This window comes from Gossypium arboreum, chromosome 4 (genome assembly GCF_025698485.1).
Source record: "Gossypium arboreum isolate Shixiya-1 chromosome 4, ASM2569848v2, whole genome shotgun sequence".
Taxonomy (NCBI): Eukaryota; Viridiplantae; Streptophyta; class Magnoliopsida; order Malvales; family Malvaceae; genus Gossypium; species Gossypium arboreum.
In genome coordinates, this window is record NC_069073.1 from 16,815,009 (window position 1) to 16,959,187 (window position 144,179).

The 144,179-nt window shown below is 33.4% G+C and overlaps 2 protein-coding genes and 2 long non-coding RNA genes across 5 annotated transcripts; 1 reads left to right on the forward strand and 3 right to left on the reverse strand.

Moving 5' to 3' along the window:
* Positions 1–11,707: 11,707 nt before the first annotated feature.
* LOC128291761 (uncharacterized) lies at positions 11,708–71,137 on the reverse strand. Of its 2 annotated transcripts, none has more exons than XR_008281610.1 (3): positions 70,914–71,137; positions 13,005–13,046; positions 11,708–11,998 (listed from the first exon to the last, which is right to left on the reverse strand). It is a non-coding gene; the product is annotated as an uncharacterized LOC128291761 (long non-coding RNA). The 2 variants fall into 2 exon arrangements; XR_008281611.1 differs by lacking the exon at positions 70,914–71,137 and adding an exon at positions 13,965–14,112.
* LOC108460436 (glycosylinositol phosphorylceramide mannosyl transferase 1) lies at positions 57,354–60,492 on the forward strand. Its single transcript, XM_017759929.2, has 5 exons — positions 57,354–57,970; positions 58,583–58,979; positions 59,385–59,545; positions 59,650–59,720; positions 60,155–60,492. Exons 1-5 carry the CDS (start codon positions 57,771–57,773, stop codon positions 60,313–60,315), a joined length of 990 nt encoding a protein of 329 aa, XP_017615418.2. The 5' UTR covers positions 57,354–57,770; the 3' UTR covers positions 60,316–60,492.
* LOC108460435 (60S acidic ribosomal protein P0-like) lies at positions 60,619–63,175 on the reverse strand. The gene is made up of 5 exons (XM_017759928.2): positions 62,678–63,175; positions 62,499–62,567; positions 61,523–61,621; positions 61,042–61,434; positions 60,619–60,955 (listed from the first exon to the last, which is right to left on the reverse strand). The coding sequence occupies exons 1-5, from the start codon at positions 62,933–62,935 to the stop codon at positions 60,812–60,814; spliced, it is 963 nt and encodes a 320-aa protein (XP_017615417.1). The 5' UTR covers positions 62,936–63,175; the 3' UTR covers positions 60,619–60,811.
* A 3,525-nt stretch (positions 71,138–74,662) lies between the features above and the next one.
* Positions 74,663–76,937, reverse strand: LOC128291424 (uncharacterized). The gene is made up of 2 exons (XR_008281201.1): positions 76,828–76,937; positions 74,663–74,857 (listed from the first exon to the last, which is right to left on the reverse strand). It is a non-coding gene; the product is annotated as an uncharacterized LOC128291424 (long non-coding RNA).
* Between the last annotated feature and the right edge of the window lie 67,242 nt (positions 76,938–144,179).

The following is a 144,179-nucleotide window of genomic DNA, read 5'->3' on the forward strand; positions in this document are numbered from 1 at the left end:
TTGGTACCTAGTTGATTACTTGATGTCTTAGTGTCGAAAGTTGAAAACTCGAAAAGAATTTTAAAATTTGATCCCTCTTTATTAATGTTATTTTTACTAAAAAAAATTCTTGAATAAATCGAAATGATTATTAAAGACCCTTTCGTCTCGAGATAACAAAATGTCACATCCCGTGAGTTAGGACACGACATCTTGAATCTTTGAGAATAAGCTTGTCTTTTATTTTTTTGTATTTAAATCTCATGTATTTTAATTTTAAAAGGATATTCAATCACTTAGGTTCAACAATAAAATCGAACCCCGTAAGTTAGGGTACGACTTTCTCGAATCTCCAAATACGAAACATTGTCTATTTTAAATTTTCTTTTTGAAAAATAACAAGCGTTATATTTAAAACAATAGGTATTTATCTTATTTAAAACGATGATATGCAAATAAAATTGTCGAGCTAGTAAATAGCAATAATATGAATATACTAATAAAAAAATTCACGATAATCACATAATATATATTACTTTAATACTAATATGAACAATCAAAGAAAAAAATAACTAATAAAATGAATAATAACAATAATAATAAAATCTAAATTTTAAATATATTGAAAATATTAAATAAATAAATAAATAAAAGGCACAATAAAAGAATATATAAAAAAAGTCAATTGTAAAAATAAAATAAAGGAAATATCAAGTAAATAAATAAATAAGTGAATATCAATCAAACATTTGACTAAAATTGAAAATAAATAAATAAATTGAACAAAATATACATGAAACAGTTTAAAATAATAAAAATTTCAAGTTAAATAGACTAAGGATTGAATTGAAATTAAAAGGGAGTTTTGGGCTTAAATTATAATAAAATAAATGCAAAAAGGACTAAATTGAAGTTTAAACGGAATTTTAGGGACAAATCGAGATAAAACAAAAATAAAGGACTACATTGTAGTGCGCGAAAATGAGACAGGGACCGAATGGGAGAATATCTCAACTTCCCTTTGCACATTGTTCAGGAGGATCCAAAAAAAAAAAATTAAATTAAACGGGGTAAATTTTAAAAGAAAAAAAAGAAATAGGACCATATTGTAAATCGTCAGAAAAGCGGAAGGGTCACAAGCGCAAATAGACCATGTTTTAAAAAACATACGGGTCCTAGCTCTCGGGTTGGGTCGAACGTGGGTCAAAGGCCAAAACGACGCAGTTTTGACGTCTGAAAATGAAACCCAAAATGACGCCGTTTTGAAATGCTATAAAAGCAGAAATTTTAAGCAAAAAAAAAAAATCATTTGCTTCTCTTTTAGAAAAAAAATTTCTTTCTCTTCTTTTCTCTCTAGGCACTGCCCAAGATTCGGCCATCGACGCCTCTGTGGACCGCCATGGCCACCGACGACGACGACCGCCGTCTTCGGTGGCTAAAAATTTCCAGAAAAACCCTCATTTGATCCTTTCGACCCTCGGAATCCAAATCTAGGGTCGATTTTTTTAGAAAAGTGGCCAAAAAATTTCCAAAAGGGGATAGGACCCTTCAGCTCCCAACGACGAAGAACAAAACCAGGTAAATTTTTACTGTATTTTATATATATAATATATTCAAAAGAAAATTGAAGGAAAAGACCACCTTTGAAAATTTGACCACTTTTTATTTCGATTTTTTTGTGTATTTCTCCATGTAAGAAAATTACAACTTGAATTCGGCCTTTATAGCCAATTTACATATTTTCTTTTTATTATATCTATTGTTCATCTTCTTCTTCTCTTTTCATTCTTTCCGTTTTTGCGGGGGTGGTGGAGTCAACGATGATGAAAGAAGCAGGCCTTTGTCGTTTTAGTGCAAGGGCGACAGAAGAGGCGTTAGGCTTTAGGGCATGAGTCTTGAGTGACGTGATTGAGGAGAAACGGCAAAGGGGGCTAGGGTTTCTTTTGTTTTACTGAAAAATGTTTAGGTTATTAGGCCATTAGGGTTTTTTTATTTTGGGCTATTTTGGGCTTGCAATTTTGGACTGTTATTATTATTTTTTTTATTCTTGGTTTGTTTTTTTTGTTGGACCTGGCAAAAATGGCTTATTACAGCTGCCTCTCTTTGCTCGTTGACGTGTAATAGGAACGAAGCAAAGACCTTAAAAAGGGCCAGTTTTGCCTGGCCTTGCCTTATCTTGACTTCTTTGGTGTTTATCTTTTCCAAGTAACCTTGTTCTAACCCTACAACTTCAGGGGTATAAGAATTGTCACTTCGATATGCTCCACTACAACTTCAGGGAGATAAGATTAGTAGCTTCAATCTACTCTACTGTAACTTCAGGGAAGTAATATTCACATTTTCAATCTGCTTCACTGCAACTTCAAGGATATAAGATTTGTAACTTGTAGCTTTAATTTGTTCCACTGCAACTTCAGGGAAATAAGATTTATAACTTGTAGCTTTAATTCATTCCATTGCAACTTTAGGGAAATAATATTAACATCTTCAATCTACTCCACTGCAACTTTAGGGAGATAAGATTTATAGCTTGTAGCTTTAGTCATTCCACTGCAACTTTAAGGAGATTAGACTTGCTATGGTAGATTTAATCCGACCTAGTGCAACTTTAGAGGTATAGGACTTATTGTTTCAATCTACTCCATTGCAACTTCATGGAGATAAGATTAGTAGCTTCAATCTGTTCCACTGCAACTTCAAGGAGATAAGATTTGTAGCTTCAATCTGCTCAACTGTAGCTTTAGAGAGATAAGATTTGCTATATTCGATCTACTCCATTGCAACTTTAGGGAGATAAGATCTGTAACTTTAATTTACTCCACTGTAACTTCAGGGAGATAAGATTTGTAATTTGTAGCTTTAATATGTTCCACTGTAACTTCAGGGAAATAAGATTCTCTATCTTCAGTTTGCTCCACTGCTACTTCAGGGAGATAAGACTTGTAACTTCGACTTGCTCCACTGTAACTTCAGGGAGATAAGGTTTATAACTTTAATCTGCTCTACTACAATTTTAGAGAGATAAGATTTACTATCTTCAATCTACTCCACTGCAACTTTAGGGAGATAAGATTTGTGGCTTTAATCTGCTCCATTGCAACTTCAGGGAGATAAGATGACTTCAATCTGTCCCACTGTAACTTCAGGGGTATAGGATTTCTAATTTCACTGATCTGTTACACCATTCTCTAAGGAACATGACCTGTGTAGGAGATCTAAAGTACTCTGTTGATACCCCAAGATATAAAGTTTCTCCTCGTTGTAATTTCTGAGGGAACAAGACTACTACATGCCCCATTTTCAATCAAAATTTGAGTTGCCCCTTTTTGGGTTTTCGACTCAAAACCCTTTTGGTCTCAAAACTCCCTTTGCGAGTTTTCTCCTTGGCCTCTTCTCTTTTTTTTTAGGTGAAGTATTTCTTAACTGAATCCAAACTCATAGGATTAGGCAAGTTTTTGTTTTCCATCTCGGTCAAAATCAAAGCTCCTCTAAAAAAATCCTTCTTTACCATATAAGATCCTTTCCAGTTTGACATCCATTTTCCTCTAAAGTCTATTTCTATAGGAAAGATCTTTTTCAATACCAGGTCTCCCTCATGGAATTCTCTAGGGCGAACATTTTTTGTCATAAGCTCGCATCATTAGTTTTTATTACATTTGACCATGACGGATAGCTTTCAGCTTCTTCTTTTCAATCAAGTTCAGCTGATCATTTCGAGATTGGATCTATCTAATTTCAACTATGAAAAAACTCGAAAAGAAAGAATCTCGACTTCAATGGGCCTAAACCGCCTCTATTCCATAAACTAATGAGAAAGGCGTTGCCCTATTGGAGGTCTTGGCAGACGTTCGATAACATAGAGGGCAAATGGTAACTTCTCATACCAATCTTTATAAGTCTCAGTTATTTTTCTCATGATCTTCTTAATGTTCTTATTGGTTGCCTCCACTGCACCATTCATTTTTTGGGCGATATAGTGACGAGTTGTAGTACTTGATCTTGAACTGACTGCAGACTTCTAATATCATGCTGTTGTTCAAATTTAATACATTATCAGATATGATCTTTTCTGGCATTTCATACCGACATATGATCTCTTTCTTCAATAATTTGCTGACTGCTAACTTTGTGACATTAGCGTAAGAAGTGGCTTCTACCCACTTAGTGAAGTAGTCGATGACTACAAAGATGAATCGATGCCTATTGGAAGCTTTTGGTGAAATCGACCCAATGACAGTCATGCCCCACATAGAGAAAAGGCTATGAAAAAGTCACAACATGAAGTGAATAGGGCATATGAATTTTGTCACCATAAATTTGACACTTATGACATCTCTTGGCATAACTGATACAATCCCCTTCCATGGTGGACCAATAATACCTAAATTTCAATATTTGCATGGCCATTGTAAAACCATTAGCATGCGTTCCGCAAACACCCTCATGGACCTTTTTCAAGATTTTTTTAGCCTCAATAGCGTCCACACATCTTAGTAGCACCTGATCCTTTCTTCTTTTATACAGGATCTCCCCATCTAAGACATAGTCATTAGCTAGTCTCCCCAGTGTCCTTTTATCATTCTGGGTCACTTGATCAAGGTATATACGGTTCTTTACATATCTCAGTACATCGTGGTACCAAGGGTGATCCTCCTTTTCTTCTTTCTCGATGTTGTAACAATGGGGTAGAGCCTCATAAATACTTATCTAGATAGGTCTTACATCCTCTTATTTATTTATTTTGATCATGGAAGCTAAAGTAGCCAAGGCGTCAACCACCTGATTTTCATCTCGCGGGAGGCAGCAGAAGGTGATGTCATCAAACTCCTCAATTAACTCAAGAACCAACCTTATAATTGATTAATTTGGGGTTTCTCATCTTCCATTCACCTTTGATTTGATAGATCACTAGTGCAAAATCCCTATATACTTCTAGTACTTGATCTTGCGTTCTATGGCTGCACGGATACCCATAATGTGTGCTTTGTATTCTGCCATATTGTTTGTGCAATCAAAATCCAATTTACTAGTGAATGGATAATGATTTCCGTTTGGGGATACCAGGACTACCTCGATTTCATTACCTATAGCGTTTGAGGCTCTATTGAAGTTTAGCTTCCAAGGATGACCTTCTTGAGAGTCTTCTTTAGTGGTTGCAACATACATTAGATCTTTATTTAGGAAATCAAAATTTAAAGGCTCGTAATTTTTTGGAGCTCTACTGGCCAGAAAATATGCTATTGCACTTCCTTTTACTACTTTTTGGTTCACATTATATCAAATTCGGAAAGCAAAATTATCCACCGAACCATTCTTCTATTCTAGGAGGTCGACTCCATCATGTACTTAAGAGGGTCTATTTTTGAGATTAGTCAAGTTGTATGGTACAGCATATACTGTCTCAGTCTTCGGGTTGTCAAGATGAAAGCGCAACACAACTTCTCAATTAGTGAGTATCTCACCTTATATTCAGTGAACTTCTTACTGAGGTAGTATATCACCCTTTTTTCTTCCTGACTCATCATGTTGACCAAGCACGCATCCCATGAAATTCCCTAATACTGCCAAGTACAAAATCAGTGGCTTATCTAGGCTAAGAGGCATCTGCACTAGGCATTGGATAGGTAATGTTTAACCTTGTCCAAAGGTTTTTGGCACTCCTCGTCCCACACACTTGGATTGTATTTCTTAAAGAGACGGAATATGGGGTCGCATTTTTTCGTTAGTTGTGAAATGAAACAGACGATGTAATTTAATCTCCCTAAGAAACCTCAAACTTCTTTTTTAGTACACGGCAGATGCAGCTCCTGTATAGCCTTGACTTTATCTGGGTCGATCTTGATCCCCTTTTCGCTGATTATGAACCTTAGCAATTTTCCCGACCTAGTCCCGAAGGTACATTTTGTTGGATTGAGCTTTAGTTGGAATTTTCTCAACCTCAAGAACAATTTCCTCAAGACTTGTATATGCTCTTTTTCTATTCGGGACTTTGCAATCATATTGTCGACATAGGCCTCGATTTCTTTGTGCATCATATCATGAAACAAAGTTACTATGGCTCTTTGATACGTCGCTTCTATATTTTTCAATCCTAATGGCATCACTTTATAGAAAAATATTCCCTACATGGTTACGAATGTCGTCTTTTCCATATATTCAAGATGCATTTTAATCTAGTTGTATCCGGAGAAACTATCCACGAAGGAGAATAGTGAGTAACCTGACATATTATCCACTAAAGTGTCAATATGAGGCAATGAGAAATTTTCTTTTGGGTTGGCTTTGTTTAAATCCCTATAGTCTACACACATTCATACCTTCCTATCTTTTTTAGGAATGGGGACAATATTGGCTACCCATTCTGAATATTTAACCACTTGTAGAAAACTAGCGTCAAATTGCTTCTTGACATTTTCTTTTATTTTTAACATGGCGTCGGGCCTCATCCTTCTGAGTTTTTGTTGAACTGGCTTGCATTCTTCTTTTATGGGGAGCCAGTGTACCACGATATCAGTAAAAATAAAGGATAAAATGCAATGAAGGGATCGTAAATTTAAATCAAATCATCAATTTTTGACAAAAAGACAAAAAGTAATCAACTCACGGCTTGACTCTCTTATTTTGTTCCCAGTGGAGTCGCCAAAATTATTTTTTTTGAAATTGACTTTTATTTAAAAAAAACGAAAAAAAGGGAGTTGGCCACCAATCCTTTTTTTTTGTGAGGTGTGATCGGATCACCTCGTAATTTGATCGTTTTAATTAAAGGTTTGATTTACTAAAACAATAAATTTTGGTCTACAAAATTTAGAAAATGGGTTCAAGAGTCGGTTATGCAAGAGAAAGGATTAGTACCCTCGTGACACCCAAAATTGGTACCTAGTTGATTACTTGATGTCTTAGTGTCGAAAGTTGAAAACTCGAAAAGAATTTTAAAATATGATCCCTCTTTATTAATGTTATTTTTACTAAAAAAATTCTTGAATAAATCAAAATGAATATTAAAGACCCTCTTGTCTTGAGATAACAAAATGTCACATCCTGTAAGTTAGGACACGACATCTTGAATCTTTGAAAATAAGCTTGTCTTTTATTTTTTTTGTATTTAAATCTCATGTATTTTAATTTTAAAAAGGATATTCGGTCACTTAGGTTCAACGATAAAATCGAACCCTGTAAGTTAGGGTACGACTTTCTCAAATCTCCAAACACGAAACATTGCCTATTTTTGAATTTTCCTTTTTGAAAAATAACAAACGTTATATTTAAAACAATGGGTATTTATCTCATTTAAAACGATGATATGCGAATAAAATTGTCGCGCTAGTAAATAGCAATAATATGAATATACTAATAAAAACAATTCCGATAATCACATAATATTTTATACTACTTTAATACTAATATGAACAATCAAAGAAAAATAAAATAAAATAACTAATAAAATGAATAATAGCAATAATAATAATAATAAATTTAAAGTTGAAATATATTGAAAATAGTAAATAAATAAATAATGCACAAAAAGAAAATATAAAAAGCCAATTGTAAAAATAAAATAAAGGAAATATTAAGTAAATAAATAAATAAGTGAATATTAATAAAACATTTGATTAAAATTAAAATAAATAAATAAATCAAACAAAATATACATGAAATAGTTTAAAATAATAAAAATTTTGAAGTAAATAGACTAAGGATTGAATTGAAATTAAAAGGAGTTTGGGCTTAAATTATAATAAAATCAATGCAAAAAGGACTAAATTGAAGTTTAAACGAAATTTTAAGGACAAATAGAGATAAAACAAAAATAAAGGACTACATTGTAGTGCGCGAAAATGAGACAGGGACCGAATGGGAGAATATCCCAACTTCCCTATGCGCATCGTTCAGGAGGACTCAAATAAAAAATTAAATTAAACGGGGTAAATTTTAAAAGAAAAAAAAGAAATAGGACCATATTGTAAATCGTCAAAAAAGCAGAAGGGTCACAAGTGCAAATAGCCCATGTTTTAAAAAACACTTGGATCCTATCTCTCGGGTCGAGTTGGATGTGGGTCAAAGGCCAAAATGACCCCGTTTTGGCGTATGGAAAGGAAACCCAAAATGACGCCATTTTAGAATGCTATAAAAGTAGAAATTGTAAGGAAAAAATAATCATTTGCTTCTTTTGGAAAAAAAAATTTATTTCTCTTCTTTTCTCTCTGGGCACTGTCTAAGATCAAGCCATGGCTCCGCCCATCGATGCCATTGTGGACCATGGTATACCGGTACTGTCAAATGACCATAACCGTGCCTCTGTGGCAAAAATTTCCAGAAAAACCATCCTTTGATCCTCTCGACCCCCAGAATCCAAATCTGGGGTCGGTTTTTTAGAAAAATGGCCAAAAAATTGCCAAAAGGGAATAGGACCCTTCGGCTCTCGACGACGGAAAACAAAACCATGTAATTTTTTACTGTATTATATATATAATATATTCAAAAGAAAAATGAAGGAAAAGACCACATTTGAAAATTTGACTGCTTTTTATTTCAATTTTTTTTTGTGTATTTCTCCATGTAAGAAAATTACAACTTGAATTCGGCCTTTATAGCCGATTTACATATTATCTTTTTATTATATCTACTGTTCATCTGTTTCTTGTCTTTTCATTCTTTCTGTTTTTGCAGGGGCGGTGGAGTCAACGACAATGAGAGAAGCAGGCCTTTGCCGGTTTAGTGCAAGGGCGATGGAAGAGGCATTAGGCTTTGGGGCGCGAGTCTCAGGTGACATGATCGAGTAAAAGCAGCAAAGGAGGCTAGGGTTTCTTTTGTTTTATTGAAAAATGTTTAGGTTATTAGGTCATTGGGCCATTAGGGTTTTTTTTTATTTTGGACTATTTTGGGCTTGCAAATTTGGACTGTTATTATTATTATTATTATTTTTATTCTTGGTTTGTTTTTTTGTTGGGCCGGACAAAAATGGCGTATTACATCATCTCCAATGTTTAAATGTAAATCCTTCTTTTAAGGGTACAATATATCTTATCATTACATCTAATGTTAGTGAAATAATATATAACATATTCAACCATTGGTAACAACAATAACAATATAATATTGATTAAAAAACACTTACAAATTTACTTTTTTTAATTTACTAATATATAAAAGTTGATTTTTTATATTAAAGCAAGCAAAAACCTTACGGATTAAAATAATTGTGAGTTTTGATGAACAGTGTGTTTACCTTAACATAAGTAACTTTAAAAACAATAAATATTTTGAGAAATCTATTATTACTACTAGAGAAATAATTTTTAATTTTACAGTAATTGAATAATAAAAAAGGTCTCAGTTTGTGATGTGGTCAATTTCCCCTCCCCTTCAGCAAGTGAGGAGCACGACGATGTTTTGAAATAAGGATGGTGATGGCTCTGAAATAGGAATGGAGCAACAAGACACACACAAAGGACATTGTAGTTTGTTTATCTGTCACTACCTCTACTACAAGTTCAACATCATCTACCTTAACGGACATATCATCATAATTATATGGCTAGCTTCTATGCCCATTTTATGGGTCCATGGTGGGCCTACTCCATCCAATTAAAACAAACAGCTTCTGTTTGGCCCATATACGATTTGTGTAAAGTACAAGTTTAGAATTAATTTTAAATTAACGAAAATATTATTTATTTTCAATTATATTACTAAATTGATATTTAAAAATAATTATAATACTTAATTTAAAGTTATTAGTTAAAAAATTAACCTAAAATAAAAGTTAGGATAATTATAATTTAATAAAGTTGTGATAATTACATATTTAAAAATAATTATAATTTAATTTACAAATAATAACTAAAATTTTAATATAAAAATATATTTTTAAATTTTAAGATAGATTTATTACTTGAATAGAACTTTAAGCATAAAATACAAGTGAAAATTGTGATTTATATAATTTAATTTACAATTATTAGTTAAAATAGTTATAATTTAATTTTGACCGTATTATAAAAAAATTGATGTAAAAATTGATAGTAAAAAATTGAGCTAATTTAATTAATGTGAAATAGAGTTATTATATGTATAGAACTTTAAGCATCTTATTTATTTCTTAATTAATATTAGAGTTATATACTAATTAAAATTTATATTTAGTTTTACAAGTAACATTCATTTAGTTAGGTATATCCAAGTAAGTAGCATATAAGAAAAGTTACCAGTAAAAAAAAAAGAAGAAATTTGTTAGCATTAATAAGTTAAAATTATATAAAAGAAAATGAAACATCGAGTAATGGTTATTCGAAAATTCAATATCGAATCATATTTAAACAAGAATGACATCGAAAGAGATTGAAGATATTATATTAATTGATTGTGAGGTAATTTATTATTAAGATATTTTCTTTTAAAATTGTAAGATGTTTATAGTAAGCGAACCAAGCATTATTAAAAATGTTTTTATTTATTTATTTATGTATTATTTGTTTGATAGTGGTGGAAAAAGTTTTGCCAGTTTGCTTTGAAACAAAGTCAAATTTTAAAAATTATTTTTTAATCATTATTACTAAATATGTTTATTAATTTAGTAAAAATATCTTTCATATTTTTTTTGGTGGAAAATAAATACAACTCAAATAATCAACATTAACATGAAGTCATCTGGATAGGATCTTCCATTAAACATAAACCGGTTCTTCTATCTCATAACGCCTTAACGATCTTGTATGCTAGCTTATTATCTTCCTGGGAGATATGTTTTATAGTCCATTGTCTTAAGAGCTTCAATAATGCATGTATTCTTCTTATCAAAGCAGAATTGGAGACTTCGCTAATTCCTTCTTGAATGATGTTGATAGCTTCAATACTATCTATCTGAATTACGACTCTGTCAATTCTCCGGTCTGCACAAGTTTCAACCCATCAAAAATATCCCAAAGCTCAGAATCCAAAACTGTACAGTTGCCCAAGTATCTGTTGAAGCCAATAATCTACCCTCCATTTCGATCTTGAAGAAGCCCTCCAGCTACAGTGAACGTGTCTTCTGATCTGACCGAGCCATCTTTATTCAGACAAACCCAACTATTTGGAACAGTAGAGTCGATATTTGGACCTGAAGATTTGTGAAAGCAAGAATTTAAAACCGAAGCATATTGCTTTGCCCAACTTAAAAAAGTTTTTATAATTGCATCATAACTCGAAGACAATCCTTGAAAGATGAAAATGTTGCGATTCTTCCAAATACGCTAGATTAGAATTTTGAACAGCCCGTGCCAATTGATCCCTCCTCCTAGAATAGCCGATTGTTGGTTGCGGAGATTAAACTACATCCATAAATAGAAAGATGTTTACCTGTTGGGATTAACTGATTCCAAATACCTCTAGTTGCAGTACAATCTCGAAGAACATGTAGCACATGTAGCACCCCAAACCCGACCCAGAAGTTATGGCCGGATCCGGCATGCCACATCAAAAACGTTAAAAAAAATTTCCATTCTAAGTCCAGAAAATCGTACTTGATGTTCAAAAGATTAATTCATTAAGGGTTAAAGTGAATGGAAGTCGTGCACCGGTAGGAAACCGGAAAAGAGGTGGTGAGTCCATCGGATCGCTAAGTACCAAGCTCCTTCGGATCTAATCCTAGACATGCATACCGCCATTGCCACACCTTAACGTCATGGATATTTCTAGAAATCGATTTGATTAAGTCATTTTAGGAAAAGTGATTAATTTTGGAAAATACTTTCATTGCGGAAGCTTTGCTTATTGTCGTGTTATTTTGAAATCAACTGTTGTTTTTGAAAACGCGCCCTAAAGCTATCCAATTTCAACAGTTAAAATAAGTATTACCTATCTTAGTAATACATATTAAAAACCATCAAAAATAAATAAGCGGACTTATTACATTTAAAAACCCAAAACTTCAAACGTAAATAAAAGGATGTCTAGTTCACCAGAAGAAAATCAAACTTTCAGAACGGGTGGCCACTCCGAATTCCCTCACAGCTCCAAGCCCACTATGGTTGGAGATTTCCTGCGTGGATGAAAATAAAAGGGGTGAGTTTGGGGAAACTCAGTGTGTAAGGAAAACCCATTCAAAGTCCAAGTCAGCTCAAGCCTATTGGGCCTAAACCCATTCAGGTAACAGTGGTACTAGGCCAGAGCCCTTTTCAGATTACAATAAACTGGGCCTTAGCCCCTTATTCAGATAACAGTATGGCCCATAGGCCCATTTCAAAATACATGTAACATCAAGAAACATATGCAAGCCCATTTGGGTAATAGTGGTCTTGGGCGAGCCCTTTCAGATTACAATAAACGGGCCTTAGCCCTTATTCAGATAATGAGTATGGCCCATAGGCCCATTTCAAAATACATGCAACATCAAGAAACATATGCAAGCCCATTTGGGAGACTACTCAACCCACCAACCACTACACTCCACCGTACCAGCCATACACTCCATGTGGGAATAGCTCAACCCACCCACCCAACACTCCACAGATTGCTGACCTTGTTGCTCGATTAACGAGAAGTTGAGGCAAAGCCTCCAAGACGTGGACAAGCCACTTTCAGTACTTCCTCCGTTAATATCCCAATCCCATGCATCGATAATAACAACATGGCATGCGATAAATAACAACGATCAAACATGCATTTAGGTCAATTTAACCCTAAAGGTATTTGGTAATTTATCTACTAGGGGTAAAGCGTAAATTTTCCACTTTTAAAGGTATTTCAGTAATTTATCTATTTTAGGGTTTTCATGCATATTCCTACTTTTCACGTACTAACAGAATCACGCATCGAGGGTTCTTACGAATTGGGCCGTTGGCCCATCATTCCAATTTTGGCCCATTAAGCCCAAAAATATCGAGGCACGAAATCATGCGCTTTGCGGTCCAAACATTGCAGCTTACCAAAAACATTAATCGATTTACCTCACGAGCATTTGCACACTCGCAAATCTATAAAATACCAGTTTTCGGCATTTCGGCTTTTGCCGATCTAGACTAAGAAAGAGGGTGTTAGTTACACACCTGTTTGTGACGATATGCTGACGAGATCCACACATGAACCGCCTACAATTGGATTACTAACACGTTAATCTAACTATTCAAATACAAACTACGTATTAACCCCTTACAATATTCGGCCAACCACACCTACAGATCATAGTAAGCTTATAAGAAAACAATAAGCAACTCATTAACAAATTTTTGTCAATGTTTACCACATAATCATAATTTCACTGCAAGCTGTCTTCCTGAGCAACAGTCACTAAATCATTTATAACTGGAGCTACAAAACTCCAAATCAAGTTCTGTTAATTTTCCCTGAAAATAGACTCATATATCTTCTATCCATAAAATTTTCAGAAGTTTTGGTTTAGCCAATTAATACCAGATTTTTCTCAAAGTTTCCCATGTTTCACTGTTTGACTAATCTGACCACTCTTCATTATGAATCAAATTTCTCATTGTACAGAATTCAAAATATGTTCTTGTTTATTTCATTAGAAGCTAGACTCAATAAGCTTTAATACATAATTTATTCAGCTTCTAATTCATCTCCCACAATTTATGGTGATTTTCCAAAGTCACATTACTGCTGCTGTCCCAAGCAGATTTATTACCAAATCACTCTTTCATACACCTATCTTGCATGCATGTTATTTAAACATGTATATCACCAATCAATCATCACATATCTATGATTTTTACTTAAGCATAATCTCCATTTCATCATTTTAAAGCACAACATGTTAGCCGATTTTTCCCTTTAGCATCTAAGGCACATGCATGCTCATTTGTTTGGCTCAACTTCACATATCTTCCATTTTTCATCAAAAGAACATGAAACAACAACCATTTCCTTCATTTTAATTCATGACCAAATGCTCACAACACAACTAAAAATCAAAATATATTTCAAGAGTTAAGGTAGAATCAAGAAGAACTCATGAACCTCAAAATAGAAGCAAGGTACCAAGAACTTACCTTCAATTTTCCTCCTCCTAATGACCGAATACTCAAGAGCTTTCTCCTCTCCTTTCTCTTCTCTAACTTTCAGCTATGATGAACAAAGATGGACAAACTTTGTTCTTTTCACCCCTTTTTCTTTTAATAAAACTTCATATTTTATCCATTTAATTCTTTAATACAAAAGACATGAAATTCTTATCATGAAACATTTACCTAACCCATTATCATGAAACATTTACCTAACCAATTATCATGGAACATTTACCTAACCTATTATCATGGAATATTTACCTAACCTATTATCAATTTGTATCAATTTGTACCATAAATTATGGATATCAAGTGCACATTTTGTCTACAACAACATGATGGCTGACCACTTCATGTAAAATGGGAGGTTTGTCATGCAAATCCTCCTATTTTGCACTCCTATTTATTTGGCCACTTCAATTTAGCTTATAGCATTTTCAAACATTTTCACATAGGTCCTATTTCATAATTTCACCCCCTTTTTCTTATGGAACAAAAATTAACTAAAATTGTCGGGTTCTACCTTAAGTTTGGGCTTTCTAGAGGCCCACTAACATAATTAAACCTATGCCAACATTCACAGGGTTTCCGAAAATTGGGGCGTTACAGCACATCTTCATAAACATGACCACAAATTCCACAAGTAGTACCCAAACCTATTCCTCTACTTGTTCTCTCCACATTAGTAAGTAACTTCTCTTTCAAAGCAAGCCATATAAAAAATCTCCACCCTTTGAGGTCTTTGGAATTTCCACGGAATCTGTCAAACTACTTCATTTGAATTCCAATCCCCTTCTTGAAGCTGCTTATAAGCACTTTTAATGGAGAACGAATCAGACATTTATTTTAATAGTTTATGTATTAAGTCAATAATTGATCTTTGTTTAGTTAAATAATGATTTTACATATGATTTAAATTATTTCAGAAACTAAAACTCAAGCGGTGATATTTAATTATATATGATAAAATTCAAAAATAATTTTGCAAAAAATTATACCATTACAAATAGTGTAATATAAAATCCCTACGATAAATTTATTAAATTCATAATAAATGTAATAAGCAACTTCTTTAATGATATGATAAACATTTATAATTTTATTTTTAACTACAATATATTATTATTTTTCACTAAGTATTAATTATTTTTACTTGGCATAATTTAAAGTTGTCGAACAAAACACATATTAGCAAACATATAACTAATTATAAATAAACACATATGAAATAAAATATAAATATAATTATTTATAATTAATTTATCAAATACTAAAATCAAATAAATCATAATAAAAAGTTGAAATAAAGAAGAATCGAGATTTTACGAAACATAGAGGCCTGTGAAACACAATTTCCTTAAGACAGATTCGGTTGCTCATACGGTACTTGGAGAAACGTAGGTCAAATGTCTTCCAGGATACAACAACAACAGTGATCAAGGTAGTAGCACCTCTACAATGATCAACGAACGAACTCTGTTGAGGAAAAATAAATTTGTGTTGCGTTTAAAATATCTATAGGCCCATTTGGGCTCGACCAGTTTAGACGTTTCGCATCACCCACGTCGTGTAAGTGTGCCCCAACCCTGTTGGGTTTAAACCTGCACCCCTTGCGCACAATGCAAAGTTACAAGCTTAGTCATTCAATTACCTTTCAAGAGGGTTCACATATGTAAACACATCTCACACTTTGGTATTTAACCAATGTGGGATCTAAGCCTTTACTTTTCCTTGACAATATTCCAAGTAGCTTACTTTGAGCATCAATTTCTCATTCATCACTCAACCATTTTGAGCATATGATATACCGTTGTAAAGGTCTCATGGAGTAGAATATGAAACCATAATTTTGTGATTCAACTCTCCACCTTTACCTATTGAGAATATGCCTCAAAGTTCCTATAAAAATGCAATTTTTCCAATAATCTCCAACATGAATGAAAATTGATAGTTTTATCGAAAAAACATTGACTTAATGTAGTGATAGAATCTACGATCGATAGTTACATAAGATAGGTAGGTATCCAACCTTGAACCTTCCTTTGCAAAAGTATATCTACTTTACTAGCTGACCAGTAGACGTAATGTCCTCGAACTGTTCTACCTTTTATGTAAATGATGATATACCTCACACAACTACCTCCTTGGAAAAGTTTTAGTTCCCATGGGTATATTAATATAGACGTGAACATCTCCTAGTTTTGTAAGAGTTTGAGAGAACTATGCCCCAACAGTCTCCTTGAAGCGGCTCTACTTCACTCTCACATAGGTGACTTATGCTGTTCAGCTTCCTGAAACATATAATGGTCATTAAAAGCATTGTTTAACCTCTCCCATTTTTAGTCACTATTTACATCATAGGAACGGACTTAAGATAAGTACCCTTATAGTAACCTTACGAGGTCTATGCAATTAGGTTGTCCCTTTGATTTTCTACAGTGTTATTTTTTGATTTTCCAAAATCAATAGAGATAACTCCGTCTGAGATCAGTTATAAATGGTATTGTGTCGACGACATATATGTCTCGACTTACCATTATACGTTACGCTAACAAGACACCCCCACACTTTCAAGTGGTTGTAGGATGGTTTTCTACTTTTCTGTAACTCATATAGTGTCTTGTCCCTTTTCTTGTGGGGCACATTATATGAAAGGTAATTAGCTCATAGAAGCGCTCCCCCCCAACATTTCCTGTGATAACCCTGAGCTTTTTTAGCATTAAGTTTATATTTTCCTTTAGAGTTTGATTTTCTGCTCGGCTACTCTATTTGAGGAAAGCATGGTAGTGTTATTAAATTGTGTACAATATTGAAATGATTCAATATATCCACCACCACGACCACTTAGTCTTTTTATTAAGTTGGTTTTCAACTTCTTGCTTATAGAGAATAAATTCTCTTCGTCTTAGCTCGTAGCAATGAAGGTAATAAACATTTTTATTCTTTTCTCTCGCTTAAACAAGTTTTACAAGCATTGCCATGTATTAGATCAAGTGGTTTTTCACCTTTGTTAATTTTGCTTCAACACATGTTTCATATTTATAATTATAATTATTATGAAACAAAGGAATATGCTCTAAGTTAATTTATGTACGTAAAGTATCATAATTAACATGTTTGAGCCTACTATGGCATAAATTAAATGACTTAAGCATATAAACAGAAAATGAATAAAATTCTTATTCATAGTTTTGCTTTTACAGAGATAACATTTAGATGAGTACATATCATTTTCCTACAAACATTCCTCCTTCTTAAAGAACATTCTTATTCATAATTCTTGCGTATGTTAGGCACATAATTTCATATTGGACACTTCCTTGGAAATTTCGTCCACAGCATTAGCCTCTTTAGTTCTAACTTTCTTTGGAATCCTATAGTCGGATGACATGTGCCCCATCTTGTTGCAATTGAAGCATTTTCCTTGAAATTTTTGCTTCTTGGAAACACCACTTTTGGTCCCAATTTAGACTCATTCTGTAGTTTTTTTCCCTTCTTGAAGTCTTTTTTGACTTCTATAACGTTTGCCCTAGCAATATTGTCATTTGCTGCTTTGTTGAGCCTCTTTTCCGTACCTCTATTTTTTTCTTCAATCTGAAGTCTGACAATTAGGTCTTCCATTGACATTTCCTTTCTTTTGTGCTTTAGGTAATTCTTGATGTCATTCCAAGTAGAAGGCAACTTCTTAATAATGGCTGCCACTTGGAAGGATTCACTTATTATCATCCTTTTAGCAAGAATTTCGTAAATGATCAGTTGAAGTTCCTGCACTTGATTCACAACTAATATAGAATCAACCATTACAAAATTCAAGAATTTAGAAACTAAGAACTTTTTAGTTCCAGCATGTTTGACTTTATATTTATGGTCCGACGATGTCCATAATTCCTTAGCTGTTTTCTTAACACTATACACTTCATACAGTACATCCGACAATCCATTTAGGATGTAGTTTCAACATAGGAAATCTGAATGTTTCCAAGCTTCGATAGCAGTGAAAGTCGTAACTTCATCTACTTCGCCCTCTTTAACAGTAGGAGGGTCATCTTTCAAAATTTTGGCCAAGTTTAACATAGTCAAATAAAACAATATTTTCTGTTCTCAAGTCTTGAAATTCTGTCCCAAGAATTTTGAAGGTTTCTCGTTGTGGCTTACAGTAGTCATCATCAGCAATACTGAGTTTTGGATCAAGGATTGCGTTTGAACCAAAGCTTCAAATTGTGAATTGATTAAATTGGTGGGAGTCTCCATTTTTCTGTTACAAAACAAAACTAGAATTAGAAAACTTATCAACTTGTGTTAGACAGTAGGAATCTAGTAAAACCTGAAACAAAAGTTTATACGGTTTTATAAAAAATACAATAAAACCAGGTAGGTAACCCTAAAAGAGAGGTGGTGCGCTCGGCACACTTAAATATCAAGTCTTTCAAAGAACCAATCTATGCATTCTCATATTGTCTTTTTAATTCATCATTGATATATTTCTTTTAATTCAATTTAAAGCCACAATTAAGGCCACTATAAACGGAAAAAAATCCTTTTGATTTGTTAAACGGCAGAATAAAAATTCTAAAACGAAAAAAAAAAAACAATTTTGTTAAATGGCAGGATTAAATCTTGAAACAAAATTACATTATTAAATCAAAATAAAATCTGTTAAACGGTGGGAATAAATCCAAAAATAGAATTATTTGATTACTTCTTTGTTTGGAAACAAAACAATATCGAATAAAATCCTGTTAAACGGCAGTAATAAATCCCAAAACAAATTTTATTTAATTCAATTAGAATTTGGAAACAAAATAAAATAAAATAAAATCTTGTTAAACAACGAGAATAAATCTCGAAACATATTTTATTTAATTTAATTTCTCGCTTTTTGTAACAAACTCAAATCAAATAAATCTTATTAAACGGCAAGAATAAATCCTGAAATAGATTTTATTTAATTTAATTTCTCGTTTTTGACAACAAAATAAAATCAAATAAATCTTATTAAACGGCAGGAATAAATCCCGAAACAGATTTTATTTTATTTAATTTCTCATTTTTTACAGCAAAATCAAAATGTAATAAATCCGTTGAACAACGAGAATCAATCCCGAAATGGGTTTTATTTTACTCTTTTTTGGAAATAAAAAAAAATTTGGAATAAAATTGTTGAACCGTGGAAATCAATCCCGAAACAGATTTTATTTTACTCGCTTTTGGAAATAAAACAAAATTTGGAATAAAATTGTTGAACGGTGGGAATTAATCCCGAAACGGATTTTATTTTACTCTTTTTTAGAAATAAAACAAAATTTGGAATAAAATCGTTAAACGACGGGAATCAATCCCGAAACGGATTTTATTTACCTTTAATTTCCCGTTTGCAAATAAAATCAAACTAATGGGATAAAATCTGTTGAACGGCGGGAATAAATCCCAAAACGGATTTTATTTACTTTTAATTTTAGAAACAAAATCAAATAAAATCTTTTAAACGACGAGAAAAACCCCGAAATAGATTTTATTAGTTTTAATATTTATTTGGAAATAAAACAAAAATAGAGGAAAAAGAAATCTATTGAACAACGGGAAAAATCTTGAAACAGATTTATTTAATTTTTTTAAAAAAAATTATTTTCGAAAAATAATTTTTTTCTTCGCCTTGGTGTCTCGTTTGTCTCGGATTAGAAAAATGCAAAAATAATCAATTCTGTCTTAAGATTGTTGGACAAAACACATGTTAACAAACATATAACTAATTATAAATAAACACATATGAAATAAAATATAAATATAATTATTTATAATTAATTTATCAAATATGAAAATCAAATAAAACCATAATAAAAAGTTGAAATAAAAAAGAATCGAGATTTTACGAAACGTTGAGGCCTGTGAAACACAATTTCCTTAAAACAGATTCGGCTGCTCTTATAGTACTTGGAGAAACATTGGTCGAATGTCTCCCAGGATATAACAATAACAGTGATCAAAATAGTAGCACCTTTACAACGATCAACGAATAAACTTTGCCTTTTTCTATCACTGGAACATTTGTAAAAATATGGAGAGGAAAAGGATGAATTTTGAGAGTAAAAGAGTTTCAGTGTGAGTATTAGTGTGTAAATTACTACAGAATACAGTCTTTTTATAGGCATTTAAGATGGTGGAAAATTTAGAAATAACCACAAAATCTGCCATTAAGGAGCTAAAAATTAATTTGTTTTAAAAATTAAATCAAATCAGATACTGTCCATATAGATTATGTCTGTTGGGCTTAAAATGTTTGCAGGTCCATTTGGGTTCAACCGGTCCAGATATTTTGCGTCGCCCACATCATGTAGATGCGCCCTAACCTTGTTGAGTTTGGACCTACAACCCCTTGCACATGAGGCAATGTTACAAGCTTAATCATTCACTTGTACTTTAAGAGGGTTCATATATATAAACATATCTCACACTTTGGTATTTAACCAATGTGGGATCTAAGCATTTACTTTCCCTCAACAATATTTTCAAGTAGCTTACTTTGAGCATCAATTTTTTTAGAGCATATGATATACCGTTGTAAATGTTTCATGGAATAGAATATAAAATCATAATTTTATGATTCAACTCTCTACCTTTACCAATTGAGAATGTGCCTCAAAGTTCCCATAAAAATACAATTTTTCCAACAATATATTATTATTTTTACTTAGTATTAATTATTTTTACTTTGCATAATTTAAAGTTTTTATTTTTTACTTGGTATTATTTTTTGCTAGATTTTAATTATATATAATTTATAAACTATTATGATAAACTTTTTACTATTAAGAAAATAAAAAAATTAAATAGTGAACAGCTTAATTTATAATATATTAATTTTATAATTTGTTGAATTGCTTTAATAATAGAAATTTTTATTAACACAATATTTGAATTATTGAAATAATTAATATATTTTAAGGATGTTTATTAGTTACTACTTTAAATAATGTTGTTTTCCATTAACTATATTTCGTATTGAAAATGATATAAATGTTTTAATTATAGTTTAATTTTTATTAATGTTATTAAAAGTTATTGCCTACAAATTATCAATCTTTTAAAGTGGTATTTGAAAGTTTCTTCTTATTACATTTAATTGTTAAATAAATTAATATATTTTAATTATATTTAATAATTTAAATAATAAATTAAAAATTAATTAGAATAATTAGAATATATTATTTAAAAATAAACATGTAAAATCACATGCAATATATATAATTTTTAAAAGTATGAAATTGACATGAAATATATATGTTTTTGAAATTATATCCAATGAGAAATTAAATATATTAATAGAATGGGCTGCAAGTCCCACCCATACTAATATGATGACTAGATTTGTCAATGGCTGGATAGTTCATCTGGCCCGATAGGCTTTGTCTGATTTGGGTCGGATATACACTAGAATTTCTATGACTCAAGTCATTTTAACCTAATTTGAATATAATTTAAATAATAAAAATATTTTTAAATTTAAATTTAGTTATAAAAATAATATTAATTTTTAAAATTTTATTATTTCTGAATAGTGAAATGATTTTTTGACAAGTCAAGATTAAAATGGTCTAGATTTTATTTTATTTTTGAAATCAAATTGCAACCCGATTGAAATCATAAAAAAAAAAATGTCACTCATTTTATTAGTAAAAACTAATAACATATTGCGATTATTTATTTTTATAATAAAATAGTAATTCAATTAACACAAAATTGAAAATCTTATATCCAAATATACATAAATTAGCATAAGAATCCAAGGAGTTGTGATTTATACGCGGAAGACGCCTCAGCATGACTTGGGCTAAGTCTTAAACAAACTTTACTACTTCTACAACAAAACAAAAAATATCTTCCACCAAAACAAATAAGTCCTCAAAAATATCAACAAATTTGCCTTTTTTCCTTTTTGTCAAACACAACTTGTTTAAATTCATCGAAGAAAAAGCGAGTGATATCACTTTGAACGAACATTTATTGATCCAATCAACTACTAATATTCGTATATATTATATTTAATTGCATTTAAATAGATAATATATTTGGAATTATATATGTATATATATCTCCGCCCCGCTAGCTAGAAGATTGTTGATATATTCGTCACCTCTCTTATTTTACATTATCATCAGTATTTTGAATTGGTCTGGTGCCATCAACATCTAAATAAGTCATTGATTTCAATCAAATTTCTATGGAAATAAGAGTATTATTAAAATTTTGGATTAAGTCAAACCAATATAATTGTTGTTATACTCTGCTATTTGGCCCTCGTTAAGTCATTCAACAACCCCGCAAAGCACGGTCTTATGTATGGTAAGGTGCAGCCTCAAGGCCTCACCAAACAGACAATACTCTTCGTCTAAACATCACACTCGGTAGGCTTACATGATCCTAAAAGATATACAAAAAGTTTCTTATGATATCCATAAATTTTTCATCTCTTTTTGACCAGCACCTTGTTTAGTCTCTTTTTAAGTCAATTCCAATAGTATCTTAATTGACATCCACCACCTTACTACAACACTCGGGAACTCTATTGTTGAGACCCATGTCTAGTCACTTCTCTCTTATAAATATCTCGTTAGGATTGAAGTAAGAAGGGGAGACCATCCAGATAGTCTTTACTCAACAAGAACTTGACCCCAAACTCTTTCAAACCATCAATATTAGCGGTTTTATGCACCACCCATCATCTGAACCACCTTCGTTCTAGCAGTTTTCTAAACACCTTATGATGTAAACCTACCTTGTTGTAGTAACAAACACCTTTTATAACTTTAATGGTACAACAATTGGCACCGTCTGTAAAAACCTAATAGGAAACTTTGTCTCTACCTTCTAAAGGTTACAATTATCAGGAACAAGAAGATAAAAATGAAACCTGTGACCAACATCAAAATGAATTTAATGGCCAGGGGTAGAATGAAGTGGTAGAGGCCCTGATAAACTGCTTGAGACAGGAATACTATCATAATTTTAGGAAAGGAAAAGATTCTCAAGACACTGTCTAACAATATCAAGTACTACAAGCCCCAAAACAATTTTTTTTACCTCAAATCCAGGAATATATTTGAGAATAAGCTCAAGGGGGCAAGGAGTAGCCAAGAAACAAAGAAGAAGATTTATATTGGGACTAGAGACAACCCTTGGAAAGGCAGCACAACCTTAACTTAGGGGGGTACTAAAATTGTTGCTTCACTTAGTGGAGGAAAATTCAAGTTGTAGTAGGGTGTCGTAACTATAATCGGTCAAAACACTTAAAACAGGTTTCACCCGCTCCCTTTTACGATCATACCCCTTTAAACACCTCACAAGCATAAATCTTCCATGAGAATATATGGATATTAGAGGCAACACCCCTTTTGCAATTTGATCCATAAAAGAGGAAATCAATGGTGGAATGCTTATATTACAATTATATATGCTACGCAAACCAACAATTGCCTTAGGTTAAAAGATTCCATCGATGAGGCCATGAAATATGGATAGAGGGAAGAATTCAAAGAAAATGCATCACACTCTTAAGAAAAATGAGTAGAAAGAATATCATGATTGAAGATGTCTTAGAAGTCTCAAAATATTAGTTAAAAAAAAGGGAAAATCTCAGAGTGCAGATGTGTGAAGACTGACCCCTTTAGAGAACAAATATCGTGAGGAGGAAAAGGTAGCTATGTTTCCCTTAAGATCAACCACATGGAAAAGCCAAGCCATCAACTCCTTTGTGTGGGCAAAGACAATGCATATTGCTTGAGTGAAGGAATTGGCTAGTTAATGTGACACCACCATCCAAGCGAGGGCTGCAACAACTTTGTAAGAAAAAAAGGGAATCTTAGCACACCCTTTTTCAAAGCATTTGAAGAAAATATGGTCTCACGCCAAGTTTAGTAAAGGAACAAAAAAAGCTTACGCATCAAATGATAGAATAAAAGGCATCCAACAATACCTTTTCCTCAAATTTCCTTATTGGAACAAAAACGCCTAACAACACATTGAGAAGCAATTTGATAAAAGAAAAAGATAATCACTAATAAGATCAATTTCTAGGGTTTATAAAGGTGATTTCCTTCCCTCAATGGGATGCAACTGGGAATCATGTGGTGATTCTTTCATTTGAAAAGGTGTCTCCTTACTAGGTAAAAGTGTGGATGTAACACCCCTAACTCGTTTCCGTCGTCGAATTAGGGTTATAGAGTATTACTGTACAAAACAAAACATTCAATTTCAAAATAGAATAATTATGCAATTTAAATATTATCAATTAATAACTCAATCTAATTATGGTAAAAAAAAACACCTATGGGTTTTAAATTGAGCTTATGGGGCCCTAAAAATAGTTTGGGAACATTCTTCTTCAATTAGAAACAAAATAGAAAATTTTAGGAAAAATTGAAAATTTTGGAAACAGGGGATCAGACGGCCGTGTGATATAACCCAGACTGTGTGGACATTTGAAGTCTGGACACACGGTTATGTCCCAGCCCGTGTGTCCATCCGTGTAGGTATTCGAAGTGGGGCCACACAGTTGTATCGCAGGTCGTGTCTCAGACGGTGTGAAACTTGCACCTAAAATAATAATGACACACAATCGTGTGGGATGACCGTGTGTGGCACACGATCGTGTAACAGCCCGTGTCCTAAACCCTGTGTAGCATAAGTTGCCCTTAAAACAAGCCAAATCAAACACGAAAACCTTGCACACTAAGACACACCATACCTAGCTTGTTTCACTTGGTTTATATTATTCAAAGACACTAGAAACATGCCAAAATCATCCATCCTAAAACTAACCAATATGTCATCATAAGGCACCTTAATTCACACACCAATTAAACTCACTCCAAAACTACATTTCATACCTAAAACATACATAATACTCATTTTCTTATCATTGAATCACCTCATTCATATATCAACAAGTCATATGCTATCTATATTTACAATGCATTCAAAAGTGACCAAAAGGCATATACTTACTTAAGCATTTACAAGTTAAAAGCAAAACATATACACAAGAACCTAACAACATCACATTAACCAAATAGCATAATTAATACTCCTATTACATTTAAGCCCTATACATGCCATTTATAACCACTTGCTAAAACAACCAAAAACCACCAAAATAACATCTGGATAGTGTGATCGTGCTCTAACGTGATTCCAACCGATTGAGCTTTCCAATGATCTAAAAGACAAAGAAAGCAACTATATAAGCAACCAATACTTAGTAAGCTCCCAATACTTAGTAAGCTCGTATAAAGGAAATTTAAACTTACGAATAAATAATTACATGAATAAACCAATCAAGCATTGTTCATTACCTTATATACACGTTTCTTCCTAATCACACCACTTTATAAGTTAGTAACTATATATATAAGAAAATTTTAATCATAACAACATGTAACATATCATGAATAAGATTTCAACATATAAATCATCAACTCAATCATATTCATTTTCAATTCAAATTTACATAACCATTCCATATCACATAACAAACCTATACTTGTTAGTTCATTATAATGATACCCTTTTCAAGTACATCCTTTTCAACCTTTCATTGATTTAGAAATATCGAATATAGTGCCATGGTATCTTTCAACCATGGTCTTTTCCTTTTCAAGTTTTATACCATGATGTATTTAAATCACGGTTCTTTCCTTTTCTCAAATCAAAACAATCTCAAACACCAATACATAGATACATATATAAAGATATCAATTAATCATATAAATTTAAATATAATACTTTAAAATGAAATACAAATTTACCTCGATTACAGCGGATGTTACAACAAAGTCAAAACTAATCCGAGACTTTTGCTTTCCCTCTATTCAAGTTCGGTTGATTCTTTTCTTGATCTAAATAATAATTTCATTCAATTAAATAATTAAAATAGTTTAAAATCATAAATTATAGCTTATAACCCATTTTAATGTGAAATTATGAAATTACCCCTAATATTTTAACTTTTATACAAATTAGTCCCTAAACTCGAAACTTACAATTTAGCCACAATTAATAAAATTTCATGCTAGTCGATTTTCATAGGTTCCCTAGCAACCTATATTTATAAAAAAATTCACATTAACACCTATGAATTTTACCTTTTTAACAAATTAATCCTTAAACATTAAAATTAACAAAACTACATTACAAAAATAATCCTATTTAACAATCAAGCTTAATAATATATCATTAACTTCAAGAAAACTTCAATATCATCCATGTCATAATTCTAAACATTTAAAAGTTTTACAAATTGATCCCTGAGCTAGCTAGATTAAGTTAATATGAGCTCAAAAACATAAAAATCACTAAAGACGGAATTAAAATCACTTACATGCAAGCTCTTGACTTAGTCAAACCTTAAAGCTATAAAAATGGTGATTTTTTTTTGTCTTAAAATTCGGTAGAGAATAAACTAATGAAGATGATACTATTTTGTTTTATTTAGTTGAAGGTTTATTTATTTAATTACCATTTTACCCTTAGGTTATTAACTTATAAAATGACAAAATCATACCCTTAATTGTCCACTAACTTTATATATGATATAATTACCATCTAGGTCCATTAGTTTACCTTTTCAAAGCTACTTGACCTTTTTAACTAATGGAAATAAACTTTTGTAACTTTTACAAATTTAATCATTTTACTAAATTATCTATTTAAACCTTAAAATTTCTTAACGAATATTTAATACAACTCTAATATAACCTTATAAACATCAAGTAAATAATAAAATACCACATCTTATCATCTCTAATTAGAACGTCATAAGGAACCACTTAGTTGGAAGTAAGAAAGAAATCACAAGAGCAAGATTAATGCACTTTTATAACTCTTCCATCCCTAACAAGAACTTGCCTCTTGTAAGAAATGTCGAGGAAAATGATGAAGTCTTATAATACTAGTGCATGACCCAAGAAAGTCTCAAAATATTGGTGTATACCCAGTACCTTTCTCCACATGCTCTATGAAAATAAAGAGAAAGACGAGGACTAAAAATTTAGTAAAGCAAAATTGGAGAATTATCCCTTTTCTCCACATAAATTAAGCTAATAACTCACCATCCATGAATTAGAGGCGATCAAATGGAGCATGTAAGACCTTTTACCCAGTTCGGTTGCCGAACCCAAGTAATAGGATGCGACAATCAAATACAAACAATTATATGCAATTTATATAAATTCTATTCACATACTATGCAATGTAATAGTTTAAAGTTTTCAATGACTTAATTGTGTAATTCAAGCATGAAATAGGGTTGAATTGTAAAATTTTAAAATTTTAAAGTTTTAAAGTTGATACTGATATTTAATTACTGGGTATCAATACTGTGTCGATACCATATTAAATATCGATACCAAATTACGACTCTGTTGGTTATGTAAAACAAGGGTATCGATATTTATTTTCTGGTATCAATATTTTATGAAAAAGTATCGATACTCGTATAAATATCGATACCATTTTGGCATTCTGTTTGTTTTAAAACTGTTCATATGATTAAGTATCAATACCAAATGTTGAAGTATTGATACTTAAGTTCAGAAATGCTAAAGACCAATCTTTAAAATGTCAATTTCATACCCAAAACACCCAAAACTCAAATGGTAACCATAGATATAATTATATACCTGAAAAATATTAACTTAGGCATACAACAAGTGCCTAATCAATATGCCACAATTGGCAACTCAATCAACAGTTCAAGTTTAAACATAACACTATATTCAAAATAATCCAATATGCTCTCCAAGGCATGACATACCTCATTTATCCATTTATAACACCTTATAATAATGATTCAATATCAACCATTCAAGCATGCACAATACCTTACCAAATTCACTAAAACCTATCATATACATACCATTCATTTACTTAGCATATTTTAAACATATTACCTTATTACCATATAAGCAATTAAAACATACGTACCTAAATAATCAACAAAGATTACTAAATTACCAATATCATTACCAAACTTATAGTTATATACATATTCACATAATATTTAAAATGCTAAATTCATTCAAAGCATAACATATACAACCACATAACTCTCCTAGGAACATGCCAAATATTATATACCTCTCTTTAAAACCAACTAATTCATATAATGACATCATATTACCTATATAATTGCATACTCAAAATGCCATTTCAAATACCAAATACACAATTCAACCATTTGGTAATGCATATGTTTTCAACAAGCATATTCTTTGCTATAATCACACCAACAAGGATTTCAAGCTGTACCACTATATAAGTAAACCAAAACAACTCCTAAGTACATGCCACACATAACCAAGCCTTAATATAGTAAAAAAGACTATAGAATCAATACCGGGATAATGTGAGCTTCTTGACGATCAATCAATACCGAGATAATGTGAGCTTCTTGACGATCCACTTTACACGTTCCGCAAGTTGACACTATAGGGAAAAAGGAAACAAGGGAGTAAACATTACAATTCCTTAGTAAGTTCACAGGTATTAAAACCAAATAACTTACCTCCGGTTATTATTATACACTACATGCTACTTAGCTTGGTAAAGTTTGCCTATCGTGTCAAATCACATATAAAAAAGGTGAGTTTAACATTTTTCATACTATATATTAACTCAATCATATAACATTTCAATTCACTTAATTCAACATTTCATTATCATTCATAAAACAAGCAATCATTAAATCAATTCACTATCTTAATCATATCATACAATCTAGTTACCCATAATACATCCCATTTCAAATTAATGTCAAACATTTTTTTATTTCATAGTTTGAATTCTCAATCAAATTCATATTACATCATATAAATTTCATTCCCATTTTATATCAATTCATCTTTATACCATATATATCAATTGCCAATTTAATGTCAATTACTAGTTCCTTTCATAATCTGAATTACAAATCACATTCCATCTCAATTTCCAAATTCATGGATTCATTTAACATAATCAATCAATATTCCCAACTCATTCCACAATTCCACAATTTCATATTCCATTTCACATTTCACTTTCATTTCACATCATTTTTCATTTCAAATATCAGATATTTCATTTTTACCATTTATTTCCCTATTAACACGACTCGAACTTGTACAAATACACGGATCTAACCAACATACCAGTTTGGCACCCAATCCCTTATCGGATAAATCCAAAGCAAATAGTTGCGCCCAGTGCTATCAATAAGGTTGACACCTAATGTCTCATCGGTATAACCAAAGCAAATTGGCACCCAGTGCCTCATCGACTCGTAGTTGAAGTAACCCTAAACTCTTCCTATTCAATAGCATGCCAACTATATCCGACTCTACTTGAACAATTAATAGGGTATTCATTTCATATTTCATTATCAACCAATACCTCCATTCACATTTAATTTCATCATGAATACATATATCCAACATATGGTAACAATAAATAATCTCAATAAATGCTCAATTTCACATTATAACATTATATTATACTTTCACATATATTCAATTTAGTCCTTATCACTATCAACCAATCTAAATCAAATCAAATCAACTCATTTCATCACATCATCACATAACATATTCTATTTCAGTTCAATTTAAGGTCAATTCCATGATTATTTCAATCTGTAATTCATCGTATTCAATTTAATCCTCTCACTCACCTTTTTGTACTGAATTATTTATTATAATTATTAATGCATAAAAAATTAACACAAACATACTGTATGAACTTACCTGGTCAAAACATCAAACACACAACTCTCTAAGGACTAATCAACAAGTTTTTTTTATTTTTCTGATTTTCTCCAATTTGGTCCAATTTCCGATCTATTCAATAATTCAATTAAATTTATCAATTCCAGACATCATATATCATTCTATTATAAGTATATATCAGTTTAATTTTATTATTTGAATGCCACTAAAATTTTGTATTTTATTCAATTTAGTCCCTAAAACCAAAACTATTATAACTTTCACAATTGAGCTTCATTTTTCATTACGATTTCAATTATGTCCTACAACCCTCTAAATCTTAAATTTATAGAAATTTCATGACAATTTCATCAACTTTTCATTTTAGTCACTATATGCAAATTTAATAAAATTTACTTAACAAATTAATCCTATTTCATTTCTAAGACTTAAAATCTACCATAAACATTCAAAAAATTCAATTAACATCAATGGAAGCTTTAAAAATATTTAAAAATTTTGAAAACAAAGATACAAGTTAGCTGGACCTAATTGCAACGATCTCAAAAACATAAAAATTATGTAAAACGGACCTTCATTAAGCCTACATGCAAAAGAAAAATGAAGGTCGAATGCTCCAAGCTTTTCCAATGGCTTTTTCGGCTATGAAGAAGAAGAAGAATGATAATTGTGATATTTTTATGTTACCTTTATTTTATGTTATTATTTTAACCTTTATTATTATTTTAATTTTTATTTAATATAAATTTAACATATAAAATAAGTAAAATCATGGATTAACCATCCACTCACTTTAGAATTTCCTCTTAAATCATCCCACTTTTATCAATTAAGCCTTTCAATTAATAATTTAATAGCGATTAAGTTTTACATCTTTTACGATTTAATGTTTTTTTTTCCTTAATTAACTATTCAATCATTAAAATTTTTGGACCAAACTTCAATTCACCTATTTAGCAACTCCATAAGCATTTAATAAAAATATTCACGGATTTAGTTTGTAGAAACAAGGTCCCGATACGTTATTTTCTAAAATTACTTAACTTTCGATACACACCACTTGTACCTTGACAATAAAATCCATTAAATCATGATTCACTATTATACTATATTTATCTCATAAATATTAATTAAATATATCTTGGATTCTCTCGTCAGAATTGTGGTCCCGAAACCACTGTTTCCAACATCATTGAAAAACGGGTTGTTATAAAGCACAAGTTGATGCCTGGGCTAGGAAGACATTTACTTTAGTAATTTATTTTATTAGTGAGTCGAGTAGTTAGTTGAAATCATTTGTATATTTTTCTTGTAGGTTCAATCCTCAGAATGCTTCTTAACAATTTATTTTATTGTAATAATTATTTAACAATAATATTGTATACTCATAGTTATTATGAATAATGAACATTGTTTTCAGGCCCCATTTGAATATTTATTTTTGAACTAAATTTTTGTACGCTACTCGCCATCAACCAAGAGGATAAAAGGTTTTAGAGTACTGGTGCAGATGAGGCTCATGTACAATATAAACACACTCATTCCTATGGGAAGGATATCCAAATGTCAAAACAAGTGAGGATCTCCATTAGAAAGATAGGGCCCCATGAAAGATAGAAGAGAACTCTTACTGAAAAAAGAGGTTTGTCCTTCCAAAATGAAGCATAACTAGGGCAGCCCCTATTATAAGTAAGGGTCAAGTTCCTAGGAGAAAAAGGTATTGAAATGCTTAACTTACCTAAACTCTCTTAAGAATGGCACGGCGTTGTATTTTTATAGAAGCTAATATTGAAAATATAAGGGGTGACAATGGGTTTTCGAAAGCGAGACCTCAAAAAAGAAGATCACACAAGCATAGAATAGAGTTGATGTCATATAAAGAAATCTTACCACACTTGTCTCAACCATGCAACGATCTCCACTAGACAAATTTGTCAATCATTGCAAAAGATCACCTTTGCAGCTGTAATTCTGAGAAGACAACGTTCTACTTGTCAGTTAATCAAATGGTTTGATAAGATCCTTTTGAAGATTAACATCGCCAAAAAAAGGAAAAAAGAAAACCACCACCAAGTAAACCAACCAATGGAGTAAGGCAAGGCATGCACTAAGGAAGCAAAGAATGTAAGCTTCACCCTCGTAGCATGAATGAATGGGTAAGTTTTCTATTGTAAGAAATTTATTCTAGATTCTTGGCTTATAAAGATGATAAAAAGAATCCTAGATTTAATAGTTAAAGAACCATTTCCATCTACCTTCACTAGTTGTTGTTCGACATCTTTTTCAACCTCTTGACCACAATAGCTTCACAATAGGAAGGGGAAGGAAAATATCTACCTCTTCAAGATGAAGCTTTAGCAGAAGACCAGCGAGTAAACTCACAAATGAAAATGTTAGTGGAAATAAATATAGAAAAGTATACCCAATCAAAAGATGTGCCACAACACCATCAATGACATCTCGTTCGAATTCTTCAAGTATTAGGGACATCTTGTTCGACCCTTTGACATAGAGAAAACATCACTAGAGAAACGATTAACATCCCTTTAAGCAACAAACAAGGAAGATAAGAACTTAGCCTAGTATATGAAACAAAAGGTCTCACCGTCCTCCTTATGCCCATGAAGACCAAGGTGAAAGGTCTTGTTCCCCTTCACTAAGGTTGTAAATGAACAAAGCATTCAATAAACAATTCAATTTTTGTTCATCTATCAAGATAAATAAACAAACATTGACAAATAAACATGAACAAGATTTTAAGGCTAACTTATAAATGAGCTAAATACAAACAAAGCTTGCTTAGTTTATTTATATTTACGAACAAGCTCGTTTTTATCCATCCAAAGCTCATTTAAAGTTTGTTTATTATTAAATTATTATATTAATAAAATTATTATTATTTGTGTGCTTATTTTATTTTATAATATAATTATTATTACTTATATTTGATTATTTTATATCTAAAAAATTATAAATAAGTTTATTTATTGTTTGATTGTTTATTATTCATGAGCATGTTCACGAACATGTTCATTTAACTTGAATTAACAAACATGAACAAACATAGTTTTAAATAAGTGAACACGAAAACAAATTTGAAATTGTTAACGAACACGAACAAGCTTAAAAATAAACAAACAAACAAGAAGTTCGTTTGTTCAAACTTAGTTCATTTATGTCCCTACCTTTCACCCACAAAGCCCATGGTGAGAGGTTTTACCCCCCTTGGTAGAGTTTATTGTAGACCAAGGCAAAGAGCTTTGCCCCTTTGATGATGATGGCCATGGTAAAGAAATTCGTGCTCTTTCAAATCAAAGCAAGACTTAGGTACAAGGGTCTATCACATTATCCATAACAAGGCTACCTTTTTAGGCCTAGACAAGTTGTGTAAAATAACATCCTCACCTATTTAGGCTAGAAAGATGCGTGCTTAGCCCAAAAAGAATGTACATTTTTTAAGATCAAATTAAAATTTCCATCCACTAAATATCAAAATGCAAATGCACATATGCAAAAAATAATAAAGAAAAATGAAACAAAGCTAAAAGTAATCTTATCAAATCAACAAAACAATCTTATTAATAGCGAAGTAGTTTACAAATAATATTTGTCTGATAACCACATACACACACAAAAGGGAGGCTTAATCATCTTCAGATGAAACATCTTTCAGAGTAGATAACTATAATCTTCCCCTCAACAATGGCTCATATATCTCAATGACATTTTTTTAAGGATTAAAAATATCAAGAGAACAAGAGATACTTCACACCATACTAAAGCTAACCTTATGCAGAATAAACCTTTGAACCAATTGAATGTTGCTCACAATAGTCTCCTAGATATCACAAAATTTTTTAATAAAAGTTTTTTGAGCCTTCACATATGCCTTATCAATGACCACTTGCTCACAATACAAGGCGCTATGATTGGGGCAATAATGGCGACACTTCATAACCCCCAATAGGCCTTGCCAACGAGTCAACTTAAGCCATGCCACCTCTATAACCTATCTTTTGCGTAGGTGGCAATTGTTATACCCTCATCATTTAATGCCCTCTTCAGATCATTCAATGATCATAAAAACTCGACGAAGCATGGCCTTATGCAAGGGGAGGCTTAACCTTATGGCCTTGCCAAAATGATAATACCCTTGCCTGAACATCCTATTACACGTGGACCCACATGATCCTTAGAAGAGTTCTTGATAACATATATCAACCCATCATATGTTAGCTTGATAAGTGTTTTATCCATTCCCTTCAGTCGACTCCAATAATATCCTAAGTTGACATCCACCATTCTATCGTAGCACCTAACCACTTTCCTCTTATAAATACTTTACATGAGGGTAACAAACGTAAGCTTCTAAATAGTCTATACTGAGCAATAATTTAACTCCAACCTCTCTCAAATCATTAAACTTAGTGGTTCTCACTACTACTCATGGTGTGAACCATCCCTCCAACAAACACTTTCTATAACTTTAGTTATAACAACTAACAAAACTTCTAAGAAAACATTAACAATACCTTGTATTTGTTTATCTCCCAAATCCTGATGCAAAATATTGGCATCTTCTTTATTCTTCGGATAAGGGGATTTTTACTATAATAATATGAAAAAAAAAACCAAAATAGGATGTCCTTAAGATTAAATACGAAAATGGGTCATTGCAAGTGATGGAGGGTGGTGCATAGGCAGCACCACCCTCAAATCCAAACATTTCTGACAGATTTGCAAGTTAAAAAAAAAGAATAGGACAAAAAAAATAAAATAAGGGTGGAGGGTACCCTACAGGCGGCACCAGTGGAGGGTACCCCATAGGCGGCAACAGTGGTGCCTTTCTCACAGCTTTGACCCCCTCTAGTATATATTCACCCTGCCCCCTCCATTCGACTACTAGATTGGAAAAAAATTTACAGAAGAAGAAGATAGAAAGAAAGAAAGGAGTAGAAGAAAGAAAAGAAAAGATAATTTTTTGTTGTTATTTTTAAATAAAATAGATTATGATAAGAAAAAATTATTTTGTTAGTATTATATAGTTTGGTTAGTGTTACTTTTATGTTTTGTTTTAAAATTTATTTTATTTATTGTGAAATGTTAGTAAGTTTTGTGTTTAGATTAATTATGTGTTTATTGTGAATTTTATGTTTTAAATTTTTAAATATATTTGAAAGTTTTTATGTTAGTAAAATTATTATAAAGTAATTTTTAATTAGTGATAATGTAACGCCCCGTACCCGAGACCGTCGCCGGAGTCGAACACGAGGTGTTAACAGACTTAATTCATTACTTAAACAGCTCAAACAATTTATTTTTAAAATTTTCAGTCAAGCTAGCAATCTGCGTCACAGTCGCTTAAAAATTCATATCTTGAGTTCCAAAACTTGAAATCCAATTCCGTAAATTTTCCCTAAAACTAGACTCATATATCTATTTACTAATTTTTTTCTAGAATTTTTGGTCTAGCAAATTAGTACATTTTATTAGTTAAAGTATCCCCTATTTTAGGGTTTGACTGCTCTGACCTCTGTGTATTACGAATCAGATATCTCCTTGTACAGAGTTTCAATGACTATTCCGTTTATTTCTAATAAAACTAGACTCAATAAGGAATATTTACATATAAATAATGACTTATAATTATCTTTGAAAAATTTATGGTGAATTTCCAAAGTCAGAACAGGGGATCCAAAAATCGCTCTGGACCTATTTCACAAAAATTTAAACATCTCATAAAATATAACTCATATACCTGTTTTGTTCCATCCATATGAAAATAGACTCATAATTCTTCAATTCCATATTTTATTCATCATCTAATTATGTCTCTACTATTTTTAATGATTTTTCAAACTCACATCACTGTTGCTGTCTGAATCTATTTTATGGTAAATTTTACCGATTTCATGGTTTCCATGGATTAGCTAGCAATTTAGCATACATAACACCAAATATGATCATGATTAGCCATTCCAATGGCTAATCATTACCAAGCATTTCCATACCACTCAATAACCATATGATAAGACCATATATACAAAATGATTATAATGCTATACATGCCATACTCAAAATATACAAGCCATTACGCCAAGATGGTATACGGATAGTGTGAGTGTGCCTCCGACCGTTCCCGATTTCCGAGCTGGCTTGTCAACACTACAAGGAATGAAAAGGAGGGAGTAAGCATAAATGCTTAGTAAGCTCACATGCAAATAGCAAGTAACACAACTATATACGCAAACATAAAACATCATTTGCATAATCATCACCAAGACATTCATATCACATTTTCATTTATCATCTTACCATATTGTTGTTATATCGAGTTTTCAACCCGAGGGTTAAGTACATACCTGTTCAAAGTATTCATTTCACAACACTTACCAATACGTCCCTTTCATCTCGAGTATTCCTCCATTTGAGTAGAATTTTACCTGTTGAACACATTGGAATATAATTCGGATACATGGAAAGTTTGCACATAAGTGCCACATATGTAGCCAAGCTACCATGTAACCCGCCCATAAGTGAACTCGAACTCAAATCAACGAGCTCGGGCGTTCGCATCCATAAGTGAACTAAGACTCAACTCAACGAGCTCGGATGCGACTCAACTCAACGAGTTTGGACATTCGCATCCATAAGTGAACTCGGACTCAACTCAACGAGTTCGGATGCCCAAATATCCTAATGACATGTCACTTGTATCCTAATCCATTCCTAAGGTTCAACAGGACCTTTTTCCCAATCATGTGTCTCAACCATCTTCTACGGAATGCCGTTACCGATACTCGGTAGTATTTCACATTTTCCAAGTATATCACATAATTTGACATATTAACAAACAATTATCACAGTATAATATTTCATAATAATTATCATATCATTTAAATAACATTAAAACATTTAAAATAATAACTATGTTACCAACATTTACATATGAACTTACCTCGTATGCGAAAATGGCTACTTTTACCATTTCGTCCACAACTTGGTATTTTCCCTATTTTAGCCCGAATTTTAGTTTTCCTTGCTCTATCATTTAAAATATAGTCTAATTAGGACTCACATTATTCAAATTGACCCAAAATCATATTTTGAAAAAATTACAGTTTTGCCCCTAAAATTTTGCATATTTACACTTTTGCCCCAAAGCTCGTAAATTAAACTTCAGCCTATTTTCTTGTGTTTTATGACATGCTGATCATTTTTCCCTTCTATGGTAACATCAAATTCTCACTCTAACATGTACTTATGACTATTAGGTATTTTTACTGATTGCTCGTTTTCACTCAAAACCGAGTAGTACAAGTTGTCTAACATAATTTAAAACCTCATATTCTATCATAAAACACCAAAATACACAAATTTCACCTATGGGTACTTTTCCAAATATGAACCCTAGGTTGAATTATTGCTATCATAAGCTTAATCGAGCTACCGGGACTCCAAAAACGTAAAAATCATTAAAAACGAGGCTAGAACGGACTTAAAATCGAGCTTGGAAGCTTGAAAAACCCTAGCCATGGTTTCTCCTTGCTATATTCGGCCATGGGGTTGAAGATGAGCAAAATTGGCTTTTAATTTTGTATTTTAATTCATTTTACCCTTAAATGACCAAAATGCCCTTACTACTAAACTTTCCAAAAATTCCATCCATGTCCAATTTTTGTCCATAGACTTAGAAATTGGTAAAATTGCTATTTAAGATCTCCTAATTAATATTTCAAAACAATTTCATACTAGAAACTTCTAGAATGCAAGTTTTACAAATTATTCGATTTAGTCCCTAATTTCAATTTAAGCACTTTATGCATAAAATTTCTTTACGAAATTTTCACACAATCATGAAATCATATCATAGACCTCAAAATAATCATAAAATAATTATTTCTATCTCGGATTTTGTGGTCACGAAACCGCTATTCCGACTAGGCCCAAAATTAGGATATTACAACTCTCCCCCCCTTTAGGGATTTTCGTCCCCGAAAATCTTACCAGAAAAGTGGTCCTCACTTTTAATCTCATATTCGGTGCCGAAGAACTTTCACTTAGGTTGTACCTCCAATACATCTCTTTAATTTCTCATATGATCCGAAAGCTTACGGTCTCAACTCGAACTGTTCTTAAATTTTCAAATTTTCTCGGTTTCCCATGATATCATGACATAAAACTCGGATCTTAACTTGATTAATGGAGACCGAATTCCAAGAAATCCAACAATCAAAGAGACCTAAAATTCCATGAATCGATGAGTAGGAATTCATTCAATACGAGATATGATTTATAGATCTCGCTAAACATTTAACAATAGGATACATCACATTTTCCTCTTTTCGCTATGGAATTAATTCTGATATGGCCTCAAGAATAATCCTTCTCATTTCCATCCCAATATCAACACTGACAAGGATAATTTTGATAGATTCCAATACTCGGCTTTAACCCCTTTAACAACTCCGATTTTATGTAACATCGAAAGCTCTAAACTATCACATTACCTCACTGTCTTGAAACACATCACAATTCATACAACGGTACATTACTGAAATTCAGGAAGTCTTTACTCAATGTAGACTAGTCTAGTTTAGACGCTTCGGTTACCAATATTCTCATCTATCCAAACTTTGTCAACATGTAATAAACTTTTCAGCTTTCATAAGACGAAAACCTTATCATTCGTAGTGACTTTAACTAATATCCAACTCTTTCTAATAAATATACACTTCTCGTTTAGACTATTTACTCTTTTATCAAGTACAAAATGAAATTATATTATCGACTTGAGAAAATAATCCGACATAATTGTCACATGAAATCTTTCAAATAAATAATTCACCATACCGATTGAAACTCGCGCTTTTATCACCTATGCCTTTCTTGATGTCAAATCCTTACACGTAAATTAGAAAAAAATCCCAATACTAAAATCACCACATTACCAAGATCAAATTAGAAGTATAGTCATATTTGACATGATTATCACGAGTGAAGAACGATTTGAACATGAGTCATAATTGACAAATTATAGAACAAAGATAACAAGAAAACCGAATAAAGAAATCCAAGATACGATACTATGCCGAAGAATCGAAAACCAAACTCATAGAGAAAATACAGAATACCCCGATAATTCTTCAAAGAAAGAAAGTCCAAAAGAAAACATCATTTAATCCCACTGGAATCAAATATAACAAGAACAATATATCTTCCCATACATATATATCAGATGAAGCATCAAGTAGAAGAAACAGAATCATAATATCATATGTATTCTCTCATCAATTCTTATCAGACGAAATGGAATAGAATACCCGATGAAATAGAGCAATATAAATTATAAACCAGTCAGACTACCAATGCTTTCATCCAACACTAGAATTAGAAGACATTCCCATATAACAAGAATTTCTTCAAAAGATCAATAGCCATAGAAATATTTCTGAGAACGGGTAAACACATAGAACATCTCAAAAGAGACTGCTAAATCTGTCCAGTCATAACTGTCACACTCAGATAGTTCACATTTCAAATATCATTTCCCCAACTAGTTCTGCCATCACAAATTTCATATTAAACCATTCACTAAAGAAGGTCAGTTCTGAATAAATTTTGATTTACACTTTTCTCGACCTTGCACCTGAGTAATTCGATTTATCAAAGAGAATTTCCTTCTCTAACTAGGACAGTGCATAATTCCAATAATCTTTATATCAATCCGATACTTTACTGACTCTGGCTTTACTTATCAGCTCATTTTCAATCTCTGATCATACTTATAATTATTCTATCACTGAACTCTTTGGGTTCTCAACCGGAAACTTATTCAATACAAATCTCATGAAATTCCACTATAAGTACCACTTCGGTAAGGGGGAGGGGTTGTAGGACCTCTGACTCGACTTTCTTATACATACACATATGACACAACTTCCATCATCATAGCAACATCATCAAAATCATGTCATTTATTCAGGCAATGTAACATTCATGTTGGCTTACACAAATTTTCCTATTGTCCCATTTAGACAATATACTTATGCATACATTCTATGTTTTCTAGATAGCTTTACTTATCCATTCATTTAATTAAATTAATTCATGCTCATGACATCATATAAGGCCAAACAAACATAGATATTTGCATCACAATCACAACATTCATTTCGTGCATCATCATGTACATATCATTACAATCATATAATTCAGTCCAACAATTTAACATAGATAAGTTCATTTCATTATAATCCTTTATCTTATAAAAATTATATATCATTAGCATTCATCAACATTCGACGTCCAAATCAAGACAAGGATATTTTCATTCGTATAATAATATTATGACTTTTATTCATACCTCTACTACTTTTTATTTATTCCGTTCATCTTATCAAGTAAGCCATATACACTACATCATATAAGCATTAAGCAAATATGGATATTTATCACATATGTATCATAAATTTTTATTCATACTTTTCTCGAACCGAGACTTATCATAATCATAATTTTACTCAAATACCTTCACATAACATTGAACATGGTCGGGTGCATTTCGGTTGGAGAGTACCTGTCTAAATAAGACGGTACTCATACGCGTCGGAAGACATCACACTATCACAGATTAGTGGCATGTATAGCTAAACTTTTACACATGCTAAGTTAGTCTGAGAACCGACTAAACCTGCTCTGATACCACCAAATGTAACGCCCCATACCCGAGACCATCGTCGGAGTCGAACACGAGGTGTTAACAGACTTAATTCATTACTTAAACAGCTCAAACAATTTATTTTTAAAATTTTCAGTCAAGCTAGCAATTTGCGTCACAGTTGCTTAAAAATTCATATCTCGAGTTTCAAAACTTGAAATCTAATTCCATAAATTTTCCCTAAAACTAGACTCATATATATATTTACTAATTTTTTTCTAGAATTTTTGGTCTAGCAAATTAGTACAGTTTATTAGTTAAATTCTCCCCTATTTCAGGGTTTGACTGCTCTGACCTCTGTGTATTACGAATCAGATATCTCCTTGTACAGAGTTTCAATGACTATTCTGTTTGTTTATAATAAAACTGGACTCAATAAGGAATCTTTACATATAAATCATAACTTATAATTATCTTTGAAAAATTTATGGTGAATTTCCAAAGTCAGAACAGGGGATCCAAAAATCGCTCTGGACCTATTTCACAAAAATTTAAACATCTCATAAAATATAACTCATATACCTGTTTTGTTCCATCCATATGAAAATAGACTCATAATTCTTAAATTCTATATTTTATTCATCATCTAATTGTATCTCTACTATTTTTAATGATTTTTCAAACTCACATCATCATTGTTGTCTCGAATCTATTTTATGGTAAATTTTACCTATTTCATGGTTTCCATGGATTAGCTAGCAATTTAGCATACATAACACCAAATATGATCATGATTAGCCATTCCAATGGCTAATCATTACCAAGAATTTCCATACCACTCAATAACCATATCATAAGACCATATATACAAAATGATTATAATGCTATACATGCCATACTCAAAATATACAAGCCATTATGCCAAGATGGTATACGGATAGTGTGAGTGTGCCTCCGACCATTCTCGATTTCCGAGCTGGCTTGTCAACACTACAAGGAATGAAAAGGAGGGAGTAAGCATAAATGCTTAGTAAGCTCACATGCAAATAGCAAGTAACACAACTATATACGCAAACATAAAACATCATTTGCATAATCATCACCGAGACATTCATATCACATTTTCATTTATCATATTACCATATTGTTGTTATATCGAGTTTTCAACCCGAGGGTTAAGTACATACCTGTTCAAAGTATTCATTTCACAACACTTACCAATACGTACCTTTCATCTCGAGTATTCCTCCATTTGAGTAGAATTTTACCCGTTGAGCACATCGGAATATAATTCGGATACATGGAAAGTTTGCACATAAGTGCCACATATGTAGCCAAGCTACCATGTAACCCGCCCATAAGTGAACTCGAACTCAACTCAATGAGCTCGGGCGTTCGCATCCATAAGTGAACTCGGACTCAACTCAACGAGTTCGGACATTCGCATCCATAAGTGAACTCGGACTCAACTCGACGAGTTCGGATGCCCAAATATCCTAGTGACATGTCACTTGTATCCTAATCTATTCCTAAGGTTCAACGGGACCTTTTTCCCAATCATGTGTCTCAACCATCTTCTACGGAATGTCGATTCTGATACTCGGTAGTATTTCACATTTTCCAAGTATATCACATAATTTGACATATTAACAAACAATTATCACAAGATAATATTTCATAATAATTATCATATCATTTAAATAATATTAAAACATTTAAAATAATAACTATGTTACCAACATTTACATAAGAACTTACCTCGTATGCGAAAATGGCTACTTTTACCATTTCGTCCACAACTTGGTATTTTCCCCATTTTAGCCCGAATTTTAGCTTTCCTTGCTCTATCATTTAAAATATAGTCTAATTAGGACTCACATTATTCAAATTGACCCAAAATCATATTTTGGCAAAATTACAGTTTTGCCCCTAAACTTTTGCATATTTACACTTTTGCCCCAAAGCTCGTAAATTAAACTTCAGCCTATTTTCTTATGTTTTATGACATGCTGATCATTTTTCCCTTCTATGGTAACATCAAATTCTCACTCTAACATGTACTTATGACTATTAGGTATTTTTGCCAATTAAGCCCTTTTGCTCGTTTTCACTTAAAACCGAGTAGTACAAGTTGTCTAACATAATTTAAAACCTCATAATCTATCATAAAACACCAAAATACACAAATTTCACCTATGGGTATTTTTCCAAATATGAACCCTAGGTTGAATTATTGCTAGCATAAGCTTAATCGAGCTAGGGACTCCAAAACGTAAAAATCATTAAAACGAGGCTAGAACGGACTTACAATCGAGCTTGGAAGCTTGAAAACCCTAGCCATGGTTTCTCCTTGCTATATTCGGCCATGGGGTTGAAGATGAGCAAAATTGGCTTTTAATTTTGTATTTTAATTCATTTTACCCTAAATGACCAAAATGCCCTTACTACTAAACTTTCTAAAATTCCATCCATGTCCAATTTTGTCCATAGACTTAGAAATTGGTAAAATTCTATTTAAGACCTCCTAATTAATATTTCAAAACAATTTCATACTAGAAACTTCTAGAATGCAAGTTTTACAAATTATTCGATTTAGTCCCTAATTTCAATTTAAGCACTTTATGCATAAAATTTCTTCACGAAATTTTCACACAATCATGCAATCATATCATAGACCTCAAAATAATCATAAAATAATTATTTCTATCTCGGATTTTGTGGTCACGAAACTGCTATTCTGACTAGGCCCAAAATCAGGATATTACAGATAACAACTAAAAATATTTTTGTTATACATATTGTTAGAAATGGAAACATATTTGGTATTGCCTGATGAGATAATAAGTTTAGCACAAAGGGAGAAAGTTGATAAGATGATGAGAGAAGTCCAAGATTACAGAATGAAACCAGAAGAAGACATTGTTCAACACCTTATTACTATAAATCAAAAGATGCAAAAAGTGTTGTGGATGGGTCATGAAATGATTAGAAACAATAAAGTGCAATACTTAACCCTTAGAGGGACATTAATAGAACAGGAGCATCAAATCATTTTAGACGAACTTTGGAAGACATCGGTACCATGAACCTATTGGAATCTAGTTATAAACTTCGCGAAGTTTATAATATCTTATGGAGCAAGGAAAATAGTGAGACAAAGTATAGGTTCACGAAAGTTAATTGGGAAGCAAAATGTGTTTGACAAACCATGGATGGATAAATTAGTTGTTAGGAAATTACCAAGAGAACTTATATATTCAATACCAATTATAAATATTGAAGAGGCAGAAGATCCCGAGGAATTTCCAAATTGGATTGTAGAAGATGAATATGAAGAGAATCAAGAATTTCTAAATTGGATTGTAGAGAATTTCCCAGATGAAGATACGGGATCGGAGATGGAAGAAAATGTAGAACTCAGTATAAGTGGTTAAATGTAAAAATAAATGTTGTTCATGTACAAAATTAAAACTGAAAAAGTATAGGCTTATGAATGAAAAAAATTGCGTATTGATTAATTAATTTTGTATTTAAGTAATTTATTTATTGTTAGAAATTGTTTTGAGAAATTTTGTTTATTTTTTTAACAGATTGAATGGATAATCAGTTTTTCGTATGCGTTTATTTCGATGGAATCATCTTAACAACAACCGTTGGATGCATATTTGAATATCGGCAACAAATAGCAATGAGATTTAATAGAAATGTCTTATTGGATGATATGAAGGGAAGAATTAATGCAAAAATTGTTAGACGTTGTGGGAGAAGGATCTCAAAAGTTTTCTACAAGTTTCCAGTTTCGACAGATCCTATCAAATTCACTGAAATGGAACTCGTAGACGACGAAGACGTGGAGACAATGATAGCTCTTTACTGTAGGAATGGGAGTGACAAAAATTCACCGATTCACTTATTTGCTGAGTTAGCCGGTATGAAGCAGAATGAAGATCTCACTGTATATGGTGAAGAACATGCAACTGAAGAACCGTGCGTGGTGGCTCTAATATCGTACATTGATAGTGAATCGACTATACGTGGGATCGATATCGATCTTAATGTTACACCCGATATTGACATAGTTGGTGATGATGGATACGATAATAGTGATTATTGTGATGAAGAGGTCGATAGTGATAGTGATCCCGATGTGGACGATGTCCCCGATGATATTGACGATGAAGATGTGAATGACGATGGAAACACTAACGCGTCTTCAGTGGGGAACCAGATGCGACGTATTGTGATACACAATAACCCTGGGCCATACATGTCGCTCATAGACCCCGACGCGGCGCATGAAGCTGAGTTCCCGGAGTACCCTGAAATACTTCTTACTCACCGGCTGGCTGTAAATTCTGATCATGAGGAGTTATTGGTAGGCCAGAGATTCGAAAGCAAAGAAGAGTGTGTATTTGCTATTAGGCGGTATAGCATGAATATATCAGTGGATTACAAAGTTGCAGTGTCTAAACTGACATTATATATTAAAGAGTGTTGGATGTAACGCCCCCACGCCCGAAACCGTCGCCGGAGTCTAGCTTGAGGGGTTACCAAACATAATTTATCAAATTAAGAACTTCAAATCATTTGTTTCTACATTCACAGCTTTCTAACTACCCGCATCACAGTTACAAGAAAAATCATATCTCGAGTTACAAAACTCAAAATCAAGATCCATAAATTTTCCCTAAATCTAGACTCATATATCTATTTACTAATTTTTTTCTAGAATTTTTGGATGGGCCAATTAGTACAGTTTATTAGTTAAAATCTCCCCTGTTTCAGGGTTCAACTGCTCTGACATCTGTGTATTACGAATCAGATATCTCTCTATACAGAATTTCAATGACTATGAGGTTTGTTTTTATGAAAACTAGACTCAATAAGGAATCTATACATATAAATAAAAACTTATAATTATTTTTTTAAAATTTATTATGAATTTTTAAAGTCAGAACAGGGGATCCAGAAATCACTCTGGCCCTGTTTCACAAAAGTTTAAATATCTCATAAAATATAATTTATATGCCTGTTTTGTTCAATCCACATGAAAATAGACTCATTAAGCTTAAATTTCATAACTTACTCATTATTTATTTCCATTTATACTATTTTTAGTGATTTTTCAAATTCATGTCATTGCTGCAGCAATATTCTGTTTTAAGGCAAGTTTCATCTTTCCATGAATTTCTATGAACTAGATAACCTATTAAACTTCCATAATATCAAACATGATCTAAATTTGCCATCACCATGACTTATCAATATCAAACATTTTCTCAACCAAACATGGCCATATCATAAAATTATTCACACAAAATAAGTATATTGCTATACATGCCATACTTAAGTTTTACAAGCCATTTACCGGATGAAAGTCCTTTGGATAGTGTGATCGAACCTTCGACCGTCCGATTCCCAAGTGGCTTGTTCAAAACTACTGATAAATAAAGAGGAGGAGTAAGCATAAATGCTTAGTAAGTTCATATGTAAATAACAAGTAACATAACAATACTAATATACCAAACAACTTTAGCATGGTATCACCAAAACATATATCACATTTCTAAACATCATTCATCATCTTACCACCTTATCGTTGTTGTATCTATTTTCAACCCGAGGGTTAAGAACATACTGTCCAAAGTGTCCATTTCACAACACTTACCAAAACGTCACTTGCATCTTAAGTGTTCTTCCATTTCACTAGAAATTTCACCCGTTGAACACATCGGAATACAACTCGGATACGGATAATTTGCACATAAGTGCCTCATATGTAATCAAGCTACCATGTAACCCGCCCATAAGTGAACTCGGACTCAACTCAACGAGCTCTCAAGCGTTCGCATCCATAAGTGAACTCGGACTCAACTCAACGAGTTCGGATGCTCAACCATCCTAGTGACATGTCACTTGTATCCTAATCTATTCCTAAGGTTCAAACGGGCTTTTTCCCTCGATCTCACATTTGCCGTCTTCCATGGAATATCGGAACCGATACTCGGTAGCAATTCATATTTATCAAGTAGTAAACATAATTTGCATATTACTCAACATTAACCACAAAGCATAATATTTCACGATTAAAAATCAGCATATCATATAATTAACATTAATAACTTAAAAATAACATTTATGCTACATTATTTACACATGAACTTACCTTGGTACCAAAATATAAAGATTTTGCAATTTAGTCTACAATCTTTTCTTTTCCTCGATCGCGACTTGAATCTCGTTTCTCTTGATCTATAATGCCAAATTAATCTTATTTAATACATACATCCATCAAAAACAGCATTTAATACAAACTTTGGAAAAATTACACTTTTTCCCCTAAACTTTTGCATAATTACACTTTTGCCCCTAGGCTCGGGAATTAAACTTTATTCCTTATTCTTATGTTTTATAACATGCTGATCACTTTTCCCTTCTATGGCAACATCAAATTCTCTCTCTAACATATACTTGTGACTATTAGTTATTTTTGCCGATTAAGCCCTTTTACTCGTTTTCACTCAAAACCGAGTAGCACAAGTTGTCTAACATAATTTAAAACCTCATATTCTATCATAAAACATCAAAATACACAAATTTCACCTATGGGTATTTTTCCAAATATAAACCCTAGGTTGAATTATTGCTAACATAAGCTTAATTGAGTCATTGGATTCCAAAAACGTAAAGAACATTAAAAGCGGGCTTGGAATCACTTACTATGGAGCTTGGAAGCTTGAAACAAACCCTAGCTATGGAGAACCCTTGAAATTTTAGCCCAATGAAGAAGATGGACAAAATTGGCTTTTAATTTTGTTTTAATTCATTTTAATAACTAAATGACCAAAATACCCTTACTACTAAACTTTCCAAAATTCCTTCCATGTCCTAATTTTGTCCATGAACTTAAAATTGGTCAAATTGCTATTTAAGACCTCCTCATTAATATTTCAAAACAATTTCATACTAAAACTTCTAGAATGCAAGTTTTGCAACTTATTCGATTTAGTCCCTACTTTCAATTTAAGCACTTTAGGCATAGAATTTCATCACGAAATTTTCACACAATCATGCAATCATATCATAATCATCAAAATAATTATAAAATAATTATTTCTATCTCGGATTTGTAGTCACGAAACCACTATTCCGATTAAGCCCTAATTCAGGATATTACATTGGAAGTCGGCGGAAGGCTGTAATTGGCGTGTACGAGCTGCATTTATTCAAAAATCGCAGATGTGGGAGATATGCAAATTTTTTGGGCCTCACACGTGCACATCAATACGTATGACTGAAGACCATGGAAAACTTTATTCCAAAACTATATGTACGTTTATCATGCCAATGGTGAAGGACATTCCAACCATTAAAGTTTCAGTACTGATTACCGAAATGCAGGCACGGTTTCAGTATCGAGTATCATATCGAAAGGCGCGGATAGCTAAACAAATGGCAATGGAGAAATTGTATGGGGATTTCGATGCATCGTATAACGGATTACAGGGATGGATAGCCGCTATGCGGGAGTACGTACCTGGGACTATCATTGAGTTACAGACACGACCTTATTACGGCCCGAATGACCAATTACAGCTAGAAAAAAGAATTTTCCATCGGATATTCTAGACGTTTGATCCATGTGTGCGCGCATTTCCCCATTGCAAGGCGTTTGTGCAAGTAGATGGGACGTGGCTATATGGAAAATATACACAGATCTTACTTCTTGCGATTGCTTAAGACGGCAACAGGAATGTGCTCCTGATAGCATTTGCCATCGTAGATAAGGAGAACATGGAATCGTGGGAATTCTTCCTTACCAACTTGCGGAGGTATTGTTATTAGCAACGATAATATTTGTATCATCTCCGATAAAGGGAAAGGATTAATTGCCGCCATTAGGCGTTCCGGTGTACCATGGAGATCTGTTTACTGTATCAGCACATCGCGGCTAACTTTCATCGAGATTATAAAAATGCAGACTGGAAGAGACAAGTTGTGAAAATGGGTAAATGATTACCTTATCTTTTCAACATATGTTTTAATGCTTTAGGCCAATACTGTAACTTATCTTTCCTTAATACATATACAGCGCACGAGCTGGAGCCACATATTTTTCGCCAAAGAATGGCTCAACTTGAGAGTGACATGGAGGGTCAAATGAACACATCTTTCCAACAGTGGTTGGGTACTATGGAGCCATGGCAATGGGCTCAAAGTTTTGATAAGGGCTTTCATTATGGTCAAATGACCACAAACTTAGTGGAGGGGGTCAACGCTGTGTTGTTGAAAACACGACATCTTCCGATTTCATCTGTCTTTTCGGCTACATTTTACAGGTTGGAAACCTTGATGCCAAGAATGGGTCAGCAACAAGTCAACCAGATAGAGGCGGGATACGTGTTTGTCGAAGATGTCAGGGATGCAATGGTTGCAAACCGTCGGATGGCGAGGTCGATGAATGTAGAAATATATTCACAACGCCATGAAACATTTCGTGTTATAGAGACCATCAGTCGTCGACCAGGTATACCACCTAGGTCCTATGGAGTTGATCTCCGAAACAGACGGTGTGATTGCAGGAGGTTCCAAACACTTCATTATCCATGTGCACATGTCGTGGCAGCGTGTGCTAAGGTGAACCTTAATGTTGAACAATTTGTCGATGATGTGTACACACTTGAGCGCACGTTACTTGTCTGGGAAAATGAGTTCCCTGTCCTGCCTGACTTGTCTACGTGGGAGGTACCTCCGACGACTTTCGAACTTGTCCCAGACAGAGGGCTACGCAAGAATCCTAGAGGTCGTCCGCAATCATCCAAAATTCGTAATGAGATGGACATTAGGGAGAAATTCGATGGTAAGCGTTGTGGATTTTACAGGTTAGCTGGCCATAATCGGAGTAAATGCCTGCAGCGAAACTATCATATTGGACAATCATCATGATCGGGTAGGAATTGAGCCTATGTTGTAATGTATTTAATTTATATAAAAAAATTATATTACAAAGTTTGTTCCAATTAGATTAATGTTGTAATGTATTTAATTTATATTACAATACTAAGTTTGTTAAGTTTTAGTGTTTTAATGTTCAAAATGTCCAAATTAATCTAATTTACATTATGGTCAAATTTTGTTACAATTTTCAAAGTTCCAATTAATCTAAATAAATATATAGAAAGAAATACAAACTTTTTTAATATCAAAACCCAATAAACCCATAAAATTGATGGTTAGATGGTGTGGTCCTAGGGGTATACCTATTCAGAGGTCGACATTCACGTTGTGGGTGATCACGATGACCAACATCCTCTTCAGTCGCAGGTGAGGGTGTTTGATACAAGGAAGAAAAATCATATGGCTTGAATGGCATCGATGAACTTGAGCCGGGAGGGGTGCCATACTGCAGCGGATACATCCCAGGAGGAGTGGAGTACTGCGGTGGATATGGGCCGAGGCTAGTGCTGTACTGAGGGGGATACAGGCCGAGAGAAGTGCTGTGCTGCGATGGAGACGGCCCAAAGATATCAAACTCGTAATGATGACCGCCCCCTGACGAGCCCAAGAAATATTCGTTGTCTAGGAAATCCGGATGATAAGAAGTATCAGCCGAATGTGAATATGATTGCTCAGACTCGGCCTCAGGCTGTGCCTCGGGCTCCACCTCTCACTCGGGCTCGAGATCTGGCTGTGGATCGGGCTCTATACCGCCATCGGCTCAGTATGCCCTGTGTCGTTGCACATGCGAGGGACTGATGATTGGGCACCAAGTAAATATGGCTTTCCCATACTAAAGTACCATTGCATGTACTCTGGCGACAGTTGCAAATCGGAAGACATATCCATCCGAGGTCTTCGACCCATTCGATTATCCCACACCGTAATATATCCCCAGTGCGCAACCCCCGAATGTATTCCATGTTTCCCTCTCTTGTTGATGCCGTAAACCTTCCCCACCTCCTTTGGCGGATCCGGGATATACTGGATGCAACCAAACTGTCGTACTACTCGATCCCCATGGTACCACTCGACTACATTGAAACTGATAATTGGTGCGTTAGTGCACCACAATTGAGAATGAATGTAGGCAGAAGATGGTATAATGGCCACAATTTCTGGTCTACGATATGACATCCAAATAAACTGCACGATTAATACCATGGTTAAAATTTCACACGGTTTGAGTAAGATATATAAAGTAATTACATGTCACAAATATTGGAATAGCTTACCCCTTCTCCAACATGTTGCTCAATCAACAAACGATATATCGAGACAGTGTACGACCTCCCGATACCTGGATAAATACTCCATCTACGAAAACAAATTTCAAAGAAATATAGTATCGTTAGAATAGTATCATTATAAAGAAACTATCAATTAATAACAAGTTAAATTTTATCACCTGTTAACTAGTGGATACATAAATTTTATCACCTGTTAACTAGTGGATACACGTATGGCTGGTGACTAATTGATACCAAGAATGGCATTCGATAAAGAGCCCATGGCTGCAACAATATAAGGCATCCGCCTATGTCTGCAGTATGAGGCTTTGTTGTCCGACAAAGCTCACGATACAACATAGCCAGAACTGCGGAGCCCCAGCTATACGAACGAACATTATGCAAATCAGTTAATAGAGGTAAATACATGATATGAACCCTGTTGTTGTTCACATCGAGCATCAATACACCCCCTATAATATGCATAATGTACGCTCGAGCTGCGCACATCAACTTTTCTTCAGTGGCATTATCTGGTAAATGCTGAAAATTTGCTTTCAACCATGTAAATTTCAAAACCGATAAATTGGACTCATCATCGCCGGGCGTGTAATACCCCTACCCGTATTCATTGCCGGAATAGGGTACGAGGCATTACCGGAGTTTACGAATTTATTATTATTTTTTTCAATTCAACATATTTTCATGATAGATTCATGCATTTATATAAGATAACGTCATCACATATCTATAACCAGGTTTGTTAACCATACTAATGGCTAACTTTACATTCATTTCACGTTAACATTTACTTTGTTAGCTTATACATGCCATTGATTTCCAAAATAAAGTTTCTTTATATACCGAAATCCCGAGGTTGACGATGTGAAGTGTCTCCGACCAAATCCGACCTCCGAGCTCTTAACACTACAAAAGCAGGGAAAAAGGAAGCGGGTAAGCACTTTGTGCTTAGTAAGCTCATGTAACAAGAATTATACTTACCTAATATTTTTAATACAATATAATAAACATTCATATATCCATTCAATGCATTATTACCCTAACATGCACAAACTCAACATTCAAGTTAGTACAATAATTTCCATGTATCAATAATATATATATATATACCATGATTGATGTACTCATCAATACCATGATTTTCATTCCTTATTATTTTCATATTTATCCCGTTGAATTTATCGAATTTCGATAGATTTTCAGAGGTACACTTTTAGTGTACAATTCGGTCCGTCAATTTATATTCATGTGCGACATTTCCATTTCGAGAGCACACTCCCATGAACCTCAACCTTGCAATGGGATTACCGGTCGAGCTAAATCCTCGCAATATAAATTCATAGAGTATTGTCGGGATTACGGTCCAAAGCTAAATCCAGCAACGACAATTACTCTAATGAGCTTGGATCCAATTACCAGTCCAAAGCTAAATTCAGACCTAATTCGGATTACCCGTCCGGGCTAAATCCATTTTACACATATTCTTCGGGAGGGCTATATCAGGATAGGATCACCCGTCCGGGCTAGATCCTTTTTACCGTCAATTTCTTTTCAGAGATCCATCGAATTTTCCTTTCATTCAAACGGGATTTCTTCCCATTTTATCAAATATATCAATGTTTCATAAATTTCCATATAATGAACATTCAAATCATATTCATATCAAAAATATGCAGTTCAAGCATTTAAGAATATAATTCAAGTTACACGAACTTACCTTGATACTTGTTTGTAAACAGTAAAAATCTATTAATCCCGAACTTTTTCCTTTCCTTGATCTAGCTTCGTATTTGAATCTTCTGGATCTAAATAAATAAATTTAATTATCAATTTAATACATTTCATGTTCATATGCAACATTCTCTATAATTCAACTATTATTTATAGTTCATTCAAAGCTGTCTACTTGAGTCATAGTCACTAAATTATTTATAACTTGAGCTACGGAACTCCAAATTAAGATCTATTAATTTTCCCTGAAACTAGACTCATATATATTTTTACCATAAAATTTTCAGAATTTTTGGTTTAGCCAATCAGTACAGTTTATTCTTCAAAGTCACCTCTGTTCTGTTGTCTAACAGTTCTGACCCTTCTTCACTAAAAATAAATTATCTCTTTATACAGAATTCAAATGATGTTCTTGTTTGTTTCTATTAACAATAGACTCATTCAGAATTCTAGACATATAAATTTAAGTCCCTAATTATTTTTATTCAATTTTTTATAATTTTTCAAAGACAGAACAGGGGAACCCGAATTCATTCTGACCTTGTCTCACAAAATTCATTATATCTCAAAATCTACAAATCCATTGCTTACAATATTTCTTCTATGAGAAACTAGACTCAATAAGCTTTAATTCCATATTTTGTTAATTCTCTAATTCGATTCCTACAATTTTTTGTGATTTTTCAAAGTTAGTCTACTGCTGCTGTCCAAACTGTTTTAGTGCAAGCTGTTTATTACCATTTTTCCCCTAAGCTTTTAATAAATGATAATTTCGTCCCTACTCAATTAGCCTCTCAATTGAGCTGATTTTTCTCAATTAACATTTTATTCTATCACCTTAAACTAGTTTACAACCTTTAGGAATCAGAATTTCATCATTAGACTTTAATTCCAAACATTTTCACAATTAGGTCCCAAAAATCAATTTCCATTGAAATTGCCTAATAAAATCATCTCATAAACAAATTAAAGCTTTAATTTCATTCTATTTCATCATAAACTTACAGCACTCAACCATGGTGACTTTAAATTTCATCCATGAAATCAAAAACTAATGAATTTAATAGTAGGATCTAGTTGTAAAAGTCTTAGAAACACAAAAATTACAAGAAAAAGGCAAGGATTAACTCACTTGGTGCAAAAATTATGAAATACCAGCTTAGAGAACCCTCCTATGGCGTTTTTAGCTGCTGGAATTGAAGAGAAATGAAGAGAAATCTAGATATTTCCTATTTAGTCCTAGTTTTATTTAGTTAATTTTGCAATATTCCAATTTTACCCTTAATTTATCAATTTTTCTGCTAATTTCATACCCTCCAGCCCAAATAACTTTTGGGTCTAATTGCCTTTTATATCCTTTCTCATTAGACTAATAAGCTATTTAATCACTCTAGCAACTTTTACACCTATTACAATTCAGTCCTTTTCATTTAATTGACTACCCAAACATTAAAATTTCCTAACGAAATTTTAATACCACATTAATAACATTTCATAAATATTTATAAAATTATTTTTGACTCGGTTTTACGAGATAGAGGTCCCGATACCTTATTTTACCCAATTTCTTCAATAATTTCTTTTCTAATTAATCACTAAATTGATAAAATTTTCCTATCAATATTTTCATACGATTTTCCTATCATATAAATTTTCAAGCAAAAATATTGAAATCAATTTCTCTTTAAATCGGATTTGTGATTACGAAACCACTATTCCGATAACATTGAATTTACGCCATTACAGGGCGAGGCTCCTAGGAGGCTATAACAAAGTGCAACCGGCTCAGCTATCGCACTTACGCCTGTTACCGGATTCCTGTCGATTGGGAGCCCAAGTTGCAGTACAACATCCTCCAGAGTGACAGTGCACTCCCCACACGGCAAATGAAAAGTGTGGGTCTCCGAGCGCCAACGCTCAACCAATGCGGATATTAAATCGTACCGCAAATCAAACGTCCGGATCAATGCTGCTGACCCGAATCCAGCTAGCTCCAAGTACGGCATCAGTCGTGCATCTGGGGAATATCCTCAACCATTCACCCGGCCCCTTAATACGCGGTACGATTCCTGACAATGTTAAATTGCAGAAAAAAGTTATAATAACAAAATTTATTTCCGTAAATTACATAAATCTTTTTTAATAGAACCTGTGAGTAACAAATAACAATATATTACCGTTTTATTAACTGTGTCAGCTATGTGAAGATCTTCCTTAATCAATGAAGCCGTTGCCATACCTGCAATTTCAAATAAATTTCGATTATTAATTTTACTGTTTGATGGATTTTAAATATTTATCAAAATAACTAAATTTTATATATTGCTTTTAATTACAAAAAAATACCAAACCGTTTTTCCGACAAACATATTTTTGTCATACTACATTAAAAAAATAAATATACCCAAATCAAATACAAATATTTTATTATTATTTTAAAATGATAATAAGTAAAATATTTTAGTTTAAATTATAATATATATAATATACCGGCATGTAGTTCAATATATTTTGGTATTTATTTTATTTTCAGATTTTATTTTTAAAATATATTATTTTCAGTATATTATTTTTATATTATTTTAGTACATAATGTTTCAAATGTATTATTTTTGTATTATTTTATATTAATTTAATAAAAACTCGATTTTGACCGTTTGTTTTTTATTTTATTTTGAATTTTACTTTTTAAAATATACTATTTTCGTATTTTATTTTTTATATTATTTTAGTACATAATGTTTCAAATGTATTATTTTAGTTTTTTATATTAATTTAATAAAAACTCGATTTTGGCCGTTTATTTTTATTTTATTTTCGGATTTTATTTTTAAAATATACTATTTTCGTATTTTATTTTTTATATTATTTTAGTACATAATGTATCAAATATATTATTTTAATTTTTATATTAATTTAGAAAAAAACTCTGATTTTGGCCCTTTTTATTTTTTATTTTCGGATTTTATTTTTAAAATATACTATTTTCGTATTTTATTTTTTATATTATTTTAGAACATAATGTTTCATGTATTATTTTAGTTTTTTATATTAATTTAGTAAAATCTATGATTTTGGCCGTTTTATTTATTTTATTTTCGGATTTTATTTTTAAAATATACTATTTTCGTATTTTATTCTTTTATATTATTTTAGTACATAATGTTTCAAATGTATTATTTTAGTTTTTATATTAATTTAGAAAAAGCTCTGATTTTGGCCTTTTTTATTTTTATTTTCAGATTTTATTTTTAAAATTTATTATTTTCGTATTTTGTTTTTTATATTATTTTAGTACATAATGTTTCATGTATTACTTTAGTTTTTTATATTAATTTAGAAAAAACTCTGATTTTGGCCCTTTTATTTTTATTTTCGGATTTTATTTTTAAGATATATTATTTTCGTATTTTTATATTATTTTAGTACATAATGTTTCATGTATTATTTTAGTTTTTATATTAATTTAGTAAAAATCTGTGATTTTGGTCTTTTTTATTTTGTTTTCGGATTTTATTTTTAAAATATACTATTTTCGTATTTTATTTTTTTATATTATTTTAGTACATAATGTTTCAAATGTATTATTTTAGTTTTTTTATATTAATTTAGTAAAAATTCTAATTTTGGCCGTTTGTTTTTATTTTATTTTAATTTTATTTTTCAAAATATACTATTTTCGTATTTTATTTTTTATTATTTTAGTACATAATGTTTCATATGTATTATTTTAGTATATTTATATTAATTTAGTAAAAACTCTGATTTTGACCTTTTTTATTTTATTTTTAGATTTTTAAAATATATTTTTAAAATATACTATTAAGTTATTCTTTTAATATTTTTATACTATTTTTGTAAAAAACTCATCACATAAAAAATCAAAATATAACATGCCAAATAAAATTAATAAAAATATATCTAATTAACCTAAAACACACTTACCAAATAAATTAAATAAAATAATAAAAAATATTTTTGTACATAACATAGATAGGATTTTTACTTCAATGAAAATTAAAAATAAATTAAGAATATATATAAAAATAAAATAAATACAAACATACATTAATATCTCTTTTATCCAAAATATACCTTACAAAAATTAAATTTAAAAATTAAATCAAAATCAATCAACAATAATAACATTAACAATTAATATAAATCATTTATTTCCTTAAATTAACAATTAAAATTATTTCTTTAAAAAATATTACTTTTTTTTTCCTTCCCTCCCTCCTCTTCTTCTTCTCCTTCTCTTTTTCTTTCTCTTTTTCTTTTTCTTTTTTCTTCCCTCACCAATGTTGCCTCTTCCTTCTTCTTCTCCTTCCCCCTTTCTTCTTCTTCTTCACTCAGGCACACAAAGAAATTGGGGACTATTTTAAGGTCCTCAAACACATAATAAAACAAAAGAAGTGGCTCAGAGCAGTCCCGTCGGTGGCAGTGAGGAGTCCCGTCGGTGCAGAAGAGTGAGCGTTGCCGCCTGTGGGGTACCCTCCACCCTTATTTTATTATTATTTTTTTCGTCCTATTCTTTTTTTTTTTAACATGCAAATCTATCAAAAATATTTAGATTTGAGGGTGATGCCGCCTATGCACCACCCTTCATCACTTGCAATAATCTATTTTCGTATTTAATTTTAAGGACATCCTATTTTAATTTTTTTTTATATTATTATCGTAAAAATCCCTCGGATAAGGATAAGCAAATGAACAAGAAAAAGAATAAAGTTATTTTCTTTTAAAATTATTTTTATATTTATTGATTTATGGTCTAACGTCGAAGTGGTCATAAGCGTGTTGCTGTTTGAAGAATTTTTAAAAATATTTTACTGGAACAAATCAAATAAATTTGAATAAGTCCTAATTATAAAATATCTTGTCGGCTAAGGGTCAACCTCAGTAACTGTCATGAACCATTTTAATCCAACGGTTCTCAATACTTCCTTTCACATCAACGTATCTTTTCTTCTATCCTGATCTGAGAATTCTTAAAAAGGAACGAACCCCGAACGTACATTGCAATGGGCAATAAAAAACCACGAGCACATCAACATCTCAGTTTCAGCCAATAATATCCCTCCGCGCGTTACCCTAGCATCCATCTTATGGGACTCTACCTCCTTAACCTCATACACATAACCACACCCTATAACTCTCCCCACCCTTTTCCCTTCACCGGTTCTTCCTCACCGGCGACAAATCTACTTCCCTCTCACCGCACCGGAGCCGAATCATATAAATAGCAATTCAACAAGCGGCGGATGAAATTTTCAGTTTCGTGACTCGGGCTCCATTCAACGTCACATCCCTCGAGTTCAGACTTCAGATCGACTCAGTCTTCTTATAAGGAAAAAGGGAAAGGGGGGAGATTGAGGAATTAGAGTGATAGAAGACGATGAGGGGCGGTTTACCTATTAGCCGTCGATCGGTTTTCAAGTTGCGTCAAGTTGGGATCGGGACGCTTGGATCGGCAAAGATCAAGATCCTTCTCTGCGGTTGCGTCGTGTTAAGTCTACTCGCAATCGCGAACCGAAACCGCGACAGTTCTTCGTTTATGGGATGGACCGGTGACTTTGACCGCTCTTCTTCTCCAAGGTGCATCTCCCTATTACTATATATTAACTTTTATAATCTTATATTTTCGTTTGAATTTTCTTTCAGATTTTTGTTGAGTAGTTTCCAAGTTTAGATATAAAAAAAAAAGGAACCATGACTAAAAGAGGTTCGTTTGTTTTTGGAAACTTCGAGTAAATATATCATCTAAATCAAGATTTTTATTGGAAACTCCATCAAATTGTTATCAAGTTCTTTTATTTATGGTAATTTAATTATTTTTAAACCATAACAACAGTTAGGATCTGAAACTAAGCCCGTTTTAGCTTAAAATATTAGGAAGTGATTGATAATTCTAACTTCAAATTTAAAGGTTCTTTTTGGTGTTTATTCTGTTTAGATGTATAAAGAAGGGTGTTTTTTTTTTTTTTGTATAGGAAAGTTCATATCTTTTAAAAGTTCTTTTTTTTTTTTTAAATTTTCTTAGGGATCTTGAACTCGAACAAAATCACTCTGAGCTTATATTGTTACTAAAAATTTCAACAAATGATTGATATACAGTAGAAACTTAAATCTTTTAAAGGCATTTACTGAAAAATTTTCCAGATTTGATAATAAAGTGATGATGTTCATTACTGGGTTGTGTAAGTACAGGGGAAGATACTCGATTGTAATGAATACTTGGAAAAGATATGATCTCTTGAAGAAGTCGATTTCCCACTACACGTCATGTCCGAGGCTCGATTCTGTACATATTGTATGGAGTGAGCCGGATCCTCCATCTGATTCGCTTAAAAGATATCTCAACCATGTTGTGCGTTCAAACTCTAGAAAGGATCAGCAAGTTGAGTTGGTCTTTGATATCAATAAAGAAGATAGCTTGAACAACAGATTTAAAGAAATTAAGGATTTGAAGACGGATGCGGTTTTCTCAATTGATGATGATGTTATATTCCCTTGCACTTCTGTAGAATTTGCTTTCACTGTTTGGCAAAGTGCCTCAGATACAATGGTGGGATATGTTCCTCGTATGCATTGGGTAGATCAAAAGGTGCGCATATGTTCTGCAATTTTGTTGTTTTAATAATTTATCATAATTGATTTTGATGCTAGCCTTGCTGTATCAGTTTCCTTTGGTAAGTTTAGGCATACAGTTTCAGACTTCTGACTTATGATTGTAAATATGCCTACTTCTGGCACTGAGCTTCATATCTGTTGTCTTCATTGAGAAATTCATGAAACTTAACATGTTACTAAACAAAATCTTGTAGCTTTATCCGTATGTTAATATTGTATACCATTGATTGAAACTTTTACTTGGCATTGACTAATGGATTGATTACAAAACTCTTTTTTCTTAGTTGTCATAAATGTGAGGATCATAAACCTCCTGCACTGCAAGATATTCAAATTACTTGAAAAAAAAAGATAAGCTCTTGATTTCATCTTTATGCAGAAAGGAGAGAATAAATACAAATATGGCGGATGGTGGTCAGTTTGGTGGACTGGTACATACAGCATGGTACTCTCAAAGGCTGCCTTCTTCCACAAGAAGTATCTCAAACTTTACACTGATGAGATGCCTGCATCACTTAAAGAATACATAACCAAGAACAGGTCCCTTTTCATTTACTACTATTGCGGACTTTTTAAATGGTTTCATCATTATATGCAACTTACATGTTCTTTTATTATACTAACTCCATGGCTGAATTCACCAGGAATTGTGAAGATATTGCGATGTCATTTCTTGTTGCAAATGCGACAGATGCTCCTCCCATTTGGGTGAAAGGTAAAATCTAAAGGAATCTATATACTAATATTTTTCTCTCTTTTGTGATCCTCATGTTATGCAAAAATGATTGGCGGGGCATACCACATGTGCATTAAGAAAAAAGCCTTTAAATAATAGAAAGCATGTACAATCAAGATGTTGCGATGGGCAGTTACAAGACTAGTCATAGTTTAGTTCTATGGGCATAGTATTCGTATAGATGGTACTGATTTTGGCTAACAGATGTTAAATATTTTGGCTAGTAATGTTATCTTTTGCTTTGATCTCAAAAGAAGTTGCTTTGATTGAGTTCTTTCTTCCAGATTCTTGAAGTTGAAAATTATTTAGGGTTTTGTTTCAACCAACTTCTTTCATTCTTTCTTTTAAAATTTTACGAATTTCCTTGCTTACTCTTACATCATTATATGTTAATTCTTGTGCTCCAATGGTAGGGAAAATATTTGAGATCGGTTCAACTGGCATTAGCAACCTGGGAGGTCATAGTGAAAGAAGAACAGAATGTGTCAACAAGTTTGTGGATGAGTTTGGACGAATGCCCTTAGTTCCGACTGTTATGAAGGCTGTGGATAGCCGCTACAGTTGGTTTTGGTGATGCCTGAGATGCACCATTAACACGGCTTCACATTTTCCACTTATTTAATGCTCAATCCGCAGGTTGAGATCATTGCAACACTGTTTCAATTATCCTGAGTTTGTATAATATATAAATTTTGTTGTACGCTTAATGTGTTTTGAGAGAATAGATTCGTGCCAACACGGTATTTCACCATTTGGGACTTTACAAAGTAGTACTTAACTCTGATCTCCTGACTTAGGAACAGATTAATCATTTTAGAATGTACTGTTTTTTCGTCGTTGATGTTCTTTCTATGCTTTACAATATTCGAAGCCATACTTGATTTAAAACCGTTAGCATTTCAGCATTAATAAAAGCTGCAAAAGAACTAAATTAACATTTGATAAACTTGTGAATTCTCAAAACTTCCAAAGAAACCACATCAAAACAAAACTACGATAAACAACTCATAGCGTTCTCAGATTTTTCTCTAGTCTTCCACTCCTGAATCTTTATACTAATAAAGACAAACTTAGTCAAAGAGACTGAATCCCATATCATCATCAGACTCTTCTTCTGGTTCTGGTTTTTTCTCCTCTGCAGGGACAGCAGCAGCCGGAGCAGCACCACCAGCAGCAGCAACAGGGGCAGTAGCAACGGCAAATTTGCTTGGATCCTGAAAGCATGCAACAATTACTTTAAGCTCAAAAAAGACTTGGGAAATCCAAGAAATAGTTTGCAGGATAGGAATCAATTCCATACCGCCAAATACTCTTTCACTTTATCGGCCTGACGGAAAGAATACTCTGTTGCAACTGCAACAGCCAAGACATTCTTGTAGCCATTGATGAACATGTGTGGTACAGCTGCAAGGGTCGGGTATGAGATGGCAAGAGACAATGCAGTAACCATGGAGACACCACTAGCAAATTTCTCAATCAGGTCATCCTCGGTAAGATCCAACACCTCAGGGCTAAAAACAGAGCCATTGTCATAAACAGACAATACAACAAGACCATATGAGAAGGGCCTAATTCCAAGCTTGGCAAGAAGTGCAGCCTCAGAAGACCCAACCTTGTCGCCCTTCTTGATAAGCTCCACAGGAGTGATAATTTCAACAGTACCCTTGTTAATCTTGGTTGGAATATTAAGCACCTGAAATGTAACAAAATTAATGATATGAACCCAGCAGTGGTTCTAACACCTAAAACACAAGATATTACTGGCAGACAAAGTGCAGTACCTGGAAGAAAGAAGTTTGTGAAGGGTCAAGCCCAGTGTTGCCGGGTGGGACAACCACATCAATGGGTGCAACCAGACCAACACGAGCAGGAGCTCCAACCTGTTCAAAACAAAATATGATAGTAAATCCAAGCACATCGAGAAAACAAGATATTTTAGCAAGAAACAACCATTACATCAAACGAAGTTGAACTTCATAGCACCAAGAAGAAATTCATAATACATTCAAATGAAAACTATTATAACTTACTAGGAAATGAACCAGCAGCAAACAATGAATCTCTCAACTTTTGAAGCCAGATCCAATAACACACTATTTAGCAATAAACAACTACATTAAATTAACTTGGAACTTTACAGAACCAAGAAAAAATTCATGATAGTCTGATTCAAAATACAACATATGAGTTTCAAATCTAGAACCAAAAGGACACACAATTGGACTCCACAAAGAGATTTCCATCGAATGTATTGGTTAATTCAAGTATGGGGGTTCAAGTAAACTATTATAATATACTAGCAAATGAACCATAAGCAAATGGTGTCCCCATTCTAAATCCAGAACCAAAAGAAAACCAGATAGAACTCTACAATTGGACTGGTATCAAATCCATTGCTTAATTTAAGAAAATGGATTGCCGCAAACAATCACAATACGTTAGCAAGTGAGTTGAAAGCAAAGAATGAATCCCCAAAAGCATACATTCAACTTAACTTCTTACAATCGAGCCCAAATACTGAGAATGGAATTTCTCAGCTATCAAAAAGCTAAAATATTATTAAATCAATGTGAAAGATAAATACCTACTTTCAACAACATAACAATAACTTCAACAGAATATGAAATATCAAGTTCACATGTTCTTAATTCGATTTTCCATTTATTACATTGCAACATTGACAAAAAAAGAATGACAGAAACAATTCTAATATCAAATATTTCAATTTTAATTCATATGAAAGATGTAATAACAAACCTTGTACTTGGCAACTTCCTCACTGACTTCCTTCAAATCACCCTTGGTAAAAATCAAACCAACATTTCCCTGATTTAAAAAACCCATAAAACAATCACTTCATTGCTCTATACACAAAATAATAATGAGCCCAATATACAAAATAATATATATTAATAAATATTAGAAGTTTAAAGAACCTGAAGCAAGGGGATAAGGTTAAGGAAAGCCTGGTTTCCGGTTTTCTCAGCGTGCATACGGACGGACCTTTTCATCATTGTATTTTTACCCATGAGAACAACTGAGTCACCTCGAAGACCTTTGCGAATGTTCTGGAGCTGATTCGAACCCACATTGTCGGCTGCCGCAATTAAGATCTGGGTGTACTCGTCTAAGAGTTGACATAATTTAGCATCGTAGGCGATTTTCTTGTCGGCTTTGGAGGGCTTCACTGCCATTTTGGGTTGGTAGTATTAGTAACAAAAGGCCAAGACGATGCGTTTATGCTCGGTTAAAATGGAGATTAGGGTTACAGTAGGGTTATATAGTAGGATGAGAAATGGGAAAGGGAAATTAGGGTTTTAGGGTTGTTCTTGACCAGACGGTCGAGATTGGGTTTGGGCTTCATATTCGACCGGTTTATCATGGTTTAGTGGACATTAGAAATTGCCCTTTTCAAGACAACCTTGAAAATCAACATTCAAATAGAAGATTGAATACTCCTACATGATTTAACTTTAAAAATTATTTTTATATAAGTTATAAAAATTATATTATAATGATAAATAAGTAGGAGTGTTTGGTATGGGTATGGCCAAAAGTTTCTACGACTATATTATAAATCTTAAAAATTATGTTATAAAAATAATTTATATGTAATTTTGAAAGTTATAACAAAAAATTATATTATAAAAGTAAATTTAATGTTATAAAAATATTATAATCTACTTACTTATAAAAAGTTATAATCATAAAGTATGGGCATAACTTATTTACGCATCTAAGGGCAGATCCTCTAGAAGGCCTTGGCCCCTCAAAATTTTAAGAAAAATTGGTTTTTTTTTCCTTGAAATTTTAGAAAATTTTAATTAAGCTTCCTCAAATTTATGAAAATTCTTATTAATCTCACAAAATTTTCAATTAGACCTCAATTGTTTTTTAAAAAATCTCATTAAACTCTTAAAATTTTTAAAATTTTATTAGGCCCACCATTGTATGCGTGTCCATGCTATATAGTATAGAAAATATTTATAACAAATGTTATAATTTTTTGCATTATTTATTTATAAAAAATAACTTCCTAAAGTTATGACAAAATTATCTTATTTATAAGAGATGTTTGAAAGTTATTGGATATTTTATAAAACATTTCTTTAAAAGGTTATATATTATAAAATTATATTATTTTAATCAAGTACTTATTATAGAAAGGGTATAGCCTAGCATAAGTCTTTTTTTCAAATTGAGTTTATATAATTAAAACTATAGTTTGTTTGCGCTGGGAACCCAAATATAATGTGGTAGATGCTACCTATGCAAATGCAAAAATGTTTTCTTGCACCATATCATGTGGTACGATACCATTTGAGAGAATGGAGCCAAACATAAGTACTAGAGACAACTTGTGAAACTCTTTAATTTGAGACATTGAAAGCTTCTAAAATATGGTTAAGAAGACATTTGTTATTCTAAAAAAAGGTTGCCTATATTAATAGCACCACCTTAGCATAACATTAAAAAAAAAAAAGAAAAGAAAAAGATTGGATCATACCAGCATGTTATATACTTTATAACTTTATTTATAGGTGAAATTGAAATTATTCAAACTTTGAAGAGTATTATATGGAAGAAAAAATCTTGATAATCTTAATGATGCAAATTCATATTTAGATGTAATAAGGACTATATGTTGAATGTTAAAGAGTGAATAACCCAACCAATATGCAATGCTAGAGCAATTAGATCAAACTACATATGATATTTATTTTTATTGTTACTTTTATTATTAATAATATTATCAACTATTTTCTTGGACTAACATATTACATATGGTAATTCAATTTTAATTTTGTTACCCATTTAGAATTTTTTATCATACTAATACGTTTATAGTAATTAATATTTTACAAAATAAATTATATAACTGTTTAATTACAATTTTTTATAATTACAATAGAGTATAATTATTAAGATAGTAATTATATTTTTATGCTAGTAAAATATACCATAAATGTAGTTTTATTATATTAGAGAATTTTATATCATTAAAATTCGTTTATAAATACATGTTGGACATGTGCATGTTTAATTTAAATTTTCTAGTTTGCTTTTGTTTATTTGGAAGCATTAAACTTGTTTATCTACATTCATATCAAGATATGTATCAAATGTCTGATATATATATATATTAAGAAAAATGAAGAATCGGCAAGAATATGAATTAAATTACCCCATTTATGATCATTATTAAAATAGAAATATTATCAATAAATGTTGGGCGTAGTGATAAGGCATATTACACTCGTAGGGTGTGCTTGGTTTGATAGAAATGTAGAGTGATGGAAGGAGAGAATAAAAAAGTTGAAAGAAAATAAATGTTGAGTGTGCTAGGTAAGAAAGAAGGTGAGAGGAAAGAAAATAGGAAAGACGATTGTTTTTCATCCTTATACATAAAAATCAATCTTTCTAAATTAGAATGATAAGAAATGAAAAAAAAAAAAAGAAGAGAGAAAAGTGTATGTTAGTTCAAAATTATGCAATTTTCAAATGTTTTAACTCTTTCCTTTCATTTTTTACTTTAGCTAATAATAGATAATAAGAAATTTACTTTTCCTTTCAATTTTTCATCTTTCCTACCAAGCACACTTATAAATATATATATATATATATCTTCAAATTTTCATACTCTTTCAATTTCCATCTTTTAAATTTTCTTTTTACCCAACTAAACACGAGAGAGCACAATTCTAATTTTGAAAATGTTAAAAAAAAATCATAAACCTTAAGTCAGATCATCATAAACATTTAATTTTGCAAGCTTTTTAAAAGTTATTGAATGATAGTAACGTAGTTAGTTAATTAAACAAAATGGACAGGCTATGATAACAATACAACCCTAAAGAATTGGTATGATAAGGCTATGACCTCCAGAAAATAATTGATACAAGCTTTAGCTCTATTTCTTTGAAATAAATAAAAATGATTAGTGATAAGTTTGTGACTAAATTATGTCTTTAAAGAATGACATGATTAAGGCCCCATTCCCTACAATTTATGGACCAGTTTCAATTTAATTGTAATTTTATGTCAAAAAGAACAAAGCTAACGATTAAAAGAAGCCTTCGTGGGGACTTAATTAAAATCTAGAAAAAGAATTAGGGAGAAAAGCATGGCTTGGGATTGGGATGCTTACTCTACTTTTCAAATCGAATAAATCTTGTGCTTAAGAAGTGCTAGAGAATACCAAAGGATAATCAAATAGATAAATCCTAAAAAACCATTTTGAAAAGCGAAAATTAATTTTTTTATCTGATTCCGATTTTATTGTTATCTAAAATTTAAAATTAACTTATAATTCATGGATTTTCTTTCAAAAGTAAATCATCCTTTATAATTTATTGTATTGATGTTTCAAGTAAAATATTTTCCGAGCTTTAGACATTTAACTTATATAAGATTATTTATTCAATTTGTTGACTAATAAAAAAAATTAAATATGTTATATACTCACTATTACTGACCCGTAATTCGATTAGGTTCAAGTTGGATTTTACACGGTTCACACTTTAAGTTCGTGTGTAAGGCACTCGCACCCTTTTATGAGACAGCGCAATGAGGGTTCGCACACCATCACATAGGCGAACCTTCATCTATAAACACATGTTAAATCTAGAGTAGGGTATGTGTCGACATGCATGAAACCTACCTACAATATCACTTCTATAAACAATAACCATATCATATACATACACAACTCCACCCGTCTAAAGAACACATAGAAACACTTAACAATTTGGTGCAGTGAGCGTGGACAGACTTCTAATATTTAGATTTTCAGATTGCTAAAAAACCAAAATGACTCACCCCAATGAGAATTTCCTTACTAATTTCTCGTCAGGACAAGCATGAGGTTTTGGCACTGGCAATAAACCTAGCAAGATAGACCTTTTTACTGGCTGGTTTGTCGACCGACTAGATAATTTGGGTAACTTAGGCCATGTAAGTGCTTCCAACTCTTTCGGTCTCAATGCTCCTTATGGTTAGGGACCGTCATTCCCCTTTGATCATGGAGCATCGCCACAACAATTGTTTGGTTTTCCGGAGCAACTGAGGTTGATGAAAGAGTAGATGACTCAACAAAGAGCTAGGTTTGAACAACAGCAAGCCTTTCAGCAGGAACTGTTAAGACAAAATGAAGAGTTGAGGAGGAAGATGCAATTTGATAACTCTGATCTTCAAGATAATATCATGTCTGCCTAGGAGGAGGATGTAGGGGTAGATATAAAACTGTGGCAGAATGAAATGGATGCTCTGCACGTAGATATGTGAGTATTGCATCTTTATGTGTAAGATATGGATTGGTTGTTTTGTTTTAATAATCCATTGGCTCCTGAGATAGCAGCTGTGACTCTACCAGCTGAGTTTAAGGTTTCAAAGGAGATGTTCGAAGGAAGAAAAGATCCTCGAGCACATCTCATGCAGTACAACAATTATATGAATGTGCTGAGGGCCTCTGATGCTGCAAAGTGTAAAGCCTTTTCAACGACCCTTAAAGAAAGTGCGAAATATTGGTATCTATCTTTACCACAAGGCTCCATCCAGAGCTTATCGTAACTAGACCAAATGTTCTTGGGAAGATTTCGAGCTCATAGAACAATATACTCTTATGGGTTTGATGTTAGTAAAGAAGAGGGATGGGGAATGATTGCAATATTATGTTAAACATTTTCATGCAACAACATTAAGCACAAAACATTTGGAGGATCAATGGGCCATTGATGCCTTTATCATGGGTGTTTAGAATGAACGCGTGCAATATTTATTCACTGATAATAGGTCATAGAGTTTAGCAGATTTGTATGAGAGGGCTCACAAGTTTTTTGAAGTTGAAAAAATTAAGAGAACAAGTTATAATACCTTTTAGAGGGATGACAAAAATTTTAGAAACCAATAAGAAGTTTACGCATATAAAGAGGGGGACAACAGAGGGGTTATCCATAGAATGAATCATCGAGAGCATTTTAAAGACCTCGAGATGAGCACGCAAGAAGGTATGTCCCTCATAGAAAATTTGAAACCTATACTGCTTTAAATGCTATACGTGCCTATATTCTTAGTCAGGTTAAAAGTCTAGGCATCTTGCCAAAATCCTCCACCCATGTGACATAATCAGTTAAGGTCAAACTCGAAGGACATAGGTAATTTTCACAATGACGGAGGACATAAGACTGAAGATTATTCTTCTTTGAAAGAAGCTATTGAGGAAGCAATTAGGAATGGCGAGCTTAAAGATTTTTTGGCTCAATATGCTACACTGTCAGGTAAGAGTTCGCGGGGGGCTGACAAGGGTGAGCAAAAAGTTATAGGTAGAATACACGTGATAATTGGTATAGATGAAAAATGGACAACCATTAACATAAAGAGAAAGGCTCATATTAGAAGTGTAATGTTAGTCAGTTCACTGAAAAGGTTGCGTTAGTAAGAAAAATGGAAGGTGAAATTTAATGATGAGGATGGGGATTTGGTGTGTGATGAAGAGGGAAATGATCCAATGGTCGTGTCAGCAACTATAATAGGGTTTGAGGCAAAGATAATTTTGGTTGATAGTGGCAGTGCTGTGGAGGTCTTGACTTGGGATGTGTAGCACCCCAAACCCGGCCCAGAAGTTATGGCCGGATCCGGCATGCCACATCAAAAACGTTAAAATTTTTTTTCCATTCTAAGTCCAGAAAATCGTACTTGATGTTCAAAAGATTAATTCATTAAGGATTAAAGTGAATGGAAGCTATGCACCAGGTAGGAAACCGGAAAAGAGGTGGTGAGTCCATCGGATTTGCTTAATACCAAGCTCCTTGGGTCCAATCCTGACATGCATACCGCCATTGCCACACCTTAATGTCATGGATATTTCTAGGAAACCGATTTGATTAAGTCATTTTTAGGAAAAGTGATTAATTTTGGAAAATACTTTCATTGCGGAAGCTTTGCTTGTTGTCGTGTTATTTTGAAATCAACTGTTGTTTTTGAAAACGCGCCCTAAAGCTATCCAGTTTCAACAGTTAAAATAAGTAATACCTATCTTAGTAATACATATTAAAACCATCAAAAATAATTAAGCGGCCTTATTACATTGAAAAAAACCCAAAACTTCAAACGTAAATAAAAGGATGTCCAGTTCACCAGAGGAAAATCAAACTTTCGAATCGGTGGCCACTCAATTCCCTCATGACTCCAAGCCCACTATGGTTGGGGATTTCTGCGTGGATGAAAATAAAAGGGTGAGTTTGGGGAAGCTCGGTGTGTAAGGAAAACCCATTCAAAGCCCAAGTCACTCAAGCCTATTGGGCCTAAGCCCATTCAGTAATGATGGTACTAGGCGAGCCCTTTTCAAATTACAATAAACCGGGCCTTAGCCCTTATTCAGATAATGATGGCCCATAGGCCCATTTCAAAATACATGCAACATCAATAACATATGCAAGCCCATTTGGGTAACAGTGGTCTTGGGCGAGCCCTTTTCAGATTACAATAAACCGGGCCTTAGCCCTTTATTCAGATAATGATGGCCCATAGGCCCATTTCAAAATACATGCAACATCGGTAAACATATGCAAGCCCATTTGGGAGACTACTCAACCCACCAACCACTACACTCCACCCGTACCACCATACACTCCATGTGGGAATAGCTCAACCCACCCATTAACACTCCACGATTGCTTGGCCTTGCTTTGCTCGATTAACGATAAATTGAGGCAAAGCCTCCAAGACGTGGACAAGCCACTTTCATACTTCCTCCGTCAATATCCCAGTCCCATGCATCGAGATAATAACAACATGGCATGCGATAAATAACAACGATCAAACATGCATTTATGTCAATTTAACCCTAGGGGTATTTGGTAATTAATCTCCTAGGGGTAAAGCGTAAGTTTTCCACTTTTAAAGGTATTTCAGTAATTTATCTATTTTAGGGTTTTTCATGCATTTTCTTACTTTTCACGTACTAACAGAATCACGTACTGAGGGTTCTTACCGATTGGGCCCGTTGGCCTATCATTCCAATTTTGGCCCATTAAGCCCAAAAATATCGAGGGCACAAAAATCATGCACTTTGCAATCCAAATTTTGCAGCTTACCAAAAACATTAATCGATTTACCTAACGAGTATTCGCACACTCGCAAATCTATAAAATACCGGTTTTCGGCATTTCGGCTTTTCGACTTTTACCGATCTAGACTAAGAAAGAGGGTGTTAGTTACACACATTTGCGACGATATCTTGTGAGATCCACACACGAACCGCCTACAATTGGATTACTAACACGTTAATCTAACTATTCAAATACAAACTACGATTAACCCCTTACAATATTCGACCAACCACACCTACGGATCATAGTAAGCTTATAAGAAATCAATAAGCAACCCATTAACAAATTTTTGTCAATGTTTACCACATAATCATAATTTCACCGCAAGCTGTCTTTTTGAGCAATAGTCACTAAATCATTTATAACTGGAGCTACGAAACTCCAAACCAAGTTCCGTTAATTTTCCTGAAAATACACTCATATATCTTATATCCATAAAATTTTCAGAATTTTGGTTTATCCAATCAATACCAGATTTTTCTCAAAGTTTCCCATGTTTCCTTTGTTTGACTAATCGACCACTCTTCATTACTGAATCAAATTTCTCATTGTACAGAATTTAAAATATGTTCTTGTTTATTTCATTAGAAACTAGACTCAATAAGCAATTACATAATTTATTCAGCTTCTAATTCATCTCCCACAATTTATGGTGATTTTCCAAAGTCATATTCTTCTTCTTTGTCCCAAGCGATTTATTACCAAATCACTCTTTCACACCTAACTTGCATGCTTGTTATTTAAACATGTATATCACCAATCAATCATCACATATCTATGATTTTACTTAAGTATAATCTCCATTTGATCATTTTAAAGCACAACATGTTAGCTGATTTTTCCCTTTAACATCTAAGGCACATGCATGCTCATTTGTTTAGCTCAACTTCACATATCTTCCATTTTTCATCAAAAGAACATGAAACAACAACCATTTCCTTCATTTTAATTCATGACCAAATGCTCACAACACAACTAAAAATCAAAATATACTTCAAGAGTTAAGGTAGAATCAAGAAGAACTCATGAACCTCAAAATAGAAGCAAGGTACCAAGAACTTACCTTCAATTTTCCTCCTCCTAATGACCAAATACTCAAGAGCTTTCTCCTCTCTTTTCTCTTCTCTAACTTTCAGCTATGATGAACAAAGATGGACAAAACTTTGTTCTTTTCACCCCTTTTTCTTTTAATAAAACTTCATATTTCATCCATTTAATTCTTTAATACAAAAGACATGAAATTCTTATCATGAAACATTTACCTAAACCATTATCATGAAACATTTACCTAACCCATTATCATGGAATATTTACCTAATCCATTATCATGGAACATTTACCTAACCCATTATCAATTTATATCAATTTGTACCATAAATTATGGATATCAAGTACTCATATTGTCTACAACAACATGATGGCTAGCCACTTCATGTAAAATGGGAGGTTTGTCATGCAAATCCTCCTATTTTGCACTCCTATTTATTTGGCCACTTCAATTTAGCCTATAGCATTTTCAAATATTTTCACATAGGTCCTATTTCATAATTTCACTCCCTTTTCTTATGGAACAAAAATTAACTAAAATTACGGGTTCTATCTTAAGCTTGGGCCTTCTAGAGGCCCACTAACATAATTAAACCTAAGCCAACATTCACAAGATTCCCGAAAATTGGGCGTTACAACTCTACCCTCCTTAAAGAAATTTCGTCCTCGAAATTTACCTAATCAAACAGATGAGGGTATTCTTTGTTGCATCGTCTCTTCCGCTCCCAAACTCGAAGTTTCCTTCCTTAACTTGTTGAAAACGAGCGACCAAAGACTCATATTCCAACTGCTTTTCCTTAATCTGATCCACCAGTTGGCCTCACTTGTAACTCAAGCAGACTTCCATCATCATCTGAGACTCGACGAGCAAACATTGCTCTCGGATCGATATAGCTCTACGACTTAGAGCATCGGCAACCACATTAGCCTTGCCTGGGTGATACTCGATCGAACAGTCATAATCATTAAGCAACTCAATCCATCTCCTTTGCCTAAGGTTCAGCTCCTTCTGAGTCAACAAATACTTAAGACTCTTATGGTCAGTATATATAATACACCTTTCTCCGTACAAGTAATGTCTCCAAATCTTAAGTGAAAATATCACGCCGCCAACTCTAAATCATGAGTAGGATAGTTCCTTCGTGAGGTTTAAGTCGTCGTGATGCATATGCAACCACCTTACCCTCTCAGTATTAACACGCAACCCAAACCCACGTGTGATGCGTCACTGTACACAGTAAAATCCTTCCCAGACTCCGGCTGAATCAACACAGGTACTTCAGTCAGAACTTTCTTCAACTTCTCAAAAGCTTCCTGCTGCTTCTCATCCATACAAATGGTACTCCTTTCCTTATGAGTTTTGTCGAGGTGCCGCCATCACGAAAAACCTTCCACAAACCTTCAGAGTATCCGCCACCTAGGAAACTCCAGTATTTCGACACCGACCTAGGCGGCTTCCATTCCAAAATCGCTTCAATTTTCCGAGGGTCCACTTTAATCCCTCAGCAGAGACCACATGTCCTAAGAAAGTTACCTCCTCAACCAAAATTCACACTTCTTTGAACTTCACAAAGAGTTTCTTCTCCTTAATACTTACAAAGACTATACGGAGATGTTCATCATGTTTCGTTTAGTTTCGAATATACCGGGATATCGTCAATAAAGATGACTATGAACTGATCCAAAATGGTTGGAACACACGATTCATCGATCCATAAATCGCAGGAGCGTTCGTTAGTCTAAATGGCATAACCGAAACTCGTAATGACCATACCGAGTCCTAAATGTCGTCTTTTGGATATCTGTCTCCTTGACCCTTAACTGATGATATCCAGATCGAAGGTCGATCTTGGAAAATACAGAATCTCCTCTAAGCTAGTCGAATAGATCGTCAATCCTTGGCAGTGGATACTTATTCTTAATCGTCAGTTTGTTCAACTGGCGATAATCAATGCACATCCGCATCGTACCATCCTTCTTTTTCACGAATAGCACTGGTGCTCCCCATGGAGACACGCTTGGCCTAATAAAGCCCCTATCCAACAACTCTTGAATTTGAACATTTAACTCTACTAACTCCTTCGGTGCCATCCTATACGGTGCGATAGACACAGGCACCATTCCAGGCAACAAGTCTATTCCAAACTCAACTTCTCAATTCGGAGGCAATCCTGGAAGCTCCTCCGGAAAAACATCTTGGAACTCCTTTACGGTCCTAACCTTATCCTTTGTCGGTCCCTCCTCTTCCGATCGACTTACAAATACCAATTAGGCCTCACAACCTTTCCGAATCCACTTTTCGGCTCTTAATGCCGACACCACATTGGACAAATAATCCCTTCGCTCACCTATCACCATAACCTCCTCATCCTTTGTGGTCCTTAACACCATTCGTTTAGCAGTACAATCCAGAGTCGCTTTATGCTTAACAAGCCAGTCTATTCCCAAAATGAGATCAAACTCTCCGAACGGTAACTCCATCAGATCTCCAGGGAAAATCTTACCTTGAGTTTCTAAGGGTACATCCCTATACAGTTTGTCTACCCTAACCGAGTGACCTAAAGGACTTAGTACAGATACCCCACTCACAATCTCCTCAGAGCAGTCCAAGTTGTCCATAATCCGTTCTGTGGCCTCCAACCAATATTCCGCCACATTCGGGGCTATACCAGACACGCCCCTAACGATCTCCGCTCCGTTAGCCCGGAGTCATTCAGAAATCGATCCTCGAATTTCGTTGCCCGAACTTATCCCGGTAACCCTTTCTAGAACACGAAGCATTGCCTGTGACAGGACATCATCCTCGGCACAGCGGTCATGAGACTTTACCTCTGTTGCCGGTGGTACCGGTGCATCCACCGCAGCATATGTCTCGAAGACGAAGATCTCGCTCGAGCACTTCCTCGGCTTTGTCCACGGCCTCTTGTACTCATATCGTATTATCTTGATTACGAATTTTTATACATCAATTAATATTCCAGTGTTTATTACAGATGTTTTATGAATCAGATAGATATTCAGAGTTTGTTTTCGCAGAATCGAAGTCTAGCTACAGTTTCAGTCTCTTATCAAATTTTTCTATGGTTTCAGTATCATCCTATCTAGAATATCCTAGCAGGATTGTAGTACAGATAGATAATTTAGGAAAATATTCAGAAAAATTCAGAATACTTACAGACTTGAGCCGGAGATTCGGAATGCCACCTTCTAAAGATCTAAATTTTGAAAATCGAGTTTTTCGTATTCTTTATAAAATTTTCGCTTTCGAAAATCTTTGTTTTTGTAAACCCATTACACAATCGAGTTGTTGCAACCTAGGCTCTGATACCACTAAATGTAGCACCCCAAACCCGGCCCAGAAGTTATGGCCGGATCCGGCATGCCACATCAAAAACGTTAAAATTTTTTTTTCCATTCTAAGTCCAGAAAATCGTACTTGATGTTCAAAAGATTAATTCATTAAGGATTAAAGTGAATGGAAGCTATGCACCAGGTAGGAAACCGGAAAAGAGGTGGTGAGTCCATCGGACTGCTTAAGTACCAAGCTCCCTTCGGGTCCAATCCTAGACATGCATACCGCCATTGCCACACCTTAATGTCATGGATATTTCTAGGAAACCGATTTGATTAAGTCATTTTTAGAAAAAGTGATTAATTTTGGAAAATACTTTCATTGCGGAAGCTTTGCTTGTTGTCGTGTTATTTTGAAATCAACTGTTGTTTTTGAAAACGCGCCCTAAAGCTATCCAGTTTCAACAGTTAAAATAAGTAATACCTATCTTAGTAATACATATTAAAACCATCAAAAATAATTAAGCGGCCTTATTACATTGAAAAAAACCCAAAACTTCAAACGTAAATAAAAGGATGTCCAGTTCACCAGAGGAAAATCAAACTTTCAGAACTGGTGGCCACTCCGAATTCCCTCACAGCTCCAAGCCCACTATGGTTGGGGATTTCCTGCGTGGATGAAAATAAAAGGGGTGAGTTTGGGAAACTCGGTGTGTAAGGAAAACCCATTCAAAGCCCAAGTCAGCTCAAGCCTATTGGGCCTAAGCCCATTCAGGTAACAGTGGTACTAGGCCAGAGCCCTTTTCAAATTACAATAAACTGGGCCTTAGCCCCTTATTCAGATAACAGTATGGCCCATAGGCCCATTTCAAAATACATGCAACATCAATAACATATGCAAGCCCATTTGGGTAATAGTGGTCTTGGGCGAGCCCTTTTCAGATTACAATAAACCGGGCCTTAGCCCTTATTCAGATAACAAGTATGACCCATAGGCCCATTTCAAAATACATGCAACATCAAGAAACATATGCAAGCCCATTTGGGAGACTACTCAACCCACCAACCACTACACTCCACCGTACCAGCCATACACTCCATGTGGGAATAGCTCAACCCACCCATTTAACACTCCACAGATTGCTTGCCTTCTTTGCTCGATTTATCGATAAATTGAGGCAAAGCCTCCAAGACGTGGACAAGCCACTTTTAGTACTTCCTCCGTCAATATCCCGGTCCATGCATCGATAATAACAACATGGCATGCGATAAATAACAACGATCAAACATGCATTTAGGTCAATTTAACCCTAGGGGTATTTGGTAATTAATCTCCTAGGGGTAAAAGCGTAAATTTTCCACTTTTAAAGGTATTTCAGTAATTTATCTATTTTAGGGTTTTCATGCATTTTCTTACTTTTCACGTACTAACGTAATCACGTCGAGGGTTCTTACCGAATTGGGCCGTTGGCCCATCATTCCAATTTTGGCCCATTAAGCCCAAAAATATCGAGGGCACAAAATCATGCACTTTGCAATCCAAATTTTGCAGCTTACCAAAAACATTAATCGATTTACCTCACGAGCATTCGACACTCGCAAATCTACAAAATACCGGTTTTCGGCATTTCGACTTTTCGACTTTTGCCGATCTAGACTAAGAAAGAGGGTGTTAGTTACACACATTTGCGACGATATCTTGACGAGATCCACACACGAACCGCCTACAATTGGATTACTAACACGTTAATCTAACTATTCAAATACAAACTACGATTAACCTCTTACAATATTCGGCCAACCACACCTACAGATCATAGTAAGCTTATAAGAAATCAATAAGCAACCCATTAACAAATTTTTGTCAATGTTTACCACATAATCATAATTTCACTGCAAGCTGTCTTCTTGAGCAACAGTCACTAAATCATTTATAACTGGAGCTACGAAACTCCAAACCAAGTTCCGTTAATTTTCCCTGAAAATACACTCATATATCTTATATCCATAAAATTTTCAGAATTTTTGGTTTATCCAATCAATACCAGATTTTTCTCAAAGTTTCTCATGTTTCACTGTTTGACTAATCTGACCACTCTTCATTACGAATCAAATTTCTCATTGTACAGAATTTAAAATATGTTCTTGTTTATTTCATTAGAAACTAGACTCAATAAGCTTTAATTACATAATTTATTCAGCTTCTAATTCATCTCCCACAATTTATGGTGATTTTCCAAAGTCATGTTACTACTGCTGTCCCAAGCAGATTTATTACCAAATCACTCTTTCACACCTAACTTGCATGCTTGTTATTTAAACATGTATATCACCAATCAATCATCACATATCTATGATTTTACTTAAGTATAATATCCATTTCATCATTTTAAAGCACAACATGTTAGCTGATTTTTCCCTTTAACATCTAAGGCACATGCATGCTCATTTGTTTAGCTCAACTTCACATATCTTCCATTTTTCATCAAAAGAACATGAAACAACAACCATTTCCTTCATTTTAATTCATGACCAAATGCTCACAACACAACTAAAAATCAAAATATACTTCAAGAGTTAAGGTAGAATCAAGAAGAACTCATGAACCTCAAAATAGAAGCAAGGTACCAAGAACTTACCTTCAATTTTCCTCCTCCTAATGACCAAATACTCAAGAGCTTTCTCCTCTCTTTCTCTTCTCTAACTTTCAGCTATGATGAACAAAGATGGACAAAACTTTGTTCTTTTCACCCTTTTCTTTTAATAAAACTTCATATTTCATCCATTTAATTCTTTAATACAAAAGACATGAAATTCTTATCATGAAACATTTACCTAAACCATTATCATGAAACATTTACCTAACCCATTATCATGGAATATTTACCTAATCCATTATCATGGAACATTTACCTAACCCATTATCAATTTATATCAATTTGTACCATAAATTATGGATATCAAGTACTCATATTGTCTACAACAACATGATGGCTAGCCACTTCATGTAAAATGGGAGGTTTGTTATGCAAATCCTCCTATTTTGCACTCCTATTTATTTGGCCACTTCAATTTAGCCTATAGCATTTTCAAACATTTTCACATAGGTCCTATTTCATAATTTCACTCCCTTTTTCTTATGGAACAAAAATTAACTAAAATTACCGGGTTCTATCTTAAGCTTGGGCCTTCTAGAGGCCCACTAACATAATTAAACCTAAGCCAACATTCACAGGATTCCCGAAAATTGGGGCGTTACAAGATGTATACCAATAAATGAGATTGAAATAAGAAGTTTTGAAGAGGGCAAGCCCTTTGTATGGTTTTGCGAACCGTCTAGTCAATGTGAAAGGATGCATTACTTTACCCATTACCTTGGGGGATGGCAAACACACCACAATAGAATATGTTCGGTTATTTGTGGTAGACCATCTAATGGCCAATAATACGCCTTAACATGAGAATGGCTAAGATAATGATCGTAAACACACTACAATAGAATATGTTCGGCTATTTTTGGTAGACCATCCAATGGCCTATAATACGCCTTAACATGAGAATGGCTAAGATAATGATCGCAACTTTTTGTATGAAGATTAAGTTTCCAACAAAGATAATGATAGGTTTTATGAAGTTTGATTAGCAAACAGCTAGACAGTGTTACATGTTATCAGTCAAAGAAATACTCGAATAGGTGCCGTAGGCACATAGTTCGCAACAAACGGGTGTGGTTCGTCAAGTTTTAGACTTGGATAGTTTGGATGTCAGAGGTGAGGGAAGAATTCATAAGCTAGAAGTAATAGAGGACATAGAAACTTTATAGTTGTTCTATGATAACACAAATAAGTTTGTAAATATTTCTTTAGCATTGGTAGAGAAGGAAAAAAAGACCTGATTCAGTGTTCAAGAGTGAATTCCAAAATTTTTGCATGGTTAGCTACAGACATGCTTGGTTTGGATCCTTAGATGATCATTCATAGGTTAAACGTATCTCCTGAGATCAAGCCAATTAAGCAGAACAAAAGAATATTCGCTCCACAATTCGTGGAGGCCATAAGTAGCAGGTAGAGAAACTACTTTTAGTAGGGTTCATTAGAGAGGTGGCATACCCTGATTGGGTTTCGAATGTTGTGATGGTGAAAAAGGCTAATGGAAAGTGGGGAATGTGCATTGATTTCACCAACCTTAACAAAGCTTGCCCTAAGGATAGTTTTCTTTTACCCTCAATTGATAGGTTGGTGGATGCATCCTCGGGTCATAAATTCATGAGTTTAATGGATGCATTCTTGGGTTATAACCAAATTTATATGGCTTCAAAAGATCAAGATAAAATAGTCTTTATAACAGAAGAAGACTTGTTTTGCTATCGAGTTATGCCCATTGGGTTGAAGAATGCAGGTGCAACTTACCAGAGATTGGCTCACAAGATTTTCATAGAGGAAATTGGACGCAGTGTTGAAGTTATGTTGATGAAATATTGGTAAAGAGCTCCATTTTAAGGAGACATATTCAAGATTTATCTGATGCTTTTGCTGTCTTGCGAGCTCATAGCATGAAGTTGAATCTGGAGAAATGTGTTTTCTGCATAACAACAGACAAATTTCTAGGCCTTTTAGTTTTAGAGAGAGGGATAGAAGCAAACCTAGAGAAGATTTGAGCCATTTTATATTTTCCTCCCTCGAGGACTATCAAGGATATTTAACGCCTAACGGGGAGGGTGGTTGCGCTCAACAGTTTCATCTCTAGGATGGAAAATAAATGCTTATCATTCTTTAAAGCCTTAAAATCTTCTTTTAGTTAGACAGAAGAGTGCCAGGTTGCTTTTGGGAAGCTCAAGTCATATCACACATACCCACAGCTCTTGATTTCGTCTTGTGTGGGGGAAACTCTTTATCTTTATATGGTGACCTTAGATGAAACAGTAGCAATGGTTTTGATCGAAGCAGAGGGGGTTTGCCAATTTCCAGCATATTGTGTTAGCAGGGTGTTACAGAATGGTGAACAAAGGTATTCAAAGATAGAAAAACTCATTTTCACTTTAATTATGGTAGCTAGCAAGTTGCATTCTTATTTTCAGGCTCATCCCATGATTGTCATGACGGATCAACCTATCAAAGATGTTCTATCTAAAGTGGATAATTTAGGAAGAATAACTAAATGGGGAATTGAATTAGCTAAGTTTGGAATAGAATATACCCTAAGAACAATGATCAAGCCTCAGCTCCAAGCTGATTTGATGGTGGAATGCTTTTTCAATAAATCATCAGACCTTGTAGATGTAGTAGTTAGCTCATCACAGGGGCAAACAAGTTTAGTTGCGAAGTTGAAGTGTTGGGCAGTTTATGCTGATGGCTTTATAGCGAAGACTAGGTTAAGAGCGAGTGTTCTTCAGGTAAATCCTGATGAAAATGAGTGGCAATATGGGTTATCTTTTGGCTTTCAAGCATCTAACAACGCCGCAGAGCAATTTCAATATTACAATTGGCTTTATAGCTAGGGATAAAGGAGTTGATCATATATATTGATTCTCAACTTGTAGCGAAGCATATGAATGATGAGTATGAAGTAAAAGAGCTAAGCTTGAAGAAATACCACTCCTTAGTAACTTAACTACTCATTAAGTTTGATAAAGCACATACTAGACAACTATCAATAATGGAGAACACCAAAGTTGATAGTTTATCAAAGTTAGCATCCTCTATTTCTATTGAACAAAGAGAAAAAAATTGTTAGAATATAGAGATGTTTTGACCTGTGACACCCAACAAGTTTTCAGTCTGATCTAAGAAGAAATGTGGATGTCCTCCATCGTATAAGCTCTACAAGGAAAAGTTCACCACCTTAATAAGGAGCTCGCTAAACTACAACATAAAGTTGTAAGGTATGAAATTATTTTTTTCATTTCAAATATCTTTTTATTTGCAAATTATTCATCTCTCAGCCAATTAAAACCATTTATTCTATTACCATTAGATATATCCTGTTACTCCCAACAACTTTTGTGATGTCTTGGTCCCTCAGAAGCCAAATATGTTATGAGAGAAATTTATGAGGGAATATACAGTGATCAACTAGGTGGAAGATTGGTAGCACAAATGGTCCTCAAGTAGGGGTGTTATCGACCAACTGTACAGAAGGACGCACACCATATAGTTCACACTTGTGATTCTTTCCAAAAATATGCTGAAGTACAACGATCATCAGAAAAGCCTCTGCAAATAATGTCCAGTCCTTGGCTATTTGCAACTTGAGGAATAGATATTTTGGGTGCATTTCCAATAGTTACAATGTCACACCCCAAATCCGGATGATCCAAATTGAAGGTTTGTAGTCGTGAAGTTGACTGTTCAGGCGTACTCTGGTGGTTGGTTTGCCAAATTGAAAACTTCTAGCAAACTAATATTTTTGTGAATTGAGTATCAAACCATGGAAGTATATAAGGATTTAGTCTTTGACGTGTTTTTAAATAAAAGAAAGAATTTTATGAAAGAAAAGTAAGCTCTGTGTAGGTTACTGCCAAATGTATAGTTCAACTATTTTGTTCAAGTAGTGTGAAGAGAAAGTCATGGTAACTAGATTTGGTTATAAACCAATTAAACTGATTAGTCAAATGGTTTTTAGACAAGGCTCTCATTTATGTTTCTTCCGGATTCTATAGGCCATTTGGAAGGGCATATTTTGAAGTTTCTTGACACTTGTCAAATTCCATTAAACGAAAGTGGATTATATATATGTGTGAGTAGGGTTTGTGAGAAAGTTTCCTGTTTTTCAAAATGACTCTTAAATTCTTAAATATCAAATGTTATTGCTAGTTGCTATTCTATGTAAACTAGAAGTTAAGGGTTTTTGAGAATAAACAGAGGATGTTCTATCTTCTAATAAGTTTGACAATTTTGCATGTTAAGAGTAAGGGTACTATGATATATATATATATATATATATATATATGCAACAAGTTATGAATAAAAGGTCATGTATGGGATTATCTGTAGATGAGATGTTAGCAATCTGTTTGTAAACGGGTTTTGACGGTGAATCCATATTCTTTTAAGCAGTTGATGTTGCGGGTTTGTGAAAGACATTCAAGATTGAGGATTTTGACCTTTTGCAAGGTGAGTCTCTAATATCGACTCACACAAGTTTGTATAAGTAGATTGTTCGTGAGTGATGTTCTTGAATACAACGTGTGATTATATCAATGCTTGTGGCAAAATAGGGTAGTATTTCTTGATATATGTAACAACCCAATTTTAGATAAATTGAAATAGTGGTTTTAGGACCACAAGTTCGAGGTTGGAAAATTATTTTAATATTATTTTTGGTGTTTACAGCATGTGATTATATATGTGTGAAAGTGTCGTGTACTAATTTTATCGTTTAAGTGATTAATTTGATAAAATGACTAAATCGCCTATAGTTATTAAATGTGAAAAAGGTGTCTCATTGCTATAATTGATTAAATGTGAGGTCCTTATGATGTTATTAAGCCATTTGAATAATGGACAGACAATTATGCCTATAGTTAGTGGAATTTTAATGTTTAATCATTAAGGGTAATTATGTCATTTTGTAATTAAGTTAAATTAAATAAAAAAAAGTTAAAATAGATTCATTTATCTTTGTTTACAATCGAAAATGGAGAAGAAAAACTAGGGCATGAAGCTTGTTTAAATTCGGCACTTTGATAGCCTTATTAGGTATGTGATTTTTGCTTGGTTTTTGATGATTTCTATGTTTTTGTAATTGTTGCTTCATATTCTAGCTAGCCCATGCCCTAATTTTTCAATTGGTTGATGAAATTGTGAAGTGCCATTGATGATAGCATGATGTTTTTGAATGTGATGTTGGAAAATGAATAATTGTTGAAAGATTACTATGTTTTGTTAAGTGATTTTTAGAGAAAATACAAATTAGGGATTAAATTGTGAAAAGATAAAAAATGTGGGGTTAAAAGTATGAATAAATGAAAGATATGGGCTACTAAGGGCATAAGGGTAATTCTGCCAAGCATGGGTCTTATTGAATTTTATGAATTTTGTGTATTTAGGAAATAGGGACTGAATTGAATAAATGTGTAACTTTAGGGGCTAAAGTGTAAAAATGCCCAAATATGTGTTTGTGGATTAAATTGAATGAATCAATGAATAAATGAGTTAATTTTGGATGTATATAGATCAAAAATGAAAGAATCAAATTTAGATCGGGGGAAATCGAAAGTTGTCGAGTAGTCGATCCGATCCGTTCAGTGTATATTGAGGTAAGTTCATATGCAAATAAATGTCTTTGAATTGAATTATATATGTTTCATTAACATTGAATTGATATGAATGTCGAACGAGTAAATACGAGCAAGAATCGACGAAGTTACGATATCTGAAAGTCCCGTACGAACCTTAGGAATAGTATAGGATACAAATGTCATGACATTAGGTTATCGAGATGTGATTACGTGTAGGACCATGTCTGGAACATCGGCGTTGTATTGTGAATACGTGTAAGACCATGTCTGGGACATTGGCATCATTATATGATTTCGTGTAAGACCCTGTCTGGGGCCGTGGCATTGATATGTGATAACATGTAAGACCATTTCTGAGATATGGCATTGTACAAGCTTCATGTGATTTCCGAGTATCCTTAATGATTTCAAATGGTTCGACGGGTAAAATTCAAGTCAAGAAAGAATGTGTGAATGAGTTAAATGAATCAGGTATGTCTAAGATTCGTACAAGTATTGAAAGGGAAATATTTGATGAATTCAATTATGATAATGAATATGTGTACAAAGAGAAAGGTTTGTGTATTTATATATGCTTACTCATACTTTGCCTATTGATGGAAATGATGTTGATTCATGTGGTAATTTATTTGTGTATGGCTTATTAAGCTTTTAAAGCTTACTTTGTGTGTTCTTTCCATGTTTTTATAGATTATCGAAGCTATCTCGGGCTCGGGGATCGTCAGGAAACGTCATCACACTATCGATCAACTTGTTGGTATTTTTGGATACTTTGTAAATATGGTATATGGCATGTATAGGCTAGTGAGTTGATGATATGTTTTGAAATATGATTTAGCCATGAGATTTGGCTTGCTTTTGATGTAAATTGTTGGTGTGCATTTGGCCATTTAAGTTGGCTTAATTTATGAGTTTGGTAAGTATTATATGAAAAACTTATGGCCCTGAGTTTTGGCATATTTTGTATGGTTGTTGTGATGGATAGAAGTTTTCTCAATTAGCTAATTGGCAATTGGTGTATTATTGTTTAGAAAATGGGATGTTTTGGATTAGCTTATTGATGATAAAATGGTGTTGTTGATGAAGTTGAATTTGACTTATGTTATGAGTTAATATGTGATATGTGAATATTAGTTAAATTATCAATTTGATTTGGCATGTTTTTGGTTGTGGAATTGAGTAGTGAAAAGGATGATGTATAAATAACATGAAATGTGTATGAAATAGCATGTTTTGGTTGCCTATGAATGTATTGAAATGGTACCATTTTGGTTGCTAGGTGTGCATGAGAAAAGGGTGGGTGCTAGGAGAGACAACGCCAGGAATGCACCAAAAATGCTGCAAATGAGGATACTATGCATACAGTGTGTATTTTTGGGAGAATTGACATTTAGTAGGACTATGCTATAAGAGATTGCCTTTTGTACACCATGAGTAATAATGAATTGTAACAAGTTTCAAGCAATATGTATATTTTTAAATTAATTAAATTAGCTTTTTCCTTTATATGGAGTTTTAAATAAAATAAGTAGAGAAATCTTTTAAGTAAAGGAAATTGTTAACTATTTTACTAAATTTTGTTAAGTGTTTAACATGGTAACACCCAAGATCCAAACCCAGTGAATCAGGTCGGGTTGAGGGTATTATATACAGCTCAGAAGAAATTCATAGTAGTCAGTGTAGATTATTCCAATAAATGGACAGAAGCTGAAGCTCTAGGTACAATCATAGAGAGACAAGTGAAGTCTTTTCTTTACAAATCCATTGTTTATAGATTTGGCATCCCACGCCTAATTATAATAGATAATGGAACTTAATTTCAAGGAAAATTCAAAAAATTATGTAAATATTATAGATTGCTCTCGCTCAAATTTTTGTAAAGACTGCCCAAACAAATGGTCAAGTAGAAGCAATGAATAAAAAGATTCTAACAGATTTAAAGGAAAAGGTTGATGAGGCCAAAGGTGCTTGGTTAGAAGAGTTGCTAGGGGTTATTTGGGCTATGTAAACCTCAACACACACAACAACTAGAGAGACTACATTTTCACTTGTATATGAAGCAGAAATGGTAATCCCTATTGAGATAGGTATGCGATCACATAGAACAATTCATTTTGACGAGGAAGGCCATTCGAATCAAATTAGATCTTATCGATGAAGCTAGAGAGACAACATAGATTAGGAATGCTGCACGAGCCCAATAAGTTGGTCAATACTATAATTCCAAATTCAAGAACAAGAAGTTTCAAGTAGGTGATCTTGTGCATGGAATTTAAAGCTTACAGAATGGTGGAAAAGCTAGATATGGAGTTTACAGAATAGCAAAGATGGAGGGTCCTACGCTACCATGTACATGGAATGTGCTCCACTTAAAGAAATCTTATGTTTGAGCAATCTATCCTTTTTTCAATAAAGATACATTATTTGCAAATGTTGTTTATTTTATCTATCATGAACAATTTTATTTGAGTTAGCTAATTTAAGATCACAACTCTGAACAACTTGTTGATTTAAGATCACAACTGATATTATTAAGGTTAACTGATTTAAGATCGCAACCTAAGTTCACTCAATTTAAAATCATGAACAATTTTATTTGAGTTAGCTAACTTAAGATCGTAACTCCGAATAACTTGCTTATTTAAGATCGCAACTAATATTATTAAGGTTAGTTGATTTAGGATCGCAACCTAAGTTCATTCGATTTAAGATCATGAACAAATTTGTTTGAGTTAGCTAATTTAATATCGCAACTCCGAACAACTCGCTGATTTAAGATCAAAACTGATATTATTAAGGTTAGCTGATTTAATATCGCAACCTAAGTTCTTTTGATTTAAGACGAAGAACAATTTTATTCGAGTTAGCTGATTTAATATCGTAACTCTAAATAACTCACTAATTTAAGATCACAATCGATATTATTAAGGTTAGTTGATTTAAGATCCCAACCTAAGTTCATTCAATTTAAGATCATGAACAAATTTATTCGAGTTAGCTGATTTAAAATTGCAACTCCAAACAACTCACTGATTTAAGATCACAACCAATATTATTAAGTTTAGTTGGTTTAAGATCGCAACCTAAGTTCATTCGATTTAAGATCAAGAACAATTTTATTTGAGTTAGCTGATTTAAGATCGCAATTTTGAAGAACTTTTGATTTAAGATCGCAGTTAATATTATTAAGGTTAGATGATTCAAGATTGCAACCAAAGTCCACTTGATTTAAGATCATGAATAATCTCACTTGTTTTAGTTGATTTTGCAATCTTGTCTCCTTAGCTCATTTATCCTAACAACTCGATTATGCAGTTTGCTTAAATAAATTTGCAGTCAAACACAACACTGTTTCAATACAAACAAACATAGATTTTTCATTTCACATTCAAAAGAAACTAATACAATAAAAATAAGGAAATTAAGTAATAGCATTGGTATTTTAGGGATCGACGAGTACTTCATCTTCTTCTTCGTTTTCTCTTTTATTTCCTTGACCTTCACATTTAGCTGGCGGAGCCACACTATTCTTAGCAGGATCTTTAGCGAATTAAAGTTTGTTAAGAAACTTGCATTTTCCTAGAAATTCTTCCTAAGCTATTTCAGAAGGGAAGTGAACATATAAATCCAAATGAGCACTAGTGAGATTACTAAAAGCATTAAAATTTACCCTGCAAGTATCAAAGGAACTGCCAACCACTTCAGTGTGTAATAAGAAGTTAAACATTAAATCAAGTATGTGGTCTTGGAAGCTTTGCATATTTTCCCTTTTTTACTTCTTCAAAGCTTCTTCATGGATCTTCACCAAATTAGCCATAGCTACTTTCTGTTGTTCATCCATAATTTTTATGGTTGCTTCCAAAACACCTTTATCGGCTCGCTCACCTGTGATCTCCTCATGTAACTTTTCAACATCTTTTTCAACAAGGGTGAGCCATTTTTAGTGCCCCATGGTAGACTAATAAACCTTTTCAGTCTCTCTCCTTTTCATTCCTACTTCACCAATACCTTCAGCGAGCTCTACACTGGCCATGCCAGCTTTAGCTAAGACCACTTGGAGAGAAAGATAAGCTTTCATAAGGAAGGTTTACTTGTGAAAATGGACGATCTAGATGGACATATATGCTCTTTTGCTTCTTCAGACATAAAAAATTTCCATTGTCTGCTCAAATTTTGCATGCTGAGATACTCACGCCATGAAAATAATGTTCCTATCTCACCACCAGAAGCAATGAACTTCATAGAACCACCAAAAGGGCCATAGTCAACAATTACTCCAAATGTATCATCAGTTGTTAGTCTTACTGGTGGTTGAGTGTCACACCCCAAAAATGGGCCTAGAAGTTTTGAGGGTAAATTGAGAATTTTGGCTCAGAATGGGTTCTGAAAATTCTGAATTGTGGTAACCCGAATTTTTTTTCGACTATAGCTTTAATAGCCTGATTTTGGGCCTAGTTAAAACAGTGGTTTTGAGATCATAAATCCAAAGTTATAGAAACCATTTAATTATTATTTGGTGTTATATCATGATTATTTCAATGCAAGAAAAATTTGGTGAAGTAATTTTAATGTTTGTGAGCTTAATTGCAAAAAAAGACTAAATGACATAAAGGTAAAAAGTTGTGATTTGCTAGCAAATAGTGTTAAATGGCCATGTATTATAAAGTAGGGGTATTTAAAGAGCAAATAGACCCTAGGATGGTGCTTGGCCGACCATGAGACAAGGAAATTTAAATAGTCAAATGTTAGGTGAAGTTTAGTGACTTATTTGGCCAAAAAGAAAATAAAATAAAAGAAAGATGATATCATCCCTTTTTCATCTTCTTCTCCACCAAAAAACACCAGCAAAATTGAGGTTTGAAAGCTTTAAAATTTCAGCAACTTGTAACCCTCACAAGTAAGTGATTTTGATGGTCTTTCTTGATGATTTTTGTACTTTTAGAGTCCTTGTAGCATGAGCTTTCAAATGAGGGGTCTGTTTTGCAAAATGGTAAAAAGTCTAAGGTTTTACCATGAGAGTGTTCATGTTGTTTTCTGAATTTTATGGAAGAAAATGAATCATGGTTGTGAAATAAATAACTTTTGTGAAGTAGTTTTCATGGGAACCCTAACTAAGGACCATTTTGCGTAAGTTGTAAAATAGGTAATAAATGTGTGAGATAATGAGAATTGTGGGCTGCTCCTAGTATAAAAAAGTATTCGGCTAGACTTGATTAATGAGAAAATGTGATAAAAATTGATTTTCGGGTCTAGGGACAAAACGATCATTTTGCCCAATTATAAATTGTTGAGTACCTAGATCGATAAAATGATTAAATTTATGGATTCTTATTATTTTAGATCAAGAAATACAAAATCCAAACCTAGACCGAGGGAAGACCAAGCAAGTAGATTAAATCGTCTAGTCGCCTACATTTTGTAATCCGAGGTAAGTTGTATGTTAATAATGCAACTATATTGCTATGATGTATGATTGAATTAATATTGCATAAATTGTTATGATTGTGAATATGAGAATGCATGTTAAGAAATTAATGTAGTAAATATTTTCGGTTGAACATTTGGAATAGACTTGGATATTCAAATCATGGCATTAGGTGGTATGTGAGCCAGTATAAGACATGTTTGGGACATGCATCGGCCACATCATAAGTGCCAGTGTAAGACATGTCTGGGACATGCATCGTCATTGAGACAAGAGCTAGTGTAAGACTTGTCTGGGACATGCATCATCTCGGGATATACAAGCTAGTGTAAGACCTATTTGGGACATGGCGTTAGCTTGTTGTTTGTTAGTGTAAGACCTGTCTAAGACATGGCATCGACACCGATAGATGAGATCACTGTAAGACCTGTCTGGGACATGGAATCGGCCTCGATATATGAAAGTCAATGTAAGTCCTGTCTGGGACACGACATCGACTTTAATGTGTTAGCTAGTGTAAGACCATGTCTAGGACATGGCATTGGCATTTTATCCCGTGTTCGAGGCTATTGAGTATCTGGTAGTATTCCAAATGGTTCAACGAAAGATTTATGATTTACATTGAAATGAGAAAATTTATGACCATGTGGTGAGTGGTACAGGTACCTACTTGAAATGTATGAGATATGGGCTTAATATATGCAATATGAATTGTATTGGATGGTGATGAGTAAGTCGTGCTTATACCTATTTATGGTATTCATGAACAAGCTAGGAAAGGTTATGAGCATGTTGTTCTATGATAATTAGTTGATGTTTATTTTCATGCAACTTACTAAGCTTTATGCTTACCCGTTTTCCTTTCCATTTTCTTATAGTGCCATTAAAGTAGCCCATGGATCATCGCATAGTCGGAGAAGCTAGTCACATTATCATTTGAAGCACTTGGTGTAGTTAATTCTTTTATTTTGATTATGGCATGTATAGGATCTTGACTTTTGAGTTTTGTGTCATTGTTAATTGGCCAAATGTGTTGGCTTAATTTAATACTTGACTCATTTTGTATAAGGCCATGAAAAATGGCCGATATTGAAAGTTATTATATGAATGTAAGAAAACCTTTTGTGAATTTGAAATCATTGGTGTGGTTGAATAAATGAAATGTATATAGATCTTAGTTACGGTTGCTTGGTTGAGAAATCATGTTATGTTAGATTTTGGTACGGGGAATAGTGTTAGATTGTGTTTTAGGATGGCGAAGGGCTTGGTAGATAGCCTTATATCGTCTACACAGGTAGACACACGGGCGTGTGTCTAGGTCGTGTGTGACACACGGTCAGCCCCATGGACGTGTTGTTCGGCCGTGTGTCCTTTGCACCTCAAATTTACAAGTCAGTATGAATGGTAGTAAACACACGGCCAGAGACACGACCTTGTGTCTCAGTCGTGTGGAGAACACAGCCTCTGGCCATGGGCGTGTGCCTTAGCCTTATGCCCCAAAATTGTTGCTGATGTCAGAAATAAAATGTCAAGGTTTTTAGCACGGGCTAGAACACGAGTGTGTCATGGCCGTGTGAGGGACACAGACCATGGACACGGGCGTGTGTCAGGCCATGTGGAAAACCTTGTAGGTTCGAATTTTGAATTTAATTCGCATGGGCTCAGGGCACGGGCATTTTCCCTTGAGCTTAGGCCGTGTGAACCACACGAGCCTTCAGCACGACCATGTCATAATGGCTACACCGGCGTGTTTCCCTTCCACACGGGTGTGTGCCCTGCTTCAAGTGGCATTTTTCAAAGTTTTCAAAGATGGTAGGATTAATCCCGAGTTATTTCTAAAACGTGATTTGTGCCTCATAGGCCCATATTAAGAACTTTTAGATTAAAAGAGAAAAGTTTTAAGTTTAACCTAGTTTTCATAACTCAAAAATGATTGTATGCATGCGGTTAAGTTAGGTAACGCCTCGTGCCTAGTCCCGGCCTCAGACTCGGGCAAGGGGTGTTACAATAGCTTTTTGAAATTTAAGTCAATTTTTGAAAATATGGTTGAAAAGATCTGTAATTTTAAAATAAGGTCTGTTTTGTAAAATGGCTAAAATGAGAAGTACAATTAAGGTAAATATCCCAAAATTTTAACAATACCCTATTTTCCCCTTCATATTCACAAAACCCACGTTACTTCTTCCCATTTCTTTTTGTTGTTGCCGTCCATTGTCTTCTTAAATCCCACTCATTCAATTTTGATTCCCAACCTTCATTCCTTTGATTTCTTTCATCCTCATAGTATTAAATCTCTTTAGAATTCCATAAAAAAACCATCGATTTCTTTATTTATTAACTTTTGTATTTTTTGGATTTTTGATCAAACGCTTGATTTTTCACCAACTAAGGTAATTTTTATATTTCATATTGGTTTTTAATAATATCTAGTCTTTTAAATTAAGTTTTTGTCCATTGAATCGAAATATTTGAATAAAAGCCAAAAATTGGATCGTTAATAGTGAAATTCAGGATTTTGCATAAAAGTGAGGTTTCAGAGTGTTTTTCCATTAGTTTTGATGTGATTAGAAGGTTTCTAAATATTCCATAAAGTTTTGTTAAATAATTTCAACATTTTAATGAATTTTCGTGAAAATTACCATTGTATGTCAAAATTTTGGATCCATGAATCTGTGACGGTTGGGAATTGTTCTTAGATGTATAATTAGATGATTGGAATTGTAGGCAATGAGAATGAGTAAAGATTAAGATATTTGAGTTTTAGGTTTGTTAGTTGAAATTTTAGTTTCATGAGGACTATAGCTTAGGCTTATATTTTTGGTTGATTTTGGTGAGTCTTTGGCTGAATGTTAATTATGTGATTTAGTTTGGTTAAGCTTTGGAATAGTTAGGACCCTTTCCAAGTAAGGAAAAAAGTAAGGAAACTAGTTTAACTTTCGGTAATTAGGTGAAAGCGTGAATGGTGAGTGTTTGGAATTGCTGCTAGTAGACACAATTCATAGTGTTAATTGAGAGCTTAGGAATAGCCTAGCCTAAGTTCTGAGTGTAAGCTTTCTATCCCCCTTGATTTATCTTGGCAAAATGTGTGATTATGTGAATAATTTTGGATTGAGTATTATGATGCGAATTGTGACATGAGATGTTTGTAATGACTATTGTGAATTGTGTTGTGTTGTAGGCATGATACATATGCCAAATGATAGTGATAATGATTTGCTAATAATTGAAATATGCAGGGAAATTGAGCGGAATTTTAGAAAGTACATATGTGTTGAATTGTGGAATGTGATAATATTATGAAAGGTAATATGTGAGAATACTTGTATGTAATATATGGTGTACTGATTTTAATGCACACATATGTGGTCGGATATGTGATGGCTTAATGAACATTGTTGCGACGCTTAAAGTGAAATTAAATGTGAATTTAATAAGCATGCATTGTGTACAAGTTTATGATGTAAATTGACAAATATGAACAAAGATGATTTGTATTAAATCAATAATTAAAATTGTGGATATTTTGACCTTGTGATCTATAGAAACCGTTGGATATAATGGGCATGCCATAGAATTGTGAGTACTCACCCTTGTGTTTTGTAATTTTAGCATTGAGGCCCCGAGACAGTTTAGAGAGATAAGGGAATGCGAGCTAAGCTCCATTCATTGAGATATGTTAGTGTGTTGGAAAGTGTTAGCTAAATTCTACGCTTTTGGGATATGTTTGACTCTACGAGTCATTTGGTCTGTTGGAGATTTGTTTATCTGATGTGTGGTGATAAAGCCCACTTTTATGTTTCATAGCCTCAAGTGCCAAATTATCGTTTAAATGTGATCTTATTTATTGTGATAATATGATGTTAGTATGTTCTCATAGTAAATTGCATATGTAATTATGGTTTGGGTCATTTTCATTTAACTTTTGAATGCATGTGAATATATCAGGTAGACTTGTGAGTTATTAAAGCATGTATACGTTGTTATTCTTGATGAATTATTGCAAAATGAATTAATTGAATATGATAAGTGTAGTCATGCGTGAGAGTATATGCTAGTTTTATGATTTAATGAAGCGTGAATATGTTATTGTGACTTATTTATAATTTGGTCGTGAATGTTTTGTAGCATGCTCTTGTTTAACCTTTGATATTGTATATATATTGTGGTTGTTTCGACATTCACTAAGCTTGATTAAGCTCACCCACTCCTTTTAAATCCTTTGTAGATTGTTAGCGTTGCGGTGTGAGCGGTACGGGGATACCAGGGAAGTGATCGAAGTTAGGCTTTAGTTTTTGTATAGGTGATATTATTATTCTTTGACCTATGGGAATAAGGCAATGTGGTCGACTTTTAGCTGATTGATGCCATGATGTTTTGGATGTTTACATGACCTTACTGCTCTTAGGATTTATGGATATCAAGCTTGGTATGTTGGTTGCTTGTTTGAACATATTTACGATGTTTTAGACTGCCATTATAGTTGTTTTGATGAATGTTGATAAAGTAATAGATACATATTGATTTGATACAAGTTTGAATGGACTAAATGCTTTAATATATTGTGTTTTTGTTGTCTGAAGCAAAGGTATCAATATTCGTGTTTTAATATCTATAGCTCCTTGAAATTTTGAATGTCCAGGAAGTCAGTAACTAGTTTGGTATCAATACTATATCATGAGTATCGATACTTAGGGTAATAAAATTGATACTTTTTGAGACGTACCAATATTTTCTTGGGTTTTGATTTTAGACAAGAAACAAAATGCTAATTTGGTACTGATTTTCTGGGTAGTATTAATACCATCTAGGAGAATTACCAATTCCTATGTGATTTCTTCAGAACTTTTGCTTAATGGTTTAAAAACATGTTTAATTCTTGTTATAAGTTCATCTCATGTTTGTTTAGCATGCTCATATGATGATTAGGATATACTTGACCTAAAATTATAATAAATGCTAGAATAAATGTTGTTCGCTTGCTGATGGGACAATTTATAATGTATGTGATATGTGACAGTAGTGTAGTGTCCTATTACTCAGGCTCGACGATCAGGCCGGATATAGGTTGTTACATTGACGGTCAATAAGAGAGTTCAAAGGAGATGGAATTGTGGCAGGAGCTGTAGTAATAGGGGCTGCATCACCAAATGTTCCAACATGATATTTTCCTTTGTTTTGATGAAACTCACTTATTGGACTACTTTCATCTTTGCTACTTAGTACAATGTTAGCAGTTCCCACAGTAGTCTTTTGTTTCTTTCTACTACTCGTACTCCCTTCCCTAAAAATAGTACTAAAGAGACTGCCTCAGATATTCTACATAAAAGATTGCACATCCATGTATTCATTGATCTTTTTGGATAAGTTGATGGATTTTTTGAACTATCTTCAACACCACGAACTATGCCTGTATCACCAACAAGTGTAATATCAGCACCAATAGTTAGCATAAGGGGGTTCACACCACTTTCTACATTCCCTGAAGATTTGAAAGACCATGGACGAGGCTTTAATCTAAAAAAGCTATAAAAGTAATTTCTAGGTTCCTATTTTCTCTCCAACAATATAAGCCCCAACTTATTAGTGGCTCTATGTGGTTAGGTGAATGGTGTGGGTAGTAATCCAATGGTGTTCGCGCCATTATCAACATCAACTTGCTTCTATCCATTGGGACTTAGATTTAAAAGGCAGTGTTGAAGCACGTTACTAACAGTTAGCACTTCCTCCAAATCTAGTACACGACCCTTGAGAAGTCTATATTACTGTCCCGAACCTACTTTTGTCATAATCTCTCGCTTCTTTAGAAACATACCCTTACTAGGTATTGACCACTCAGTTGGAAAGTTAAAGCGACTGTTAAGCTTGTACTTAACTTGTATGTACTTGAAGTGGTTTAGGCGAAGGTTTGAAGACCAGATCGTAATGATTGATTCCGCATATTCACAAGGAGAGAAATAAAATAAACCTATTAAACCTCTTTAATTGCGAGCCTTCAATTGATACAAAATTTGAAAAATAGTGACTGATGGCACTTCCTCTTGCCGACTGCATTTGATGAAGTATGCCATTGCGACCTACCATGAAAAATCAAATAATTGCCCCAGAGCTATCCTGTATTCATGGAAAAGGTGGCAGAAGAAGGGGTGGAGTGGTAAGTGGAAACCTACCTCTATTACGTGCAGTTGAAGTAAAAAAATACCGTCTCTAATGTCGCTCAACAGATTTAATCCTTCAATGATTGAGAAGTCGTAAGAGAAGTTCAGTGTTTGGATTCCCCGAGCAGCCAAAATGAGATTCATTTCTTCCACCTTCATGGTGCAAACATAGGCCTTAGCCTCCACCGGCGTACTCACTTCACAGTATTGCGAAGGGATGTTTTGAGTAACACGACCACTTTCTCTAGTCCTAGCCATGGTGTTCTAATAAAACAAGAAAAAATAGAAGGAATGATGAAAATTTTAGGGAAATTACCTCTGAAACTGTTCTTCTCAATAATGGTTTCTTCTCCAAAATCTCGGATTCAAACAGTGTAATTTTAGGGCTCAGGTAACTTCCTTGTAAAAGGGTTTTTTACACTTTAATGATTCAAGAATAATGGCACAATCAACTACGTATAACTGTACCCTTTCTTGACATGTAGCAAAGTGTACGTTGCAAGTTAAGGTATAAAATGTATTAGTAAGCTTCTCCTTATGTTACCTCTGGTCTCTTAGAACCAGGTTCCAAGAAGAGTCACTTTATAATTCTTCTTCAAACTAGGTGGAGGACAAATTGTTATTGTACTCACTATTATCGACACGTAACTCAATTGGGTCCGGGTCGGGTTCTACACGGTTTGCACTTTAAGTTCCCATGACACTATGAGTTCGCGTGTAAGGCAATCGCACCTTTTTATGGGACAGCACAGTGAGGGTTCGTACTGTCACAACCCATTTTTCAATGAAATCAGAACAGTAGTTTCGGGACAACAAATTCGATCCGAAAATAAGGTTTATTTTTATTTCATTATACGGTCTATATTATAATAGGCATCATGTGAAAATTTTGACACGAAAATTTTATTGATTAAGTGCTTAATTATGAGGACTAAATTGGAAAAAATGCAAAATTTGAATTTTAGTAGCTATAACGATCAAATATTTATGGAATTCAAACCTTAAGGTCCTTATATCGTAATTAGACCATTAAGAAAAGTATGTAGATTTTTCTTGGTGACTAATCCATGAAAATATAGAAAAAGCACAAGGACTAAATTAGAAATAGCAAAATACCTAATTAATTAAAAGATGAAAAGAAAATATATCATCTTATTTTCATCATCTTCAACCTAAAACACATGGAAAACCTAGGTGAGAGAAAATAAACTTTCAAGGCCTAATTGGGTAAGTTTTCGTGTACCGTTTTTAGTAATTTTGGTATTTTTAAAATCAGGATAGCTTAATCTCTTTATTTGAGGGATTAATTTGAAAAGTTATCAAGGTATGAAAAATGGTTCATGGATGTATATGTTGGAAATTAGAAATTTATAGTAGAAAATGAAAGATTATTGATAGATAAATAACTTTTACAAAGCGATTTTTGATAAAAACATGATCTAGGGACTAAAATGAAAAGTTGTAAAATTTGATGAAAAGTTATAAAATTTGATGAATACATGTGCTGTAAAATTTTTAATGGGGCTTTGGTTAGGCTTGGAATAGGGAGTAATTTGCACAAGTTTCATTTTTCGGGCCCAAGGACAAAAGCGAAATTTATGGAAAAGTTAGGGGCACAATGGTAATTTTTCCTAGGACGTAAATTGAGTCCATTTAAATATGAATTTTATGAAACTGATGGTTAAATTCATTTATATAGATCCAAACAACATTAATTCGAGGTTAGGTCGAGGAAAAGAAAAGGTTTTGGATTAGTAGACGTTTTACGCGAACAAGTGTCGAGGTAAGTTTGTGTAACTTAATCGAGTATGTAATTATTTTAATTGAATGTTGTGTTTTTATGTAATGTGATTTATGTTAATGTGCTTTACTTGTATGTTATGATGGAAAATTGATACATGTTTGAAAGGTTAATAAAGGGTTAAGTCTCGATTGAATGTGAATTTCGATGATTATATGCAGTTTCCTAAAACTAATAAGGTCTTGCATTTGTTGCGGATGGGATTTAACTCAGATGAGTAATCCTATTGACCTTGTTATAGAAAGGATTTTGCCTAGATGGGTAATCCCGATATAATACCTCTCAAGCATACGTTATGATTAGGGTTTAGCCTGGACTGGTAATCCTAATCGAGCTCCTCTGAGCATACCTTATATAAAGGATTTAGCCTAGACTGGTAATCCTGTTATATGATATGTGGTTCAAGAGAGTGTTTCTTAGTTAAATTCCCTAAGGGGTACCCTTAAATAAGAAATTGATGGATTATTGAATCGTACACTTTGAGTGTATTACTTAAGCATCCATCGGAATTCAATGATTCAACGAGCATAAAACTCTTGACATGGTATGGAAATCTTGAGATGATATGGTAATGACTTGGAATAATATTGCTTGATGAGCTCATCTATGTTACTTGATTGATATGAAGGTTTTGGTGACTAACATGTTTGATTGAATGTATGTGATTAGGCAATTTAGCCAAATGGATGGAAATGTAACATTGTATGCCTAGATTTAATAAGCAAGATTGGTAAGTTTAGTTTCTATTATACGAACTTCTAAGCATGTAATGGTTACTCCGTTTTATTTTCCCCTGTTTTATAGTGCTCGAAAGCTCGCGAGGGTTGGAGATCACTAGAGCATCGTCACACTATCAACTAGCTATTTTGGGTATATATAGTGAAATCATTTGGTATAATGGCATGTATAGGACAATTTGGCCAATAGTGGCTTGAAATGTTATTTTGTAACCTAGCCATTGGAATGGCTAGTAACGGTTCATTTTGGTATGACTAAGTAGAGTTCTATGATATATATATACACATGTTTTATGTTAAGAATATGTGATCAATGTTGTGAATGCCTAAGTTGAACTAAGGTAAGATTGTGATCATGTATACTTGTAGTGATATGCCTTGTGAATGATGAAATTGCTTGAGTTGAATGTTTGGATTGGTTGGTATTGAATGTGTGTTTCAAGTGCAGGTCTTAGGTTAAATTTTAGGTGAGAAATGAAGCTAGAAATGCCTTCATTTTGTCTAGACGGACAGACACATGGGCGTGTGTCTAGACCGTGTTTGACACACGGCCTGGTAACATGGGCATGTAGTTAGGCTGTGTGTCCCATGTACCTTAATTTTGATAAATAGAATGCTCAGAATTAGCACACGGATAGAGACACAGGCGTGTGTCTTAGCCATGTGGGCCATAAGGCCTAAAACACAGGCATGTGTCTTGGTCGCATAAAACCTACACCTATTTTCAAATTTAATTAATTAATCACACGACCTAGCACACGGGCATGTGGCATGGCCGTGTATGCAAGTCAGAGAGTTACATAGGGTTGAACACGATCTCCAACACGAGAGTGTCCCAGGGTCACACGGGCGTGTCCCTTGGACCACAAGGGCGTGTGAGCCCTGCACCTTGGAAAAATTTTGAAAAGTCACGAAAAATTATTAGAGGTCTCGATTAAGTCCCAACTCAATTCTAATTCTCGTATTGGGCCTCGAGGGCCTGACCAAGGGACGTTATGAATGATCTTGGTAAATGAATAACAATTTACGTACATTATATGAAAAATGTTCTGAATGTTCTGGTAATGCTCTGAAACCTTGTTTTGATGACGAATACAGGTTAGGGGTGTTACATTTAGTGGTATCAGAGCTACGGTTTAGTCGATTCTCGGATTTGACATAGCAAACATGAGTTTTTATATACATGCCATTATATAACTTGTGATAGTATGATGACTCCTGATAATTTTAAATGTGTTTTTCATATAGTCATGTCATCCAACCGAGCTAGAGCTGCATTCGAGGAAGCTGAGAGTAATGCTTCATCTTCAGTTCAAAGAGTTGCGTCGCGTCTGGTAGTGAGAGGCCCGTGTCTGAGGGCCGAAGTGAGGAGGCGAAACAAGCCTTCTTTCAAATGATGAATGAATGGTTTACCCAGTACTTGAGAACAAACCATGCTATACAATGACCTCCCCCACTTGCTCCCCAACCGATTCCTGAGGTACCACAGGGTACCGAACCTATTAGAATTGGTAAGCCTCCGATAGATAAAATCTGCAAGCATGGGGTGGAAGAATTTAGATCTACCATAGATGATGATCCAGAAAAGGCTAAGTTTTGGTTAGGAAATACTATCCGGGTTTTTGATGAACCATCCCGCACACCTGCTGAATGTCTAAAATGTGCAGTATCCTTATTGAAAGATACAACATATCATTGGTGGAATACCATAACTTCAATAGTACCGACGAAGAATATCACATGGGAATTCTTCCAAGCTAAATTCAGGAAGAAAAATGTCAGTCAGAGATTTATGGACCAAAAAAGGAAAGAATTTCTAGAACTCAAACAGTGAAACATGACTGTATCTGATTATGAACGGGAATTTGTTCAGTTGAGGAAGTATGCTAGAGAATGGGTTTTAACTGAGGCTGAAATATGCAAATGCTTTGAAGAGGGCCTAAATAAAGATATCAAGTTATTGATTGGGATTATTGAAATAAGAGAATTTGCGGCGTTAGCCGACCGAGCACACAAAGCTGAGAAATTGAGTGAATAAAAGAGACAGGCTAAAAGAGAGGCTCGGGTTTCTGGAAAAAGAACTATGAGTAAGTCACAATTGTTTGCTTCTAAGAAATTAAAAAAGTATTATGATCGTATGACCACCTTTATGGGATATTCTAGAAAAGAGCGGGGCTCTCAGCGTTCTAACCCGAGGTCTTCATATCCTTCTATGACTAGTGTGGGTAGTGTTGGTAACCCCAAATCAAAATGTAAACATTTTAACAAATTTCATCATGGAGAATGTTGGTCTAGAAGTGGAGCTTGTTTCAGATGTGGTTCACTAGACCATGTTCCCAGAGATTGTCCCGAAAGAGTCGAAAAAGAAATAGAACTAACTTTAAAGCCTAGTAATCCTATTGCGAGGGGCAGACAACCCTGCCATCCCGGTAATGTTAGTGGTAGTCGAGGTACTACCAAGGATACAACTATTAGATTTGAATCATGAGTACTTGCAAGGACATATGCTATTCGTGCTAGAGAAGATGCCTTTGCACCAGACATAATTACTGATACATTTTCTCTACTTGATACTGATATTACTACATTGATTGATCCTGGTTCCACATATTCATACATATGCACGAGCCTAGTGTCTGTTAAAAATTTACTTGTTGAATTCACTGAATTTGTGGTTAAAGTTTCAAACCCCTTGGGCTAAAGTGTTACGGTGGATAAAGTTTGTAAGAACTATCCATTGATGGTAAAAGGTTATTGCTTTCCAGCTAACTTGATGTTATTGCCATTTGATGAATTAGATGTGATCTTGGGAATGGATTGGTTAACCCAATATGATGTAGTGGTGAGTTGTAAGTAGAAATATATTTTATTGAAATGTGAGCATGGATAATTGCTTCATGTTGAATTTGATAAACTGGATGGATTATCTAATGTGATTTCAGCAATGTTAGCATAGAAATATGTCAAAAAGGTTATGACGCTTATCTGGCACATGTGTTGGATACTAAAGTATCTAAGTCAAAGATTTAGTCAGTGCCGGTTGTATGTGAATTTCCTGATGTATTCCTAGAAGAATTACCTGGTTTACCACCGGATAGGGAAGTGGAGTTCTCCATAGATCTTGTTCCTGGTACAAAACCTATATCCATAGCACCTTATAGGATGGCTCCTACTGAATTGAAAGACTTGAAAGTACACTTGCAAGAATTGATTGACAGATGTTTTGCTCGACCTAATTTCTCACCTTGGACTGTGCCGATTCTATTTGTAAAGAAGAAGGATGGATCGTTGAGGCTGTGCATTGATTACAGATAGCTCAACAAAGTTACAATAAAGAACAAGTATCCATTGCCTTGTATTGATAACTTGTTTGACCAGTTAAAATGTGCCACTGTATTTTTGAAGATTGATATCTGTTCTGGTTACTATTAACTACGGGTAAAAGAATCTGATATGCCAAAGACAACTTTTAAAACCAGGTATGAACATTATGAGTTTCTTGTGATGCCATTCGGCTTGACAAATGCACCTGCAGTGTTTATGGATTTGATGAATAGAAATTTTAGCCCGTATTTAGACAGGTTTGTGGTGGTATTTATAGATGATATTTTGGTTTATTCCCAAGATGAAAATGAATATGCTGAGCACTTGAGAATAGTGTTGCAAACTCTGCGAGAGAAACAATTTTATGCTAAATTCAGTAAATGTGAATTTTGTTTACGGGAAGTTAGTTTTCTTAGGCATATAGTATCTGCTGAAGGTGTCAGAGTAGACCCGAATAAAATTTCAGCCATTATTAATTGGAAGCCAGCTAAGAATGTGTCTGAAGTCCAAAGTTTTCTAGGACTAGCTATTTATAATCAGAGATTTGTAATGATAGCTTCGTCGATGACTCGTTTGCTATAGAAAGATGTAAAATTTGAGTGGACTGATAAATCTCAGCAGAGTTTTGACAGATTGAAAGCTTTATTGACAGAAACTCCAGTGTTAGTTTAGCCAGAATCAGGTAAGGAATTTGTAGTTTACAGTGATACGTCATTGCATGGTTTAGGTTCTATTTTGATGCAAGATGGTAAAGTAGTAGCCTATGCTTCTTGACAGCTAAAGCCACATGAAAAGAACTACCCGACACATGACCTTGAATTGGCAGCCATAGTGTTTGCATTAAAAATCTGGCGACATTACTTGTTTGGGGAAAAATGTCACATATTCACCGATCATAAAATTATGAAATATTTGATGTCACAGAAAGATTTGAATTTGAGGCAGTGCAGATGGCTTGAGTTATTGAAAGATTGTGATCTTGTTATTGACTACCATCCGGGGAAAGCCAATGTAGTGGCAGATGCTTGAAGCAGAAAATCCTTGTATACTTTGCAAGCAATGAACACCCGATTGTCGTTGTCTGAAGATGGTTCAATCATAGCTAAGTTAAAAGCTAGACCAATGTTTTTGCGACAGATCTCTAAAGTTTAGAAAAATGATAGTAAGTTGCAAGCCAAACGGGTACAAAGTGAATTGACTTCTGACTCGAAATTTCAGATCGGGACCGATTATTATTTGTTATTCAGAGGCAGAGTATGTGTACTGAAAGGTTCAGAAATAGTACAGACGATTTTGAATGAAGCTCACAATGGTAACATGTCTATACATCCTGGTAGTAATAAAATGTATAATGATTTGAAAAAGATTTACTGGTGGCCGGGAATGAAACGAAATATTTTTAAATTCGTATCTAAGTGTTTGATATGTCAGCAAGTAAAAGCTGAACATCAATTGCCTTTTGGACTATTACACCCAGTTACGATACCAAAATAGAAATGAGAAAGAATTACCATGGACTTTGTAATGGGAAAGAATTACCATGGACTTTGTAATGAGAAAGAATTACCATAGACTTTGTAATGGGATTACCCTTGTCTCCAAAGAAGAAGGATGCCATTTGGGTAATCATTGATCGGTTGACAAAGTTTGCACACTTTATTCTATGCCTATCTCCATTATTTTAGATTGAGATCCTCGGTTTACATTTCGATTCTAGAGCAAATTGCAAGAAGCTCTGGGTACTCAATTACATTTTAGTACTGCATTTCATATGCAAACAGACTATCAATCTGAACTAGTCATACAGATCTTGGAAGATATGCTTCAATGTTGTACACTTAAGTTTGAAGGTAACTGGGAAAGGTATTTGCCTTTGGTTGAATTTGCTTATAATAACAATTATCAGTCCAGTATTAAAATGGCACCGTATGAAGCCTTGTATGGTCGTAAATGTAGAACTCCATTGTATTGGACAGAACTCAGTGTGAAAAAGTTACACGGAGTTGACTTGGTCCGAGAGATCGAGAAAAAGGTAAAAGTAATTCAAGATAGTTTGAAAGCAGCCTCTGATCATCAAAATTCTTATGCTGATTTGAAACAAAAAGAAATAGAATTTCAAGTCGGCAACAAAGTATTCTTGAAGGTGTCACCTTGGAAGAAAGTTCTCCGGTTTGGACACAAAGGAAAACTAACTCCACGGTTCATTGGACCATATGAGATCACAGAAAGAATTGGACCGGTTGCATATCAGTTAGCTTTACCACTAGAGTTTGATCTGATTCATAATGTCTTTCATGTGTCTATGCTACGACAGTATCAATCTGATCCTTCATATGTTATCTCTCTGACAGTGGTAGAGATTCAGCCTGACATGACATATAGTGAAGAACCGATCAAAATCTTAGCTTGGGAAACAAAAGAGTTAAGAAATAAAAAGGTAGCTTTAGTAAAAGTTCTTTGGCAACAACACAGTATAGAAGAGGCTACCTGGGAGCTGGAGGATATTGTGAGGAAGCAATACCTGAATCTTTTTACTTGTAAGATTTTCGAGGACGAAAATCCTTAAGGGGGAGAGTTGTAACAGCCCATTTTTTAGTGAAATCAGAACAGTGGTTTCGGGACCAAAAATTTGATCCAAAAATAAAGTTTATTTTTATTTCATTATATGGTCCATATTATAATAGGCATGTTGTGTGAAAATTTTGACATGAAAATTTTATTGATTAAGCGCTTAATTATGAGAAGGACTAAATCGTATAAAATGCAAAAGTTGAATTCTAGTAGCTATAAGGATCAAATAACTATGGAATTCAAAACTTAAGGTCCTTATATCGTAATTAAACCATTAAGAAAAGTATGTAGATATTTCTTGGTGACTCATTGATGGAAATATAGAAAAAGGACAAGGACTAAATTGGAAATAGCAAAATACCCAATTAATTAAAAGATGAAAAGAAAATATATCATCTTATTTTCATCATTTTCAACCTAAAACACATGGAAACCCTAGGTGAGAGAAAAAAAACTTTCAAGGCCTAATTGGGTAAGTTTCCTTGTCCCGTTTTTAGTAATTTTGGTATTTTCGAAACTGAGATAGCTTAATCTCTCTATTTAAGGGATTAATTTGAAAAGTTATCAAGGTATGAAAAATGGGTCATGGATGTATATGCTGGAAATTAGAAATTTATGGTAGAAAAATGAAAAATTATTGATAGATAAACAACTTTTACAAAGCGATTTTTGATGAAAACATGATTTAGTGACTAAAATGAAAAGTTGTAAAATTTGAAGAAAAATTATAAAATTTTATGAATACATGACCTGTAAAATTTGTAATTGGGCTTTGGTTAGGCTTGGATTAGGGAGTAATTTGCACAAGTTTCATTTTCTGGGCCTGGGACAAAATCAGAATTTATGGAAAAGTTAAGGGAAAAATGGTAATTTTACCTAGGACGTAAATTGAGTCCATTTAAATATGAATTTTATGAAATTGGTGGTTAAATTCATTTATATAGATCTGGACAACATTAATTCAAGGTTAGATCAAGGAAAAGAAAATGTTTTGGATTAGTAGACTTTTTACGCGAACAAGTGTCGAGCTAAGTTCTTGTAACTTAATCAGGTATGTAATTATGTTAATTAAATGTTGTGTTTGTATGTAATGTGATTTATGTGGATGTGCTTTACTTGTATGCTATGATGGAAAATTGATACATGCTTGAAAGGGTAATAAAGGGTTAAGTCCCGATTGAATGTGAATCCTAATGATTATATGCGCTTTCCCGAAACTAATAAGGTCATGCATTTTTTGCGGATGGGATTTAACTCAGACGAGTAATCCCATTGACCTTGTTATTGAAAGGATTTAGCCTGGACGAGTAATCCCGATATAATACCTCTCGAGCATACGTTATGATTAGGGTTTAGCTTGGACTGGTAATCCTAATCGAGCTCGTCTGAGCATACCTTATATAAAAGATTTAGCTTGGACTGGTAATCCTGTTATACGATATGTGGCTCGAGAGAGTGTTTCTTGGTTAAGTGCCCTAAGGGGTACCCTTGAATAAGAAATTGATGGATTATTGAATCGTACACTTTGAGTGTACTACTTAAACATTCATCATAATTTAATAATTCAACGAACATAAAACTCTTGACATGGCATGAAAATCTTGAGATGATATGATAATGACTTGAAAGAATATTGCTTGATGAGCTCATCTATGTTACTTGATTGATATGAAGGTTTTGGTGACTAACATGTTTGATTGGATGTATGTGATTAGAAAATCTAGGCAAATTGATGGAAACATAACATTGTATGCCTAGATTTAATAAGCAAGATTGGTAAGTTTAGTTTCCGTTATACGAACTTACTAAGCATGTAATGGTTACTCCGTTTTATTTTCCCCTATTTTATGGTGCTCAGAAGGTCGCGAGGGTTGGAGACCACTGTAGCATCGTCACACTATCAACTAGCTATTTTGGGTATATATAATGATATCATTTGGTATAATGGCATGTATAGGACAATTTGGCCAATAGTGGCTTGAAATGTTATTTTGTAACCTAGCCATTGGAATGGCTAGTAACGGTTCATTTTGGTATGACTAAGTAGAGTTCTATGATATATATATACACATGTTTTATGTTAAGAATATGTGATCAATGTTGTGAATGCCTAAGTTGAACTAAGGTAAGATTGTGATCATGTATACTTGTAGTGATATGCCTTGTGAATGATGAAATTTCTTGAGTTGAATGTTTGGATTGGTTGGTATTGAATGTGTGTTTCAAGTGCAGGTCTTGGGTGAGAAATGAAACTAGAAATGCCTTCATTTTTTTCGCACGGGCAGACACAAGGGTATGTGTCTAGACCGTGTGTGACACACGGCCTGGTAATATGGGCATGTGGTTAGGCCTTGTGTCCCCTGCACCTTAATTTTGATAAACAGAATGCTTAGAATTGAGCACACGGGCAAAGACATGGGCGTGTATCTCAGCTGTGTGTGCCACACGGCCTAGAACACGGACGTGTGTCTTAGCCATGTGAAACCTGCACCTATTTTCGAATTGAATTAATTAACCACACGGCCTAGCACACGGATGTGTGGCATGGCCATGTGTGCAAGTTAGAGAGTTACACGGGGTCGAACATGCCCTCAAACACAGGCTAGGGTCACATGGGCATGTGTCTTGGGCCACACAGACGTGTGAGACCTGCATCTTGGAAAAATTTTAAAAAGTCACGAAAAATTCTTAGAGGTCTCGATTAAGTCCCGACTCGATTATAATGCTCATATTGGGCCTCGAGGGCCTGATCAAGGGACGTTATGAATGATCTTGGTAAATGAATAGCAATTTACGTACATTAATTGAAAAATGTTCTGAATGTTCTAGTAATGCTTCGAAACCCTATTTCGGCGACGAATACGGTTTAAGGGTGTTACATATACACCATCACATAGGCCAACCCTCATTGTATAAACACGTGTTAAACCTAGATAGGGTATGTTTCGACATATATGGAAACTAAATATAATATCACATTTATGAACAATAACCATATCATATAAATAAACAAGCTCACCCATCTAAAAGACACATAGAAACACTCAAGAAGTTTGTTAATAAACCTTAACAACAATAGGTGTCAATGTCAGTTTAAATTAAATTTATGAGATTTTTATCTATTTTAAAATATAATTTTAGTTTGGTTAGAGTTTCTTATTGGGCCTCACAACTATTACAAAATATTTAAACGATAAGAATTTAAGGTTTTAAAAATTTTACTATGATGTATTAAGGTCTATTAATCATTCCTTAATCATTACCTTAATTTCAAATTTCAAAGAAGTTTAGAAATTTTGATGGCCCAGAACATCTAAAGATCTCAACACCCATAGGATCAAGGTACTTCTAAAAAAACTCTATATAATGGGAAACAACATTTAGAGATACAAATTTTGGATTTTCACATTATCAATAAAATGAAAATTGATAGTACAAATTTATATATTTACGATTATTTAGGCTTTTTTGAATTTAAATATCAATTATTTGGATAATATTTAGATTCGAATATTTTAATTACTATCTATAACTGATTCAGAGTAGGTGTGGATATTAATTTTGAAATATTCATTATTTAGACTCATTTTATTTTTTCCAATAATGTATATAAATTTGAATAATGGATATTTGAATTTGTTATAATTTTGTGAGTAATAAACTTGGATATCCAAATTTATTATTATTATTATTATTATTTAGTTTTCTTAAACTTATTAATGAAAATATTTTAACTAATAAATTAATTTATTCAGATTTAAATTCTAGTAATAGTACTCAAATTTAGTTCAATAAATAAATAAATTTAAAATTTAAAGTATATTTACAAATTGAAATTTTAATTATAAATATCCGATGAATTGTGATCCCTAAATAAAATAAACCAATGAAAACAATCATAGTTTTGAAAGTAAATTTGAAGTTGAAATTATAACAATTGCTAACCTTTCTCTTATTTATTAACTGTCACTTATTTGATATAAGCAAAATAATGGGGTTCTTTTTGGAGTCAAAGGTCGCTCAAAGCATCTTATCCATTTTAAATTATCTACTACATTAACATATATATTTTAAATTAACATATATATTAATAATAAAGTATAATTTAAATTTTTTTTACAATAATGTTAAACGTGACAAAACTTAAAAACATTCTTACAATAAGAAAACTAATGTCTAAGACGACGGCTTTTGCGATTGTTGAAACATATGCATCATCTGCTGAAGCTGTAGCTGGAGGTCATCGTACTTTTTGCTCGTTCGCTACCATCGCCGTGCCTCGCCTCTCTCGCTGCAGCCGCCTCCCCTCTGCCGCCTCTGCTCTAAGTTGTTCTTGGAGTTCTTCATATTTTCGTTGATCCTCGGCAATTTGCTCAACCGTGTTCGCTTGCATCCGAGCTATCTGGTCTCTTAACCTCGAACTTCACTTGAGCTTGACTTAGGAAGGCATGTATTCTTGGGAGCGGATCCAAAATATTGGGTCGGGTAACACGGATCCTTGAAATCGAACCCGACCGTACCTTTCAGACCCAAAACTTCAGTGATAATTCATTATCAATGTTCTCAAGATTAACAGAACTATCACTCGAAGCAATCGCTTCATATTCCGCCTTCTTCTCCTTTAGTTTCTCCTAAAAATCAATTAAAGAGTTAGAAACGAAATATATAATAAAAAGAAATGCAACATAACTTAACATTTTTAAAACTACTAATGATGAATTGAATTAAACAATTATAATTAAAGATTATAAATATTTAGAATAAATCAAATATTATTAAGTGAATATACCATAATTTCTCCAACTTGGATGTCATAGGAGATCCATCTTTCTTCTTATCGTAATCTCAAAAGTTGAAGGCGTCCAACTTTTTGTCCGGATTTGACTTCCTACAATATAGTAGTAAGAATATTATTTAATAATAGAAAGTTATTAATATTTGAAAGAATTAATAAATTCATAATACTTAGGCCTCAGCTACAGAAGCAAAACTTCTCGACCCTGCCGAGTGCGTGAATTTTTGTTTTTGCCTGCTACTTGTTCCAACTCGCTCACGGTCCTACATAATAAAATTATTATTACGTATATAGTAAACACTATATATAAGAGTTTGAAATACGCAATACCTCTCCTTTCTTTGAATTCCAAAATCTAACCGCATCTTCTCATTGATACCTCAAAGATTCTGGCGGAACATTTCTCGATTTTTCCTCGAGGCTTATGTCTTTCTTAAAATATTGTTTCTTTAAAGTGCTTTTATTGTCTCTCCATCTTTTACCTAATGCCTTCTTAATATAATCATCGGAGACTTCTAAAGCAAATCTCCTAGAAAAACATAAGTTTAGAATGTAAATATAAATGAAACTTAAACCAAAGTATTATAAATTGCATTCACATTTTGTTACCTTAATATTAGCGAGAGCCCGATTTTTGTTGCTATTAGGCATGTGATGCCATGATTAAGTAGTTGATGGGCAACATATTTGCATTTCGTGCTAAAATGCCCAAATAGCCTCGCTAAAAGTCGAGCTTCAGATCCAACAGTGACCATGAGTATTTCTACTTACTTTAACACGCTCAACAGGATCTAAGTCGATAAATCTCTAAGTAGCGACGTCCTCGAACTCTCAAGGTCCCACCACTTTCAATTGAAAAATGATATACTATTATTATAGTAAAATTGACAAATAATTCAATAATAAAAGTCAACACATGTAAAATGAACATAATATTACTTTGAAATTCTTCAGCTCATCAAGTGTCTCCGCACATTCAAGATCCAACAACCTGTCATTGTTCACTATTTCTTTCTTCCAAATTTGGAGTATTCGGACAATACTTAAATCTCGTACTCTTCTTCTACGATTTTTCCTGCAATACACATAAAATAATTAAAGTTTTAGTAACAAATTACAACAATAGTAGTACATATAAAATAGTTAAATTATATAACATGACAAAGATTAAAATTATAATATTACATATAATTAAAAATTGTAAAATCTTACTACATCATTATTCAGAATATCTTCATCCACATCATGTCGAACCCATTGATGTTGTGTATTAGTACTAGGGATATTTTCATCTAAGTTTTGTTCGGAAAAGGTAATGTTTCGATCTTTCGACGATGTCATCTCTACTTCCATTACCCATGTCAAACAAGTCTCTAGGGTGTTCGGAGTACAACATACCAACCCTCATCAATTGGATCTTTCGAATAAAAACTTGTTTCACTTGAGAGGAAAATACATATGGCTCGTCCATCAATTGTTGTCCAGTGTGAATCAAGCGAGAGAAATTCACCATTGTAAACCCAAATTGATCTTTTTAATTCCTCGAGCAAAGATTAACATCCGCCCAATCACACGAAATAAGATAACTTTCCATCCGCCATAGTAATCCAACTCAATAATGTCGGTAAGAAGTCCGTAATACTCCACATTACCTCAACCGGATTACTATCCCTAGCACTAGCATAACTTGTAATTGAAGAATTAACAACAACTCCACAATTTTGAGTTCTCCTCATTCTCTCGCGATACTTTGTATGAAATCTGTATCCATTGATGAGGAAGGCACTATATCTTTTTATTACTCTGTTCGGACCTTGGGAAAGCCATTTAACTTCGTCATTGACGTCCTTTCCACTCCAAACCTATTGAATCGAAAGTAAATTAAATAATTAACAATGTATTATGTAAAAACATTCTTATTTGATTAACTAAATTTCGCGATTATATGTAACTTATTAACTTTAGTTACATACCGCTTGACTTAACCATTCATGAAAAGATTACGTGAATAACTTATTAATCTCTCGATGTTGTAATCTTGAGCGCGCACGAGATCTCAAAATTTGTTTGTACTCACTATATTAAAAACAAGTTTAATTGGTTAGAAGATAAACAAATCAAAGCGACGAATACGTAAGACAATTTTATAACTTACTTGCATAGCGGTTCAATTGAATCGTGGTTAAAAAGTACATATCGATGTGCTCGTATCCACGATATATCATCTAATTCTACAATTTCAACTTTGCCGATTGGTTCTCCATAACTTTGAAATAAATAAGTTTCGCCAAGTCATTATCATTGAGCCCAACATTTCTACTTGGTCTATTCAATCGTGTTTCAAAGATCTTCTAAATATCTAGAATGAAGGTCATGCACTCTTCTGCCAAGTAGCCTTCAGCAATTGATCCTTCTGGATAACGCTTATTGCGACAATATGACTTCAATTTGCTTAGGAACCTAAACACGATATACAATATTTATCAAAAGCTGTAACTAAATGTATAGAGGTGAATGAATGAATACTTGAGAAATACATTAGCACCTTTCTATAGGATACATCCATCGATAAAAAACCGGTCCACCAAGGATTGCTTCGTGAGGGAGATGGATTACCAAGTGCACCATAATAGTGAAGAAGGAAGGTGGAAAGATCTTCTCTAAATTGCATAAAGTCAAAGCCGCCGATCCTCGTAGTTTCTCAAGTTCTTCGACATTCAAAACTTTGCCACAGATAGCTTTCATTATATTGGATAGTTCAATTATACAGGACGTTACATTTTTTGACATACAGCACCGTAAAGCAATTGGGAGTAAATCTTGCATCAAGATGTGGTAATCATGTGATTTTAATGAATATAATCTTCTATCTTTGAAACTCACACATCGAGATATATTTGAAGCATACGATCGGGACCTTTATATCCTTCAACACCATGCGAAAACTTCTTTCTCTTTCTTTGACATTGAAAAATAGAAGGCGGCAACCGATATTTCCCATTCGAAGTACTTGAGGATGAAGATCACGCCGGATTCTCATGTCAACTAAATCAAGTCGACTTTGAAGATTGTCTTTTGATTTTCCATCGACATTTAAAATTGTCCCAATTATGTTCTCGCATACATTCTTCTCAATATGCATGACATCAAGATTGTGGCGTAAAATGTTGTGCTCCCAATAAGGCAACTAAAAAAAAATACTCCTTTTCTTCCACAACTCCGCCTCATTAGGATCATCCTCTTCGTCAGATTCATCATCAGATTCATCCCTCGATCTTCTCCTTGTTTGCGTGATAGGTGGTTGATTCATCTTCCCATAACTAAATTTGATATCTTTTAACATAAACAAGATTTCAGATCCAACGGTCTGCTCAGGAGCTCCTCTGTACTCTTCAGTACCGTCAAATAGAGTCCTCTGAAATCTAAATTTATGATTTTCATCTAACCACCGACGATGGCCCATGTAAGAGAACTTCTTCCCATTATACAACCACTTGAACAAGTTTGCGCAAAGACAACAAGGACAGGCATAACGTCCTTTAGTACTCCAACCCGATAAATTAGCATAAGCCGGGAAATCATTAATTGTCCACAATAAAGCTGCACGTAAATTAAAGTTCTCCTTTCTCAATACATCATATGTCTCAACACCCGACCATAATTGTTTTAACTCTTCAATAAGTGGCTGCAAATAGATGTCAATATCATTTCCGGGACCTTTCTCTCCAGGGATAATCATTGATAAAATAAATGAAGATTGCTTCATGCAAATCCATGGAGGCAAATTGTAAGGAACAAGCACTACAAAGCCAAGTCTTGCATTGAAGTACTCATGATTTTAAATGGATTAAAGCCATCAGCTGCTAGCCCAAGCCTCACATTCCGAGGATCGCTTGCAAAGCTTGGAAATTTACTGTCAAATGATTTCCAAGCTAAAGAATCCGCAGGATGTCTTAATAATCCATCATCGGTCCGTTGATCATTATGCCACGTCATAGATTCGGCTATCTTTGAGGACATGAAAAGCCTTTGAAGTCTTGGTATCAGGGGAAAATATCGCAAGGCCTTGATCGGCTTCTTTCTTAATCGTGCCCCACCTTCATCCGTATTCACATCTTCGTAGACATTATTCATCCAACGAGCCTTACCGCAAACATGACAAGATTGTTGGTTTTTTGATCACCCCAAGACAACATGCGATCATTTGGGCAACTATAAATTTTATCGTACTCCAAGGCCCAAATCTTTTATTAGTCTCTTCATGTCTTGACAAGACTGGGAATTTTTGCAAACGAAAACATCTCTTAGAAACTCTAGCAAGATTGTAAAAGAGTTTCCGGTCCACCTCCCAAACATTTTAAATGAAATAGACGAATGCGTAGGACAATTTGAATATTTTGATCCTCGTAAAGTTCTTCATTCATTTCATTAAGTAAATTGTAGAACTTAGCCGCTTCTTCATTTGGCTCCTCATTAGGTGCACTTGTTCCGCTTTCAAAAAACATTTCCACCAATATTACAATCCTCGATATAATAAAATCGGTGGACACGATTGCTCACCATGACTACGCATATTAAATGCATCCCGCAACATATCTTCCATGTCATCTTGTCTAACATACTCGATGGTAATCAAGATCGGATAAGTCGGATTAATCGTTGAAGAAGTTCCACTAGATGTACACTCTCCATGGAAAATCCATTTTTATACCCCGAATAAAGCCATCAACAATTAGATGTTCGTGACAACTTCACGAAAATGCCGAGATGTTGCCACACTTTTTACACGGGCAAAGAATCATATTCTCTTGGCTTGCATTTTGAAATGCAAAATTTAGAAAAGTTTGTACTCCATTTTGATAGGCATTGCTTACCCTTGACAATTTCATCCAACTCCTATCCATTTTGTAGTTCTTGAAATCTAAAGTTGACAACATATTACAGTTACTTAAATGTTCTCAATTGATTTAAATCATATCATTATACTAAATATCAAGTCTCTAATGGGTATAAACTAATTTAGGCAAGACGTTGCAGGATTTTCGACTATAGATTTATGTATTATGTAAGTTAAGTAAATTTTGTAAACTAGTTATGTATGATATGATATATATTTAAGTATTATGTAAGTTATGTAATTTATGATATGATATATATTTATGTAAATTATATATTTATCTAAGTTATGTAAGTTATGTAAATTATGATATAAAATATATTTAAGTATTATGTAAGTTATGTAAGTTATATATTTATCTAAGTTATATAAGTTATATAAGTTATGTAAGTTATATATGTTATATAAGCTATGTAAATTATGATATCAAATATATTTATGTATTATGTAAGTTTTTATTTCACGATGTGGAAAATCACATGGATAATACATATCAAATATCAAGTATCTACAGGTAAGTAGCGGATTAAATAATATTTAATTAAATAATATTTATAAAAATTATTTTAATTAAATAATATACATGTCGTTCGCTTTTATTTGACAAATCACATGTGCGTTAAAATAGTCCACAATTAATTTAATTTATGTTTTACAAGTCATCTTTTCTTAAGTACATATTAAAGCAACGTGTGGACATCCAGATTTAGCTTAAAAGCTATGCTTTAGTTTGAATAAAAGTTTAACTTAAATGGTAAAACGGACGATAATATTTGTAATAAAACAGAGAATAATATTTGTGATAAAACAGACGAGAATATTTCAATAATAATTTAAATTTAAGTTAAAAACTATATAAAATATTTTATTAAATATTTGTATATTAGATGGGACATATTAAATTGAAACATTTGAATTTTTAAGATTCATCATACGTGGCGTTGTTACACTTAGGAGGATCCATTATATCTTGCAATTCGATATAAGGCAACCCGTCAAAGTTTCCAACCTATATACTTTGAATCTTTAAAATATTTAAAATAAGGTTGGAGAGAAGGTCACTATTGTTGTAATTTTGATAAAAAGTAATTATAACTTTTAAAGAAATTTAAAAATATTAAATATTAAAATAAAACATTATTAATATAAAAAATAGTAATTTGAATATAATAATATAAAAAAGAATCGTAGTTTAATTTTTATAAATAAATTGGAAATAAACTAAGGTTATATAAATATTCAATAGTAAATGAGCTCGATACAACTTTTTCAAGTCTTTTGAATTTTTAAGATTCATCATACGTATGCGTTGTTACACCTAGGAGGATCCATTATATCTTGCACTCGATATAAGGCAACCCGTCAGTGTCCAAATTTACATACTTTGAATCTTTAAAATATTTAAAATAAGGTTGGAGAGAAGGTCACTATTGTTGTAATTTTGATAAAAAGTAATTATAACTTTTAAAGAAATTTAAAAATATTAAATATTAAAATAAAACATTATTAATATAAAAAAATAGTAATTTGAATATAATAATATAAAAAAGAATCGTAGTTTAATTTTTATAAATAAATTGGAAATAAATTAAGGTTATATAAATATTCAATAGTAAATGAGCTCGATACAACTTTTTTCAAGTCTTTTGAATTTTTAAGATTCATCATACGTGGCGTTGTTACACCTAGGAGGATCCATTATATCTTGCACTCGATATAAGGCAACCCGTCAGTGTCCAAACCTATATACTTTGAATCTTTAAAATATTTAAAATAAGGTTGGAGAGAAAGTCACTATTGTTGTAATTTTAATGGACAAGCAAGCTACACGGTAATAAAATTAATTCATACCTATTCATACTTAAGTTGAATCGAATAATAATTAAGTTGAACCAAATATTTAAAATTAATTTGGAAACAAAATAGTTCTACTCCAAATGAACTAGCAATTAAATCTTTACAAAATCGCAACCCCAAAATATTAATTTTTCCAAAATCATCATGATAAAACTATTATTGATTAGAATTTTGAAATAAAGCCTACCTTAATAAAACGTACCTGGTCTACTCTACTCTCACCAGAAACAAAGGTCGGAGTAAAAAAGTAATATTTGTTAAGTAATTTAAAGTGAAAATGCATAGAAATAAGGAAAAATTTTAGCAACGAAACTTGTATGCATTACCTAGAACAAATGCCAATGGTCGTGGTGTATTTAGTTGCACCAAATATTAATTCATTGCTCGATAGTACCTAGAATGATGTAAGATTATAAGAGTAGCACCAAATATGTTTCAGTTTAAGCAAATATAGAAACTTTACCTATATCAATTTTGCAAGTGCCCACTTGTACCAGGATCAAAGACACTGCCAATGAAGCTATACACCTTAGCAAAATATGGCAAAACTGCACAGTAAACACATAAGTTGGATAGAAACATGAAAAGAGACCAAAAGAACATCTAAAAAACAAAAATGGAATCACCATTAGTATGTAAACATGAAAATGCACAGATTGAAACAAACCAACTTTGCATGTGCAGAATCATACTCCACAAAACTCATAAACATTAACTTCTCCTAACCAGAATACCAACTTTATGTTTACAGAGGCCTTGATCAAAACTAACATAACTGTTGATTTATAACTTATCTAATAAGAATCATAGAATATGCAGAAAGTACCTGAGCATTTAATTTCAAGAGAACCATGTATTCGAAGGAAAAGAGCCAGAAAATGATCAATGTATGCAACACCTGGTCTATATTTCAAAACTGGAGTAAAGCTTTCATCTAGTACCAACTACATACATATATAGAGACACAAACACACTAATTCATACTTAAGTTGAATCAAATAATACTTAAGTTGAACCAAAACATAAAAACTTATTCATACTTCAAATAATAATTAATAATACTATTTTGAAAAAAATTAGTTATAAATTTTAAAGACATTTAAAAATAATAAATATTAAAATCAAACATGTTTAATATAACAAAAATAGTAATTTGAATATAATAATATCAAGAAAGAATCGTAGTTTACTTTTAAAGTGGAAATAAATTAAGGTTATATAAATATTCAATAGCGATAGAACTTTTTCAATTCTTTTTGAATTTTTAAGATTCATCATACGTGGCGTTGTTACACCTAGGAGGATCCATTATATCTTGCACTCGATATAAGGCAACCCGTCAAAGGTTTCAAACCTATATACTTTGAATCTTTAAAATATTTAAAATAATGTTGGAGAGAAGGTTAGCTATTGTTGTAATTATAATGGACAAGCAAGCTACATATATGGTAATAAAATTAATTCATACTTATTCATACTTCAAATAAGTAATACTATAAGGTCGGGTTTCACCTATATACTTTGAATCTTTAAAATATTTAAAACGTACCTTAATAAAACGCACACGGTCTACTCCACTATCACCAAAGAAACAGAGGTGGAGTCCAAAAAGTAATATTTGTTAAGTAATTTAAAGTGAAAATGCATAGAAATAAGGAAAAAATTTTAGCAACTAAACGGCCTATACGCATTCTAGAAAGATGTAAGATTATAAGAGTAGCACCAAATATATTTCAGTTTAAGAAAATATAAAACTTTATCTATATCAGTACCAAATTTTAATTCAAGATTAAATGGCGCTTCAGTTGAACCAATACTTGCAGGAGGAGCAGAAGCAATAAATGAAGCTGTACCCTCAAGAAAATCTGCAAAACGCACATCTTTTCAAACCATTTCGCAAAAAATACAAAATCTTTTATGAGCATTCAAATGACTTCCACATCTGCAAAAAATTGTAAATACAAGGCACATAACACAATTAGCAAATCCAGTCAGTTGTTTCTTCAAACCTTGACTTTCCTAAAGTGCCCAAATCGAACACATTATCCTACATCTTAAAAAGGTTTCGAATAAGTACAAGCAAATACTACCATGCTCATTCCCACTCACACATGAATCAGAGCATCATAGGAAATAATATCAATATTCTAAAGACAGAAAGCATAAGAAAAAACTCAAATACTAACAATTTCGTTTAAGGACAATAGCCACCTCTTGTTCTCTTGACTATCATCAAGAATTTTCAGCATGGCAGGCAGTTCTCTTCTTTTTTGGTTCATTACCAACATTTCAGGAACATTATTTATAAAATTTCACAACCATCATTTTTATTAAGTTCTAGGTTTGGTGAACAAAAACAATATAATGAAAAAAATATCTTAGAACTTTTGACTTTGTCTCACAGAGCACTTCCTTTTTGGTAGTATGGAGGGTATGAAACTAAAAAGAATCCAACAGGAAACAAGTGAGGATAAAATGATTGACACAGAACTAGACATGAACAGGTTAACAACCCAATGTGTAGGTTCCCAAAAGAACATGAAAAATTACTCTCGCAAGAAAGTAAAGTGTCTTTTTCTTGCATGCTAAAATTCTTTTATTTGATTCAAAATGCATGAAAAGGAAAAATCAATATTAGGCTAGACTCTAGAGACAGCCAAGGAGAAAATTAGAAAGAATCTTCACATAATTTCAAGAATGGTGAAATAGAACATAATGTCAATAAATCAGAATTCATATAAACTGGTTTACTGCAGAGATTGAAAACCAAACAACAACCCAAGAAGCTCAAATCGAAAAGGTCCCTTTCCAGACGCAGAACAACAAATGTAGTTTTAACATTCAAGACTGTGCAAATAAATGCGAACTACCCCAGACAATTCCAATTCAAACAATAAAAATAATAAACAAATGGATAATGAAGCGATCCACAAGACACCAATTTCTTCACATAAGCGAAAGAAAATGAATAGAGGAATTCAACAATATAAAACGTGAGCAACAAGACAGCAATAAACTCTTAAATCAATCTAAGTCCACGCTAAACACATAAGTTGGATAGAAACATGAAAAATAGACCAAAAGAACATCTAAATAACCAAAATATAACAATTTTATTATAGAAAACGTGAGCAACAAGACAGCAATAAACTCTTAAATCAATCTAAGTCCACACTAAACACATAAGTTAGATAGAAACATGAAAACAGACCAAAATAACATCTAAATAACCAAAATGGAATCACCATTATTATGTAAACATGAAAATGCACAGATTGAAACAAACCAACTTTGCATGTGCAAAATCATACTCCACAAAACTCATAAACATTAACTTCTCCTAACCAGAATACCAACTTTATATTTACAGAGGCCTTGATGGAAACTAATATAATCTGTTGATATATAACTTATCTAATAAGAATCACGAATATGCAGAAAGTACCGAGTATTTAGTATCAAGAGAACCATGTATTCAAAGGAAAAGAGCGAGAATTGATCAATGTATGCAAAACTTGGTCTATATTTCAAAACTGAATCTGACTTTCATCTATTACCAAATACATACATATATAGAGACACAAATACAGTGCATACATCTTCCATTACAGCATCTGCTTTCTTGAAAATAAAAGATAAGTACGCTTCTACAGAAACTTAACGAAGGAAGCCAAATCGAGACAAAACACAAAAAAGAGTGGATGAAATAAGCTTAAAAATTTAGGAATGTAATTAAAATGTTAATTAAATGTTAGGAAAAACATTAAAACTTTACGAATGTAATTAAATGTTAATTAAACATTGAAAACATAAAAGGAAAAACATGTTGAAAGAAACATAAATGTTAGGAAAAAAAGGTTACCTTGATTGAAATGGAAATGTTTTCTTGAGGGTTTATTTAGAGATGCTTGGGATTGATCTCTAATAATGTCGAGAGACTTCCCTACTCATTGCATTTGAAGAACAAAAGTCTATTTCTGGTCGACAAAACAATCAAATGAGTTCTAAAAATAAACAACATTTAATGATTGGTAAAATATTAATTATATTGCATAATAACAGGTGGGAATAAACAAATAAAATGATTACAAAAAACAACCAGCAATATGGTATAACATTAACAGGAGAAATAGGACCAAGCTCAATACCATTAAAAGACAGTAAGTTACATTGTATACATATTAAAAGACAGTAAGCTATTGTTGCTCCAGTAAATTTGAAAGCTGTCCATATATTTGGGAACATAGTAGATCAAATATATATAAGCACTAACAATATTATCATTAATGCCAAAGACCATTTTTACTCTCCGTGAGAGGAGCTGATCCTCAAACACCAAGTTATCCACAGTTTGTCGTAGAGAAAAGTGAATAACAGGAAAACCGAAACAAATGAAGACCAAATATAATTCAAAGCAAGTCTAAAACGAATTCTGATTCCTATCAAAATTGGTCAAAATATCACCTTCGAGCTCATTGTATATAGGTTGAACATTGAAATGGCAAACATATGCATTAGTCATAATAGGATAACTACTAGTAAATCCAAAATTGCCATTTTCGATCCAAAATCTAGGCTCCTCCTTGGAGCCTCTATCTTCCCTTCAATAAGCTTAATGAATGCAACAAAGAAGGCAAACCACAATTAAAACAACAATGAGAGCTATCGGCGACCAAAGTCATGCTCAATGAATGAATCCTATCTAACACGCAAAGTGGAGCAAGAAAACAACCATAACAACCAAAACCAACAACTTCCTATGATCCCCAAAACTAGTCCTAACCACTGATCGAGAACCCCAATATGATGAACCGAACCAGACATAACATCACCCAGACATTACGAACCGAACCAGTCCTAACCACTGATCGAGAATCCCTAAAACAAGCCCTAGAACCTTCATAGTAGCAGGTAAAGCCATGATTCTAGCACCAATAATTGTGGTGGTTCAGTTCAAAACAGCACCAGAAACACCAGACTCGGTATTGGGTTTACTTAAAACAAGGGTATAATCATCGAGATCAACATCAACATCAGTATCAACATCATTAATCTAAAATCCCAAAAAAAATAAAAGCCAAGTAATACAGTAACTACACATTAATCTAAAGGGGAATAAAAAACTAACCATTTAAAACCCATAAACCATCTGACCGTCGACGAGAGGAAAGGGAAAACAAGTAAGGGATTTCGGGAATGGGGGGAACAGATTAAGGGAAAAAAAGGGGACTTGGGGAAAAGGTTAGGGATTTCGGGTTTGGGGAATTAGGGGATGATTTGGGGAAAAAAAAAGAGGTTTTGTTTTAGGGATTTGGGGAAGGAAGACGAGATGGGGGAAAAGGACTTAGCCAAAAAATGAAACTAATTTCGTAAAGGGCATAAACCTCGGAGAGAAAAACGACGCTGCTTCAAATAAGCAAAATTTGTGGCGTTTTAGCAACGCTACCGCTAATAAGACCTTTTGCGTTTTCAAAGCAAAGTGCCACTAATACCTATTTCGTATACACAATAAAACGACGCCGTTCTAAAACGATTTGTGGCGTTTATTATAGAAACGCCGCTAAAGCCAATACTATTCAGAGGAAACGACGCTTTTCTTGTAATGTATAATGAATTTTGTATGCTTTTAAAAAACGCCGCTATTTTCTATCTTTTATGCTTTTTTTGTGTAAACGCCGCTAATACCTAAAACCCTAACTATAGTTGAAACTTTAATTTTAATTTAATACACATTTTAAAATACATATTATGTATGCATATAAATTAATTAATTAAATAAAACATGATGTCATTTATTATATCAATAACGTAAATTAATATTTTACAAGATCTAGATCAAATTACAATTCATGTACACAATTGCACACTACACCATTGACCCTTAAACCCTAAACTCTTAACCCATATCCACATAACCCTTAAACCCTAAAACTCTAAACACTAAGATCTTAGACCTTAAACATTAAACCCCAAATAATAAACTTTAAAACACTAAACCCCTATCCTCTATCCTCTTAACCCATATAAACCCGGCCCCTAACATCTAACCCATAAACCAGCTTAAACCCATGCATATATATCCCTTAATCCTAACCACTAACCAATAACCACTAACCCTTAAACCCTAAACCCTAACCTTCTAAATTATAAACCTCAAACTCTAAATCGTAAAACATAAATCATCAACCCTAAATCATAACCCTTAAACCCATAACCCTAAACCTATAAAAATATTAAGTGTAAAAATCAGTTTAAATAGAAAATTTTAAATTCATTTAAAAATAAGTTAGATGAAACATTTAATACCGAGTTTGGTCTAATCCGTTTTCAACTTCATAATATTTTATATATATACTATGTAATTTTATAATTTATAAAAAATAAATTTATACTAAATGTATAATAGTTGTCTAATATAAACATTAAAATAATATTAAGATAACTATATAAAAATTTAAATAAATAAAAATATTAAATTAAAATGACATAATTATTACAAAAATTAAAAATATAATATGATTGGACTTAAAATAGACTTAGGTTAATCATTTGCAAGTATTAGTGGGCTTTAACAAAATGTTAAACCTATAATTTAAACCCTACTAAAATAAATTCAAACAAATATAAAATATATGATATTATATTTAGCAATTGCGTTTTTAAAAAACGCCGCCATCGCTAAAGGAGCACATATAAAACGACGTCGTTTTCCTTAACATTTTAGTGGCGTTTTTTCACAAACGCCGCTATAGGTTTCCTTTAGCGGCGTTTTCTCGAAAACGCCGCTAATGCCAATTAAGCTCATAGAAAATGACATCATTTTTCCTAACATTTTAGTGGCGTTTTTGGAAAAACGCCACTAAAATGTTAAGCTCATGTGAAACGACGTCGTTTTGATTAACCTTTAGCGGCGCTTTTAAAAAAACGCCGCTAAAGGCCGACTTATGGCGGCGCTTTTTCAAAAAACGCCGCTAAAGGTCGACCTATTGCGGCGTTTTTTTAAAAGCGTCGCTAAAACTCCATCTATTCGATTTTTCCGGCGTTTTCTTTTAAAACGCCGCTAAAAACGCCGCGAAAAGTCTGTTTTGGTGTAGTGATTGTCCTGCTTGTATTTTGTTACGATATTCATTATTACTAATCTATAATTTGATTGGGACCGGGTCGAGTTCTATACGGTTCACACTTTAAGTTTGCGTGACACTATGAGTTTGCGTGTTAGGCGCTCGCAAGATGAAGGTTCGTACACCATCACATAGGCGAACCCTCATCGTAGAAACACGTGTTAACATGTATAGAACTTACCTATGATATCACATCTATGAACAGTAATCATATCATATAAATACACAGCTCCACCAAAGACACACATAAATAGTCAACAAAACCCTAATATTCAAATAATTTTTTTTAGAATAAATGACAAAATCTTGAAAATTTAAAGGGACCTCTCCATCCATAGGTGCTGAGATCCTATTAAAAACCCTAACTATAAAATATATAGATAAACCATCACACTAGTTTATTTTTCACAGAAAAAACTACAAAGTCTATCATATATATTCTAAACTATCCTACGTACCTAAAATTTTCTAAATCCAAATTTCAAAAAATTTTTAACGGGTCCATCATTGAGATTGGAAGAAGGACATGTCAATCAAAATATAGAAATAATGGAGTATTCTCTAGTGGCTTTGTGTCGTATTAATATAGAAGTAATAGAGCTTCAATAGTTGATTATTCAATAGTTAAGAGATGCATGTTTCTATCACATTAGTCAAATTAAGGTTTTTATTTTTATGCCAACGTTTTTTATCTATTTTGTTTGAATGATGGATATCTAAGATATGCATGTTTCATCTCTTAAAGGATGAAGCTATAATAATGCTAGAAGATGTAGTATTATTGATGAGCCTTTTAATAGACAAGCATCCAGTATTGGAAATTTTTTAGTACAATCTAGCATTGGTACTTGATGCAACATTTGAAACTGGTATCAAATATAAGTTTGAGTCTAATGGGCTTTGAATTAAGTTAGCATGGCTGAAGAAGCACTTTAGAATAGCTCTTAGTAAGGGTGTGCAAACTTCGATTAAATCAAATTAGTTTGATTAATCTTTAGGCCATCGAATTTAATTTGGTCAGAGATCGGTTAAAAGTTATTAAAAATTTTAATTTTTGGTTAATATAGTTTCAAATTAGATAATTAATGAATTAATCAATTAACGAAGTTAATAATATTTATTATATATATCTATAAGAATATGGTTATAAGTCTAATGTTTAATAGGTAACTCTAATGTATATTATAAAAGCCACTAATAAAGTTATAAATATTCATATAATGGACCGAATTATTAAGAAAAACTAAACATAAAAATTTAATTAAAAAATCCTTCTTTTAATTAAAAAAGAACAAGAATGTTCACATTATATATATTGTCATGTTTAAATTTTAGTTAATTTGATTAACTATTGGAATTAACCAAAATTAATTTTGTTTGATTAATAAGTTTTTTTTAAATATTTGGTTCTATTAATAGTTAAGGGTTTTAAAATTTTGATTAATGCGGTTAGTAGTAACTCGGTTCAGGTACTAAATGAATCAATCATTCAAACACCTCTACTCCTAGAGAATTCAACTCACCATGATATTAAACTTCATGCTAGTGTCACGAGACTGGAACTTTAGTCTCGTAAACTGTGCGACCTTTGGTACTTTAGTCTCGTAAACTGTGACATTAGGCGATATATTCACTTCCAATTTGCTTAAGTCGGCCTAGCTCCCATAAAGTGAGAGTTCTCGATAGAAATTCTCCAAGGCATTGACAATAAAGAAGAAGCAACTCAAAGAAAGGAGCACAAAAGAATAGAAAAGCCACAAAAAAAAATGCCAAGTATTTGAGTAAATGGTCTCAATTAGTATTCACTACTAAAGAATGAAATACAATGGATTATTATAGATGAGGGGGAGTCATTCTATTTATAATTGAGCTCCCTCAAATTCAACGGTACAACTAACTTTAACTTTACATCAACGGACAGGATCGAAACTTATCTACAATTAAAGGATTTACATAATCCCCAAGACTATAAAATCAAATTTTATCAGATTATAAATCTTCTAATGTTACTTTTCCTATTTACCAAGGTAGCCATAATTTTCCATAAATTTTTTTCAAATGAGCCCTATTTAGTAGATTGACCTCTATGAGTGTCTCAATTCATGGATTCAATTAACTAAAATTTAACATTCTAACAATTTATCATTCAAACAAACATATATGTTTTTATGTACTTATTTAACATTTGGTATGCTTAACACACTTTTATCTATTTACAATATAACAAAGTGAACTAATTCGTTTAATATTAAACAACCAATAATCAATTACTATTGGATTAAATTTACAGTTTAAATACAAAACTTTATTTACTTGCTCTTAACTAATCACTTGTATTTCTATAAGCTCGCACACAAACAAGTACAAAAATTAAAATTTAACTACTAAAACAATTAAAAACAAGTACTAAATTAAAAAAAAGTGAATAAAAATTGAAAAATTATATGTTAGTCCCTACACTTAATTTGGTACGTTGTCCCTAATGTGTAACCTAAAGATAGGAGAAGAGACTACCCAGTTTAAGCGTTGAAATTCCTCAAAAATAGTCGGGTGGTCCTCCTCGTGTCAGTTTAGCTCCAATTTGTAGTGCCCCCTAATTTGTGGGGTTCCTACACAGAATAAACAACACATATTTTTAAATTAAAAACTAAGTAAAGCAAAATAAAAATAAATCATCCAAAATCGAATTATACAATCCCAGCATAAAAATAAACTAAACTACATTAAAAGTTCAAAATTTTTTAATCAGAATCGGATGTCAGTCGATTCTTCGCAATGATCGGCTCCTTTCCACGATTTGCAATTGTCTCGGTGTCCTACCTCCTCACAGATTGGTTCAGGCTGCTAAATTTGACCCTTCCTACTGATGGTTGTTCTGATAGGAATGTGTCGTCAAGGTCGTAATCGTGGGCTGACTCTTCTCTTTCTTCCTCGACATTTTCATCTTCATCTTCTCTCTCTTCCTCCCCTTCCTTATACTTGACTTGCCCGTAGAATTGTATAGGTGGATATTTGTTCAATGGTAGATTGGGTACTGGGATTCCATACCTCTATGCATAATTGATGCCCACTAGAGACATCTCTTGTATCCACTTGCTTACCCATTCCATGTCAGGCAAGTCACTTAACCCTTGGTTCGATTGAATCTTCTTCTTACTCTTCCTTTTCAGAGATTACGGGATGCCCATTTTATTTTTCTGGCACTGATTCCAATCAGTAATTTGTTTCTGTTGAAGCTCAATGTACTAGGTATAGAGTGAATTGCCAATGTGGCTCTTCGTTGGCTTCATAAATTACTCCATTGAGAACATTAGAACCTTTGCCATCTTGCACTGGGCAGTCACAAGGTGCGAGAAAAATATCTCAACCTTCTTGCCACTGATGTAGGTAAGCATGGACTTATAGATCCACTTACCCATGCAAACCTATCTATGTTGCGAAATGGAGTAAAGAATAATAACTAGGAAAGTATTGATGTTAGAGACATTAAGGGCAAGCGATATATGAGTACAAATAAATTGCATCCATATTTTAGTAACCGGAAACATGATTGATTGATTGAACAATAAAGGGATGTTCGTGCTCGGTTGGCTTTTCCAAACGCCTCTCCCTTTTGTAAGGTACTAAAAAACGACATCCATATCGATACATTGAAAATAATAATTATCTAAATTATCTAAAGCATCTAAGACATAATATGGAGCATTATAAAAATTGCAAATCTCTCGAGGAGTAACTAAGACCTCTTTTCCCTGGACCTTTACATCTCAATGTTTAAAATTTGGTGTTTTATTATTCTCCATTGCTTTCAAGGAAGCATCAAATTTGTACACGATAGAGTCAACCACCGAATCTTTTGGTGTTAAATAAAAATTATCCCATTGGTTAAGATGAACCAAATCCCGTATATCATCGCAAAAATCAAATGATGGGTTGAACCCTCTATTGTGCAGAAGTGGGTAAAAGAGTAAAATTATTGTACTAAAAAAATCATACTAAGTTCAATTCTCAGGAAAGAGAGATGTATCACAAGGATCGCTTAAGTACTAGGTCTTTCCTAGCCAGAATATCCCTCTATCGTAATTTAATAACATAATAAATCACTACAATCACACTCACAAAATATGCAAAATAATACAATAAAGAAAACTAGAATTTTAACGAGGTTCAGCAAATTTTGCTTACGTCTTCGGGCACTATCAAATATATTTCACTCCAAAATACAAGTGAAGATTTACAAAGAGAGAGAAAAATTCCTTAAGTAGAGAATGGCAAATGTGGGTTAATAAAAAATGAGAAATGGTTAGGCTTATTTATAGTGGAGGTTCAGGGATCAACTATCAAAGTCACTATACAATTAGAGACCAAAATTATCTCATGCCAAATCTCAATCCCACTCTTGGTGCATTAAATCTCAGATTTCTAGTGCCAACATTTTGATACCCATATCTTTGTCTTTCCAAATTATGGATGATTGCTAATAATCTCCACCTTGAAGATTTGATTAGGATAATTTTATTTTCACTCAATTCTTTCTGTCTTTGTCAACAGTACTTGATAGTGCCTTTTTCAACTGTTCAACTTGCAGGATATTGATCAAGTTCCAACAATGTTCGAACTTGGTTGTTGTTACCACCTTGGTCATCATATCTACGGGATTATCTGCAGTCTTAATCTTTTGAACATGAATTTTCCCCTCATCATAATTTTCCACACAAAATGGAATCGTACGTTGATATGCTTTGTATGTGCATGATAGACTTGATTCTTTGCTAAATGAATAGCATTTTGACTATCACAATACATATTAATATGCTCTTGAACCAATCCCAAGGTTTTAACCATACCTTGTAACCAAGGTTTTAGCCATACCTTGTAACCAAATAGCTTCCTTTACAGCCTCTATTACAGCCATGTATTCAGCTTCTGTGGTTGACAATACAACTGTAGATAGCAATGTAGACTTCTAACTTATTGGTCCTCCAGAAAGTGTAAATACATAACCAGTGGTTGATCTTCGTTTATCCAAATCACTGGCATAGTTAGAATCAACGTACCCAATAACACCTTTACCAAGTGTAGTATCTTGCTTGAACAGTAATCCAACATCCATGGTCTTCTGAATATACCGTAGAATCCATTTCACAGCTTGTCAATGTCCTTGTCTAGGATTATGCATATACCTGCTCACTATACTAACTGCCTGTGAAATGTCGGGTCTTGTACACACCATTGCATACATCAAGCTACCTACTGCATTAGAATAAAGAACTTGTAACATGTATTCTTGTTTAGTATTCGTTGAAGAAGATAGTTGTGCAGAAAGCTTGAAATGAGAAGCCAACAGGGTACTTACAGGTTTTGTCTGCTCGTTTATGCCAAACCGCTGTAGTACTTTCTTCACATATCGCTTCTGAGACAAGCTAACTCTGCCATGAGATCTATCTCTACATATTTGCATGCCAAGAATTTTCTTATCTTCACCTAGATCTTTCATCTCAAACTCAAGGTTGAGTTGAGTCTTCAATCTCTCAATTTGAACTTTACTCTTAGATGTTATCAACATATCATAAACATATAAGAGCAAGTATATGAAAATTCCTTCTTGTAGCTTCTGAAAATACACGCAATGGTCAAATTTACTTATTGTGTACCTTTGCCCTTTTATGAATTGATCAAATCGTTTGTACTGCTGCCTCGAAGATTGTTCAATCCATAAAGCGACTTTGTCAGTTTGTAAACCCAATTTTCTTTATCAGAAACTTGAATCCATCTGGCTGAATCATATAGATTTCCTCTTTCAAACCACCGTGTAAAAACGCGGTCTTCACATTGAGCTGAACTAGTTCAAGATCATATTGTGCAACCAATGGTAGCAAAATTTGAATAGACGAATGCTTCACAACTGAAGAAAACACTTCATTCTAGTCTATTCCTTCTTTCTGAGCGTAATCCTTTTCTACCGATCTAGCCTTGTATCGAATTTCATTTTTACTGGGAAATCCTTCCTTCTTTGCATATTCCCATTTGCATCCAATTGCCTTCTTTCCTTTGGGCAGTGTCACCAACTCTCAAGTCCTATTTTCATGAAGAGACTGCATTTTTTCTTTCATAGCTTGCTTCCATTTTACACCATCAGGGTTACTTCTTACTTCTGTGTAAGTAGAAGGAACATCATCATCTGCAATTAGAAGTGCATAGGCCACCATATCATCAATGTGAGAAGGCATACGAATCTCTCTTCTTGGCCTCCTATATACAATTGAATCTTATCGCTGTAGAAGTTATTGGGTTGGAACTTCTTCATCATTTGTCCCTCCAATATTAGCTGGATCATCATTAACCTTTTCAAGCTCCACCTACTGCAGAGTACTACTAGTTTTGTCATCCCTTTGTGAATCCTTGTTTTTTTATCATGGTTGATTCATCAAAAGTCACATCTTTACTGAAAACAATCTTCCTTGTATCAGGACACTAGAGACGGTATCCTTTTACTCCACCAGTGATACCCAAGAATAATGCTTTCTTTACTCTAAGGTCTAACTTAGATTTTTTTACATGATAATATGCAGTGGAACCAAAAACATGTAAAGAATCATAATTAGTAGCAGGTTTACCAGTCCACATCTCCATAGGAGTTTTTCTATTTATTGCAAATGATGGAAAACGGTTAATTAGATGGCATGCATATATAACTGCCTCAGCCTAGAATTCCTTGCCCAATCCAGCATTAGACAACATACATCAAACTTTCTCCAGTATAGTCTGATTCATACATTCTGCCACCCCATTCTACTGTGGTGTATCCTGAACAGTGAAGTGTCGCATAATGCCCTCATCTTGACATACTTGTAGAAATGGATCATTCTTGTACTCCATAACATTATCTGATCGAAGTCGTTTGACCTTTCGACCAGTCTAAGTCTCCACCATCTTCTTCCATTTCAGAAATGCATCCAATACTTCACTTTTTCTTTTCATTAGATACACCCATACTTTCCTTGAATAATCATCAACAAAAGTAACAAAATAGTGCATACCTCCCAAAGAAGCCACTTTGGTAGGCCCCCATACATCACTGTGAACATAGTCTAGAATTCCTTTCGTATTGTGAATTGTTGAGCTAAATTTTACCCTCGTTTGCTTGCCCAGAACACAATGTTCACAGAATACTAATTTGTAAGAATTTTCACCTTTCAACAAGCCTTGCTTTGCCAAATTCTGCAAAGCTTTTTCACCAGCATGTCCCAATTGCATATGCCATAACCTGGTAGCTTCTGAATCTACATCTTTCGCAGAAACTATTGATGTTGATCCAATAACTGTACTTCTAGTTAAATAGTATAGGTTATTCCTTCTTGTAACTTTCATCACCGTCAATACCCTAGCTACTACCTTTAGTAATCCATCTCTCAAAGTGATTGTGAGCTTTTTAGATTCTAGAACCCTTGATGAGATGAGATTTTTCTTCAAGCTAGGTATGTAGCGAACATCTGTCAAGACTTGGATTGAGCCTTCGTGATTCTTCAATTGGATTGTACCTACTCCCATTGTCTTACAAGTGCTGTCATTGCCCATAAAAACAACTCCACCTTCTAGTTCTTTAAGACTAGAAAACCAGTCCTTATTAGGACACATATGGTAAGTACATCTTGAAATTCATCTGTATGACATGCCATTGCCATGCCAACCAAGCTAAAGTCTGACTCCTCATCATGCTCCGCTACACATGCATTAGAAATAGCCTTGCCCTTTTGTAACTTAGGACAATTCTTTTTCCAATGCCCTTTTCTCATGAAAAAAAGCACATTCATCTTTGGCAGGTCTCCCTTTGGACTTTCCCCTTCTACCAGGTTTGTTGCTATGTGAATGACCTCTTATTATTAAGACTTCTACAGTTGTATCTATGTGATTCTTTTTATCTTTCTTTCGAGTCTCATATCTATACAACGCACTACAGACTGCATCAAATGTGATCGTATCCTTCCCATGAAGCAATGTGGTGGTAAGATGATCATATTCATCAGGAAGAGAATTCAACAACAATAATGCCTTATCTTCATCTTCAAATTTCTCATCCAAATTTAGCAAGTCTGTTAAAATTTTATTGAACAAGTTCACATGGTCACTCATCGACATACCAGGTGCATACGTGAATCGATAAAGTTTCTTTTTCCATATAAAGCCTATTTTCAAGACTTTTTGTTAGAAACTTTTCTTCTAGTGTATCCCACAACTTCTTTGCTGATGTCTCCCTCATGACAGAGTACTTCTCTTCTTTGGCTAAACATAGGCGAATTGTACCACACGCTTGTCTACTGATCTTGGCGCACTCCTTGTCATCCATCTTGTCAAGTTTTTCTTCAAGGGCTATATCCAGCTCTTGCTGACATAAGACATCCAGGATCTCACATTGCCACATACCAAAATTATTGGTGCCATCAAATTTCTCTACTATAAATTTTCATTGGTCACAGTAGTCTTTGCTGATGACGATGCCTTTGCCATTTTTCTCCTCAATCCCAACTACTGTATATGTGAACAGTACCGTTAATGTGAATAGTGCCGTGGATGAACAATACCATATACGTAAATAGTATCGTAAATGACCGTATTTCTCAAGTACGAATCTAGCTTGGATACCAATTGTTGTGCGGAAGCATGTAAAAGAGTAAAATTATTGTACTAAAAAATCACACTAAGTTCAATTCCCAGGAAAGAGAGGTGGATCACAAGGATCGCTTAAGTACCAGGTCTTTCCTATCCAAAATATCCCTCTATCTTAATTTAATAGCACAATAAATCACTACAATCACACTTACAAAATATGCAAAATAATACAATAAAGAACATTAGAATTTTAAAGAGGTTCAGCAAATTTTGCTGACGTCCTCGGGCACTACCAAATATATTTCACTCCAAAATACAAGTGAAGATTTACAAAGAGAGAGAAAAATTCCTTAAGTAGAGAATGGAAAATGTGGGTTGATAAAAAATGAGAAATGGTTAGGCCTATTTATAGTGGAGGTTCAGGGATCAACTAGCAAAGTCACTATACAATTAGGGACCAAAATTTGCAATTATCTCATGCCAAATCTCAATCCCACTCTTGGTGCCTTAAATCTCAGATTTCTAATGCCAACATTTTGATACCCATATCTTTGTCTTTCCAAAACATGGATGATTGCCAATACCCTTGTTCTAAATCAATTTTTTCCCTTAAAGCTCTAAGAAGTATTTTTTTCAACTTCGTAGGCGCCATTCTAACAATAATGTATAATAAAAATTATAATCTAAATTTAACTAATGCGATGAAATAAAATAATAAGAAATCAGGAACGATTCACCGTAGATTTTCGTGTTGCCCATTATGGAATGTCTCCCAATAGGAGGGGAAACCAAAATGTGCATCAATAAAAGCGGTGGAATAAGGATAAATTTCTAAAAATCACAAAAATCTGGAGCAAGAATGGAGAAGGGGTGTTCTGCTCTTGATTAGAGGGTAAGAGAGGTTGATTAGTGTGTGTTTAGTGTAAAAATTAGGGTTAAAAATGGGTTAGATTATATAACAGTCCATTCAGGTTCTGCAAAAATCGAGTTAGCAAACTATAGACCCAACATCAGTGTTGTGGCATGGCGTATTGCTATTGCGACACTGAACTTCAAATGCTCTAAGTTTTTTATTTGAAATTTTTGGTTTGAAATACGGTGTAGCAACACTGAGGTTTAGTGTCGCGACACAGGTTTGGAATTTTAAAATTTTTATGGTTCGAAGTACCGTGTCGTGACACTAAGAAACGGTGTCATGACATAACCCTAAATTTGGAAATACTAGAGGATTCAGAGTTTCGTGTTGGAACAACAAGGTCCGGTGTGGCGACACGACCCTCATTTTCCCAATTCTCATATTTTTGGGCGTGTCGGTCCCTTTTGTTTACTCCTAGTTTTAAAATATGTCCTACTTAGCCATCCTTTGGCTTCCTAAGGCTGAAATCCTATCCTAATTAAAATTACTAAGCCTAATTAAAGTTCAAAATTATAGAAAGAAAAATTAATTTACACAATTTACAACACGAATTAAAGATTTTGATGGTTAAATTAGGTGTGGCTACTAGAATCGTATGATAGCCCCTATATTTCCTTCATCAAATTCTTATTTTGTTGTCGATCATTGCAATCCGTCCAACATATGCCTTTCCATCTGGGATCTTTCCATTTTTCATGCTCCCTCGACTCGTGCATGCTACACACATTGAACCAAAACCACACCTCCGATCAAGGTTGTTAGGGATAATATAAAGAATTTCTTAATAGTTCTCCACTAATTTGTGTCCTAATTCCTCATTTTGGGAGTCATGGCCACATTTGGAAACTTCTATTTTTCCATAGATTTTCATAATTAGTTCATTTTTTTCGAGATCGACGGTCGATCTACACATGGAAAAAAATGGCCTACCTAACAGAATGAGAATGTCTTTGTGCTCTTCGATGTCAATGACAACAAAATTGACGGGTATGATAAAACCCATCACATCAACTAATACGTCTTCTAGTACACTTTTGAGGTGTACGAGAAACCTATTGACTAATTGTAGTGTGATCGATATATTTTTTTAATTTCCATAATACGAGTTTTAAATAAGTCGATAGGAGCATTAAATTAATATTAGCCCCTAGATCGCAAAGGGCCCTACTAATGTGTTTGTCCTCTATATCTACAGGAATTGTAAAACTTCCTGGATATTTTTAATTTTGAGGGTATTTTTGGGCAATATCGCACTACAAGAGACGTCGATATTAAGTTTCTTACCTTTCTTTGATTTCTTATGCTGAGACATGATTTCTTTTAAGTACTTGACATTTTCCAGTATTTTATCGATTATTCAAATAGTGGAAAATTAATTCTAAGGGATTTAAATAAATTCAGAGAACTTATGAAATTCGCTTGATACCTTCATTTTTTGTCCTCAACCTTGATGAAAATGGTATGTGCTTTGAAACTAGCTTTGAATGTTGCGTGATTTTTGGTTCAGCTACTAGTTTGACTACTTTCTCTGTTTTCTCCTCAAGTTCAGGATCATTAAGGGTTTCATTGATTGTCTCGACCATATCATCCTCCTTTTGTATGGGTAGACTCGGGCTGACCAAAGTCTTATCTGGGTGGGGTGCAATGGTGTTCACATGTTCTTTTCCTTCATTTTGGGGTTTTTCTTTGTATTTCTCGGAATGCCCGTACCCATTTGGCTTCACATTTCATTCAACACACTTACGATGTTGTACATTTCTTCTTTTAGTTTGACCATATTGACACGAGTTTTAGCGCATTCAAATTCGCTTGTTGAATTTCGGATGTCATTAGTTTCATTTCTTCTTCTATATATCTGATAGTTGAATACAATCAATATGTTCATTGCCAATGGATCTTTCTTGAGAATTTTTAATATGCAGAGGTTGATATGGAGGGTTTTTTTGGTTCTGAAACAGGTTTCTACTACTTTGATTACCTCCCTACTTTATATTAGGATGGTCCTTCCAACAAGGGTTGTAAGTGTTAGAGTAGGGATTTCCACCCCTATTACCCAAATAATTAACTTCTTCTTATTGGGTTTCAAAATACAATATGTAGCTTCGAGCGACATCGTTCATGGATGGCTTAATAGTGGTCTCCAAATTATGTAGTTTTTCCAAATCTATTGATATTTATCGTCCTCTTTGATCGCTTTAGCCATTGACAACTTCAGATTATACGGAAATCACTCATTGGGCCACATGTATGAGTTCATCACTGTGTCTTCGATCAATTGATAGGCTCTATCGTATCTATTTTTCATGAAGGCCCCGTTAGATACATCATCTAATTTGACTCTTATCTACTATCAAATCATTGTAAAAGATTTGCAGTTGCAGCCACTCTTACATTCCGTGATATGGGCATTTTCTTAGTAGTGACTTAAAATGTTCCCAGGCTTCTATAAGGTTTCACCTTTGAATTGCTTGAAGTTGGCAATGTCACTCATTAATTGGATGGTTTGACTAATGGGGAAAATTTTATGTAAAAATTTCCTTACTAATTCATACCATGTAGTGATAAAACTAGGATTTTGTGAATCAAGCCATTCATACACGTTGTCATACATCGAGAAGGGAAACAATTGAAGATGGATGGCATTATTGGTAACCCCATTATACTTGAAAGTATCAAAGAGCTGCAGGAATCGCTTTAAGTGTTGATTCGGGTCTTCCATCATATTGCCATGGAATTACAAGTTATTTTGAATCATCTAGATGGTGGCCATCTTGATTTTGAAATTATTGGTGCTGATCATCAGCCTCTCGATACTACCTCGGATTGCTTCTAAAGTGGGTAGCACATATTCGGGCAATGTTCGCTTTTGTCAGGCCATCAGTAGCTCTCTTAGGAGTTATGCTTGCTGTTTGAGTGGTTCATTAAATAGGAGGCTTTTCCAAGTTAAGTTAGCTACCACGGGTGGGCTGTTTTGCATTTGTTGATGGGTTTGTCTCAGAATTCTCTCCGGTTCAAGATTTGGCTCGATTGGGATGGTTCCACTTGGAATCATATACTAAAATTAGAAAAAATGAAAATAAAATTAGTAACTTAAAATTAAATAAAATAAAGATAACTAAAATCAAAATTCGTATCTATAATTGTAAATTTTCCTATTAAATTGCAGAAAATAAAATTTTAATTTAACGTCGAAACCTCCCTGACGACAACACCAACAACTTGACTATCACCAGACATGCAAATGTCTAGAGTGGAAATACTACAACAAAAAAATAATAAATGAATCAGTTGTGTTCGCAAGTATACGAGTCAAATTGTAATATAGTAAAGTGTTACAATGAAACACTCTGAGAAGTATTCCGTGGATCATACCCAAGGGAGGTTGAATTAAACTAAAATTAATTTTCTATACTAATATGGCTAAATAGTAATAATTTAAAATTATATTATGAAAAACCAAAATAAAAGCAATTAATCAAAATAACATAAATTAACTAAAATTAAAGACAACCAATTAACAATCGAAATTAATCCAATAAACTAGACAAAAGATTAACTCACTTCATTGTTGCTAATTAACTTTAGAACTCAAGTTTTATAGAGTTAGCTATTATTTAAGAAATTATTACCTCTTGACCTCTAACTAATTAACTAATCGACCAATACACACTTATCTCTTAACTCACTTTCTTAACCGAGATAAATTATGATTTACTCAGTAAACTTATCTATCAATCTCGTTTATCCTAAATTACTTTCTGGGCTTGTCAATCCTAGGGTCTAATCACACGTGATTAAAGCCAACTAAATAGAACTCAAACCCTAATTCTTTTGTTAATTATTCCATCATCTACTCGTTAATCTCCTTAAGGAAACTAGTTATCATGGATCTACATGCAGTTATCTATAATTTCATATTTAACATACAAAGCAGAAAATTAAATAGAAAAATGGAATAATAGAATGAATCCATTTTGATGTCGATTTCTGCATGAAAGCCGAATTTCCTTTGATAGTCATGAAGATAATTATGATTGCAATAGAAAACTGATAAGTGCTAAAAATAACATGTTTTAACCTCATTCATAAAGCGTTTTTGGGTGATTATTTGATGTTAATTGTGAATTTTATAACATGTTTTAACCTCATTCATAAAGCATTTTTGGGTGATTATTTGATGTTAATTGTGAATTTTATACTCCTAATCCTTTATATTCATGTTTTAATGCTTAATAGAGCACTTAGGAGCAAAAGAAGTGAAAAACAAGCAAAAACCAGAGCGTTGGAGCAAGATGAAGAAGCCAAATAGGCTAAACCATTTCACACGGTTAGACCACATGGCTATGTGACCCACACGGACGTGTGGTAGGCTGTCCCAATTTCACGGGATTACATATCGAACAACGGAAAATCAATTTTTTTAGGTTTTTTAGGCATTCTAATACACATATATGAGAAAATAAGAAGATAGGAGTGAGTCGTCAGAGAATACTCAAGAAAGCAACTCGAAAAATACCATTGAAGCCGACTTGGAAGCAGATTTCCGTCAAGATTGAAGATTCCCAATTGATTACTTAGAAAGTTATCATGAGTTTCTTTATTTCTTCCAATTATACTGTATCTCAGATATTTTTATTTTTAAGCGTGAACTAATTTTCTAAATACTTGGGGAGATGAAACTTATGATGGATTCTGTCTTTTGATTTACATTTTTACGTAATAAATACTTAGTTTTTTATTTTCAATTATGTGTGCTTAATTATTGGTTTGATATTTCTAGATTATTAATCCATGTTTGAGATGCTTAAATCGGTGGTTGAATAGACCCTATTTAAGAGTAGATCTTGCATAATTGAGCGGAGTTGCATGCAATCCTAGAAATAAGATGACATAAATCTATCGAATTAGAGTCAAATCTAATAGGGGAATCCAAAGCACAAGTTAATGTGATAATAAGGGTTTTAATTAGAAAGAAATTTTAATTAATCAACCTAGAGTCAGTTGCTTTTATGCTCAAAAGAGATATTAACATAATTTAGGGATTTCTATGGATCAAGATACAGAAATTGTGAAAATTTAAATTGGTAGTGATAGATGAAATCTAGGCAGATTCTTTCTTGGGTATATTTTCATTTTTTAGTTGTTAATTGATTATTTTCATGAATTGTTCTTTTTTGTGCTCGTTAGTAATATAACTAGTTCATTTTAGTTTTAATCAATACTTGAATTATTCAGTTAAGTAATAGAAATATAGTAATTACTAGTACTTGTACTCTTCGTGGGAACGATATCTTTGCTCATCATAGCTATACTATTAATTGATAGGTGCACTTACCTTAGTCAAATTTTTAGTTAGTCTCGTGACACATCAAGGTTTTGGTGCCATTGCCAGGGCCTAGAATATTAGGAAAAGTTTATTTCAATTAATTTAACCATTTTTTTATTTTAATATATATTTTTTAGTTTATTTGTTACATTCTAATTTTTCTTTTGTTTAATTCTTACTGGTTCTTTTGGTTTATGACTAGAGGCAACCCGTTGGAACCATTAGTTTTTGATAGTGAAAAAAAAAATTTGCTCGCAAAAATCAAAGAGAGGTTAGAGAACCAAGATAAGGTCAAAAGATTTTAATAGACGATCAAGAGTAAAAGGACATTAGTGTGGAGATGGATAATAATCCTGTTAATCCGCAACTTCTTGCATGTCCTACTCCTCTTACTATGTAAGACTATGCTAAGCCGACTCTTATTGGGGTTGAATCAAATATTGTCAAACTAACTATTGCTACAAAAAATTTTGAGATTAAGCCAAACACAATTCAGATGGTGTAGCAGTGTTATAAGATGAAGATTTGAATGCTTGTTTAGCTAACTTTTTAGAGATCTACAACACATATAAGATCAATGGCGTCATTGATGATGCCATACGCTTACGGTTGTTCCCATTCTTTTTGAAGAATAAGGAAAAACAGTGGTTGAGTTCACTCCCACAGGGTTCCATCACCATAATTTTGTTATATTGGACATGAATGAGAATATTGAGGTAGACATGATTTTAGGTTGACCCTTTTTAGCCATTGCTAGAACTATTATTGATGTAGGTAATAGTGAACTTGTGCTGAGAGTAAGTGATGAAGAGGTTACTCTTCAAGCACGTGATGTTGTGAGTTTCTAGTGAGCGAGATGGTAGTAGTTATTCTGTTGACGTTAGTAATCATGTGGCTCAACTTTTTTTGTAGGAAATCAGTCATGAAGACATGTTTGAATCGTATCCTATTCAAGGTGATAGAAATCAAGGGACAAGTGAAGAAAGAATGGTGCAGCTTGATGAATTAGATCAATGGTAACCAAAGGCTGATGAGAACCTAAGAACGTACAAAAAAGTGACAAAGCAATACCATGGTGTGCATTTAAAGAGGATAAACAAATTCAAAGTTGGAGACAAATTGTTGTTGGCCAATTTAGATCCACGAATGTTCGCTGATGAGCTTAAGTCAAGATGATCAAATCCATTTGTGGTACTAAACATATTCCCATACGGAACTATTAAGGTAACACATATTGATTACGACACATTGAAGGTAAACAATCATCGACTTAAACTTTATTTTGGTGGTATTATTAATAATAAGAGAGAGGAGCTCTGGCTCCAAAATTTGAATTAATTGTGAGCTTGAAAAGGGAAGTCAAGCTTAGACTTTGAATAAGCGCTTTTTGGGAGGCAACTCAACTATTTATTATTATTATTATTTTATTCTCAATTAATTATGTTGCATGCTTAGTAGATTTATTTTTTATTACTTAAAAATAAAAATAGTTAAAAAAATTTAGAATTTTTTTTTTAAAAAATGGTCCACACGGTCTAGGGTGGACCACATGGGTTGACAACGTAGTCATAGGAGAAGTGAAAAATACAAAAACATGGGAAGAATGAATACACATGGCCTGTCAACACAGTTGTTTGGTACACACGACCTAGGCACACGGGCGTGTCTTGGACTGTGTGAATATTGGAGCTAATTTTTCAAATTTCTTTTGACACACATGGTTTGAGTGGATTCACATGGCTGGTCACATGACTGTGTGACCTACATGGCCTAGCACATGGCTGTGTACCTTTTTTTAAAGCTAGGTTTTTTTTCTTTTGTTTCTCTGAAAAATAAAATAAAATAAAGAACACACAGATTTTTACGTGGAAACCTTTTCGGGAAAAAACCACGGGCAGAGGAGAAGAAAATTCACTATATCAAATTCGAATAATTACAAGAGGAATAGACTATGTCTATATGTAGGCTTGTAAAGCCATATTCTAGTAAGACTGAAATACCTTATTCTAATTGATATCAAATAGATGGAATTTAATAAGGTTTAAAAAACCTATTCTAAAATAAAATAAAAGAAGTGTAATTCTATATGGATTCTTCTTTTATTTTATTTTATCACAGTATTTTATTTAAATAAGCATCCAGGTCACTTAATTCTAACAGTCTCCACCTTGACACGAATTCTCAATGAACAAGTTCTTCATCGCGAACTCTCAACGAACAAGTTCTCCACCTCTTCCATAAAACCCCTTAAGGGTTTAACTTCAACAATGAACACCAACCAAGTCTAAGCTATGCTCAAACTTGGTTATAGGAAGTGACTTAGTCATCATATCTGCAGGATTTTCATGAGTACTAATTTTTCTCACAACAATATCACCACGAGCAATAATATCACAAACAAAATGATACCGAACATCAATGTGTTTTGTTCTCTCATGAAATATTTGATCTTTTGTAAGAAAGATGGCACTCTGACTGTTACAAAATACTGTACTGATTTGAAGGTCTTCATTGAGTTCACTGAAGAGCCCCTTCAACCAAATAACTTCTTTACAAGCCTCAGTAATCGCCATGTACTCAGCTTCAGTAGTAGACAAAGCGACTGTAGATTGCAAAGTGGCTTTCCAACTGATTGCACAACCTTCGATTGTAAAGACATAACCTGTGAGAGATATTCTTCTATCAAGGTCTTCACCAAAATTAGCATCAACATACCCAATGACTCCATCTCTAGTTCTTCCAAACTATAAGAAAACATTAGTAGTACCTCGTAAGTATCTTAAAATCCACTGAACTGCTTTCCAGTGTTCTTTACCGAGATTTTTCATGTATCTGCTAACTGCACTGACTACATATGATAAATCTGGACGTGAACAAACCATAGCATACATGAGAGATACCACTACACTAGAGTATGGAACATGTGCATTGTACCCAATCTCATCATCTGATTATGAAGAAAAATCTGATGAAAGTTTGAAATGGGCTGCTAAAGGAGTACTAACAGGCTTAGCACTCTGTATATTGAACCTGGAAAGAACTTTCTCAATGTACCCCTTCTAACTTAAGTACAATTTACTTGCTTTTATATCTCTGAGAATCTCCATTCCAAGTATCTTCTTTGCTGGTCTTAAATATTTCATCTCAAATTCTTTACTTTGTTGGGCTTTGACATTTCTTATCTCTCCTTTATCTTTTGCTGCTATCAACATGTCATCAACATAAAGAAGTAGATACACAAAAGAACCATCACTGTTTTTCTTAAAGTAAACACAGTTGTCAAAACTACTTCTTTTGAAATCATGAGAAGTCATAAAGGAATCAAACCTCTTGTACCACTGTCTCGGTGACTGTTTCAAACCGTAAAGGGACTTTTTCAGCAAGCAAACATAGTCCTCTTTTTTTGAGACTATAAAACCCTCTGGTTGTTGCATGTAAATATCCTCCTCAAGTTCTCCTTGCAGAAATACAGTTTTTACATCTAACTACTCAAGTCCCAAATCATGCATGGCTACAATACCAAGCAAAGCTCGAATCGAACTATGCTTAACAACTGGGGAGAACACATCTGTGAAGTCCACTCTTGGAATTGACTGTAACCCTTTGCAACAAGCCTTGCTTTATATTTGGGTTTTTCAACTCTTGGAATCCCTTCTTTCTTTTTAAATACCCATTTACAACGAACGACCTTTTTACCTTTAAGAAGTTTCACAAGGAGTGATTCCATCCCCTCTTGCATAGGAAACATCCACTTTTCTGAGTCTTCACAGCTAACCGCCTCAGAATAATTAGATGGCTCTTGATTCACATCTATATCTTAAGCCACATTTAAAACATAAGCAACTAGATCATCCTCAGCATACTTCTTTAGAGGTTTAATTTCTCTTCTAATTTTGTTTTTGACGATAGAGTATTGTGGTGAAGAAGCAACTCTATTCTCAATTTTTGTACTGGCTTGAGGAGTTGACTCTGTATTAATTTGATGCTCCATCCACTTTTGATTTTCTTTATTGGAAGAGTCTTTAAGAGATAAGTTAGGTAGCATAGCAGTTTCATAAAAAAACAACATCTCTGCTAATCATAACTTTTCTATTTTCAGGACACCATAACTTATACCCTTTTACACTACCTTTATAACCAAGAAAAATGCATTTAATGAATCTCGGTTCCAATTTTCCATTATCAACATGAGCATAGCAGGACACTCAAAGATCTTTAAAGTAGAATAATTAGCAAGATTATTAGACCATACCTCTTGTGGAGTCTTTTTCTCAATAGAAACGGATGGAGATCGGTTGATCAAAAAACATGCAGTAGAGGTTGCTTCTGCCCAAAACGACTTTGGTAAGTTGGCATTTGACAACATACATCGAACCTTCTCCATGATCATTTCGTTCATTCATTCTGCAACGTCGTTTTGCTGTGGAGTATGACGAACTGTTAAGTGTCTTACGATCCCTTCTGACTTGCACAATCTATTAAACTCATCAGAACAGAACTCTAAGCCATTGTCTGTGCGGAGGTATTTTACCTGTTTTCCCATATGTTTTTCAATCATAATTTTCCAAGACATAAATGTGAAAAACACGTTGCTTTTCTACTTCAAGAAGAATGCCCAAACTTTTCTGGAAAAATCATCAATAAAGGTTAGCGTATAATTAGCTTCACCTCTCGAAGGCACTCTGGATGGCCCTCACAAATCAGAATGAATATACTCCAACGTTCCCTTCGTGTTATGGATTCCTATGGTGAATCAAACTCTTTTTTTGCTTCCCCAAAACACAGTGCTCACAGAAATTTAGTTTGCAAATTCCTTGTCCATCAAGAAGTCCTCTTTTGCTCAATTCTGCCATGCCATTCTCACTCATATGCCCTAGGCGTATATGCCAAAGTTTAGTAGTATCATCATCTAACAAGGAAGAGGAATTGGCACTACATCTCCAGTAACAGTAGAACCCTGCAAAACATATAACTTGACAGTCTTTCTCTGCCCTTTCATCACAACAATGGAACCTTTGGAAATCTTACAAACCCCACTTTCATCTGTCTATCTGTACCCTTTTTAATCAAGAGTACTCAATGAAATTAAATTTATTTTCAATTCTAGAACATGTCGTACGTTACTAAGTGTTCTAAAAACTCCATCAAACATCTTAACTTTAATTGCTCCAACACTTGTGATTTTACACGAAGCATTATTTCACATCAAAACAACACCTGTGATTTTACTAGAAGTTCACCATCGCTGTAGTCTTCTACAACATCAGCTTTACCAGAATTTTCTGATTGTTTTCCCTTTTGATTGCCAGCCTCCTTTTTAATCTTGTTCTGTAGGTTATAGCACTCAGATTTAATGTGCCCTTTTTTCTTGTAGAAGTTGCAAGTTTTACCTCTGTTTGAAGACTTTGATCTACCCTTAGATTTACCGCGAGGATTTCGTTCCCGTGTCCTTCCACGATCATCATTAGCATTCTGATCTTGTCTCCCACGAATAATGAGACCCTCTCCTTGAGAGTCAGTTTTAACCACAAGATGCTTCATCTTATTATACGAGGTCAAAGAATCATAAACCTCATCAACTGTGAGAGACTCGCGGCTATATAAAATCATGTCTCTGAAGACTGAATAAGACGGGGGAAACGAACAAAGTAGAATCAACCCTAGATCTGCCTTATCATACTGAACCTCCATGGCCTCCAAGTTTGAGAGAATTTGTTTAAACACTGTTAAGTGTTCGTGTACAGACGCACATTCCTCCAAACAATGAGCATAAAGACGTTGCTTCATATGCAACTTGCTTGTTAGAGTTTTTGAGATACATATTTCTTCTAGCCTTTTATATAATGCAGCGGTGGTCTTCTCTTTCATCACATCCTGCAAAATTTCGTTGGAAAAATGTAGATGTAATTGTGTTAATGCCTTTCGATCCTGACGCTTCTTCTCTTCATCTGTTAATGTCGAAGGCATCTTATCTATCCCTAGCAGGGCATTCTCCAGATCCATCTGCACAAGAACTGCTTGCATCTTAATCTGCCACAATGCAAATCTAGTGTTGCGATCCAACAGCGAAATTTCATACTTCAAAGACGCCATTACCGTGATCGAGATGAACAACCTGGAAGCTTTGATACCAATTTGTGAAAAATAAAATAAAATAAAATAAAGAACACACAGATTTTTACGTGGAAACCCTTTCGGGAAAAAACCACGGGCAGAGGAGAAGAAAATTCACTATGTCGAATTCAAATAATTACAAGAGGAATAAACTATGTCTATTTATAGGCTTGTAAAGCTATATTCTAGTAAGACTGAAATACCTTATTCTAATCAATATCAAATAGATAGAATTTAATAAGGTTTAAAAACCTTATTCTAAAATAAAATAAAAGAAGTGTAATTCTATATGGATTCTTCGTTTATTTTATTTTATCACTATATTTTATTTAAATAAGGATTCGGGTCACTTAATTCTAACAGTTTGCTTCCTACCCTATTTCACCAAACCCAAACCCTAACAATCGCTCTATCTTTGCCACCGTCACGCACCCAAAAGTCCCCCAAACTATCTTTATTTTTATTGTCATTTGTTTTTATTTTGTTTTTCAAGCTTATATATTTTATTTTATTTTATTATGCATTTTATTGTTACTTTTTTTATAGTTTTTTTTCTATTTGTTTTATCATCTATTTATCTTATCTTATTTTTGTTTATTTTTGTATTGGTGTGTTCGGAACATGTATTTAATTTAGGATCTCCTACGTTTCCAAATTTCACTAGTCCGACAAAATCATCCAAATTCGGGGCAGTTTCAATTCTCTCCCTCCTTTATGATATTTTGCTTATTGTGTTTCTATTTGTTTGTACATTGAGGGCAATGTAAATCTTAAGTGTGGGGAGAATTTTATATGTTTATGTGATATAGCCCTTAAATTATTGTTTGTGTTTAAGTAATTTTTTCACATCTACCATTAGAGTTAATTTTTCTAAATTTGGAGTTTTTATCGATTCTGTTTGGGATTAATTTGTGAATTTTTGTGTATTGTTTTATTTGTAGTTTAAGACACAAGAGAGTTAAGCATGATAAGTTATTTTTCAAAAAATATTATTTTAGAATGTTTCCCTAAACTGAAGAATTAACTTGAAATTTTAAATTTGCAAGTTTGATATCAAAACCATAATTTTTTGTGAGTTTTTGAGCCTATAGAGCATCTATTTTTTTCGTGCTCATTTTATTTTTAGTTGTGAGTATGTCAACTTGATTTTTTATTCTAGAACTTACTTCGATTATGCATGTCGATACCACATTATTGATTTCATATATTGAGATAATAGAGACTCTTAGGATTTAACCCATTTACCCTTTAAACAACTTACCTCTTGTACTATCTCTTAGTAAACCCCATTGATCCTAACATATTTTTTTACTTAAGAACCGTTCATGTTAACTCATAATCCACATTAATATTGTAAAATTCTTTTTATTGACTCCCTTTTTTGTTGAGATTCGATTTGGTTAGTTGCTTGACTATATTTTATCTTTTGTATTGCTGAATTTTACTTTGCTCTAAAAAAAGACGATTGAAAAAACTAAATTAAAAAAATTAAGCCTAAATCATTAATCTTATCTTTTGTATAAAAGCTCATATCCACTTTTTATTTCTTGTTGATGTAAATTCTTTTAAATCAACAACTAATTTTTTCTAGTTTGGTAACTTATCAACTTGATTCTCGATTGTAACCAACTTTTATGGGTGATTAATGTGGTTTTGGGTGATTATTCGATGTTCATTGTGAATTTTATGCTCCTAATCCTTTAATTCATGCATTAATGCTTAATAGAGCACTTGAGAGCAAAAGAAGTGAAAAACGAGCAAAAACCGGAACGTTAGAGCAAGCTGCAAGAGCCATACGGGTTGAATAATTTCACTTAGCCAGACCACACAACCATGTGAACCGCATGAATGTGTGGTAGGTCGTGTCAATTTCACGGGATTATACATTGAACAACAAAAAATTGTGTGTTTTAGGTTTTTCGGGCATTCTAAGACGTATTTATGACAAAAATAAGAATATAGGAGTGAGCCGCTGGAGAATACTTAAGAAAACAACTCAATAAACACCATTGATGCCGACTAGGAAGTAGATTTCCATCAAGATTGAAGATTCCCAGTTGATTTCTTAGGAAGTTATAATGAATTTTTTTATTTCTTTCGGTT

What these genes read in the sequence shown, in the direction of transcription:
- LOC108460435 (XM_017759928.2), bottom strand. Translation starts at nt 62,935, where the DNA reads ATGGCAGTGAAGCCCTCCAAAGCCGACAAGAAAATCGCCTACGATGCT. An exon ending in ACCTTATCCCCTTGCTTCAG is followed by an intron (nt 62,568 to 62,677) that starts GTTCTTTAAACT and finishes TTTTTAAATCAG; the next exon opens with GGAAATGTTGGTTTGATTTT. An exon ending in AAGTGAAAGAGTATTTGGCG is followed by an intron (nt 60,956 to 61,041) that starts GTATGGAATTGA and finishes GCATGCTTTCAG; the next exon opens with GATCCAAGCAAATTTGCCGT.
- LOC108460436 (XM_017759929.2), top strand. Translation starts at nt 57,771, where the DNA reads ATGAGGGGCGGTTTACCTATTAGCCGTCGATCGGTTTTCAAGTTGCGT. An exon ending in GACCGCTCTTCTTCTCCAAG is followed by an intron (nt 57,971 to 58,582) that starts GTGCATCTCCCT and finishes GTGTAAGTACAG; the next exon opens with GGGAAGATACTCGATTGTAA. An exon ending in GAATACATAACCAAGAACAG is followed by an intron (nt 59,546 to 59,649) that starts GTCCCTTTTCAT and finishes TGAATTCACCAG; the next exon opens with GAATTGTGAAGATATTGCGA.